This window comes from Lolium rigidum, chromosome 4 (genome assembly GCF_022539505.1).
Source record: "Lolium rigidum isolate FL_2022 chromosome 4, APGP_CSIRO_Lrig_0.1, whole genome shotgun sequence".
Classification (NCBI taxonomy): domain Eukaryota; kingdom Viridiplantae; phylum Streptophyta; class Magnoliopsida; order Poales; family Poaceae; genus Lolium; species Lolium rigidum.
This window is the reverse complement of record NC_061511.1, coordinates 65673545-65817367: the sequence shown is the minus strand read 5'-3', so window position 1 is coordinate 65817367 and position 143823 is coordinate 65673545. Positions and strand designations below refer to the sequence as shown.

The 143823-nt window shown below is 46.2% G+C and overlaps 10 protein-coding genes, 2 long non-coding RNA genes and 1 pseudogene across 12 annotated transcripts; 4 read left to right on the top strand and 9 right to left on the bottom strand.

The window, feature by feature from the left end:
• Positions 1 to 25361: 25361 nt before the first annotated feature.
• Positions 25362 to 26387, bottom strand: LOC124706419 (BTB/POZ and MATH domain-containing protein 2-like). The gene has a single exon (XM_047238083.1). The coding sequence runs from the start codon at positions 26385 to 26387 to the stop codon at positions 25362 to 25364; it is 1026 nt and encodes a 341-aa protein (XP_047094039.1).
• Positions 26388 to 30616: 4229 nt separating this feature from the next.
• Positions 30617 to 31471, bottom strand: LOC124647188 (annotated as a pseudogene).
• An 8104-nt stretch (positions 31472 to 39575) lies between these two features.
• Positions 39576 to 40951, bottom strand: LOC124649019 (BTB/POZ and MATH domain-containing protein 1-like). Its single transcript, XM_047188699.1, has one exon. The coding sequence runs from the start codon at positions 40836 to 40838 to the stop codon at positions 39789 to 39791; it is 1050 nt and encodes a 349-aa protein (XP_047044655.1). The 5' UTR covers positions 40839 to 40951; the 3' UTR covers positions 39576 to 39788.
• A 2880-nt stretch (positions 40952 to 43831) lies between these two features.
• On the bottom strand, positions 43832 to 45055 carry LOC124705847 (pentatricopeptide repeat-containing protein At1g11900-like). Its single transcript, XM_047237541.1, has one exon. It carries the CDS (start codon positions 45053 to 45055, stop codon positions 43991 to 43993), a length of 1065 nt encoding a protein of 354 aa, XP_047093497.1. The 3' UTR covers positions 43832 to 43990.
• A 14941-nt stretch (positions 45056 to 59996) lies between these two features.
• LOC124646592 lies at positions 59997 to 61682 on the top strand. Its single transcript, XM_047186694.1, has 2 exons — positions 59997 to 61168; positions 61359 to 61682. The coding sequence occupies exon 1, from the start codon at positions 60007 to 60009 to the stop codon at positions 61159 to 61161; it is 1155 nt and encodes a 384-aa protein (XP_047042650.1). The 5' UTR covers positions 59997 to 60006; the 3' UTR covers positions 61162 to 61168; positions 61359 to 61682.
• Positions 61683 to 70444: 8762 nt separating this feature from the next.
• LOC124708799 lies at positions 70445 to 73862 on the bottom strand. The gene is made up of 3 exons (XR_007005328.1): positions 72585 to 73862; positions 71759 to 71824; positions 70445 to 70806 (listed from the first exon to the last, which is right to left on the bottom strand). It is a non-coding gene; the product is annotated as an uncharacterized LOC124708799 (long non-coding RNA).
• Positions 73863 to 76115: 2253 nt separating this feature from the next.
• On the bottom strand, positions 76116 to 79115 carry LOC124647187. The gene is made up of 6 exons (XM_047187160.1): positions 79112 to 79115; positions 78887 to 78939; positions 77381 to 77497; positions 76990 to 77048; positions 76308 to 76414; positions 76116 to 76211 (listed from the first exon to the last, which is right to left on the bottom strand). Exons 1-6 carry the CDS (start codon positions 79113 to 79115, stop codon positions 76156 to 76158), a joined length of 396 nt encoding a protein of 131 aa, XP_047043116.1. The 3' UTR covers positions 76116 to 76155.
• A 9997-nt stretch (positions 79116 to 89112) lies between these two features.
• On the top strand, positions 89113 to 90739 carry LOC124647186 (BTB/POZ and MATH domain-containing protein 1-like). Its single transcript, XM_047187158.1, has 2 exons — positions 89113 to 89127; positions 89644 to 90739. Exons 1-2 carry the CDS (start codon positions 89113 to 89115, stop codon positions 90529 to 90531), a joined length of 903 nt encoding a protein of 300 aa, XP_047043114.1. The 3' UTR covers positions 90532 to 90739.
• A 20195-nt stretch (positions 90740 to 110934) lies between these two features.
• LOC124705882 (BTB/POZ and MATH domain-containing protein 2-like) lies at positions 110935 to 111960 on the top strand. Its single transcript, XM_047237573.1, has one exon. The coding sequence runs from the start codon at positions 110935 to 110937 to the stop codon at positions 111958 to 111960; it is 1026 nt and encodes a 341-aa protein (XP_047093529.1).
• A 12367-nt stretch (positions 111961 to 124327) lies between these two features.
• LOC124708091 lies at positions 124328 to 126278 on the bottom strand. The gene is made up of 2 exons (XR_007005044.1): positions 125668 to 126278; positions 124328 to 124644 (listed from the first exon to the last, which is right to left on the bottom strand). It is a non-coding gene; the product is annotated as an uncharacterized LOC124708091 (long non-coding RNA).
• A 4079-nt stretch (positions 126279 to 130357) lies between these two features.
• LOC124706512 lies at positions 130358 to 131152 on the bottom strand. The gene has a single exon (XM_047238179.1). The coding sequence runs from the start codon at positions 131055 to 131057 to the stop codon at positions 130536 to 130538; it is 522 nt and encodes a 173-aa protein (XP_047094135.1). The 5' UTR covers positions 131058 to 131152; the 3' UTR covers positions 130358 to 130535.
• A 2916-nt stretch (positions 131153 to 134068) lies between these two features.
• LOC124706225 (BTB/POZ and MATH domain-containing protein 2-like) lies at positions 134069 to 135106 on the top strand. Its single transcript, XM_047237873.1, has one exon. The coding sequence runs from the start codon at positions 134069 to 134071 to the stop codon at positions 135104 to 135106; it is 1038 nt and encodes a 345-aa protein (XP_047093829.1).
• A 3567-nt stretch (positions 135107 to 138673) lies between these two features.
• On the bottom strand, positions 138674 to 140237 carry LOC124647185 (putative F-box protein At1g53360). The gene is made up of 2 exons (XM_047187157.1): positions 140082 to 140237; positions 138674 to 140000 (listed from the first exon to the last, which is right to left on the bottom strand). Exons 1-2 carry the CDS (start codon positions 140235 to 140237, stop codon positions 138855 to 138857), a joined length of 1302 nt encoding a protein of 433 aa, XP_047043113.1. The 3' UTR covers positions 138674 to 138854.
• Between the last annotated feature and the right edge of the window lie 3586 nt (positions 140238 to 143823).

Sequence of the window (143823 nt, the reverse complement as noted above, 5' to 3'; positions counted from 1 at the left end):
GGCGAATCTTGCTACCTAGGTGGTGTGCTTGTCGAGGAGATCGACGGAGCGACGAAATTCGCAGGCGTGCAGGTCGCACGAGGCCAAGCTACCAATCGATTCGTTGCAACGGCGCGCTAAAACGGCGGCTGGAGGCAGCTAGCAGGTGCGTGTGGCTCTGCGCATGGACGAGCTAGCACATGCGCGTGCCTGCGCGCGTATGAGCTGCTTATTAGCATATGCTTATGTGATTTGCTGATTGCGGGTGGGCACGGGCCAGCTGCTTGTGCTTGACCGCTTATGCCTGTACTAGTTGCTGATGATTTGCTACTTCGGCAGCGGCCGCGCGGGAGATCTAGGCAGCGGGACAGATAGTTCTCGTGAAGAAGATATGACTACTTTTCGAATATTCTGTTTTTCAATTTTAGTTTACATGTCTGTTCTGCGCCAGGCGTTTTGCGACCCGTGAACTCACGTTTTTCAGTTTGCACTTTTACGGGTTCTGCTAGAGATGCTCTTAGATCAATGTCCTACCGGGTCAAAGTTAGTAGAAATCTGATGGATCCTTTTCTACTGGAGAGAGGCCTCCTAACAGGGGATCCTTTGTCACCCTATCTATTAATCTTGTGTGAGGAAGGGCTCACGGCTCTTCTATACCATGCTGAAGAGGATCAAACTATGTAAGAATGCTCCTAATATAAATCATCTTTTTTTTTCGCGGATGATTTCCTTATTGTCATATGTCATGGGAGGAAATGTGGAAAATGCAGCAAAGTTACAGCATGTGTTGGCTGTGTATGAGGCAGCTTCTGGACAAATGATCAATAAAGATAAATCCTCCGCAATGTTTAGTAAAGGCACATTTATTAGGGTGAAGAAGGCCGTGTGAAGGAGGCCGTGATTGGTGTGCTGGCATCCCGCATGAATCAAAAAATGAGAGATACCTAGGACTCCCTATTCATTTGGGGGAGTCAAAAAGTAAAGAGTTTGAGTACCTAAAAGAAAGAATATGGCAGTGCATCCAGTGGAAGGAAAATTTACTACCGAAGGCTGGGAAGGATTTTTTTTTTGAAACGGGGCAAAAGATTTGCCTTTCATTGATATAAGAGAAAAGAGTTGGCCCGTTTATGAGGGAAACTGGCCGAAAAACCGTATAACACAACACCACACGCCAACCCCGAGGCTGCGCTCCACACGGGTCGACGACTACCTAGGTCGACACCACACCTCAACGCAACAGGCGGAGGCGAAAGACCGGAGCCACCGCTCCAAACTACCACGCTGGCCCCAAGGCCACGCTCCGCCTGGGCGAAGACGAACTCGCCTCTGCCAAAACCACCAAAACACTCCATAGGTCCCTCTGACCGGTGGTCATCCAAAGCGAGGCCTCAAGAGGCAAAGCGACACAAAAGGGCCACCCACGCCCGATCCCGCAAGGGATCTAGGGTTTCCCCGGACAACCCGGGCGAAGGAGCAAAAACGCACCGTTGCGGCGATGACTTCAAGAAGGATGCGGCGCCCACGGGCGTCACCGTCGTCGGTCCTGGCCAGCCGCTAGGACAAGGCTTTCGCCTAGCGATGAGTCTAAGTCCTCACGCCCGCCCAACAAGGACCGGCACAACCACCACGCCTCTCCCCCTCCATGCTCCCGACGATCATCAAGCGTCCCTCCCGCCGCCACGCCTAGGCTCCCCGTCGCCGCGACAAAAGCCGCCGCCCGGATCATCACCGCTGCCTGCGAGATAGTTGCCGAAAGCAACCAGAGCGAACCCGGGCAGCCATAAAGGCTGGGAAGGATATCGTGATGAAGGTTGTTGCGCAAGCTATACCCACATATGCAATGTCATGTTTTGACTTACGGTTTTGCTATGTCTCAGTCAATTGAGATTTTTTTAAGTCTAAGTCACTTATAAAAATATGCCTTGAGTTGCACTTTTTTGTTAAAAAAGTGCAATTGCACTTTTCTGACAGAAATGTGCAACTGAACCGAGTTGCACTTTTCTTTAAACTGTAGTTGCACTTTTCTGAGTTGACTGAGACTTAAGAAAATCTCAGTCAACTGAGACGTAGGCACACCCTTTGACTTAACCAAGTCTCTTTGCGAGGATATAAGTGCGGTGATATGTCGGTACCGAAAAGAGTAAGAGCCACTGGATTGGGGTGAAAAAATGACGCGGTCGAAAGAAAATGGTGGCTTTGGTTTTCGCGATCTCCACGTTTTCAATATGGGAATGTTGGCAAGACAGCTGGAGGTTGCTGCAGAACCCAGCCTCACTATGTTGTACGGTCCTTAAAGCACTATATTTTCCTGATGCCTCCATACTTGAGGCGAAGCCGAAACAAGGGATGTTGTATATGTGGAAGAGTATATTACGAGGACTGAATTTGTTGAAAGAAGGTATTGTTTGGAGAGTGGGATCAGGTAAGGAGATTGATGTGTGGCAAGACCCATGGATCCCAAGACGTTCTAATCGTCGAGTTCAGATGCCGAATGAAATGGATGACACCTACTAGTGTTTGATCTAATCGATCAGTCCACCGGGCAGTGGGATGGAGAAGTTCCGCGGGCTATTTTTATTCAGGAAGATGTTGATGATATCATGCAGATCCCGGTGCGAGAGGGAATGAAGGATACGGTTGCCTGGCATTTTGACAAGAAGGGGGTCTTCTCAGTAAAATCAGCATACATGCTAGGTATTGACCTACATGATCATCAATGAGCAAGAGGTACAAGCTCATCGACATTCCCATCACATGTGCCGCCGTTGTGGGCTAAAATATGGAATTTGAAACTCCTAGCAAAGGTTCGAATTTTCATGGAGGCTATCACATAACAGTGTGCCACTTCGGATGAATATAAAAGGAAAGAAGATTGAATTTCATACACAATGTCCAATGCGTTACCTTGTTGACGAAGAAGGTGGGCAATTGTTTTTGAAATGCAAAAAAGGTGAAGCAAGTTTGGCGCCAGTACCTCCTCGAAGACGTGCACATTACTTTGGCTGAAGCACCAAACCCGATGGTCATGCTTGATACCATTTGCATATTTCCAAAAGAGGAACGTGATCGTGTGTTGATTCTGCTTTGGGATTGGTGGACTACTCGTAATAAGCTCAATGCTGGTGAGATGGAGAGGCCACCAGAGGTTGTGTGTGGAATAATTAACCGGCACCTTGTCGATTTTACAAAAAAAAAAAAAAAAAAAAAAAAACACTATGGAAAATATAATTTCAGAAGGAAATGCTCAGTACTGTGCCTCATCCATCAACGACAGTCTAGACAAAACCACCGAGCGAGTTATCGTTTGTTAAAAGTTCATGATCTGGACCAGGGAGCTTTGTGATCCGGTCAGATTCAAATACTCAAAGATTTCTTGTTCTCTGTGGAGAAACGAAGTCCCAACATACTGAAGCAAAAATACATATCAAAACAGATGAAACAATGTTTCCTCCTGTTGACAAGTCAGAGTAGCACAAGAATATGATGGATTCCTAACAAGGGTTGGTCGTTCCGTCAGCTCATCCTTGGCCGGCAAGAAGAAGAAAAAACAGCGGTGACACAACATCTAGGTAGACGTCGCACGCCAACTATTCGACGCGAACATGTTGGTGCCTCTGGCAGGATGTTAGCCTGCTGGGCGGGTGGTACGTCAACTCCCGTCTGCGGGTGCCACTGGTGTCGCACGAGGGACAAGAACGACACGGCGTGATCCGGTGTCGCCTCTTCATCTTGCCGCTAGATCTGCACGATGATCCATCCTTCGATCCGAACTCGTATAATTGGATCACCTTCAGGAGAGTTCCACCCGCGCGGGTTACCTCGGCGACGTTGGCTATTTCAACCGGGAGCTCGGCATCGGCCTCGGCCACGACGACGAGGATGAAGATGACGACATCGACGATGAGGTGGGTCATGAGGACGCCATGTTTACCAATGGCGGTGTCGGCGGACCTGAGCAAGGAAGAGGCTCTCAAGCTGGCCGCTGGAATGGCCTTGTCATCCACTGCGGCAGTCCGCGCTAGCGCAGGGAAGGCCGGTGATGCGGCCAATAACTCCTATGCGCGCAGCGGATCCATCTCCGCCCGCACCAGCAGCTGCGCCACCACCACCTCCTTCGGCTCTGCCCGCACCAACACCGTCAGCGCCACACTAGCCCTGGCCGTCAGCGCCTAAGATCTTCGTCACGCTGGCTGCAGCTGTCCTCCTAGCTCGCCTGCGGGTACAGATGCTGCCACCCCCTCATCTACCGGATTGTGACTGTCGGACCGGCCCCGGGCGCGCTTTCTCGAGATCTCCTCATTGATGTCGCCGACGATGTCCATCACCCACGGACGCAGCTCTGAATCGGCGCCGGACGTTGCTGTGTTGTTCTTGCCACGGGGGCGCAGGGGCATGATGTTTCGCAGCCGCTTGTGCATGGCGAGGAGGTTGCTCACCAGCTGCATCGATCAGCTGCGCCACGGACGCCTTGACGTGGCGCAGCAGGCGGCCGTTCGTCCCGCGGAAGCCCACCGTGCAGGTGTCCTGGTTGCCCGGCCAGTGCGGCGCTGAGCCAGGCGTGCAGGGTCGTCCCTGGCGCGCGCGCCTTTGCGGACGCCACCGGATGCCGTGCCGTGCTCTCTCCCCCTCCAGCTCCGTGCGTCGACGGGCGCGGCCATGGCGTCCCGAGCTCGTCGACGGAGTACCCTAGCAGCTCGATGCAGTCGTGCACAGCCATCTCCTCGCGCTCGTGGTTGGAGAGCGACGCCAGGCGTGCGACGGACCCCACGGCCTCGCTGAGCGTGACGCGAAGCGTGGCGCAGAGAATGGACACCGGGCCGCTGCCGGCCCTGCTGCGCGCCGTATCGAGGCCCTCACACAGCAGAGATGGGCGCCCGCGGCGGCGACGCGCAGTGCTTGGCATGGTCGCGTACTTCGCGTGCACCATCGCCGTGGGTGCGGTGTTATTCGCGCGGGAGAAGTGGGTGTGAGAGCACCGTGCAGCGGCGCGCGGAGCGACTTCGCGTGCGTTCCAAGCTTCCCTTCCCTGTGACGCGGTGCTCGTGCGGCGGCACTAAGAGAGCAGGAGCCACCCCGCCACGGTGTACGGCGGCGGCAGATGGCTCGACGTCGTGCTGGGCAAGCTCTAGAGGCGGCGGTGCATGGCTTTCCTTGACGTGTATGTTAGCAATAAGCCACGCCCGTGCGGTGAGTGTCGACAACCAACGTGTTCGTGCGCGTCTTGGTTGTACGTAGCCGTGGCGGGTGTGCCCAGTATGTGTGTGCGTGTATTCTGGTTCGGGTCAGATGCTGGTATGTGGCCGCGTCGGAGTCGTTAGCGAGAGTAGCGGGGAGCAGCTGAATCTGTTGGAGCTGAACGCGTTGTGCGCGTGGTGGCGAGCCGTGCGCGTGGCCTGGCGAACAGATCATGCAGCGCGTCGTGGACGCGTGGTAGGAGTGGAGCGTGGCGTTCGTGTGTGGGTACTCCATGTATAAAGCCCCCGTTGTACTGCTTGGTAGAGAGCCAGCTGAAACACAAGAAAAAGATTAGGCATCTGTGCGCCGTGGCTGTACGTGCGGCCGGAAACTTGAGCTGTCTCCCGTATACTTCCATCTGTGCGAGAGAGGGCCGCAGCGTTGGTCGCCAACAGGCTGGTTCTTGTGTCGCCGAGGCCAGCCCCAACAGTGTTGATCCATTTTGCGTTGGAGGCTCGGGGCCAGACAATTTGGGACGCGCGATATGGAAATGTTTCGCTAGGCCCCCGTCTCGCTCCGCTCTAACCACTAGCCCATCCTCTCTCCCTCCTCCTCCCTCGCCGCGGCTGCCGTGCTTGGCCGCCGAGGAAGGTAGGGCGATTTCGCTGGTGAAATTATAAGCCTTTACCCTTTGACCCATTTAATATTTTAGAATTTGATTAAATCTCGAAGCCCACTTATATGACAATCCACTGAGTTTAGCTCATGTTGGTGGAAGCTAACAAGTGAGAAAGAGGTGCATGTGTAATGTTTAGTTCCACATGAAAAGTTAAAAGGAAATTAGTTGCTCCATCACTTGGTAAGAGAGTGACAAGAGAAGTGGTACGCGCACTCATTCCCCTCCTCCGCCGTCGATCGCTTGTCTCGTCGTCTACTCCATCCCACCCACCAACGAGCATCGATAAATGAGAGAGCATGACTTCAGAACCAATCGCTTTTGTGATCATGTACAGTAGAGGGAAAATTAAAGAACTCCACGCAGCTATTCACGATCTTAATCACGAGTCATCTTCCATCCAAGTCGGGAGGTTCTGCGTACCACTGCCTTCGTCATCGTCTATTTTGACTTGTCTTCACCAACGTTGTTGTCAAGAACATTACTGCTGCATCAACGACTACTTCGTTTTCAAAAATTGGTACGTGCGACATGGTCTGGTCCTCATTTTAGTCATGGATATTGTACTGTGTGCACTATTGTTGACCATATTGATCAGTGCATCTAGTATGAGTTTCAGCTGATAGTAGTTATTATTTTCATGTTTAATATTCTAGAATTAATCATGACAATACTCCCTAATTATCCAACATTTGCTCCTCCAAAAGCGGAGAGCTCATGCATCTGGGGTGGTGGCTCGTGAGGCGAGGGCGGCATCGATCCGATGGTAGGAGGCTTTCGCTAGTGTTGGCAGGCTTCTTCCCTCACTTGCATCGATCCGATGGTAGGACTTCTTCCCGTGTCTTCTTTTGGCGGCTTCATCCTTCACTTGTGTCGTGATGGGTGGTCAATGCTGCAGACGGCGATGTTTGTGGGTAGCTTGTGTGAAGAGTTGGCCAAGTTTGATGTTTTACTCCTTGGCATCACGTCTTGTGTGTTAATGCTAGCTCTAGGGTGAGCTGCTTTGCCCTCTGATGGTACAACGCCTTTCGACCTAGAGCGAGAAGGCATGGGCCTTTTTCGGAGAATGAGGCGGAGGACACGGCAACGACGACTAGCTAGTCGGGAACTGACAAGTACATGGTCTTTCTCCGGTGGTGCGCCTACTTTCATGACTTCTCTTCTCCAAGGTCCTAATCGCGCAGATGGATGAAGGCTTTGTTCCCAAGTGGTGTTTTTTACTATACTTTCTTATTTTGTGTTCATTGCGTGTAAGCTTGAACTTTCAACATCTAAATCCTTATGTTCAAAGTGGAACCGCGATGTGATTGAAACTGAGACGTCTTATCTAAACTCGAAATGTTGGATTGAACACATGAAAAGAAAAAAAATGAAGTTGTTGGGGCCCACACATGGGTTACCTGGCAAATTTGTGAATCCGTCGACGCGTGACGGCCCTATCGCGGGTGGGTTCCGCTGATATAATCTATCATGTGGCATACAATTTTCTTTTCCTTTTTCCAAATCATTTGAAAAAGTACAAGGTAAGGTTTAGACTGTCACAACTATGCTTTCTACTCGGTGGGTAAAAAAGGTACTCCCTCCGTTCCAAATAAGATTTATATTTTATTAAAAATAAGCTAAATAAATTTTGATTAAACTTTTAGAAAAATCTAGGTAGTATTGTAATATTTTTTTTGAGAAACACAGTACAAACGCAGACGCTCACATACACGCGCATACACTCACCCCTATGAACGCACACACGCACACCCTACCCCTATGAGCACCTTCGGAAGACTGAGCCGGCGGATTGGATCTTGAAATTGACGAAGTCACCACAGGCGCCTCGCTGTCGACGGGAACGTCGCCTCCCACTGAATGAATATTCCGTCTTTATAAGACACACAGATGTCAAACCTGGGATTTGAACTCTGGTGGGCTGGGATACAACCATCCTCCTAACCACCCAACCTCAAGTTGGTTCTCGGTAGTATTGTAATATTATGTACATATCATATAAAAATACATTTCAAACGACATTGATTTTATATTATACATATTAATATTATATAAAAAAAACTAGTCAAACTTTACATATTATGACTTTTCAAAAATAAATTATTCGTACAAGCTGACAAAATTGAAAGAGGTGGGCCGGGTCAACTTTGCGCGGCCGCTGGTCGTTGGCTTGGCACGGTGGAATTGAGCAGCAAGTGGGTCGGCGCGCGGTCCGGACGTTGCTTCTACGGTGGTGCAGAATCCGATTCCGTCTCCGGCTTCGATTCAGACCCTGCTCCTGCCTATATAGCAGCACCTCTGCAATCGCTGGACGATCGCGTGCCGTGGTGATTAGCTCTCGATCGACCTTCGATCGCGTGCACGCACGAGCTCGGACGATCGAAGCGCGCGCGATGGCGGCGGCGGCGCCACGGAAGACGAAGGGATCATCGGCGGCGAGCGCCGGCGGCGCCAAGACGAAGAGGAGGAGGAAGACGAAGGTGCTCCCGCCGCTGCTGTCGCCGGGGACGGCCGTGGAGGTGCTCCGCAACGGGAAGTGGGTGGGCGGCGGCACGGTGACGATCCGGAACGACCGCACCTACATGGTCAGCCTCCCCGAAGGCATGACCGTGCTCATGACACGGGGGAGGGTCCGGCCCACCGCCGGATACGGCACGCTTTATTCGTAGGGATCGCCTCAAGGCACGGCGGCGACGCCGGAGCGGAGGACTGAAGGGTCTGCTCGTCGGCGACTGCGGGGTTTCTTGGCTTCCACGTCTGGCCCTTAGATTCTTTTCTTCCATTTACATAGATTCTTTTCTTCCATTTACAAGAATAGAGAAAGGAAGATCTGACAGGTAGTGTCTCGGAATCAAGGATTGTTTCAGGTTCCATCTCACTGTACTTGATCTGTTGTGTATTTGTACTCACGTAGTGTGATTATATTGAATATTACCTGATGCAGTTGTTAATATCTTATCTGAATGAAAATTTGAGCGAAATCAGTCAAATTCCCAGCCTTTCTGGCTGGACATAATCTTTGCGGCAACGACCATGATTTTGCGAGGTCTCAATTTACTGTTTGGTCAATGGTACATCAGGGAGAAAATTAAATCTATATTACCATCAATTATCACGAGACAAGTTGATGTGTGCACTTAGGTGAATAAATAAACCATACTTCAGACCAGAGTCAAATAAACTCATTCCGAAATCAGTAGCAAAATGAATCTTGATTGACCTAATACAGTGTAGCTTGGCAGCAAACAGAGTATTTCAGCACTAATTAGATCCAGGGCTTGATTCACTGTTTGGTCAGTGGTACACCATGGGGGAAAACTAAACCTATATTCCAAGTACAAGCATAAGTAAACCCAGTCTTCAGACGAGACGAAACAAACCCATTGAGAGATCAGTAGCAAATTGGGTCTTGATTGACCTAACAGAGTGTAGCTTGGCAGCAAGCAGGGTATTTCAGCATTAAGTAGTAAAATGAAACAGCAGCGAAGCAACTACTTGGTTCTCTTGCACGCCTTCCCTGGCCCTTCTTTGGCGGACCCTTCCCACGACGCTTGAGCATTTCAAGCTTGGTAAGACGCCTGCACAGTGCACAGAGAATGATGCGAGTTGTTAAGACAGATTTGCCACAACACAGTATTAAGAATCAAATCAACCTTCCTAGAAGAAAATCTTTTGTTTATGGCTGTTATGAATGATACACGGCAAGGAAAAAAAAACCAAGTGCGGTGATGAAAATGGTCAGAACACCCTATGGGCGAGCTGCTCTCCGATGAACTTCCTCCGCAGTACATCTGGGCATGGGCAGCCCGGCCCGGACGACCCGGCCCGAAAATCCCGGGCCGGCCCGAAAATCCCGGGCCGGGCCGGGTCGGGCTTGCACTTCGGGCCAGGCTCGGGCTTGTAGTTTTCGCAATTTATGCAAGATTCGGGCCGGGCTTCTCGGGCCGGGCCGGGCCGGGCTCGGGCTTAGCTTGTTACGTTCGGGCTTTTTCAGGCTTGGCCCGAAGCCCAGCCCGGCCTGAGTTTTGCCCAGGTGTACTCCGCAGCAGCTTCGTCGCCGCGCGCTTCCCCGAAGGGTTGACCGCGTGGCCGAACACCGCGGCGCGCGCCTCCGCAGCAGCTTCGTCGCCGCGCGCTTCCCCGAAGGGTTGACCGCGTGGCCGAACACCGCGGCGCGCGCCTCCGCTGCCCCCGCCGTCACCGCCGCCGTCAGTAGCTGCCGCAGCCCGCCCGCCGCCGCGCTCATCTCGCTCGCTCTTTCTCGGGAGCTCCTACTCCCCGCTCTATGCGGCCTCCATCAGGGGCGCCAACTCTGCTTCATGGGCCGCGTGGAATGCGGCCCAGTAACAGGTAGGTCTTTTCTTTCCTTTCTTCCGTTCATATTTAAAATAAATCTTGAAAATTCTCAAGTTTTTAATAAGTTCAAACTAGATAAAAATGTTCAGATTAAAAAATGTTGAAATTTGAATATTATTGAATTTCAAAATTGTTCAAATCTGAAAAATGTTCAAATCTGAAAAATCTGGAGCGTGACGACGGCGGTGGCTGGGGAAGTGGGGATAAGGAGAGGTCCCGAGTTCTCGTGGATGAGGTCTTCGATGGGGCGGTGGAGGAAGCAGCCGAGGAGTGGCGAGCAGGTGAAGGGGTGGCGGCGGCGGAAGAAGAGGAGGAAGGTGGCGTTGCGGACGGCGCAGAGGAAGTGCTTGCATGCGAGGGCGGCGCGGAGGAGGTCGGCCGGAGTGGGGAGGAGGAGGAAGACCTCCCGCAGGAGGTCGTCGCTGAGGTTGGCGACGGTGGCGGCGGCCGGAGCCATGTGGCGAAGTAAGGACGGGAAGATAGGAATGCGGCAATTTCGGCATGGACCCGGTTGATGAATGTCAGTCTTGCAATAGAACCCCTCAAGTTATATGGAGAGCCTTACTTGTGTAAAAAATCTGTAACAATTCAAGTGCACTAATAAATCAAATTAATACGAAGTCCATTGTTCCCATAATGCTACTCAAATGCTCATATAAAACAAAGAATAAGTAATTTGACCGATAGAGATTCATGATAAGATGAAAAAGGCTTGGGAATGAAGAATCGTAAATGCTTGTTTCAAAAATGAATCTCAAATGCTCATCACCGAGTATGAATTTACCAATTAGAAGAATAATGAAACTCCGACAACTCGTATTTCGTGACAGAGCGTAAACTTACCGAGAAAGAAGATTTGGCATCTCGAAGAGAAGTAAGCTTTACATCGGAAAAGGAGATTTTGCTCGTTAATCGCCTTTCTTTTAACACAATGGCAGATGACGCTCTTTGGATCGTTCAGGGTGGTGGTGGTTGGGGTTAGGAGAAATCCTTGCCGGCTCGTTCGGCTCCGATGCGGTGACGCCTGCGGGTGCCATCCTTCCTTCCTGAAGGGCATCGGGTGTACCTCCTTCACCACCCCCGCCGCGTACCGGGGGAAACCCTAGGACTTGTCCGGGCAGCAGCGGCGCCATCGTCGCTTTCCTTGTTGGAGGTGTTGCTTGGTATGGGGGCGATCCAGAGTGCGAGGAGCGTGGTGGGACATGTCCGGAGGGCGCAACGGTGGCGACTCGTCTTCGTTTTTCCGTCGAGCTGCCGATGACAGCATTTGTTTCTCTTTTCTTTCTTTTTGTGTCTTTTCTTTTGGGCTTGGTTGTGCTGCGGCCCCAGCGTGCTCGTTGTATCGTGTGGTTGCTATATTAATATAGCGGGGCGAAAGCCTAATTCGAGGAGGATGACGCTGCATTTTATTGATCAATAGAAGAAGATTGGTTCGGTTTGTGAGGGAAACCGAGCCTGAAAGCCGTACTACCCCTAGCAAAGATAAGACAATCACAACACGTGCCAAGGCACGGCAACACAACACAACACCTAGCAAGGTTAGGATAGCAGAGCACGGCTGAGTCCGGCTACACAACACACACCAACACTACAACAACAATAACCGACAGTAACATCTGACAGCAACAAGCACATCTTCAGAGATTTGGGAGTAAGTTGGTAAGCAGTAATGCCACATTTCAAATAATTTACTCGCCACACTAGCTAGGCTGATTGGAGGGTACACACACGAAATGCACATAACTTGTCTCTTTACAAAAATGAAAAATCCACATAAGATGCAGAGCGGACGCCAACGGAGCATGGCCTAGAATGTCGTTCTCGGTCAATTCAGCAATTCCATCCACTTTGCAACTTAACCCAGAGAAGCAGTTCTCTGTCAACAGCAGCTTAGGTGTTTGCTGAAATTTGTCAAAAAGGTTTGCCTGTGCGGAGCATCAACACGAAGATGTCCAGAGAACACGGCCGAACAATAACACGAGCTGGGTGCAGATAGCGTCTATACATATGCAGCAAGGAGAGTGAGCGACGTTTCACCAGCGGCTCCAACTCGCGGAAGGATTTGGTCCTTGGGATGGCTTACCCGGCGTGGTGCACACAAATCACAAGGGACTGATGTATGACTATCTATAAGCCCAAATCAATACATTTTCGAAATAAAACATGTTCATAATGTGGCCCATGATTACCCAAGAACATGCATAATTAAAAAAGTGGTATTTGTTTGGGGGCAGAGGGACAGAAGAGAAATAATACACATCGACAAGACTTTTGCTTCATTGTATGCAGGGGATCAAAGTACAACTATAAGAAAACACATAAATTGGCCATAAATGGCACCTGGTTTAGTACATAGCTAGGAAGCGAAACACCAAGAAGAAGATACAGAAAAGAGTGACTAGGCTTCTTCTTGTAGGAGGCATCGGACTAGAGGGGAGAACAGATGACCCTTGTGCCTGCAAGGTGGGTTCTGTAGGTAGCAGCCAGAACGGCGACCGCACTGGCATATTATAGCCATCGTGCCTGAAAGGCCGTTGCACTTCTTCCGTCCCTTTGTTCAGGTCGATGACATGCAGAAAACTCTCGGTGGTGGCCATGTGATTCAAAAAGTAAATGTGGTTGCCTCTCAGACCATGATCACCAGCCGAGCATGAGGCCCCAAAGCAAGATTTCCCAAGCATGTCCCCACCAAGAAGGAAGACTCTATCAGCACCAATCTCGTCCACCTCGCACCAATCTGGCTTTGAGAAATCCATCTTGTAGACCGCATGATTGGCTATCTTGTGCACATTGTCGCCATCGAAGAAGATGACGACGAGGAAGAGGTCACCGCAGGACTCGAGCAAGTACATTGAAGCCATGGGCGTGCTTAGCGGCAGGTCGACCATGTCAACCTCTATGGTGTCCAGTTTCAGTCCCTCCTTTCCATTAAACTCAATGACCCCCATCTCACGGGATGTTAACTCAAAGTAGATCTTGCCACCGACAGCTGCGATGCCGTGGCACTTGACTATGTTCCTCATACTCATCCGTGGAATCTTGCCTTTGACGTACATAGAGGGTTCATAGCGGTGACTTGGGGGAGCTCTTCTATATTATTAGAATGCTTAACATCTCTTGATCTTTATCAAAAATTTGGTTTTGGGAGACATAAAATTTTCTTTTTGGTACTTTGTGCCATCATAAAAAGTTTCGAGGGTTTGGTTTATTTGATTGGAACCTTGCTCTCTTGGGAGTTGGTTATCTCATTCCTTTGTGTTTAGGTTTAATTAGCTTCTTATAATGAGATAAGTCCTTGAAGTCAATCTTGTGTTGATTTGATTCTTTGATATAATTTGGACAACCATTGTCTCTTGGTTTATTTGGTGTTTTTGTCCAAATTGTATCTTCCTTTGGTTCTTGAAAGTATTGTGCATGCATATTTAATATATGTATATCTTATGGCATGTGTCACTTTCTTTGATCCAATATATAGGGTAAACTCCATCAAATCATAATTTGGCTAAGATGTGCATGAAATTCAATTTCATATCTATATGCACATAGAATTGTGGAGTTTGTCCTATATGTTGTAGTGTGTCTAACTACTTCGGACCCAATTAGTTTGGGGACCATTTTGTACTTACCTTTGTGTTAGGTATAATGGATATGCATTGAATGCTTGTCTCACTCTTGGAAAGAAGTGGTGACTCAATGGTAACTTGAGGCAAGCTAGGACGGTCAACGAACACATATCTACTACATCCACACCAATGCTATCTTGGTAACAAGTATCTTCTCAAGTTCTCATGCATACTTTTCTTGTATCCAACCTTATGGTTGCATCTTGGCATGAATCTCTTGATTTGCAAATGTTGTGCTTCTTGCAAAAGTCTTAATGAAACCTCTTTATTGTGAATGTGAGTAATTTGATATAAGTGCATTTGTTGGGAAGTATTTTAAATCATGCTCATGATTCATCCATCCCAACTATGCCTATCTAGCAATTTTGTTGCATATCAATTCCTCAAGGCTCTCACATGTGCAATATATATGAAAGTGCAAATTTAGTTACTTCTTTTGGTATCCCCGTTTGTGATACTTGTTGCCTTTCTCAAATGCATCCCAACTATCTTCTATCCCTTGTTGATATTTGTGATGTATTTTAGTTGTTTGTGGTTGAAGTTCATGAATGTACAATAAGATAAAATTGAGCCTTTGGCCATGCTTTTAAGCAAAAATTCTTATTGGTATATTGCATGACTTCGTCTTGGATATCATACTATTTTTCTTGCGTATCTATTTTATGTGTGCATGTTTCTTTGTGGATAAATATCTTTGTGATATTGCCCACTTAGAGAAACTTATACACATAAGAGATGATACATCTCCTTTTGATATCTTATTTATTTATTGCGTGTTGATTGGTCATGCTAAGCAATATAATTCATTGAAGACTATGATGATGCTTTTTGCTCATCCTTGTAATAGTCTTATAATATGCTTTATCATGTCTTTCACATATCCTCTTGGTTGAGCCTTTTTATTATGGTGCCTCTTACTTGTTGCTCAACTATTTGTTTGTTGCAAGTGTTTAGCTTACTTTTCTATCTATGATCTATTACAAATGTTTGTGTTTTAAATGAGGGAGTGAGGATTCCATGTTATGCATATTGTATTCAAATGCAACATTTTATTTTATGCATGTACCTTGGGGAGCTTCCTCATTTGATTTAGAACACTATCTTGTGGTGATTATTAGAGTTTGATTCACTTAGTATCTTTTGTTTTTGAATGGTATTATGGGAGTGATGATTCCATGTTTGTGCACTTTATACTCCAATGCAAATTGTCTAGTTTTGTGCACAAACCTTGGGGAGCTTCCTCATATTATTTAGAGCAATCTTCTTGATCTTATCATAATATCTATCTTTCTTTTGGTATCTTCCTTGTGGTTCATTTGGTTGCTTGCTTTATTTGTTGAAGCTTCTTGACTTTGTTATCTTTTTTGCAATCTTTGATCCTATGTATAGTGTGATTCCTTCCGAATATTCGTCATTGGATATGTGCATTTGATTCCACTCAAATTATGAGAAATGCACACACTATGGAGGAACTCTCACTATATTGGCCTTCTAAATTTTTCACCCATTTCGGCAATTGGTGCCAATGGGGGAGAAGTTTGGAGGGTTTAAGGGAATTTGGTTATGTCTTTGCTTTGTGCTTAAGCATGTGCCTTTATTGCATTGCATCTTGTTGCTTTGCATAGTTGAATATTTAGAGTAAACTCCACTAGGCTTTGAATGCCAATATATGCAATGAAAGTCAAGATCATTCACACATGCATATATTATGGGGGAGTTTGCTCTATATATTCAACTTATTTGTTACTTAAATTCCTTATATAAACCCTCTCAAAGAGATTGTCATCAATTACCAAAATGGGGGAGATTGAAAGTGCATGGAGCCCCCATGTGTGGTTTTGGTAACTAATGACAATCCCTATGGACTAATGTTTGCATTGAGTTATATTTGTAGGAGTTGTCCATAGGCAATTCTTGAACCATTTGTTGGCTTCAAGGTTGCAATAAGAAGAAATTGATGAAGGATATCAAGTGTCAAGTATGTCTTGAAGATGAAGATGAAGTGAGCCATCAAGTTATTCAAGACATCAATATGATGAAGAATGAAGAATGAAGTGCAAGTTCAAGATGAGCCAACTCGAAGAGTTCATAAGCTTGAAGCTTGCCATGGAGAAATGAAGTGCAAGTTCAAGATGAGCCATCTCGAAGAGGTCCTTTGCTTGAGTCTTGCCATCCATATGGTGATCATGGATATGTGAAGATGCGCCGAAGAAGAAGCTCTCCCATGGTGGATTATGGGGGAGCAATCCACAAGACTTCATCAAGCAAGCACAAGCAAGAAAGGCGTTCCATCTTGTTGAGGTCAAGATCGTTGTCATCGAGCTCAAGTGGAATGCGCAAGTATAAGGTTTGCTCTTGATAGGGTTTCTTTCTCACCGGTCTCATAGTGTAGTTGGAGACCGGTTTATAGTTTAGTTGTCGTACTATGAAGAGGACTCTCGAGTGAGTAACTCGATCGTATCGTTCGGAGAGAGCTCAAACCTTTGCATCCTTGCATCATCTTTCTTGGTTGTTATTTGGACCTTATCCATGTGATGTTTTAGAGCTTGTGCTTATTCTCATGACAAGTTCTAGTTCATCGAAAACGGATTTCGCATAGATCACTTGTTGCGTTTTCGAGTTTGATTTATCATCTTTCTTGGTTGTTATTTGGATCTTATCCATGTGATGATTTAGAGCTTGTGCTTATTCTCATGACAAGCTCTAGTTCATCAAGAATGGTTTTTGCACGGGCAACTTGTTGCATTTTCGAGATTGGAGGTTTTACCGGTATGTCTTTTTTAGATAGGTCAAACCTTTCATCATTTGTTTCTGTCCTCCCTTGTTGGACTATGATGGTTTCCTGCATGATCTTGTAGAGCTTGTTCCTACTTCAAAACAAGCCCAAGATCATCAAAATCGGAGTCCGGATGCTAAAGTTATGCCCGTTTTAGTTTTGGTGTTTCTGCAGTTTGCCAGGCCGGATTTTCCGGGCCGGATTTTCCGGGCCGGATATTTCGGAAATATCCGGCCCCCTCGAAATCGGCTAAGGACCTGAAGAATTGCTGCTCAGTATAGGGGCCGGACATTTTCCCGGATTGTCCCGGTTTTGTCCCAGGGCCGGATTATCCGGGCCGGACATTTCGGAAATATCCGGCCCCTCGAAAAATGGCTAAGGACCTGAAGAAAAGCAAGTCTGATGTGAGGCCGAACTTTTGGCCGGATTTTGACCAGGTTTTGTCCCTGAGGCCGGATTATCCGGGGGGGGGGGGGGCGGATTATCCGGCCCTTACTTAGGCCGGATTATCCGGCCCTGGTTTTGCCCAACGGCTCGATTTTCTTGGGGGGTATAAATACCCCCCTTCTTCCTCCTTGGGCTGTAGCTTCTCTTACTCTCTCTCTCCTCCATTGTTGAACTAGAGAAGCTTGCACTATCTCTCAATCCCTCCATGATTCTTGCCCCAATTTGAGGGAAAAGAGAGAGGAGATCTAGATCTACATTTCTACCAATCAAATCCATCTCTTTGTGAGTGGAACTCTCTAGATCTTGATCTTGGTGTTCTTTGTGAATTCCTTTGTTCTTCCTCTCTTATTCCCCCAATAGCTTTTGTAGCTTTGTTGGAATTTGAGAGAGAAGGACTTGAGCATCTTTGTGGTGTTCTTGCCATTGCATTTGGTGCATCGGTTTGAGTTCTCCACGGTGATTCGTGGTGGTGAAAGCAAGAAGGTTGTTACTCTTGGGTTCTTGGAACCCTAGACGGATTCTACGCCTTTGTGGCGATTTGTTGGGAGCCTCCAATTAAGTTGTGGATGTGTGCCCCAATCTTTGTGTAAGGCCCGGTTTCCGCCTCGAAGGAAATCCCTTAGTGGAACCGTGACCTAGGCCTTTGTGGCGAGGGTCACCGGAGATTTAGGTGAGGCGCCTTCGTGGCGTTCGGTGTGTGGTGTGAGTACCGCATCTTGGGGTGAGGCATTTGTGGCGTTGGTGTGCATCGAGCAACCACACCTCAAGGTGAGCCTCTTGTGGCGTTCGGGAGCACTAAGCAACCGCACCTCTCCACCGGAGATTAGCACTCGCAAGAGTGTGAACTCCGGGATAAATCATTGTCTCCCGCGTGCCTCGGTTATCTCTATACCCGAGTTCTTTACTTATGCACTTTACCTTGTGATAGCCATCGTGCTTGAAGTTATATATATCTTGCTATCACATAGGTGAACCATTCCTTAGAATAAGTTGTTGGTGCACATAGGTGAACAATAGTATATAGGCTTTGGGCTTGACAAAGTAAACGCTAGTTTTATTCCGCATTTGTTAAGCCCATCTCGTAAAAGTTTTAAATCACCTATTCACCCCCCCCCTCTAGGCGACATCCGTGTCCTTTCACACGTGCATGAGGGGGTTCAGCACCACGACCAGATCTGCCACCTCCGCGTCCTCCACCTCTACCAAAGTTCACTCCCCGACCATGCCAAGTGTCCCATTCTGCTTTAAGAAACTCTCCCCATTTCAGATTGGCTTCATCATGTTCCCCAGACCCACACTCAAGATGAGAGTGTCCAAAATAGCCACAAGCACCACATAACTTTGGTATCTTTTCATACTGCAGATGATAGATCTCTCTCTCCCCACCTCTGACAATTGAGACGAAGCGGGCTAGGATATTTCTGACACCCAATTTTCCACGTATTCGAACAAAGTTACCCATCCCCATAACATCAGTCTCGATTTTGGTGATTTATCCAACCTTCTTTGTGAGATTTTTGATCAGAGCCTCATTCCGATACCCTATAGGAAGCTTATGAATCTGCACCCAAGTTTCAAAGTGATTTAGATCAATGAGATCTGGTGACATCTGCCCATCATATTCTTCAACACAAACCGCGTTTTGCAGGAACAGCCACGGCCCTCCCTCTTTGATTTTGATCCAATCACCCAGACAGAAGCATTGGACAGTAAAGAGATTGCCCTCAAGATGATTGAAATCAATATTTTGTGCATGACCCCAAGCGTTTCTCATATGTTGCTCGAACGTATTAGGGCTAAACAGATTTGAAGTATTACCGTAACAAGGGCTAGCCACTTTATCCCTTGCTTGGGAGCTGTCTCCTCATCTTCGAAGATTAAATCATCGAATTCATCCTCCTCGATCCCCAGACGCTGCATCAAGTCACCAATCTTCTCCTCCTTCTTGCTTCCCGATCCACTCGCATTATTTGTTGAGTTTGCAGGGCTCGCCATGACCTCGACCCTAACAGAGCCGAGCCGAAAGAGGGAACCCCCACGAAGAACCAAACCTTCCGAGACCGATCCGCCGAAGAGAAAAGCCTTGCCGATGATCTAGGATCCTTCTCCTCCGGGCGCAGCCGGTGGCGAAGTCTGGGAACCCTAATCGCCCTGGGAGTCGCCTCTCAGGACGTTAGGTCGAAACGTTTTTCCCCAGAGACCTACGACTGCTAAGTTACTCGATGCAGGCAATTGAAATCGAGCAATGCTACACCTACGGAATTTATTTACAGGACAGGTTTACGGACGTGACATGGTTCATCACAATTGGAGAGCCCGCAGTAGTTGTTCCGCTTTTTTCGCATCCAGTTTCACCGGTGATAGCCACATCAGCCCGTAAGTTAGTCCGTAGCATTCTGTCCGTAAGTTTAGCATTTCCGATTGAAACCGGCATTGATTTTTTTTTTTTTGAACGGGAAGGGGCACGAAGGCCCCAGAAGCTCCATTAATCAACGGGTAATATTACAAAGAGGACCATGGCAAGCATGGAAAAGAGAAAATGGTCCTCAACTTTTGCAAGAAAGACCTTAGCTAGGAAATTGAAAACACAATCCAGTCCTTCTTCTCCGCCTCCGTCTTGTCTGGATCTCAGCCCACGGCCACCGTCGACGACACCGGGGACTACGCCACTTGGGTCGCCGTCAGCGTGGGACGCCATGGTGAGATCGAAGATCCTCCACTTTGGCACGTAGGCCTGGAGGAAGTAGATCCTCGGAGCCGTTGCTCTCAAGGTGCGGAGCGGCCCCCTTGGCCAAGGATAGCGGCGACGCACGTTGTCGTCGCTTGGAAGCTTCCGCTTGGCGAGCTTCGACACTTCCCGCTGCCGCCGAGCTCCAAGACTCCAGACAATCCCACTGCTCATTCTCTCCTCGCCACCACGGCAGGCCAGAGAAGGAGGAGCAGAGGAACGAGGAGGAAGAGACCCAGCACAGCCAAAAGCCTTACCGATGGAGTTGCTTAAGACAAACACTGCCGTCACCACCGACTCCAACCACAGGAGCACCTCGGCAAGCAGGGTCACAAGCAGCCGCCAGATCTGGCTTCGTAGATCCGGCGGACTCCTCCAGATGAGCAGCAGACAGCTGCTCCACCACCTTCCTTTCCCGGCGTCGCAGACACCCATCCTCTTCCTCTCCTCGCCGTCATGGCCGGCCAGAAGAAGAGGACAAGAGCTGCGAGAACGAGCGAGGAGGAAGCAAGCGTCCTTATTCCAGGAGGTATTGTCCGTCGGCGTCGTCTCCAGCTCCGACCAGAGGAGCTCAAGAAGAAAGCCGACGAAACCTAGGCCCCAGATCTGGCCGCAAAGATCTGGAAGGCTACCCCAAACTACGGGCAAGCAGCCCAAAAACCTAAGCCTAACTACTCCGGCGACCAACCCTGTCCATCTCCGGCCGGCTAGCCCGGCGAAGCGGACGCGGGAGGGCCCCGGTCCCTGGTTTGGCGAGCTCAACTACTGTAGCTTATCGAGAGGGAGGGAGGGGGAGAAAGAGTCTATAACCGGCATTGATTTAAGCGATACATTATTGTTTGAGGTGAGACGAAAGGCCTATCCTCCTCCTATGGTTTGGCCGACCTCCTAGCTCTCACTCTCACTCTCGGTCGATGGGGAGGCGGTGGAGGCGGTGTGTGTGAGGGGGCTCCAGGCAGCCGGGGAGGTGTGCGCGGGAGGTAGTCATATTCTATCTTGGGATACCCAGGTTCGAACATGGCAGCACAGGGGAGGACCACGCTGAGGCTGCAGTGCGCCGTGACTTCATCTGGGTAAGGAGTTATGTAACACGAATAGTCAATGGATTTGAATCCCCCCATTTTCCCCTTTCTCTATCAGCAATTTTTTCTAGGTAACCGGCCTTATGTGCTGGTGCTGAACAACAGATCTGACAGGCATGTTCTATTTGTTCCCTTCCTATGGTCTGATCTTCAGGTCAGAGCTTAAGTCTCCGATCTGATTACAAAAGTGTCAATGATGTCCATGTATTTTTTTTTACATATATATACAAACTAACAGGGGCAGAAGTGCACAACTATTTAAATGATACTCCGTGTTTGATATAATTTTAAGCATAATCATCCGCAATGAATCTAGCAAGGCAAGGCTAACTCTGGGGGAGGCCTGATTTGTCCGGAGGTCACTAAACCTTGCGTCGATAGAGAAGCCTGCTGGATTCGTGGCCTCTTTTCGATAGTGGGCAAGCGCAAAGGAGGACTTTCCCTTACAAGGAAGCATCCGCAACTGCAGCTTTCCAACACAAGAGAACACGAACCTGCCTCGCTGGTCATGGCTGCTTACCTTTCTTTATTTTTGTGCATGGTTTATTTCTGCTAGCAAATTGTGAAAGTTTGTCTTTTTCAGGAATACACCAGGTGATACCATCAAGCTATTGTGGAGCTGATTTGATTATGTTGCCTTCTCATCTATCATAAGGCCAACTATAAGAATGTCCCAACCTTTCAGTTTAAAGAATGTTCCAAGGAATGCAGAGTACTGATTCTTATTCCTACTATGCAGATAGTTTTTTTGCTTTATGTATTGTTTGTTTGAGAAGTTGCTTGGATAATTCTATGATATCCTTTTATGGCTACTGTCAATGATCCGACTATCCTATAAGCTTACTGTGCTCGTGGCATATCTATCATGATCGATGAATGATTGTCTTCTCCGGTGAAAAACTGTACCAAAGGTAAGAGGCTTCCAACATATTTTAGGACAGTCCCAGGTACCCTCTTGAATCGATCTTTTCTCAAGGTTGTATGTGTTGTTATAAATGCAGCCCTTTTTTACCCTCGCCCCCTAACTCAATATGGAAATGCCTGTGTGAATGGTACTTGTGCAGAATGTTGCTTATCCCTTGCATTTTGTAACTGTTAGTACATTGAATTCTTACATCGAGGTGCTTGTTCTCATGCATGTGAGCTATTGAATTATGACTTCAGTTGAGATATTGGGTGAATGCTGGTTCTGGAACAGTTATTTTGTGTTCACTCCAAAAGGTTATTTTCAACTGCTTCTGTTATGTTCATATTAGTCAAAATTTATGATGTGTTCTGTTTGCTTATATTGTATTTAGTTCCAGGAGCTAAGAGTGTTGTTTTCCTTGTATCATTGGCACTGTTTATGATTGCCATCTCCAGAATGAACCCCTATGCCTTTATCAGCAACCAGTACTTGGGTACTGGAAGGTTTATCAGAAGCCCACTTGTTACTTGTGTGTTTTATTGAAGACATTTGTTAGACATATAGTTATTACTTAGACATGAAAATGCTAACTGTCAATTCACTCTATGCAGATAATTCCTTTCATTTGAAAGCACAATGTTCTCCATCTGAACAACCCTAGAGCTAGGCTTGGCAAATAATTGTCTGCCCTATATACCTAGAAGTTGTGTTGCCGGTTTAATTATTCTTCACTGAAATTTACATGCCAAATCAAATAGTTCAGCAGGTGAGGACACTATTCTACTTATGTGCTTTAGCACATGAAGCAACTATCCAAACCCCATCCACTGTTTTTTGCTCAGTTTGCCAAATGTAACTTAGAATATGCTTATTCTTTTAGCTGGCCTAATTCCAATTGGATGAAGATAACAAAAATTTAGTGGTTGTATCTTTCTAGCTCTGGTGTAATACTCCTTGTGTGCATATGAAATACTTCCTCCATCCCATGATATAATATGTTATTGCAACCAATATAGGAGTAATATTAGTATCTTATATTATGGAAAAAGTTTTGAGTGATCACCATGACACCTACACAGCCACATTTTTTCGAGTTTTTTTACTTTTTGCATTTCTGAAGCTATATAAAGTATGGATTAAACTTTGCAGGGTACCAAAATATTACAACTAGAAAGTGGGAATAATAGTTTGGAATTTGCTGTGCATATTTTTTTAAGTTAAGGCACCAAGTGAATTCCTAGGTAGCTCTGTATTTAGTTCATGTATAAAGTGAAAGGCTAAAGCTCTTGTTACTTATTGAGAAGTGGGATATATTGAGAATAAGAGGCTTGTGATTTTATTTTTAGCACTTCCATCCAACGATCAATTGAGTCTTCGCTGTGTATATAATTTGATTTGAAAGGAGAACTCTTAGTTTAGCATTTCAGTCTTTTTTGGTAAACACACCCTCTACCTTACATAGTAATGTCCAGATCTTGCTGCTAACTCAAGATAGGTTCTTTAATGAAGTTAAATTATTTTCATCTTGGTATCCTGTCTTGGGTGACAATTGTTCCCGTGTTATTTTCTATCTCTAGATGTTTCTTTTCTTGACATCATAATCTTGCATTGATTATTTTTTCTAGAAAATGTGTGCTCTTGAAGAAAGGGAAGTCCCTTCACTATGGACCGATTTGTCCGCTCTAGGCTTGATCAAATACTGCTTGCTAACACTTGTTTTCTTGCTACTATCTAATAAACAATCATAATGTCAGTATATTATTTGGTACCCTTATATTTGCGAAAATTTCTATCATTTATTCAAAACGGACGGGTGCGGCAACGCGCGCCATTATGGTCTAGTGTTAAGGTACAACCAACGCAGAAACACTTTATGTTTGCAATCTGTGTTACAATCTGTGTGGTGCTGTCTAGAACTGTTGGTCCATGCAAAATCGTAGAACGATAATCTATCTATACATTGGTAATATTGGTTTCATACTCCTGAGAGCACCTGAGTCATCTTAAAGCCCCAATTGAAATCTCTCCTGAATATCTACAGTGCTGATTCAGTAATTATAGGACGTCCATCTCTTTTGTGCCCGGCTACAAGTTTATAGTGAAGTTCATAACATCATAGACCAACACTGAAACCATTTCAACCAGCTAGATACTTCAATTCTCTTGATACCTAGTAGCCACTCGCCACCAGTTCTATTAGATATGTGGTCAACATCACAGTTGTTTTCTTGAAATATTTATCACCTATATATGTGGTAAACATCACAGTTTTCAATCCAGAAATAAATATGAAAGGATCAAGGTTCTCTATGATCATACTGTTGCATTCCCTGTTGTATGGATCATATTGTTGCATTCCCTGTTGTATGCGGTTGATTGACCATTGCTTTCAGATGCTGAAGCCGAGAGCTAATAAAAGTTATACTCCTCAAAATGGAGTAGGTAAGACATGCAAAGATAATGGAGCATGTCTCTATGTAATTTTGCAAGTTTGCAAGAGAAGCTTAGTTACTTCTTGAAATGCTGACACCTCAAAATACTGACACCTCAAAATCAGAACAAAATGAATGGTGATATATGGCTGGCACTATGGGGGCCTGTTGAAGAGCCATCCAGATGTTGAATCACTCCAGGTGGTCAAAGACCATTGAAGCATCACATTGATGGAAGGCTCATTCTCTAATTTCAGAAGGCACATTTGATGGTGGTCAAAGACATGTACAATTCACCTTTCTTGTGTGGCAAATATACCAGCATGTATTGTGATGGAAATGGCTATCTGGATTGCAGGTATTTTCTCACCGAGGCAAAGGAGGGCGAAGTCTCAGACCACGTCACAGAGGGATGCGGAAGGGGTATCACGGACGGGACAGTGGTGAGTGCGTCTGACGGAGGTGGAGCAGCGGCGAAGATGCTGTCGAGAAAGAGGAGGCCGAAGCTCGACGACCGACGACGGCCGTGCTCGATAGTGGAGGTGCCGTCAGGGCCGAGCTCGATGAGGTCGCCCACGAGGCCGGCCTGGGCAGGGGAAGGGGAAGCGGCCGACCGACGGCACTCCTCCGCGGGAGCCTCCCAACTGTGAGCGGATCCGCGCCGCGCGGACTCCGTCTCGCCGGGAGCTGTCGGTAGTAGCGCGCGGTCGCCCGACACGAGGAAGAAGATGCCCCTTTGGTTTGGACCGATTTTTAAATGAATTTAAACTGTTGAGGGGGTTATTGTAAAATTAACTTAGAACACGGACACACCCATTAATTCGGGCTGGAGGGAGTATTGCTTCTTCAGAAGTCGCTATTGATATGGCCATACCAATACTTTTCAATAATGTTAGAATGGGTAATAACTAACTATATTAAGAAATTAAAAAAAAAACACGCCAGGAAAATTAAACAGCAAATAGATTGTTTAGTGAGAAGTTCGGAACATATTTTTAGAATACAAGCAAAGCTAGGATAGTTTAAAAAATGAGATGAGTCATCATCACATACAAGAGACGGCAAGATGGATGTCCATCAAATGCAGAGATAATTAGAAAAAGGATACCCTTCTCCAAAAGATCACTAGAAACTAATAACCGAGAAGTCAATAATTTCAAGCTAACTACGGATGAGCATACTAAATTATGCGGGGCTTTTTTGCCCTCTCGAAGACATCTATTACGGCAGAAGGACATGATCTTTTGAGGCGAGCATACCCTTGGCTTGCCATGACATCATCCATTCTTTCTGGAGAAGTGATAAACTCAAGGCAAGCATCTTTGAGTTCGTTGCAGTGATGCTGGTCAGCTAGAGCTAATATACCAGTGACGTTCTCAACGTCAAGTCCTTTGCAAAGAATGCTCTCACAAATCAACTTCATCCTTTCCATCGCATATCTATCTGCAGCCACGAGCAAGTGCTTAACCATTTCTTTACCCTCGTCGGCATCTAGGTTTTCCACGGGAGGCAATGAATCTGTGTAGACGAAGTGCAGCAGTGCCTTGAAAACAGTAGGTTGCATATCTTCAACGATTATGTTCAGCCTTGTCCTGTCGCTCATAGGCCCAAAGAGCTCCGCTTTGAAGACCGGTGATCTCGCTGAAACCACAATCTTATGCGCAGGGAAAGCCTCGCCGTTAACCTCGAAGACGACATCTGCTTCCTCCCCTTTATCTAGGAGCTCTCTGAAATACTCTGCCAAGTCTGAGGGGGGAACCGGGATGCCGATGGTGGTCGCAGTGGGCGTCACCTCGGGTTCTTTGAAAACTGTGATTTCGCACTCAATCACGAGGTTGTCGCCCCGCAGGTACGCTGATGGTTGTAAGAACTCACCAACACACGCAAGGCTGAAGCACCTCCTTTTCTTGGAGAGAACCACTGACGGTGGCAGTTTGTTGGCCTGGTCGAGCAACCTGACCTCGACCGACGCACTCCCCTCAACCAACTCATTCACAAGGCCAACATAAACGGAAGCGTAACCTCCATTCCTCCGCACAATCCCGTCGGGGAAGTAGCAGATGCACCAGAGGTAGCCGCCGACGTCGAAGGAAGCGGACTTCAGGAACTTGCCGACGCCAAGGCCCCTGTGAAGGCTGTAGCCGGTGATCGTGAAGGTGTGCGTGCCCCGCACAGCACATGGGGAGCAGATCGATGCCGTCCTCATCGATCGTGTGTTCTCTATCGCATCAACGCCGAAACTTTGGGTTGCAAGCTCTGGTTACAAGCCGAAGCGCCCCTTCGCGTGTACAAATACAGGGTCTGAGGTAGCAGCTCTAACATAAATCGGAAGAGGACTCGTACATATACAGGACACTGCAACGCTTGCCTAATTAGCGAGTACGTACCAGAATCCAAACTGTCTCGTGTAAATTACCGAGCGATGTACCGTGCACGTAATACACACCTAACACATGGAAACTAATTAAACCTTTCCTCGAAATAGGCTTTCGTCTCGCTATATTAATATAGCAACCACATGATACATGTGCTGGGGCATAAGCACAATTAAACTCAAAAGAAAACATAAAAGAAAGAAAAGAGAAAGAAAGCCATAGAGGCCAGATCGACGAAAACGAAAGTGTCTCACACCAGCTGTGCCCTCCGGAGAATTCCACCACGCGCCTAGCATTCTGAAGCGTTGCGTACCAAGCAACACCTTCAAGAAGGAATGCGACGATGACGACGCTGCTGCCCGGACTGGTCCTAGGGTTTTCCCCGGTACGCGCAGGGGTAGGGGAGGAGAGCTTCACCCAACGCCCTAGGGGTGGCGCCCGCAAGCGTCACCGCGTCGGTGTCAGCCAACTGACAGGGATTTCTCCCGACCCTCATCACCCCGCCCCGAGCGCTCCATCCTGCTCCACCAGCCTCACCACCCACCAGCGTGCACCACCACGGCTTAAGAGACACCAACGTCATCTCCCCGCAGCCAGCAAACCGAAGCCAGCAAAACGAGAAGGGAACACGAAAATGAGGGGCTGCGAGGGAGAGGACACACGGGAGGGAACTGCCTCCACCGCCAATGGCGGTACCCGTCCGGACATGCCGACAAGGGGCAAACCAGGCCCTCCTGGCCCTACCGAGCATAGACCCACCTGGTCCATGCTCGTGAAACCCCCCATCGGGTGCTGCAGGACGCGCGCCCTTACCCCAGCTGCCGCCGCTCCGGCCACCTACCCCACCCGCCAGAAGCAGCCTGGAAGCGCCAGGCCAGCCCGTTGAAACCCAGATGGGTCCCAAAGGGCCCGGATCTGGGCCGGGGGACCGCCACCGCCCACCACGCCGCCCCGCCGCCAACTGGCAATGGCAACGCTAGCTCGCCGCCCAGCGCCGCGCCGCCCGAGGACCTGCGCCGCCGCTGCAGCCAGCCACGCCCGAGGAGCACCACCGCCAGGAGGAGAGGACCCCGTGCCCCCTCTCCCAACGCCCGGGGAAGAGCCGCTCCGCTGCTGCCGTCACCGAGTGGGCTTTGCCTGGCGGCCTGCGGCGGCGGCGGCTGGGGAAGGACGGGGCCAAGGTGGTTCGGGGGATTAGGGTTGGGCGCCCTCCCGTCGCCCGCGGGGAGCGATGCGGAGGGCCGAAGCGTTATCGGCCTATACCACTAATTAAACCTTTTTACATCTTAATAATTTCTGTTCACAATTAATAGTCCTAGTTAATATCAAGACTCGTGGCATTAGTTTCGTGCACTCATCCAGTCGTGCTCATGAAGGTGCTCATTGAGATTGGTTGTCCTTACGTGTGATTATAGGAGTAAGTGTATATTCGATTGTTCGTATCTATAAGAGCATCTCCACCGGCGGCTTCGATAGCGGCTCCGATAGTATTTTTGGGGGCCGGCATCGAAAATGGACTCGCACCGGCGCGCCTCAAAAAGCATCAGTGCTTTTTCGAACCCAATAGAAGCGCTAGCAGCCCCATGTCGGCCCCTTCACGAAGGGCAAGAATCGGGCGTGCCGGCGCCTCTTGGCACGTCGGTTTTCGCGGGTGGGGCCGCCTCTACAGCGAGAGGTCGCGTTGGAAACGACGCGGGAAGGTTGGTCGTCGGTGTTAATGGTCTCCTGCATGGAAACCGAGACAACGACGAGGGTGGCAACTGGCCACGCGGCGTCCACCCGTCTACGCCGCTGTAAATGCGGGTAGTTGGCACCCCTATTTAGTACGTACGCTGTCCACCGCCGCGGCGCTATCCTCTCATCTCCACCACCGTAGCTGCGCTATCCTCTCTCATCTCCTCCACCACCGCCGCGCTATCCTCTCCTCTCCACCACAACAATGTCGCGGCGGCTCCATACGGCCTACTCCATGCTTGACCGCAACGGCCACACGCCGCCTGTGGCGCCTCAACCACCAGCACAGCCGCAGCCCGACACCGACATCGACTACAGCTCCGACGACTCTGTCGATCCATGGTTCGCAGAGTGGGACGAGACGTACATCGCAGACGCAGAAGCTAAGGTGGCGGAGGAGGCGGCGCAATGGGGCGAGCTGCGCAGGCCCCTGCTGACATGGAGCAGGCGGCGATCCTGGCGTCCTTGAACGCGCATTGCTTCCAGAGGCTGAAGGAGGAGCAGCGCAAGTTCATCAACAACGCGAACTTCGAGCACGCCGTCGAGATCTCGCGCCAGAAGACCATCCTTCCTCATATGCATGCAGGATAATAAAATGAGAAGATTACACCAATAAATCCGGCCACACGCAGAGCAGATTACTGTTATGTTTTTATTTCAATTAGTTTTTTCCAGTATAATGTATCTTGTTAAGATCTTTTTTTTATGCAAATTTTCAGACTGGCTCTCACCCACCTTTGCTCAGAAAAAAAATCACTAACAAAAGTAGAGGCCTCTAATCTCCAAAAGAATATTGGTCAATTTAATGGTTTCACTATCAATAACTTCGAGGGAGCGACTTATGGGAGAGAATAAAGTCACTGAGACAAGAGAAGCACCCTAAGAGAAACCAGGGAAAAGAAACTAAGACTGTGGAATAAATCTGTACATCTTGTACTGTTGGGGTCTTCCCTACAGTCTATCAAAAAATAAGCTTGGCCATCCAAAGTGATAAATATACAAGGTCCAAGTACTTGAAGTGCAGGAACTTTCTGGGCGCTATTGTCAGAAAAAAGATGCCTCCGGTATTTAATTATGTTCAACAGTACAAGTATTACATGGATATCTCTAGCACGTGATGATTTAAAGTTCTGAAGCACTGGTTAGCATATACTAAAACATAATAGACACAAGCTCGGTATGACAATAACAGACCATGTTGAACTGAATCCTGAAAATAAATAATAAGACATATTGTATGATTTGCACAGGATCCCCTAGAGAGATTTGTATTCAGGCCTCCTGGTGTATAAGAGTGGACAGTTTTTGGAGTATTGATGTATATCACCCATCTTGTCACCTGAAGGTAGTGGAGCTTCTGCACTAGGCAAACTACCTTGAAGCAGGTTGTTTCATTGCAATCACGAATTACCAATTGCTCCAGAGCAAGAAAAAGTAAACTGAAGCATAATTTGCTAACCCATTGTAGCTGAAGCAAATTGCAAGGAAATGGTTATGAAACAGCACTGTGAAAACTTGAAGCAGAATTAGTCACTCCATGGAATCTGAAGATAACCTATGTAATAACTAAGAAAAACTAATCCCTCAAACTCGTTCACGAGAAAATAGCAGTAAGTTTACCTTTGTGCTTGCTGATGAACCAACCATTGTAAGCAAATGAATGCTCTAAGGAGAAATTTAACTTGAGACCAGGCCAAAGAGTGAAAAAAAAATGACAAAATACCCCTTTCCATCAAAACCAGTATCAGGGTTGAGACTAACTAATCCATTGAAATGAGTATCAGCATCATGTTCTCTATGTGATGTTAGTTAGGCAGGCCAATTGCCCATTGTTTTAGAACATATGCACACGGGAGGAAATTTCATGGCAGCAAATACTTTCTTTAGAATGAATGCAGAACTGTAACATAGAAGTATGTGATATTGCACAAAATGTGGACAATATATTTTATATTGTAGAAGATACGGTGTGCTGAACAAAAACAGAGTATAACTGGCACAATGGAAACAACACAATTTAACACAAATTTTGTTGTTCAAGCTGTTAATATAATGTTCCCCACACAAAAAAAAAAGAAACATGCAGACATAATGTTGATATTTGCTTATTTGACAATTCACAATGAAAGCAGCCAGTCTAGCAACCTAGCACTATTCAATGATTTACTGGGACATTAGTCACTGCTTTCAGAAATTAAAAGAGCACATAAACGGAAAGTCTATAACAGTAAACAATTTTTTTAGTCAGAATTCAGAAGAATAAACCATTTTAGAGAATAGTAGCTACTAGCAAGCTAGCCCAGATTATATTCAGATGCGCCATTAGATACAGGACATAGTTAAGATGCTGCATCATCATCACATAGAGAGATCATCATTTGCAAGAGCCTGAGATTCTCAAACTAAAAGATCCCAAGAATTAATAACTGAATGATAAAACGAAGCTCATAATCTATATACAGCTAATAACCAAGGATGATGATACTAGATATTGCGGGACTTGGTTGCCCTCTCAAAGATATCTGCTATGACAGCAGGGCAAGATCTTTTGAGGCAAGCATAGCCTTCGCTTGCCACCACATCACCTGTTCTGTCCGGAGAAGCGATAAAGTCAAGGCAAGCATCTTTGAGGTGGCTGCACTGATGCTGGTCGGCTAGAGCTAGAGTAGTGGTGACATTCTGGACATTAAGAGTCCTGCAGTGCTCTCGCACAGCACCTTCATCCTTTCCATTGCGTACCTATCTGCAGCCACTAGCAAGTGCTTCACCATTTCCTCGGCATCGTCTCCAACGAGATGTTCCATGGATGGCAGCGAATCCGTGTAGATGAAGTGAAGCAGCACGCCGAAGACAGCGGGCTGCATATCCTCTATGGGTATGGTCTGTCTTGTCCTGTCGCCCAACGGGCCAAAGAGGTCGGCTTTGAAGACCCGCGACCGCATCGCGAGCATGAGCTTATGCGCGGGGAAAACCTCCCCCTGGACCTCGAAGGCGACATCTGATTCCTCCCTGGTCTCCAGCAGTTGCCCAAGATTATGTGAGAGGTCTGAGGGGGGCACTTGGATGTCGAATGTGGTCGCCATCGCTGCCAGCTCGGATTCTTTCATGACTGTGATGTCGCACTCGACCACGAGGCTCAGGGTTTACTGTAAAGTGAACCCAAATGCTTCAAAGTTTTCATTGCCTCCAAAAGAAGTGTGATATTGCACAAAATTCGTTGGTTTATATAAGATATGGTGTGCTGAACAAAAACAGAGTATAACTGGCACAATGGCAAAAACAAAATTTAATACAAATTTTGTTGCTCATCAAGCTGCTAATACACTGTTCCCCGACATAAAAATATACTTATATAAACCAACGAATTTATGTAAGAGACCAATTAATTCATATGAATTTAAAGTATCTAATCAAGATATTTTTTAAAGTTCTAAGTTTGATTTTACCTATGTGGCCATGTCTAACATAATAACCTTTAGGGACTGGAGGGAGTATTATCCAGATGTATCACTTCCCCTTCTTCTATGTACGTGTACGCAATATGAGCATGGACCTTTAAATTCGGTCCATACCCAGTTTGACAAGTACAGGTGGTAGAGACTAGGGTTCTACCGGGTCTAGGGCGGAGATTGTAAGGGTGGAAGTGAGGGCGGAGAGGTTGGAGAGCTCGGCGCCGGCGGCTGGGCGCCGTCGCGGAGGAAGGAGGCGGCGGCTAGGGTTGTTGCGGCGGGGGCACAGGGGTCTCCCGTCTCCCTTCAGGAGACGAGACAGTATTGATACCGAATATTGTCCGATTAATCTCGAAGGGATACAAGTGTTTATATAGGAGGACGGCCTCCTCTAAACCCTAATTTACTTGGGCTAAGCCCCTAATTTACTTGGGCTAAGCCCATAACTAGCCACTAGTGGGCTTCCTGCGTGTATAGGTCAAACCGACCATAACATCTCTCCCCGCCTTCTCAAACAGCTCGTCCTCGAGCTGAACTTCCGGAAACTGCCGGCGGAGATCTTCAAGCTTCTCCCAAGTCGCCTCGTCCTCCGGCAGGCCCGTCCAATGCACCAAGACGTGCCAAACACCACGGCGCTCGCTGGGCCTTCAACACGCGAGCCACACTCGCCGGGGCAGGCTCGAGACGCCCATCCGAAGTAGGTGGAAGAGCTGGTGGTGCGAGAGGAGGGTCGCCCCGGTAGGCCTTCGGGAGACCGACGTTGAAGACGTCGTGGAGGCGCGAGCCCGCGAGGCAACTCGAGGCGGTAGGCGAGCTTGCCGATGCGCTCCAAGCACACGGAAAGGACCGGGGTAACGAGGGCCCAACTTGCGCCGGGAGCGCGGGTCCAAGGACCGGGTCGTCCGGTGAAGAAGGCGGAGCCGGACCCGGTCGTCCACCGCAAACTCCGCCTCGCGATGATGAGCATCATAGTACTTCCTAGCCAGCTGCCGAGCCCGAAGAAGTCGGCCGGCGCGCCTCGGCCGCGTATCTCGTCGCGGGTACGCGGCGAGTTCATCCGCCGTGTCGGTACGGGCCGTGCCGGACGCATAGGGAAGCATCGCCGGTGGTGGCCTCCCGTAGACCACCTCAAAGGGAGTAGTGTGCAGCGCGGAGTGGTAGGACGTGTTGTAGCGGTACTCGGCCCACGCCGGCCGGTCCACCCAAGCTCGTGGACGATCCCCGGTGATGCGGCGCAGGTACATGGCGATGATCTTGTTGACGACCTCCGGCCGGCCGTCCGTCCGAGGATGAAACGCCGTGCTCATGCGGAGCTTCACGCCTGCCAACCCAAAGAGGTCCCTCCGGACGTGACCCGTGAACACGGGATCACGATCACTGACGATGGAGGACGGAAACCCATGGAGGCGAACGATGCCGTCGAAGAAGGCGCGTGCCACGGACGCCGCCGTATAGGGATGGCCGAGGGCGATGAAGTGCGCGTACTTGGAGAAACGGTCGACCACCGTGAGGATGACGGACTTGCCGCCAACCTTCGGCAGCCCCTCGATGAAGTCCATGGAGATGTCCGCCCACACCGGGACGGCACGTCCGGCGGTTGCGGTAAGCCCGCCGGACGGAGCGTTTCCGTCTTGTTCCGCCGGCATGTGACACACGCTCGCACCCGGTCTCGCACCGGGACGCCATCCCCCGGAATGTAAAAATCGGCGCGGAGACGGTGCGGGGTCTTCCGGACGCCCTCGTGACTCGCGGAATGCGCCAAGGACAAGGCCCGGTGGCGCAGGTCTCCATGATCCGGCACAAAGATGCGGCGCCCATGGAGGAGTAGTCCGTCGTCCGGGCGCCATGGCGCGGCCAGCTCGCCGTCGGCCGAGCGCCGGCGCAGCGCTGCTGCGCATCCGCGGCCTCGGTAGTAGCGCGGCGAACCTCGTCGATGAAGGCGAAAGATGGCCCGGAGTGGATGCGAAGGCCGCACCGACCGTGGGCGCATCCGCGGCGTCGTCGATGTCGCGGCGGGACGAGGCGTCGGCGACCGTGTTGAGGCGGCCGGGCGGTACTCGACGGTGAAGTCGAAGCCGAAGAGCTTGCTGATCCACCGATGCCGCGGCACCGTGGAGAGGCGCCGATCCGAGCAAGAACTTCAGGCCGTAGTGGTCCGTGCGCACACGGAATGTCCGGCCCCAAAGATACGCCCGCCGGTGGCGCACCGCTCGGACCAGCCCGATCAGCTCGCGCTCATATGCGGCGAGCTTGTGGTGGCGCGCGGCGAAAGGGCGGCCGAAGAAAGCGAGTGGCCCCTCGCCTTGGTGAAGGACGGCGCCGGAGCCGATGCCGGAGGCGTCGCGAGTCCACCACAAACGGCTCGTCGAAGTCCGGCATCCGAAGAACGGGGCCCGTCGTGAGTGCCCGCTGCAGGGCGGCGAAGGCCGTGGCCGCCTCCTCGTCCCGGGAGAAAGCGTCGCGGCGAAGCGGGCGCGTGAGAGGCGCGGCGATGAGGCCGAAGTCCTCGGATGTACCGCCGGTAGTATCCCGCGAGGCCCAAAAATCCGCGAAGAGCTCGCGGCGACTGGGGCGTCGGCCGGGCGGCGACGGCGGCGACCTTGTCCGCGTCCATCGCGACACCGTCGGCGGAGATGACGTGGCCCAAGTACGCGACGGAGGTCGTGCCAAACGAGCACTTCGAGCGCTTGAGATGAAGACGATGCGCTCGAAGCTCGTTGAAGATGATGGCCACGTGCTTGCAGGTGCTCCGCCCGGGATGCGCCGTAGATCAAAATATCATCAAAGAAAACAAGCACAAAGCGTCGTAAGTAGGGGCTGAGCACGTCGTTCATCGGGGCCCGGAAGGTCGCCGGCGCGTTGGAGAGGCCGAACGGCATCACCAAAAACTCGTAGTGGCCATGGTGAGTGCGGAACGCCGTCTTGGCGATGTCGTCCGGGTGCATGCGCACCGATGATAGCCCGAGCGCAAGTCGAGCTTGGTGAAGAAGCGCGCGCCATGCAGCTCGTCCGAGGAGCTCATCCACGACGGGGATGGGGAACTTGTCCTTGGACGTGACGATGTTGAGGGCGCGAAAGTCGATGCGAAGCGCCACGTACCGTCGGTCTTGCGCACAAGGAGCACGGGGGCGCGAACGGCGACGTCGAAATCCGGATGATGCCCTGTGCTAGCATGACCGCCACCCGGCGCTCGAGCTCGTCCTTCTGCAGCTGGGGGTACCGGTACGGCCGCACGGCGACGGGCGCCGTGTTCGGCAGCGGGTGTATGCGGTGGTCACGGGGCCGCGAGGGAGGGAGGCCCTGCGGCTCGTCGAAGAGGTCGCCGTGTCCGCTGCGGTAAGTCGGCCGGGAGCGGGTGCGCCTCGTCAAGCGCGGCGGCCATCGGGTGGAGCCGCGGGGATGCGCCGGTGCTGCCCAAGCCCGTCCGGTGAACACGGCGGCCGCCCTCGCGCCGGAAGATGAGGGACGAGCACGTCGAGGTCCCAAAGGATGGGGCCTAAGGTGCTCGGGAAATCGAGGCCGAGGATGAAGTCGTAGCAGCCCAAGTCGATGCCGACGCGAGTCGATGGAGAATGGCTCGTCGCCTACGAGCACGGGAACCTGTCGCGCCACGCCACGGCACGTAAGACGGTCCCCGTTGGCGACGGTGACGCCGTACTTCTCCGATCCCGCCGGCCGGAGAGCGAGGCGGCGCATGGCGGTGTTGGATAGGAAGTTGTGCGTCGAGCCCGTGTCCACCGGCCGCGGTGGAGACGCTCCCCATTGATCGTCACCGGGAGCAGCATCGTCTTTGCCGTCTTGATGCCCGCCATAGCATGAAGAGAGACGACGAAGGCGGACGCGTCGACCGGCGCGTAGGTCGTGACACCGGCCTCAGTGACGGTGGCGGCCGCGAGCTCGGCGGTAAGAGCCTCCACGTCGGCGTCGTCGACGGTCTCCGAGTAGAAGAGGCGGGCGCACGTGTGGCCCGACGCGTACTTCTCGTCGCGGTTGAAGCACGGCCCTTGGCGGCGCCGCTCGAGTTGCTCCGCGGCCGTCGGCCGCTTGAAGGGCGAGTCGGCGCGAGAGGGCCCGCGGGAGCGGCGGCCGGCGCGGGCGCGGCGGGGCGGTGGGCGTCGGGGCGGGTCGGAGCGCGGGACGAGCGCTGCCACGTTGCGCGTAGACCTGCTCGCATGGCGATGGCGCGCTGCTCGTAGGCCCGTGCGTAGTACATGGCCGTCCGCGAGTCCGCGAGCTCGCGCATCTCGACGTCGACGCGGATGTAGTCGGGGAGGCCGCCGACGAAGAGATCGGCGCGGCTGCCGCGCCGAGACGCCCGGGGCATGGCACGCGAGCGCCGACAACGGTCGGCGAAGTCCTCGGACCGTGGTGGTGAAGGCGAGGCGTCCCGGCTCGGCGAGGCGGCTTCCGCGTAGGGTCAGCCCAAACCGGCCGGAGGCACGGGTCGCGGAAGCGCTCCCGGGACGGCATCCCGCCCTCGTCCTGCTCGAGGGCGTAGTACCAAGTCCGCGCGGCGCCCGTAGGTGATAGGAGGCGATCCACGTGCGGTCGGCGGCCGAGCGTCCGCTGCCCCCGAAAGAACTGCTCACACCGGTTCGGCCGGTTCGGGGGATCGGTGGCGCCGTCGTAGGTGGCGAACTCCGGCTTGGTGAAGCGGGGCGGCTGGCGTGCCGCAGGCGGGACCTCGGGGGTGCCCTCCCGGCGGCCCGGGTTGAAGGACGTGCTCGCGGCGAAGGGGGCCGCAAACCCGCCGGTACCGCCAAAGGGGTGGGCGGGCTGCCGAACCGTCGTCCGCGCCGCGGTCCCGAGTGTAGACGGGCGACGCGTCGATCCATGTGGGAATTGGCGAAGGCGATGGCGGCCACCACGCGGGGCGACCGTTGTTGGCGGCGGAGGCGGGCGGTGGGGGCGGCGCGAACGGCGGCCGGTGGGGGCGGCGGCGGAACGGCGGCCGGTGGGGGCGGCGGCGGAACGGCGGCCGGCGGGGGCGGCGGGTGCCGGCCGGCCTTGATCTCCGCGAGCTCGAAACGGATGGCGCGGAGACCGCCGGCGAGGTCCGCCAAAGTAGCGGGCAGGAGGTCGAGGCCCGTGGGGGCGGCGGCGGCCTCGGTCTCCGTTGGAGGCGGCGGCGGCTCCACTGCGGTGCGTGGGCGCCGGTCATGGCGGCGGCGGTGGCGGTGGTGGTGTTGGTGGCGGCGGCGGACGTGGCGGCGATGGGGTCGACGGGGGGCTGTTGGAGCCCATGAGACCTAGGCAATCCGATACCAAAGTGGTAGAGACTAGGGTTCTACCGGGTCTAGGGCGGAGATTGTAAGGGTGGAAGTGAGGGCGGAGAGGTTGGAGCAGCTCGGCGCCGGCGGGCCGGGCGCCGTCGCGGAGGAAGGAGGCGGCGGCTAGGGTTGTTGCGGCGGGGGCACGAGGGTCTCCCGTCTCCCTTCGAGGAGACGAGACGAGTATTGATGCCGAATATTGTCCGATTAATCTCGAAGGGATACAAGTGTTTATATAGGAGGACGGCCTCCTCTAAACCCTAATTTACTTGGGCTAAGCCCCTAATTTACTTGGGCTAAGCCCATAACTAGCCACTAGTGGGCTTCCTGCGTGTATAGGTCAAACCGACCATAACAACAGGCCAACCTAAGCTGGTAGCCTTCAAGTGGTGATCTAGCATTCATGGTTACAAATCCGCAACATACGATCAATTAAAGCAGGTCTAAAAAAAACTTAAATTTCGGGTGATCAACATGTGAAACTGTTAATGACCAACTACTAGTTCATCAACTGGTTATTGAGTGTTTAATTGGCAGTTGGTTAAAAAGGTTCAGGGTTTACTGTACAGTGAATCCAAATGCTTCAAAGTTTTCATTGCCTCCAAAAGAACTATCTGATATTACACAAAATATGGACACGATATTTATACTGTAGAAGATATGGTGTGCTAAACAAAAATAGAGTATAACTGGCACAATGGCAACAACAAAATATAACACAAATTTTGTTGCTCATCAAGCTGCTAATACAATGTTCCTCGACATAAAAAAAAAAGAAAACCCTGCTAACATAATGTTTATATTTGCTTATTTGACAATTCACAATGAAAGTAGCCAGCCTAGCAACCTAGCACTATTCAATGATTTACTGGGACATTAGTCACTGCTTTGAGAAATTAAAAGAGGACACAAACGGAAAGTCTATAACAGTTAACAAACATTTTAGTGAGAAGAATAAACCGTTTTAGAGAATAGTAGCAAGCTAGCCCAGATTTTATTCATATATAAGATGCACCATTAGATTGGTAATTGAGCGTGTGGTAGTGTTAATGAGAAACTACTAGTTCATCCATTGGTAATTGAGCATGTAACTGCACAGTTGGTTCAAAAAAAGGCTCAGGCTGAAAACCCCTTTCCATCAAAACCAGTATCAGGGTTGAGACTAACTAATCCATTGAAATGAGTATCAGCATCATGTTCTCTATGTGATGTTAGTTAGGCAGGCCAAGTGCCCATTGTTTTAGAACATATGCACACGGGAGGAAATTTCAGGGCAGCAAATACTTTCTGTAGAATGAATGCAGAACTGTATACATAAACATAGGAGTATTGTTTATGGGCATGGTTAAGAAGTATAAATATCTTTTTTTGTGGATTTTCATAACTTTCCCCTGCCTCAACATTTTACCGTTTCGCCGGACTAAGACCACGTCCCACATGTAGGATGATTAATGGATGTTCAGAAAAGCAAAGTGTTTATGTACCATAGATGCTTCTATTCCTTGTTAAATATTTGAGGCTAAAGTTTAAAAACAAGGAAGGATGTGCATTACTCCATTAAAAGAATCAGAATATAAATAACACTAGTACCTTGGAACTCAGAAGATATCTATTGGAGGTCTCCATATAGAAGCATGAAAACATACTCATATAAACTAATGAATTTATGTAAGAGACCAATTAATTCATATGAATTTAATATATCTAATCAGGATATTTTTAAAGATATTGGTAGTTGAAGTTCTAAGTTTGACTTTACATATGTCTAAGGCAGTAGCCTTTAGGGACGGGAGGGAGTATGATCCAGATGTGTCACTTTCCCTTACTGTGCAAGTAATATGAGCATGAATGAAAAAGCTGGTCCATACACAGTTTGACAAGTACAGGAAACCTAAGCTAGTAGCCTTCAAGTGGTGATCTAAACTTCATGGTTACATATCCGCAACATTCGATCAATTAAAACAGGCCTAAGAAATCTTAATTTAGCTTGATCAGGATGTGAATTTAATGTTAATGACCAACTACTAGTTCATAAATTGGTAATTGAGTAGTATTAAATTGCACAGTAGGTTAAAAAAAAGTCCCATGGTTTATTGTAAAGTGAACACAAATGCTTCATAGTTTGCATTGCCTCCAAAAGAAGTATGTGATATTGCACAAAATGTGGACAACATATTTCATACTGTAGAAGATATGGTGTGCTGAACAAAAACAGAGTATAACTGCAGACATAATGTTGATATTTTCTTATTTGACAATTCACAATGAAAGCAGCCAGTCTAGCAACCTAGCACAGGATTTACTGGGACATTAGTCACTGCTTTGAGAAATTAAAAGAGCGCATAAACGGGAAGTCTATAACAGTAAACAAACTTTTTAGTCAGAACTCAGAAGAACAAACCATTTTAGAGAATAGTAGCAAGCTAGCCCAGATTTTATTCAGATGCGGCATTAGATACAGGACATAGTTAAGATGCCGCATCATCATCACATAGAGAGATCATCATTTGCAAGAGCCTGAGATCATCATTTGCAAGATCATCTTTTTAGTCAGAAGAACAAACCATTTTAGAGAATAGTAGCAAGCTAGCCCAGATTTTATTCAGATGCGGCATTAGATAAAATACATAGTTAAGATGTTGCATCATCATCACATAGAGAGATCATCATTTGCAAGAGCCTGAGATTCTCAAATGACAAGATCACAAGAATTAATAACTGAATGATAAAACAAATTTCATGATCTATATACAGCTAATAATAACCAAGGATGAGGATACTAGATTTTGCGGGACTTGGTTGCCCTCTCGAAGATATCTGCTACGACAGCAGGGCAAGATCTTTTGAGGCAAGCATAGCCTTCGCTTGCCACCACAGCATCCGTTCTGTCCGGAGAAGCGATAAAGTCAAGGCAAGCATCTTTGAGGCGGCTGCACTGGTGCTGGTCGGCTAGAGCTAGAGTAGTGGTGACATTGCGGACACTAAGAGTCCTGCAAAGGATGCTCTCGCACAGCACCTTCATCCTTTCCATGGCGTACCTGTCCGCAGCCACTAGCAGGTGCTTCACCATTTCCTCAGCATCGTCTCCAAAAAGATGCTCCATGGATGGAAGCGAATCCGTGTAGATGAAGTGGAGCAACGCGCCGAAGACAGCGGGCTGCATATCCTCTACGGGTATGGTCTTCCTTGTCCTGTCGCCCATCGGGCCGAAGAGGTCGGCTTTGAAGACCCGCGACCGCATCGCGAGCACGAGCTTGTGCGCGGGGAACACCTCCCCCCGGACCTCGAAGGTGACGTCTGTTTCCTCCCCCGTCTCCAGCAGTTCTTTGAGGTTGTCCGACAAGTCCGAGGGGGGCACTTTGATGTCGAAGGTAGTCGCGATCAGCGCCAGCTCTGGTTCTTTGATGACTGTGATGTCGCACTCGACCACGAGGCTGTCGTCGCCGTGCAGGTAGGGCAATGGCTGCAGGAAGTCCTCGCTCATGTAGGTGGGCGGGTTGGAGCGGAACAGCAGGGGCTTGTACCGGGCGAGCACGACGGAGGGCGGCAGCTTGCCGGCCTGGTCGAGCAGCCTGACCTCGAAGGTGGCCCTGGCCTGGGCGAAGGCGGTGACGAGCTCGAGGGAGACGGAGGCGTAGTCCCCGTTCTTCATCTCCATCTCGGCGTCGGGGTAGTACTCGATGCGCCAGAGGTAGCCGCCGACGTCGAAGGCGGCGGAGCGCACGTACCTGCCGGCGCCGAGGCCCCTGTGGAGGCTGTAGCCGGCGATCTTGAAGGTGTGCGTGCCCCGGACCGTGCGCGGGCTGCACATCGACGCCGTCGCCTTCATTCTGGGCCTCTAGGGCTCCGGCGGATGGGGAGGTACTCCGGTCAAATTGGAGCTCGCGCGGAGAAATTGGGTTTTCGAATGGAGAAAAGTGACCTCAAGCCATCAGGTTGGGCTAGAGGAGACGCCGGCGCGGCGGCGCGGCGGCGCTGCTAGGGCGGGGGAAGTGGAGATGTGGGGCGGCGGCGAGAGTGGGGAACGGAGCTAGGTCAAGCGTCTCGATTTGGGGAGTACAGTGGTTACTGTTGGAGCGGAGCACGGCCAAATTTCAAAAGTTTCCACGAGAGCTGATGAAAGTCTTCAAATTTTGCCACGGTTTTGTATCTTTGACAGAAGAGATTTCGTTCCATCAGATGGGGCATCTAAAACGCACGGTCATCCAAATAGGGAACCTTTTTGTCCTATTTCATCAGTTTAGGTGTAAGAACATAGGAGTACACAAGCCGGCATCCAGCTGACTGTTTGGTCGCACATTGCATCCAAGGTGGTCACCTATTTTAGTAGCGTGGTTTAGATATTTTTTTGGTAATCTCGAGTGGCCCGTTCTTGGCGAGTCGGAGAAGTGAGTCGTGCCGTCATGTGCAGATGTGCTTGAAGGTGGCGGGCGCGTACACGCATGACGGCACGGAAGATCTTTTGAGGCATCAGGATGGTCATGAACGACCCAGAGCTCACTGCCGAAGCACCATCGGCTCCCGTCATGGCAATTTGCGCAACCGCGTTCCGGTTGTCATCAAGAGGGCCTGCTGCTTGACCAAGGTCGTGAGGGCATCTGTGCTGGCCTTGAACTGCAGGGTTTGTAGATGCTCCACCTTCCTCCTTCGTGCATCGGGGCGGCTTCGAGCCTTCGCATCATCGCGGCCTTCCTCTGGTCCGCTTGCTTTTTTACTCTCGTTTGCCCTCCGCTCTCTCGTCGGCTTGACCTTCAGCTTCTTGGTCGTCGTTGTGGCGGCATGAGGCGCTGCGACACCTACTGGAGGGGCCTCGACGGCGGGAGGTGCTTCAGCCGCGGTGATGGATGTGGTGGGTCATGTGTCTGTCATCTCGCCCTAGGTCTCTCGGAGTTGAGTGGGGTGGGTGGATTGGATTTGGGAGGCCAACTGGCACGTTAGGGGAGGACAAAGGAGGACACACGCAGTGTTCGCGCTTTGTCCACGGTCATGCAAAGCAGTCCCATATTTGAAGGACAAAGGAGGATGTGCACGCGAACATCGCAACGGAGAAAAAATGATTTGAGCTTCCACGTTGGGCCACGATTTTATCTGCCACGACCCATTTAGACACGCGCAGATGAAATGCATCCCCTTGTTAAAAATGGCCTTACTGGTGATGAAATGCCGTTAGAAATCCCCTTGTTAGAGAATTTTCCTAACTGATGATGAAATGCCGTATTTAAGGGAACAAAATGAGTTACCGGGTTGAGCTTGAGACATATATTATCACATACAATTCCTATCGATACTGGAGTGACCACGCGAAATCATCATATACATCTCGTTGTCAAATAGAATAACTCCCACTAAAAAATAGATTCTTCTTGTAGCTAGACACACGTGACGTCAAATCTGAAGTTTGCTAATGGTAGACCCCTTCCTAACTAACCTTATTCTGAAGTACTAGTCAAACAAAAATCAACACGACTAACTTAACTTTAGGACTATTTGATTCTAGATACAGAACTTATAGGAGTTTTATTTATGAGCTATACCATTTCTAGGGTTTTTTACCACACTGCGGTTCTCAAATTCGCTAAACTATTATTTTCAAAGCTAGACCAGTATCATTTACTATGTATGAAGTTGCAATTGATAACCTACCAGGCTAGATGTTCAAGGATCAATGATTTCAACTAAGAAGTTTGAATATGCCTCTATTTTTTTAATCTTTTTAGTTGGTTTTATGGAAGTGAAGAAGCAACGGCTCACTAAAACCCTAAGCCCTAAGTCTATCATCTGCCCATGTGTTCTGTTATTGATGGTTGTAATTTGTGTGATATATATGAGGAGTAATTGTCTTGCCCTGACATATATTCTGGTTTGGGATTATTCTCGAGTCCAGTTGAAAGCAATGCTTGAGGACAATAATCTCAGACTTGAGATGCAGGTTTTTGCTGGGCCGGAGGTTCAGTGGGACAAAGACATGCCCCACACAAATTGCAGGGGTTAGTGGTCAATGTTGGTCCTATATCTCTGCACACAAGCACTGATTATTTGATACAGATTGCTGATTGGGGCATCTGTTGCACATACTTAAATTCTTCAGAAGTACTAGTCGCTAAGAGAGTATGGATACACCAAGACACATCAGCACCGGCATCCCAACAGTGTCAAGATGATCAAATAGCCAAGGAAATTTGGATACAGTCAACTTAAATAAGTACAATTTTCATTCTTCTGTAAGAGAAGATGGTAATCTGGTTACTGTTATACCTAGTGATTACAAAAAAAGTCTACAGAAGACCAGATCCCAAGTTTCCACTATTCTTCTGGGGATTGAAGATGAATGAAAAATGCCAAAATTCTACACCCAGATGTTCAGAGCAAAACAACACTCCTTTTAATAAACGGCCATGATCCACATGATGATCCAGCAGTGTATCACATATTTCTCAACCGGGAATCATCAGTGGCTACTGACCTGGGCTTGTGCATCTTTTCAAACACACTTCAGCAACGGCCTGCAGTTATGACATTTACCACTGTGATCATTGTTGTGGCTTCACAACCATCATGCTGTTGTAATTAATATGAGCCTTGCGGTTCTCTGTTTCTTCTTGGCTACATACTGTGAAGATGTCAACCAACACTACCAGCGTCCCTGGTAAACTGTGTACCAGCACTTGGTGCATGTGAAGGAGTCATGGAGTCCTGGAAGATTTACCAGTGGCTGCTGAATTGGGTTCCTTCATCTCTTGGAACACACATCAGCAATGGAGTTAAGATATTTCATTCATAGCACTGTGATCATTGTTGTGCCTTTGCAACCATAACGCTACTGCAATCTGAGCTTTGTAGTTCTGTGTTTCTTTCCTGTGATGCATCTTCTGAAGACGCTAACCGGTAATCCAATATCCATTGGGAGTATGGAAGTATGTACCAGCACCTGGCACATGTATAGGAATCATACAAGCCTGGTAGAGGTAACTCATCTGCTTCTTACCTGCCTTTTTTCCCCTTGAACTTCTTCTTGAAATCTTGAGGGCCTAACAGATTGGAAGCAGTTGAATCCATCTCATCAGAGAGCTTTTGTGCAAGTTCAAACCGTCCAGCTTTTTTCAGGTCACTGATGAGTGCACGGTAGACATAAACCGAAGGCCGGTGTGACTTCTTCATCTGCTCAAAAGCTTCGAGGGCATCGGTAACACGGCCCGCCCGGCCGAAACCATCAATGAGCGCGCTATATGTTCTCAAATCCGGATCGATGCCCCTCCCAACCATCTCCGTTGCAAAGCTTTTGCACAGATCGATTCTTCCAAGACTGCGCAGGCAGTTTATGACCGTATTATATGTCACGATGTCAGGAGAGATGCCGAGCTCCTCCATCAGCTTCACCTCCCGGAGCATTGGGTCAATCTGGCCAGCTTTCCCGAGCATGTCCAAAATGGTGTTGAACGTGACGACATCCAAATACTCCTTATCTTTCTTCAGCTCCTCGAATATGGTCAAGCCTTTATCGATGTGTCCGTATCTGCCCACGGCGAAAACAATCCGATTCACCACCGTGGGATCCCTACCCTGCGTGATCTCCAATACCTCTCTCACAAACCTGAGCATCGGTTCAGGGTCATCTAAGTCCCCAATGGCCCTGGCGACATGCATGTAAGAGGTCAAGTCGGGGGCGGCTTTGGAGAGCAGAAGGTATCTGAATACCTTGGCGAAGAGCGCGAAGTCCTCTGCCTCGCACGCTCGCTTCAGCAGCAGATTGTAGGCGGCCAAGCCCAAACGGGTCTGCTCGTCGTGCAGACGCCGGAGAATCCCGGTCAGCTCTGCCGGATCCGCTCGGGACAGCGTGGAGCCCCAGTCGCGATCGAGGGGCTCCGACTCGCACCCCTGATCAGCTGCTGGACCCTCTGCAGGCGGCGAACCCGCCGCGAGATGGGAGGAGGATACCGCGGGTGTCGTGGACGCCGTCGTTGCGGCTCGACCGAGAGGTGGTTGCCGGAGTGCGAGGGCGGCTAGGCGGGAAGGAACGGCGGTGAGGCGGCGGATTAGGGGGAGCATGGGGGCGGCGGGAGAAGGTGACGCCGGCGAGTTAGGGCGGAGAGGAGACGAGCTACGGAGACAACCATGGGCCTGCGGGGAAGTGCTTGGGAAGCTCGGTACCGGAAAGCGGAAACACGAAATGGCCCAACATCGTCTACCATTTCGTGAGGCCCGGGCACGCGCTATAGACCTTTTCTTTTTTATGCTCTAGAACTAGCAAATAGCAAGTGAGCAAAGCAATCACGACATCAACAACTAACCTGTGTTTGGATGGTTAGGAGGACCGTGACACCTCCAGCCCACTATAGTTTAAACTTTAGATTTAATACTTTGGTGTCTCATTAAGGATAGAATATTTTTCAGTGAGAGACGACGTTCTCGTCGGAAATGAGATGGCTGTGATGACTTCGTCAATCTTAAGACCCGTTGGATAAAGTTTCTTGGACACAATCTCTCGGAGGTGCTCATACGGGTAGGGTGTAAGTGTGTGCGTTTATAGGGGTGAGTGTATGTGCGTATATGTGAGCGTCTATGTCTATACCGTGTTTCGCAAAAAAAAGCAATCACGACATCACACCTCTTTACACTTTTCTGCCCCATAAATTAAATGTAATTTCCTATAAGAAGAATCAATTACATGCAATTGTATAAATAATAGTTATATTTACATCGAACAAGAGTATCATTGCATTTACATGTTAAATATGCAATTGCAAGCAACAACAAAAATGTGAAAGTGCAATTGCATGAAACCAACCGATTCTTCTCATCTTTTTCATAAAACTTCAATTGCACGGAAGATTTTATACTTCTTTTCTTTTGTAATGACTTAAATTTATTCTGGATCAAAGTTTTGGGTTCCCAAGTCACGGTATCAGGCCAACAAGGCCTTCTCATCTTTGTCATGAAGTAAATTTGTTATATTTTTTTAGTTGGTAAAATTGATATAGCCATGTACATTTAAAATTCATCTCCAATTCTCTTTGCATTATTTTAAAACTTAATCCTTCACTCGGTTTCTTGATATACGATTTATGAAATCAGCTGAATTGATCATTTCAATTAAATATTATTTATTTTAGTTTAATCATTAAAAGTTGCGCAATATTTATTTAGCAATCATGAAATCAGGACAGTAAAAAATTGAAAGTGAATCTATTATACAAACTTTATCATGTACCCACATAGAATGAAAAATAAAGAAAATATACACTCAAAACTCTTTTACTAGAAATAACATGTTTAGCACGGACATGCGCACACAAAATTGTTTCAATCTTTATAATTTTGGATGTAAATGGGTTGCAGACATATGGCATATACAATTTCTGAAATCTCAAGGCTCATCTACAGTGGCGACTTTGTGAACTAAGTTTTGTCCCATATTACTAGCTGAGAGGTAGCTTGTGTGATATATATATATATATTTTTTTGCGGGGGCAAATAGATTATATTAATTAAATATAGGTATCATTACAATCCCTTAGGAGGGCATCCAGAATGCAATCTGGCCCAGACCCAAACCATACATACGTACGGTCATTCATTCTACCATACTTAGCTAACTCATGACTAGCAAAATTCTAGGTACGTGGAATTTTGGAGATTCCAACAATCTGCTCCGAGTTCAGTAGTAATTTTGCTTCAGAAGTGAGGTTACCTAACTCAGATAAATCTCTCTCTTTGCTTCTTATCATCCGGAGTATCTCATCACTGTCCGTTTCAATTAGGATTGGTTTTTGACACCACTCACTAGCCAGAGAAACGCCCTCCACCAATGCTCGTAGTTCGGCCTCCAATGCCGAACAACATCGTACCAGCACTCTACAGGATGATAGAATTATTGAGCCATCATGCCTTCTCAGAATGATTCCAACACTTGTCGTTCCATCCTGCAATATAAACGACCCGTCCATGTTCAGTTTAACCATTTCCTCAGGTGGCCGCGTCCACGGACTAGTACTGGCAGGCGGGTTGCTCCCTGTTTCCCTTTCAGAATATCCTCTATTGGCAGCTTCAGGCCTTGTTTACTCCTGGGGTATTTTCATCCCCTAGGGGTTAGGGGATGGGAGGGGATTTGGTGAAAACTCCCCTTTCACCCAATCCCCAGATTTCCCCACATTTCCCCACATTTCCTCACACCCTTCCCCACAGCCTCTAGTTACTTTATTTTGGGGATGAGAGGGGATATTAGAGGTATGAGATGGGATAACTAAAAACGCAATCTTTGCACCACACAACATGATAATGGACAACCACTAAATTAAAAACTCATTTTTTGTCTGAACTGGAGCCGATGGTTAACAGTTAGCTGACCGATCATTTTCAGAACATTGGCTTCGAAGGAAAAAAAAATCGACAGCATGCATTCGTGCATGCTGCACAAGCCACAAGCCAGCAACCACAACCCTTTGCCTAAAAAAAGGCACCAAACAACATCTCATACTATAGAAAAAAGAATGCACCATCTGCTCAGTACCAAAAACGACAATAATCAGTCATACCACATACTTCTAAATTTGACGGCTCCAGCAACACTCAGTTATACATATTATGGTAAATGACTGCAAGAAGTAATATCCAAGATAGTGAATTTTCGATAAATGCTAACTGAAGATACATGACAACACATGACTATAGAATCTTGTGCGCCATTGTTGTTGAAATGCGCCGACACCATCTTTCAAGAATAATAGCTCCTGCGGTTTCAGAAAACTAGATAAATGCTAACTGAAGATACATGACAACACAGGACTACAGAATCTTGCGCGCCATTGTTGTTGAAATGTGCCAACACCATCTTTCAAGAATAATAGCTCCTGCTGTTTCAGAAAACTAGATATAAGCAGGAGTTCTCACAACTTCCCAAGATGGAGGTGGTTGATCCAATCCAACAATAGACCAAGGGGCAGGTATCTACCAAAAAAAGAAGAAGCTACTTAATCAACATGGCATACAAGTATATTTCCTATCTGACTAGGACACATAAGCTAGTACCCTGTGCACCCTGTGCACACACGCATCAACCGGAACATGTAGAGGCTAATACTGTGAAAATCCATACATTACACAAACTAATCAAATTGATAATTTCTGGTCCTCCCGAAACTACAATGTCAACATTAAACCAAACTATTACTGTCAGCAACTACACCATGCTTAAATTTAGCTTAGCAACTACACCATGCTTTTCCTAATAGCCAACAGAACATCATCCGGTGGTTGCACAGATAAGTAAAAGTAGTAGAAGCTATACAAGCAGCTCCTACGCCTATATTATTATCATTCAACAAGCAAGAGTGAAAAGAATCTGCCAAGTGTAAAGATACTTTGTTTCCTGAATACAAAAACGTTTGCAAATTATCTCAACACAAGCATAGGTTTAAGCTCTGCTGGTTCGTAAAATATAAAACTCTGAAATCGTCTACAGATAGTAATTCTAGAAGCGATGTGCTTTGTACCTGATGTGTTCAACAAATAGGAAAATTTACTAACATCGCATCTTGAATTCTTTAATGAAGAAAAAGCACTACGTCTCACCATCAAATTAGAAAGATTTCATCACGAGATGTGTCCTTGGCACCAAAGGAAATTTGACAAGAAAAAGCACTACGTCTCAACATCAAATCAGAAAAAGCACTACGTAGATGCTACAGACTAGCACAAATCAGAAGAGCACGGGCGCGGCACCGGCCGCCCTCGCGCCGCGCGCGTCGTCCACGCATCAAATCCGGAAAAGCACTACTCGTAGATGCTACAGACTAGCACAAATCAGAAGAACATGGGCGCGGCACCGGTCGCTGTTGCTCCCTTCCCTCGCGTCGCGCGCGTCATCCACGCAACCTCCGACCGGAAGCTCCGTCGCGGACGGCAGCGACCCCAAGAAACCCTAGCTAGGGAGGAGGGGAAAAGGGGAGGAGGCGCGAGGACTCACCGGGGACCAGTCGCCGGAGGAGGATCTCGTCGGCGCCGTCTTGATTTGCCCGCCGCCGTCTCCTTTCCCCGCCGTCGTCGGCTCTGTCGCCGCCGTCGCCCGTCGCCCGTCGCGTCTCTCTTCCCTTTTCCACGAACAGAAACACGGGGGTAGCCTCGTGTGTGAGGATACGCGAGGATGACGCTTACCGGATCGGGAAGTTCTGGGATGGGCCGGTAAATTACTAAAAATACATGAGAAGTAAACGGGCCGCTCGGGAACTTTCGGGATTTACTCGTGGGCCGGTAATTTCCCCTCCCAGACCCAAAAAAAACCTGAGAAGTAAACAAGGCCTCATGGAATTGGCTAGGGAAGACATATAGCTACACAGAAATCTTCCAGATCCTTCAATCGCTGGCATCGGTTTGTTGTGTGTAATTTCATTTCGCACAAACCAGATTCTCCAAATAGTCATCAGAGTTCTATCAAGCACCTCCTTCGACAATGGCAACAACAGCTCCTCCAGCCAACACTCCCGGGGACCCTGGAGCTGCTTACTGTCAGGTATAGACCACACCTCCTGCATGGACTGCCAAAAAGCCACTGCATGAGTGCGTCGGAACAACATGTGAGATATATTGTGAGCTCTTCGAATCTCGCTAAGTGAGTGACAAGAGAAGGAGTTCACACGCACTCCTCCTACTCCACTGCCTGCATCGACATGCATGTGCATCGCGTTAGTGGAGTTCAAAACTAGTTTCATACCTAGTTTCCACCTTCCATAGTCTTCCTCCTCCATGTGTCGGTTCAATTGGTCAGACACTTACACGTTCCAAGCTATATGGAGGGGAGAGAGAACGTATCGGTACGCCTGACCACTTCATATCTCTCTCTCTCTCTCTCGTTGTGAGTTCTTTTTACTGCACTGCCCTCTTGTCTTCCCATCCTGTTGGCTACATACACAGTCATCCGGGTGAGCAGGCCTTCGAAGCCACCCGCTAAGATCCTGCAGTTGGACATGGGTGATAAGTTTGTTGTAGAGCGTCTCGGTGCGACTGCTCTCCTTTGTTTTTCTGCTTCCTTGTTGGCTTACATGTGAGCCTTTTTCATAACTTTTTTGAACTTAGAGCACACATTCATCATATACTAAACATATATTTGTCATCCAAAATATGGTCCAAAATATTCTATTGCATTCTATCTCATCATATCACATATTCACATTGCGTTCTAAGTCTGTCCAAGTCCATAAAACATAGATGCATCAAGATAAAAATACAAGTTCCAAAGTTTAAGGAGAGTGATGAGCTGTTCGGGGCGACCAGAGTTTCAGGACAGGTAGATTTCCAGACAATGCTACAATTCCATGGCAGCCAAACATCATATCACTGAAATTACCAAATGAATTCCGCGATTCCGGGTTAAATTCTTGGGTACTACCTCCATACTGATTCACGTGGGTATTATGTATTTCAAAAAACTTTAACAATAAATTTAGTCAATAAAATATAAGATATATACCATAAAATTATGTATTGAATTTGTATTCAAAAGAAGTTTCCGATATACTTACCTATATAAAAGTTGATCAGATTCACGCTCCCTACTTACTTCCGGTACTGTTCATGAGCTATTTTCTCCTTCACAGCTCCAATCAGCACCCCACACGTCTTCAAGATGAACTGGTTAATTTTCGTCAATCTTTTTTTTTTACCGACGAAGTAACCGGCAAAGTAACCGGCTACCGGTTGCAAGCCTCGTGCGATCAAAAGCGGTGTGCAGATCAATTTCCACTTTCCACGTGCCCCTCTCTCCCACGTCTGAGTGCTTAGGAACACCACGTATACAGTTTCTGGTCTTTTTCTCTCCCAATGGACAAATCCAAAACCACGCCCCTCTCCAGCGATGAAGCAGACGACGGTCTAGGCGGCGACGTGCGTGCTGGTGACGGCGACCGTGGGGCGGAGCAAGAGCGGGCAGGGGACGACCACCTCAGGGGCGTGCGGCCACACGCGTGCCGGCGGCGACCGCGTGGCGGGGCAGGCGTGGGCTGGCGGCGGCGACCGCGTGGCGGGGCAGGCGCGTGCCAGCGACGGCGCCCTTAGGGCAGAGCAGGCGCGGGCCTAGGACGGCGACCTTGGGCGGAGTACTCGAGGGCCGGCGGCGGCCACGTCGGGGCGGAGCAGTCAGGGGCCGGCAGCAGCCATGTCGGGGCGGAACAGGCAGGGGCCGGCGGCGGAGGAAAACGGCCGTGGCCGGTTCAAGAAGAAGAAAACAGGTTAAAGCTCTCTCTCTCACACACACACATGTCGAATGGAAGCAGAAAATTCTTGTGCGTATGGTACTACTGCCCTTCACATGTTTGTTGTTGTGTTTCTTAGACTTGAAACGATTTTTCTAGGGTCCTCTGCTGATATCTCCTCTATGTTACAAATATCGTTGCCTTTCATTCCTCCATAGAATCTTTTGGCAGCAAGTACAGACCAAGGCTTGCAATTCTGTGTTAGGTTCTGAGTTATGTGGTTTCTATATGGTAAATTTATTGTTGGGACACTTCCTGTCAATACAAGTGTTAGTTGATTAGGTGGTACAAGTGTTGGTTGGTTAGGCTTGTGCATTCTTTCTTCTGTTTGCACATACTGATGGTATGACAGTAAACATAATAACTGGGATTATCATATCTCAGCAGTGTACCATACCTTATAAATGTTAATGCAAAGCATACCATGAGCTAACCCTTCCTTTCTGTTGGACTACGTTTATAACATGAATTTAGAGGTTTAGCGGGGGTGATGCTGGTCTTGAGGATTTAAATGATATGGTGATTTTTTCCTCTTGATGTAGGCCTGAACTTCCCAGAGTGAGGTAATTAATTGAGGTGAGCAGAAATTCCCTACTTTTTGTTATCATTTTTCCAGTTCATTTTTTGCTGAAAATAATCACTAGATAGTGCTATTTGGACTGAACTTAATTTATGTATCATCTTATGACAAGCATCATCTTCGCAACCCTTTGAAGATAGAAAAGAGTAGGGCATGAAAAACTAATACATCAACTAAAAAGCCCAAAAAATATTGCTTGCAAGGCTGTAAGAAACCGAGCATATCAGCATTGCTACCAGATTCGACTCATTTGCTGAAATATATTCTGATGCAGCTTATATTTTGGCAGAGGGCGCCATACTGTGTCCTACAAATAAATTGCTGACTCTATCAACGAGGATGTTTTCTCTAGGGTGCCTGGGGAGGAGATAGTGTTCGAGAGCTGTGATACTATTTCTAAAACTCTAGACCATGCGGCTGATGTAGACCTGCTGCATCCTCCCGGATTTCTGCGTAAGGTCGACCCTCCAAGCTTTCCGCAGCATAGGATTTCGTTGAATGTAGGGGCTCCAATAATGCTACTAGGAAATATCAACCAGGCCATTGGACTCTGTAATAGTACCCGTTTAATGGTCACACGGCTTGGTGAATGGGTTCTGGAAGCCAAGACTAACGGGGACCAACATTGTTGAGCGCGTGTGCATACCAAGAATTGTTTTGCACGCGCCAGCCACCAAACGGCCTTTCACATTGCAGCGCCACCAGTATCCAGATAGGCTATGCTATGCCTATCAACAAGAGCCAAGGTCAGACACTTAAGAAGGCCGGGTCTACTTGCCAAAGCCGGTGTTCTCGCATTGTCAGTTCTATGTTGTGATATCAAGGGTAACATCAAGGGAAGGGCTCAAAATACCAGCGCTCAATGAATCTGGTACTTTTTTAGAGAGTAAAACAACGACAAAACCAAAAGCAATTCCCAGGAGTCTTAGTGCAGAATTATAGTTCACGGCTTTTGCCAATTTTGTACCAAGTTCTGCTGTAAACTTAAAAACTATACTCTCAGCCAGTTCAGGTTTAACGCTATTGTTACATGATACGACGGTACGTTATATTCCTTTTACATGCACTACTATACCAGATAATCCACACTTTTGGTTCAGCAGGTGCGGCAACATCTCTTTTTTTTTTTTTTGAACAAGTATACTGTTATCGTGGAGAAGGCACAGTATCTTCATGGAATAACAAAAAGGTATCGATATGACAGTGCACCTACTGTATCTACTACATTTTGAAGTACAACCTGTTAATTCATATATTTCGCCAGCTTTACTTGACAATGATGTTATCCAAAGGTACTCTACGGCAGTGGTTCTGCATCCCAAATCCTAACGCTTCGTTTGGATGTTTGCATTGGGAGGTTTGGCATTGTATTGAGTTGAATGTCCAATACACAAGATATTGATATTGAGACCGAATGCCAATATTTTTGTTTGGATGTGTAGATATTGAGAATCTAGACATGATATTGAAGTTGAATACCAAATGTTGTTTGGATGGTCAAAGTGAGGTATTGCACTTGTACTAGACTTTGATCATTATACTATTTATTACAAACACAATTTTACAACTCATTATACATAGCAGTTCCACAAACAACAACATACACACTCTGCGAGCATTTTGACAAGTTCATTTTACAAAACAAATTCATATCACTCTCGCAAGCAACATCACACCCACATCCAAAGTATATTCATATCAATTTTAGATCAGGTTACAGGTGTCGGAGAGGATACGTGATTCGACTAGGATTACTCATATCCTGTATTACAAGGTTTCAGTCAACAAACTTGCAGCCCTATCTGTGACATGGATAGATCGGGCCATCGGGGTGTAGGTTGCGGTCGTCTTCTTCAACTCGCCCGCGTGTGCTGCACACAGGGGAGAGGGGAGGAGGCCGCCCGCCCGAGCTATGGGAAGAGTGAGGGGTGGCGGGCTACGGAAACGCACCTGTGCGGGCCGCCGGAGCTCGGGTGGAGGAGCACCCGATGCCGGAGGTCGGTGGAGTGGTCCTGTAGGTGTAGACATAGGTGTAGACAGAGGACAACGATGAGAGGGTGGAGCTGGAGGAGAGGGAAAGTCGAGGGGGGGGGGGGGGAAGCGCGGTGAGGCAGGAATACGGCGTGCTCTTGCCGGAGGAGGAGGGCGGGATGGGCGGCAGTGGTACCCGTGCCGCCGGCGACGATCCTTAGCTCAGGCGCGAGTCAACTCCTGTCGAGCGGGGTTGGGGACTAGATGAAGGACTGACGTCTGACGGGTGACGGGGGGAGATGAGAGGAGCGAATGCCTAGCAATGTTTAGGTCCTGGCCTCTGTATTCGGGAGTGGGCTCCGTAGGCCAACTCTGGGAACCTCAATATTCAGCCCGAATGCATCACATGAATACCTAGGCCATCCAAACACTGTGATTTCGGGATATTCGGGCCTGCGGGATGCCAATGTCTAATGCCAAGCGTGAAAGCAAACATCCAAACGAACCGTTAGTATTTAGCAGACTTGGGACATGTTCGTGAATTTATTAAGTCAAAATATACATGTTCGTATATGAGTTCATCTGCTGAATGACTATGCATTCTTGGTTTATATTGAGCAGAATTATCCTTTCATGTTGCGGTACAAGATATTATTTATTTCAATGGTAGCATATCCAATGGCCGTCAGTTGTTTGTGTGGTCATGACAAAGACACAGCTTGAACTAACTGCTTTACCCTGCAACTTAAATTCAGCTCCACTGATTGGATACATACTGGGTCACTCTGGATCAATGAAATCGCACGAGCTAATTGCAGATTACAGCAAGTAGGACCTTGGCGAAGTTATCACATCTGTGCTCCAGATCAAGATGTTGCCATTGCGACTGACGGACTTGACCATTCTATAGTACCTACAACCTCTATGTTGTATATCAGTGTAGTATTTTATTTTTGTTAGAGACCCTTTCTATGAACTATATTGTAAGCTGCTACATTATGTTGAATTGTAGTATGCCCGTTCTGAAGAAACAGTCTCTGTTTTGTTAATTTTGCTCTTATCTAATTGGCTATTTCCGGTCCACTCTGTGGTCCACTCTGTTCTATTGCGAATCTATTAAAATTTCTGTCTTTTAGTTCATTCCCTCATCTTGATGCAATAAAGATTGGATCGAAGATTAGATCACTAATAGTACTAATTATAAAGCCTGATGGCATTTAAGTTATCAAAATTGTTATACTGCATTAGACGAATCTTGGAACAAGGTTATTTGCCATCTGCCTTTATTCTACAAATTTGTATGCATTAGTTCTATTAATTTTTACCATGCCAATGCTTCCATACCAAAAAGATAACACCACGGGCGCGGCGGCACGCCGCGCCAATGCTTCCTAGTACTCCGTATTAGTTAATGCAAAACCCCAAGCACAAGCAAAGCTGTAATTAAACTTGAACGGTTATTATACTGCACGATTGTGAAGCCGAAACTACCGCAGCCGGAGTGGGGAAGGAAAATATCCGGGAGTGTCTAACCATCACCTAGATGAAAATGCAATTCACTTCAAGTCAGATTTCTCTCAGTAGTACTCATTCATCCGTTCGGCCACATCGGCCTCATTCCCTTCGGCATGAATCATTTGCCAAAAAATCAGTCCGGTTTTTCCTGGCTTTTTTTGCATCAGCCCCTTATTTATACATGAGCCTTTTTTTGAACTGGGCTCTGGTGCATAAAAACTAGACAAAAAATGTGGACCCACAGGAAACAGTGATCTGGGTCAGGACCTTGTACATTAAACAGAAAACTGGGCCTTCTATTTCCGTTGGCCTGTTCTACCAGGTGCATCCTGTCTCCAGCAAACGACGGGCACCACACAGGAAATCAGAAAAAAGAGGAGGGAACAAAAGAGATCCGGCAAGAAACAAGACCGATCCACATCCAAGATGGACGGGAATGAGAACTACGGCTCAATGGAGTGTGCAGATGAATCTAGGCAACCCTCTGTACATCATACACTCTCAGGACATGTACTTCACTTCTCCACCTCACCCCTACTGCTTCCCGGATCCTCTTTTCTCTCGTTTTCTAGGTCAAGCTTGTACATCTCCCCCAAAATTATGTTGGATCTGCAAAGTAAACGCTTGATGTTATTAGGAAGTAGTGAAAACCACCAAAACCTACTGTGTACGGCAACATCACTACACTAAGCATGTTTAGTCTTAGATGTACGTCCAGTATTTTACAAAGTATTCAAAAAAGGCTATGTCACCTGTCACCAGGAAGCTATGAGCTAAAACTACGCAAGATGATATTACGTCACCAGCCTTACTATGCCGCTGCCACCGATCGGTTTTTGTGACTCTTTCTAGCTACTGCAGTCATTAAACTAGGCACTGGAAACTCGAATTTAGCTACGGCAGTCATGCTAAAACCTGAAACTGAAAACTAATTTTCCAGTTTGCATGTGTCAAGTAAAGTAATAGCCTCACACTATTTATGGCTCAGCATAGACTTTTTAAAGACCATCTACTTTTGTCAGGTTACAACTGCAGAGCAAGACTCCCCTTGAGTGCAGTCTAAAACTGAAGCTCTCAAGTGTACTCCTCTCTCTTGCCGAGACTTACAAACCAAACTTGACGTTAACTGAACCCCTCTCTCTAATTTTTTAAATGAACATGAAACTGCACTGAATCAAGACAAGAAAACACACAAATTGCTTAAGTATATTTTCTTAGTTCAGAGGTATCATATGTGTACTAACTAGTAGTTAGAACAGTTTCTTCTTTCTACTTGTTTACATGATCAGCAGGAAATTCTTTAAGAAATACCACAAGTGAGGCCAGTTAATCAGTCAAAATTAACAACTGAAGAATCAAGAAATGAGTGACGGAGAATAAGAGACGGAGGTAAAAACTGAGATAAATTGGGGAAATGAAGAAAAAAACAAAACTGAAGAATCAAGAAATGAGTGAGGGAGAATGAGAGACGGAGGTAAAAACTGAGATTTAACTCAAGACAGAGACACTGATGAAACCAGACTTACGAAAACTTAAGAAATAGTGAACAAACTGAAGACTTAAGAAGGAATGACTGAAAATTAAGCAAACTGAAGTAACAGGGTTACAGTCTGAGAACTGAAAAATGAGGGTAACTGAGACACACTGAGAGCTCAAGTAGAGACACTGATGAAATCTGAGACAGAGATAAACTGAAGAAAAGACCGAGCGTCGCGGAATGCAATATGTCTAAGACTGAGCTAAATAATTTAAGACTGATCTAAAAAATGATAGCAAATGAAGAAATACAGAGCTAGAAATAAGCCTCGACGCTCGGTCATGCTAAAACCTGAAACCTGAAACTGAAACTGAAACTGAACTACTTAAGTAATTTGTTAACTTGATTTCATCAGTGTCTCGACGCTCTCGAATTTAGCTACGGCAGTCATGCTAAAACCTGAAACTGAAAACTAATTTTCCAGTTTGCATGTGTCAAGTAAAGTAATAGCCTCACACTATTTATGGCTCAGCATAGACTTTTTAAAGACCATCTACTTTTGTCAGGTTACAACTGCAGAGCAAGACTCCCCTTGAGTGCAGTCTAAAACTGAAGCTCTCAAGTGTACTCCTCTCTCTTGTCGAGACTTACAAACCAAACTTGATGTTAACTGAACCCCTCTCTCTAATTTTTTAAATGAACATGAAACTGCACTGAATCAAGACAAGAAAACACACAAATTGCTTAAGTATATTTTCTTAGTTCAGAGGTATCATATGTGTACTAACTAGTAGTTAGAACAGTTTCTTCTTTCTACTTGTTTACATGATCAGCAGGAAATTCTTTAAGAAATACCACAAGTGAGGCCAGTTAATCAGTCAAAATTAACAACTGAAGGATCAAGAAATGAGTGACAGAGAATAATTTAAGACTGATCTAAAAAATGATAGCAAATGAAGAAATACAGAGCTAGAAATAATTAATAAAAATGAGCAAAACTGAGAGAATGAAAGATGGAAAATGAGAGAGGAAAATAAGGGACATTGAAAATGAATGACAGAATGAGAGACAACTCATAAAATGGTGAAACCTCCTCCTTTACCCGGCTTGGAACCGGCTAGCCAACTTATAATTTTGTTTGGCGTAGGCGGAGTTACCCCACCAAATCCAGCGAAAAAAGGAAAATGCAAAAAAAAAAGCAATGAAAACAACAAAAAGGTGCAAATGCAAGAAACATATGGATCCCAGATAAAAAAGCGAGAAAATATTAGTGAAATAAAAGGAAATGAAACTCCAGTGTTTCGCTTAAAACGAACACTCTTTTCGTCACAAGTAATGTCCAAGCATGCACAAAAAGCTATTACTAGAATTTAAATCTCATGCTATTGTTCGTTAGTGCCTCTACAGTACAAACAAACGTAACTTCTTTGCCGTAGCTTTTAGTCGAAAATAAAGTGCATGTTGCTATTCACTAACCACTTGACCATCCGCGACTGCCTTGCTGTTCACCAACCGCTTGACCATCCACGGCTGCCTGCTTTCGACACCTCCGATACACTCAGGGATGAAGCTGGTGAACAAAATCATCCTAGACAAAAGCAAACAACACAAAAACCTATTTTATTCATATCAAAGAGAAAGAATGACTAACTAAAATCAGACCAAAATGGAGAGAACACAAAAACAATGTAGTACATTACAGTATTGTACATCAGCAGTGGCACTTCACAAATCAAGACCACAAAAAAAGACGCCTATCAAGGCCTAACAGCATCACCAAAACATGATACTGAAACTACATTACACAGTGGATGAATTAACCAAAAAAGCTATACACCACAGACCCTATGCACTGAAGCTTAACAATCAGTGCTCGACAATGCAGCAGGGTCGGCTGTTCAGAACAAAAGAACAAGATAATTAAATTCAGAATATTTTTAAGTTTTCAGTGGCAGCAATTTCATACCATCTGCAGCTTGCAAAATTCGACATCCAATTCAGAACTTTACTCATATCATGAACGATGAAACAAATAGTAATCAAGATGAAATGTTACTATTATAACCTAATCCTGCAGTATCATACCCTGCAATCAATTGAACTACATATGAGCAGACTGTCTAGATTAGACAGGGTGCCTACTGAAATTAACCAAAAACTAGGTAAACAAATCAGTTCGACAAAAAGCAGAGTAGGGTTGTTCAGAACAAAGAACACTATAATACAGTTCAGAATATATTTTAAGTATTTTAAGTTGTCAGTAACTGCATTTTTAGAAGCTCAGGCTGTTGTGGTAATGATACTAGAAACTAGACAAAAATCTAGAACAAATGAACTAAATGGCGCTCAGGCCGTAAACACCTAAACATAGGGATCGATCACCATAAACACCTAAATGAACTGCATCAAACATAGCACCACAGATCTACGCATGGACGAGAGTTGCAGGGGTGTAGATGAACTCAAAACAAAATCAGGAGAGCAACAAATTGAGAGAAGCATACCAATCTCGCCGGCAACGCATCCTCCTCGAAACAGTGGCAACTCGCTAGAAGCTTCGCCATGGACGACGGGAGCTCCTCTGCCTTCGCGCAAGCCCATAGTTCGACTCGAACAACTCCGGCCTCCTGCTCCGCGGCGAAAACTCCAGCCACCGCCCCGCCGTGGAAGGAAGCCTCGCCTCCCCGCAGCAACGCCGCCCCGCTGCCCTGCCACGCCCGAGTGACTTCGGCCTCGCCGTGGAAGGAAACAGAGCCGCACCGCAGCCCCACCTCCCCGCAGCGCCGCCGCCCCGAGTGACCTCGACCTCGCTGTGGAAGAAAAGCCCCGCCGCCTCCGCCGCCCCGCGACCTTGGCCTCTCCCCTCTCCCAGTGAGAGAAAACGAAGGAAAAGAAAATGAGGAAAGTGAGATGCCTCAGGATAAAAGGGCACGGACGCTGAAATTCAAAAACCCAAAAAAACCCGCTAGAAAACCGAACCAGCTAAAAAAATCGGAATGAACCAGACACGTGGAGTACAAATGATCAGACGCGGGACACAATCCAGAAAAGAGAAACGTGCGCCAAGATTGGTGAAAAGAAACGAAATGAACGGACAAGGATCTGACTTAGACCGAATTGTGTTTTCATCTAGCTGAAAATTAGGAGCGGTGAAATATCCCTTTCCACTTTCCCCTTGCCCGTCCAAGTGCCCCAGTCCGTGTTGCGCCACATGGCTCCGCCCGCCGCCACCGTCGCCGTCCTCGGCGACGACCTCCTGCGGGAGGTCTTCATCCTCCTCCCCAACCCCACCGACCTCCTCCGCGCCGCGCTCGCCTGCAAGCCCTTCCTCCGCGCCGCCCGCAGCGCCGCCTTCCTCCGCCGCTTCCGCCGCCGCCACCCCTCCACCTGCCCGCTCCTCCTCGGCTGCCTCCTCCACGGCCCCACCGACCGCCGCCGCGCCACCGCTCCCCGCCTGCTCCCGGCCTACCCCGACGCCGCCACGCGCCGCGTCATCGACGGCGCCGACTTCGCCTTCTCCTTCCTCCCCCGCCGCGGCTGGCCCCAAGCCGCCGGCAGCCCGTGGCAGCTCCTCGACTGCCGCAACGGCCGCGCCCTCCTGCTCAGCCGGGCTTCCAAGGCACTCGCCGTCGCCGATCCGTTGACCCGGCGCTGGGTCCCGCTCCCCGCGATCCGCGGCCTAGGGTACGCCCTCGTCGCCGACGACGGCGACTCGTCGCTGTTCAAGGCGGTCTGCATTTCCCGACGCGTCGGGGCTCCAGGGCTGCGCGCCTTCCTCCTCTCCTCCGCCGACCTCCGCTGGGTCCAAGTCGCCGTCGCTGGCCTCGACGTGCAGCCCGATCTCGCCGGCTCCCGGGCGATGCAAGCCAACGGGTCGCTCTACTGGAAGCTAGTGGGCGGGGAGCGCGTGGTGGCGCTCAACACGGACACCATGGAGTTCGCCGTGCTGGAGCTCCCGCCTTTCTTGAAGGAGATCAGTTTCGACGTCATTGAGAAGGGGGAGGACGGCGCAGCTGGGCTCTACCTGCTCACCATGCGCGGATTCTGCATTGAGGTTTGGGTCGGTGCGAAGGATGGCGCCGACGGCGGGCTGACCTGGACGCTGGTGGAGAAGTCTGTCATGTTCCACAGGGCCATGGCCGAGATGCTTGGTTCCGAATTCTTTTACCAGAACAGGCTGGATGTCATCGGGGTGGTTGCCGGTGTTGTGTTCTTGCGCAATGGCGAATGCCTCTTCTCCATTGATCTCGAGACCATGAAGATGACCAGGGTGTCTCCCAAGGAGAATTGCCCATCCCATCTCATATATCCTTGCACGATAGCGTGGCCGCCTTCTTTCCTGAACCCTACTGAACAAGGTGCTTGATTAGATGGTAAGCTGTCTGTTACTATATGCTAAATAAATGCCCCCCTGCAAATTTCATCAACATGTCCTTACAGAAACCCTTTGCTTTTACATAGAGAAAAATAACCTCATGCTTGTTTTCTACCCCAAAACTTTCTTATTATTCTCTTCTTTGGTAAATTCTTCTGATACCACTGAATACTCTGAATTTGCTGCAGGGATGTGATGATACATTTCAGCTTAAGATGATAAGGTTGTGTGGCAGATGTGAGAGTTTATGAGGAAGACATTTAATCCATATGAATTTTGAGGGATGATTGCTGCGCACCTGCTCTAGTTGTGGTTAACTATTTGGGCCTCGTATCATGTAATTACTTATGTTTGTAGTCTTAGTTGGTGTTATGTACTGTTTAATTATGTTTATGGCCAGTCTTTTACCTGAGATTATAATCTGAGGGATATGGTATTTAGCATGCTTTTGCGCACTCTATGCAGGAGCTTCATGTTGCTTATATCATTATATGGTGTCAATTTCTATGTCAGTTCAGCCCTGCCCTGGCTCCTCACTTTTGGTGCTTATCTTACCGTTGCCGTGATGCATTTTTTGTTTGGGGTTTGGAGTGTGGCTCTGCTGATACTGATGCATGAATGCTGCATATTCTTACTTTGCTTCCAAAAACATGCACAATGAAGAAACTGAAACTGGAGAACTTTGCCTGTTGTTACTAGTGCTGTTATTAAGGCAAAGTTTGATGATTTTTGTATCAGCTGGTATTAGTGCTTTATTTACTTTTAAATTTGCACAGGAGTAATTTTGAAACGTGTCATGATGACTGAAGAACTCAGTTAATATGAGTTGAAGGTTTTGTAGGCAAAGATGCACTAAGAGACAGGTTATCATTGTGTTTCTATCATGTTCGCATAACTACAGTCAGAACTGGGGTTTGAAGTGTAGTTCTTCTGGTACAGCTGCATGCAAGTGTTACTGTGCGTTCAAATTCCAAAGTCACGCGCATGGAAGAAACTAAAGATGAAGAACTAACTTGGCCTACGCCAGTGAGTGCTGATAATATCGCCAAAGTCTGATCATTTGGTCTATCAATTGGTGGCAGTTGCTTTTTATCCATTGTCTTGCGATTTTTTCAGAGGCTCCCTGGATGGAGATAGTAGAATTAGGTTCTGGGGTTGTTTCTTCAGTTTCTACGGGTTGGAGCCTTGGAGGTTCTGCACCTTATGGGCATTTTGTGTGTGCACCTTTCAATCAGCCTAGCCAGTGTTATGTTCTGTCAAATTATGTCTATGCCCAGTCTGTTACTGGAGATTATAACTTGGGGCATTTGGTATTTAGCATGCTTCTGCGAATGGTATGCAGGAGAGTTTCATGTTGATCTGTATATCGTGTCAATTTCTATGTCGGTTGATCTGTCTCCTTACTTTTGGTTTTGGTACTTATATTACCGTTGCCGTGATACAGTGTTGGTGTTTGGACTGTGGCTCAGCTGATACTGATCCATGAATGCTGGATATTCTTAGTACTTTGCTTCTGGAAACATGCACACTGAAGAACTTGGCCTAATGTCATTAAGTGCTGTTATTATGGCGAAGTTCAATAATTGTATAATCAGTTGTTCTTAGTGCCTTTTTTCTCATCTCTTGACTGGAGAAATTTTGAGGTGCCTCAGGTTCTGGGTCTGTTTAAAAATGCACTGTGATATCTAAGAGATAGGTAATCCTTGTATTTCTAATGTGTTGGCATAATTACAGTTGCGATTGGAGTTTCAAGTGTGGTTCCTCTTATACAATTGCATCTAAGTCTTAGTGCGTGTCCAGATTCCCAAGTCATGCTTGCACAGGGATGAATCTGAACATGAAGAACTATCTTGGCCTATGCACAGGGATGAACTGCCTTGGTTGGTGTTAGTTCTTCCTTTTTATCCCTTCTCTTAGGAAATTTGGGGGCATGCCTTGTGGGCTGCCTCCGTAAATCGGAACCCAGAAACCAAATCACGCCACTTAAACTCTGATTAATCGAACGGAACCGAAGCATTCATCCATCCAGCACGCTATCAGTAGGAGCTTGAGGAAGCCGCCGGCTGGCGTGGAGTCCAGTTCATTACCCCTGAATCCTACTCCTACCTTTGTTTCCATCTTCTCGTTGCAGAGCAGCAGTCCGATTCCGGAACGGTAAGGATTGTAATCTCCGACTCGAGTTGGCTATCGCAGTCCTGAAGCCTATATAAGGCGAGCTGGGCACGCACTGCATCAAGCACAAGTCATCTCAACAAGGGAAGAACAATACGACTAGACACAATCGCTGCTGCGTGATCGGGAACAAGCTTCAGAAAATATCATCTCCTACTTGTGGATCGACCATAGAGGCGACGATGGAGTCCGTGCAGCAACCAGGCGCGTTGCTGTTGCCGGTGCTTGTGAACGATCTCGGAACCCAGACCGATGATGAACCGCTGACGCAATACAGCATCTCCAGCAAAGCTCTGAGCCCGGTAGCCTTCGATGAGCTGCGACGCTACCGCTGCTTCGTGACCCCACAGAGCTGGGTGCTCGCTCTCGACCCAGCCTCCTGCCAGACGTTCCTATGGCGGCCTCAGGACGGCGAGAGGATCCAGCTGCCACCCAAGGAGCAGGGGTTCCCGGAAAGCTGCAAGTGCTTGCTCTCCGACATGCCAGGTGCCGCTTCAGGCTCTTCTGTTGTGGTCTTTGATCTCGATGACAATGAGATGTGGGTATGCAAGATTGGGGCAACCAACTGGGACAGCCACCGCTATGAACCCAGCATGTTCGTCAAAGGCAGGATTCCCCAGCTGACCAACATAGCCATGGGCCACGGCATTGCAGCTGTCGGTGGCAGGATTTACTTTGAACTAACATCATCTGAGTTGGGGGTCATTGAGTTTAAGGATGGAAAAGAGGGACTGAAACTTGACACCATAAAGGTTGACATGGTCGATCTGCCGCTAAGCATCCGGATGGCTTCAATGTACTTGGTTGAGTCTAGAGGTGAGCTCTTCCTCGTCGTCATCTTCTTTGATGGCGAAAATGTGCACAAGATGGCCAATCACGTGGTCTACAAGATGGATTTCTCAGAGCCAAAATGGTGCGAGGTGGACGAGATTGGTGCCGACAGGGTCTTCCTTCTTGGTGGGGATAGTCTTGGGATCTCTTGTTTTGGGGCCTCGTGCTCGGCTAGTGATCATGGTCTGAGAGGCAACTGCATATACTTTTTGAATCACGTGCCCACCACCACCAAGAGTTTTCTCCATGTCATCGACCTCAAGACATGGACGGAAGAAGCGCGACGGCCTTTTATTACGCACGATGGCTATCATAAGATGCCAGTGCGGTCGCCGTTCTGGCTACTACCTACAGAATCAACCTTGCAGGCACAAGGGTCATGAACAATGGTTGCTATGATTGTGTCAAAGGTTGGTAATAGTTTATCAGTTGATATTAGCGCCATTTCCATCTAAATAAATTTTGAGATTCACCACGGATGGAAACTGCAGCCTCAGGCCTTGTTTACTTGTCTGGTATATTTGGGGTTGGGAGGGAAATATACCGGCCCACGACTAAATCCCGAAAATTCCCGAACGGGCCGTTTACTTCTCTGGTTTATTTCGGAAATTTCCCGGCCCATCCCAAATGTTCCCGGCCCGGTACGCTGCACCCTCCGGTTTTCTCACACACGAGGGCCACCTCGTGTTTTCTGTCGTGAAAAGAGCAGACAGATGGAAGCGATGCGGCGGCGGCGACATGAGGCGGAGAAAGGAGACGGCGGCGGGGAAATAATGCTGATATCGGAACATCGCCGACGAGATCTTCCTCCGGCGACTGGTCCCCGGTGAGCTCGGGACCGGAGCCACCTCGTAGCAGCACCGTGGAGTAGGCGAGGAGTCCAGTCGCGGCGGCCGGCTCCCTGGACAGGCTGCCGGTAGCAGAGGCGCTGGAGCTCGCTGGTAGGAGCGAGTCAGGGGCGGTTGCGCAGCCTTGTATCGACAGAGGATGGAGCGCGAGCTCCTCAAGCAGCTGCTCATTGCTGCTATTATACGACTGACGTTGACAGATTTGATGCATATTAGGATCAGTACATCGCGTGAGATTCAGCTGCAGATGAGATTGTGTGCCTTTGTTTCCTGTACTGAGTTGTGCACTCAATACAAGTTATCTGTAGATTCAGTACATCTAGCGTACACTGTTGTACAAGCAGTATATGATAGTAGTACTTGGGAGTACTTGATTGTAGACAAATCCTCCAATGAAAGAATGTACACACACATATGCTCGATTATTTTTCTTCAGGTCGGGAACTGCATGGTACTTTCTGATGTTGTCATCGAGCTAGCATGATTATGTTATCTGTGAAAGCAGCTTGTAGATATTGTCACTTTATTAAAAATTGTGCATTGTCACGTTGTGGGATATAAAGTATCTTCTTTTATTTCCTAAGCTCAATTCTCTCGTATCCCCTCTCATCCCCAAATTCAAAGTAACTAGAAGGGGTTATGATGGAGTTGGGAAATAAGGTGAAATGTGGGTGAATGTGGGGATTGGGTGAAATGAGGGGTTTCACCAATTCCCTTACCATCCCCAAACTCCTAGGGTGTGGAAATACCCTAGAAGTAAACAAGGCCTCAGGTTTTGGGGCTTTTTCTTCAGTTTATCTGGGTGAAAAGGTTTTGAAGGGAAATAAACTCCAATTTTACAGAGACAGGGTATCCTTGTCTTTCAGTAATGTTGTATATGAACTTGAAGACGGTGACAACAGTAACATGTCTGAAAGTCTGATGTTCATATGTACCCACCCATTCTAGAAATCTGGTTGTGTGCCTATGAATCGACTGGGCTGGCATCAGGACTCAACTACTGCATTATCTGACTCAACAGATGAGCCATGTTTGCAATTATGCGTATATTTTAAATTATGAATCCACCCAATGCAACCATCTCTGTATTAGCTGTACTCAACACTCACCCTCATGAAGGCTCGAAGTTTTGGCTGGCACCGTGTCTTACAGCACACGGCCTTTATTAATTCTGGTTCAGGATTAAAAGACTAGAGTACTTTGATTTTCAATATGAATGCAGCAACAAATAACTGCAACTGAAACAAGCCCAAGAAAAACCTCCATGGAAAACAAATATACGGAGTACATAGCAGTGCAAACACCTAGACTAGGAGTTGAGGCAGAGATCACATACCTACTCATACATAATTTTAACTTGTCTACCCAAAACCCAATTAAGCTGACATACAAAGCCATCAAACGGCTTTACATTCAAAGATCACGCTTGGTACCTTGCAAACAATGTGGGAAAATGTTAGGATATGTCTCTGTTTCTGTTTCTAGCAAAATGGAAATTGCACAGCCTGGAAGACATCGATTTGGGGGACGCGACTGGAGATGCTCTTACATATTTGAGCCTCGTATGACGCAGTTGTTCAGTCTTCAGTTCTTAGTTGTTGTTATGCTCAGCCAATCTGAAAGACCAGAAAGACAAGTGATATGAACTGGTTTTGTATCCGCCCACTTTCCTTTGTTATCTTCAACTCTTTCTTGGGTGAAATCTTCTGATATGCTGAACACCCTGACTTTGCTGCAGAATGGTGACGCCACACTTCAGTTCATGATGATAGATTTTGTGACAGAGGTAGCGGGAAAGAAGAAATTCAATTGTCCATATGAATTCCTGGAGGATGATCGGAGCGCAACTAGTCCAGCTGTGCTTACATGTTTGAGCCTCGTATGACGAAGTTGAGTCTTCAGTTCTTAGTTGGTGTTATGCTTCAGTTCACTTCAAGTTTGGGAGCTCTGTAGCAAGTGAGGTGCTGAGTAGTAACTATCTAAACTACCAGAAGCTAAAGCTGAACAAATACTATAATACACAAACACTAGTTCATCAAGGGATTAGTTTTCTTGATTATTTAATAGATGCTCTGATTTGGTGTTTGTAATCCATTTCCTTCAATCGCACACAACCAAAAGGCCTGGCGGGTTCCTAGTACTACTACCATGCCATGATCGATCAAACCATCTCAAGAAGAAAAAGGCATCTTCATCGATCCTAGTTTACAAGGATTGATCCAGCTGAGAAAATAAATCCGTCCATGGAGAAACATGCACAAAAAAAAATCTCTGGATTGAAGAACTAACCTGTTGATATCAATCCAACTGACGATGGACTTGCCGGATTGCTGCAGTCGATCGACAGAAAGACGAAAACAAGAGAGCGCAGGGCACTCATCCAGCCTGATCCAAAACAACAGAAAAGACGAATTAGATCCAACCAACAAGACAGGCCACAAGTCATGTTGAACTGGAGGAACATCTTTACTGACCAGACTCGCGCCGCTTGCCGGATTACAGCAGTTGATCGATAGAAAGACGAAAACAAGAGAGCGTGGAGCACTCATCCAGCCTGATCCACTACAATAGAAAAAACGAATCGGATCCAACATACCACAAATCACGTTGAACCGGAGGAACACCTTTCCTGGCCAGAGTCGCGCAGCTTGCCGGAGCGCCTCTCCGAGCAAGAGTCTAAGTCTAAGTCATAGTCACACGCGTAATCCGCACGCGGTATCTGAAGATGTACTTCTACTTATAAGAGATAGACTTGTGGGAAGAGAGAGGGAGCGGGCTGTGAATATTGAGGGAAGCGCATGGATTGCTGGCGTGGACCGTCAACCAAAACAACTCCACCCGTACTGAATGGTGATTGTTGCTTACTGGAACCCGATGGGTCATCCTCATCCTAATAATTCCACTCATTTCGGATTGTCCTTCCTCATAATAACTACTCCTGACTGCATGCGTGTGTTTTGCCATCCCCCGGGTTGCCCTTCCTCATAATAACTACTCCTGACTGCATGCGTGTGTTTTGCCATCCCTCCTAATAACTACTCCTGACTGCATGTGTGTTTTTCGGGTTACCCTTCCTGTTAATAACTATTCCTGATTTTCTGGGATACAAGTCTAGCTTTTATCTACTGATGGTGCGGCCAGATTTGTTTCCTAATGTGTTTTTGATTCGTTTTCTTCAGCGATGAGACGAGTTTTCTTACAAGGAAAATTAATTTGCCATCGGCTTAACACAACAGATAGTCAGTCTGGAGTATTTTTATTTTCATAAGGTAGAGAGAGAATGGTTTGCTTGTTAACGGTTATCGAACGTGTGTTCATGTACAGAGTTAGTGCTCCTAGTGGTACAGTTAACGTTAGCTAGGACCTAGACTTCAGGCTATTTTTGTGTGAGTTAGTTCAGCTGTTGTACTCTGTATATAAGTATACTGCTCGATGAATGAATACAGTCAGTGTTGCACATCTCCTTTCATTCGTACTCGCTCAGGCTCTGACATTAACCAGCATGAGACATACTTTTCATCGGATCGAATTTATACTCGATAGCTATCAACAAAAAATACAAATCGAGTTTACACACCGCTGTAGGCAGCACAGTCGTCTCCTACCTATAAACCTGGGATGCTCGTAGGGCCTTTATCAATAAATTTAGCTGCACACGAGCCAAGCAGTGCATCAGAAAACCTACACATCTGGATCTATATTGAGTCTCAAAATTCAGGGCAAAACGTAGTAGCCATATATATATATGCTTCTTGATACACAGGAAATAGCAACAACATAATAATTCATAATTCAGATCACTTTCCAATCTAGTAGGGGCCAAGCGCACCAACTTAACCTGGACAAAGTTTCAGTCTAGCCAAAACTAAACCATGCATATACTACTTGTTACTACAGAGTTGGACCATCTGATCAGGAACACAACACAGTATTTCATCGACAAGCCAGCGCAAACTCCACCCACGACAGCTATAAGCTCATGTACAGTACAGCCGCACATAACACTCAGGATGTAGATGGACACGGATTTCCGCGGACTCTCCTCGTCCGTGTCCGTCAAAATTGCTAAACGTCGTCGCGGACGAGCCGTGTTTTTCAGACGGACTCACGGAAAACTTCCACGGAGCCTGCCAGGCCCGTACCTCCTGCAAGAAAAAAAAAGATCGAAAGGAAACAACACCAGTCCTTCTTCTCCGTCTCCCTCGATAGGGCATGCCGGCACGCCGCCACAGCTGAGCCGGCGCCCCGCTCCTCGCCGCCAGCCTGCGCCCGGCTCCTCGCCGCTCTCCACCCCCTCGTCCCACTTCCTCCCCGTCCTCCACCCCTCGTCCCACGTCCCGCCGGCCGGTTCCCCGCTTGTCGCCGCCATGCCCCTTTAACCTGTGCGACCATGGCGGAGCTAAAGCGGTGTCGGAGAGCCGCGACCTGACCCGCATCGAGCGCATCGGCGGGCACTCCCACATCCGGGGGCTGGGGCTGGACGCCTTCCTGCAGGCCCGTGACGCCTCGGAGGGGATGGTCGGGCAGCTGCCGGCGCGCCGCGCCGCCGGGCTCATCCTCCAGCTCATCCGCCAGGGGAAGATCGCCGGCCGCGCCGCGCTCCTCCCCGGTCAGCCCGGTACCGGCAAGACCGTCCTGGCCATGGGCATCGCCAAGTCGCTCGACGCCGAGACGCCCTTCGCGTCCCTCGCCGCCTCCGAGCTCTTCTCGCTCGACCTCTCCAAGACCGAGGTGCTCACGCAGGCCTTCCGCCGCGCCATCGGCGTCCGCATCAAGGAGGAGGTGGAGATCATCGAGGGCGAGGTCGTCGAGATCTCCATCGACGCCCGTCGCCGCCGGCGGCTCGGGCGCGCCTTTGGGGGCTGCTCCGGCCGGGAAGACTGGAAGGCTCGCCCTCAAGACCGTGAGGCCTAGCTGTCCGTGTTTGACCGGCGGCCGTCCGCGGAAAGCAGGAGTGTTTATACGGACACACGCGAAAGCTAAATTTGTTTATGCGGCTGATGAAAAACATGTGACGGACATCACGGACTTGTCCGTCTACATCCTGACATAACACTTAAAAATAAAACTCGCTAATACACCAGCACTGGTTTCTTACCATTGAAAACAAGCCTCGCTTGAAAACAAGAGAAAACTGTATATATGCAAGTGCAAACAAGCATCTTCTGCACCGACCAGACGTGAAGTCCTTCCTTCGAGGTTAGCAGGTTTCCATAAGCGCCATCTGGTACCACCAGCCTTGCTATTTGTTTTATGCCCTCCTGTGTGTGCACACCATGTTAGCAGTTTAGCTACACCATTTGCGACTTGCGAGTGCTCAGAAGCCAAGACAGGTATCTAGAGGTTGTTCATTACCTCCTTGATGATGGGGTTGATCTAGCGGACCCCCAAGACACCTCCTTGCTCGCGTCTCAGGGTCCCGTACCACCACACAGGGTATTGTGCTGCGGGTTGGTGATCTTCACTAGCCTCAATGCCCTCACTGTCCACTGCCTTCTTCCATCAGTCTGGCAGCTCCTTCCAGAAACAGAGACAAGGGGGGCCAAGGGGTACTTAGCCACCCCCATTATTGGGATTTAGTGAACAAAATTAGTGGCTAGAGCTCTAGTTTCTTTCTAATTAGTCAAATCTGCCACCACTAAGGTGAGAAGCTGCCTCTGACCGTGGATCCTTCAAGAATTCCTTGAGGTCCTTGATGGAACATCTCATTGGATATACTTCAGCTAAACATCAAATGCCAGAATCATCGCTCATAACCTTCAGCTCCTAAAGAATCACATGACACCTGAAAACATCACAGGGCATATCATTATTCAAAGCAAGAAATAGATTCAAAATTATGTACCAAATATAGATGCATCCCACTCATAATCACGCAGAAATGCAGAAATATATGCCATGCCCATTAAATAAGATAGCATTCAGTGCATGGATGACAATAACAAAAGCAAAAGGTGAAACTGCCACCCTTGTCAAACAGCTTGGCCAAAGTTCACTGACACGTGTAGCTGAAGTAAAATGAAGGAAATCAACATATAATTCTAGATCTAGGATCCCAATTTATATCTAGATCATGCCACTCAGAACATGGAACCAAATCTGGAGTTGGTCACAAGGAAACAAACATCACACAGGAAGATGGAAAACCAGTGTCGGTGCATGGTCTAGCTGTGTAGATCGCACATGCCACAGCAACCCATGACTCCAATTCGTACTATAAAGGTACTGAGAACCTAAATTTGGCAAATGACAACATAAAGTTTATCACCATTACATGGTAGCGTATCCTATGCATCTGAGTGAGTTGTGTAACCGTGTTGTGTGGTCGCCGCTGGTGCCTGCCATTCTGCGTTGTCTCACCGAAACCTGATCTGATCTGTTCCATGACTTCTATCTATCAAGTGAGAATAATTGTAAGGGGGTTTATTACTTAAAAGTTACATGGACTTAGGTGTCCAGGCGGGCATGTACACACAAATAATAATGGTTAGCATGCTGCCATGCGATTTGGATCAGATGGTCAAGAACAGGTGGAAACAGAGTTACACAACTCCATTGGATGCATAGGATATGTTTCCCCATTACATGTATAATCTATAAAAAATAAAATCCGTCCAACTCTCCAGTAAGCTTCTGCTGTAGAAGATAACACTCACCTAGTCCTAGTCGACATGTCAAATGCACAGATTTTAAGCACATCCACAATCATATAACTTGTCATGACAGATCAACCTCACCTCCTCAATATCCTTCACATTGAATCCTGGCAGCAACATCTGATGCATAACACAATCACACACACCCTACAAACAAAGTCAAATCAGCACACAACAAGAGCATGAAGCCTAGTTTTTATTTTCGGAATGCAATGAACCCAAGTTCCCAACATGAACACGACATCAATATGTAACAGATGATTTGGGTGATACATAAATGGCATTGACTAACCAGAATTAGAGTACAACTTAATGCCTCCACGGGGAAAAGATCCTAAGGCTTGCCAAGTTCTATTGTTCTTTACCATAGTAGAAACTTTGCATCTCATTGCAGAAAGTCTTTGGAACTAATAGTGCCAAATTCGATATGGCTTGTTTACCCCAGAAAATCAAACTACCTGAGTACTACCTTATCAAAATTATGCATGTAACTCTCAAACATATGGATGTATCTGCTAAAATAAACTGAATAGAACATAAAACATAAGTAGAGAGTAAAACCGACAAGGTAATTCCTTGCTCAATTCTCATGCATAACCTACCAAAACTTAGTGCAAATATATGCATGACCAAGATACCATGTTACCAATCTCAAATATGTGGGTGATATGCAACGCAAGTGATGGGGCAGAGCAAGGAGTGGATAGACTACAACATCACGAGACTAGCATTATTAATTCCAGCAAGTTAGGTATGCATTGTTAGAGACAATCCAGTTCCACCACCCAACAAAACACACAGAAAACATGCATATTTGATTAACACTCAACACCGATAAATACCAGGAGACCAAATGAGCATAACTACGACCAAAATAGCACAAGTCTTGCGGGAACAGACCCGGTACCTTGGCAAGTGTTCTCATAAACTCATTGTAGCACTTGAGCGCCCATAACGCCTGACTCACACTGCTTCTCAAGGTTGCTGTCAACAACCTCCAGCCTCGAACCAGCGGTGCTGCTCCTTTCGCCTAGCTCCAGCAAGTGCATGGCCTCAACGAGGCACAAGGGGCTGCAGCCAGCAAAACACATGCGCCGCCGGAGCCGAAACAACCAGGTCATGCCGAATCCGGCAGCCATGGTTCCCTCATGGCCACCTCCACTTCTCCCATGCTACCCGGAAAAGGATGGATGAAGGAACTAAACAACCAAACCTGGAATCTATAAACGTGCATCATAGTAACAGTAACACAAGTAACCAGTTTCCAAAATACAAAGCCAATTAGCAATGATTGGCTATCTAAATCTGGCAGAATCATGTAGAGAAAAACTTATTCAACCAATTTATCTTGCTTAGAATTTAGAATAACCAAGCTGCTAACTAGCAGCATTAGCAACAGTAGGATGATCTGGACAATATATGCAAATACATCGCAGCAGTAACCCAAAAGGAGAATATATATGTTCTAGAGTTGATGCACAAACAACTCAATAGTATTAGTTTTCTTTCGGAAATGAACCAAAGAGGTCACTACTTCTGAATGCTTCATTTGAAATATTCAAACATGCTCTGATCTTTCAGCATATAATGTTATAAGTATTATTAAGAATTCAAACAGAAAGTAACCACTTGCCATGAACAAACTAAGAATAAACATAAGCGACAAACCTGGTTATTATCAATCGTATTTAACTAAAATTGAATACTAATGAATTTAAGCATCAGATTGCCAGAATATAGACACATGTCTGTAGAGTGAAATAAGAAGCATTTCTCATATAAAGAATATGTACTCTGCGTGAGCTCTCGCACAGTGAATTGAGTTATGTGCATACTAGTGATGCTTTGATAACAAGCACGTGTTGTCTGGGTTGGCATAGTCCAAACAAGACCAGTTGGACTGAGCTTTCTACCTAAGATCCTCGACACTCTAGCTGGTAGGCCCAATCAGCTTGCTGAAAAAATATAGTAATACATGCAGCTGATATCTCCTCCACATGGTTTACTTTCCCTAAGCATCAGCGAAAGCACAAATGCAATGGTTGCTTCCTTCCTTCGATATGAGAGGCTAACCCCCAATGCACACCACAATACCAATGCAGCTAAAGCATAACAGAGCATAACACATGCTATACAAATCAAAACAACGGGCAGTTGATGACACGGAACAGAACAAAGCATCACTCCACGCATAATCTGAACTTACCCTCAGTTGCGACGATCGAGCAGCTGCTCCAATCAACAAAGCAACCAGGCGGAAGCGGCAACCTGGTTCATTCCGGCCCTTTCACTGACCTAGCCATAGCAGTCAGACCAATGTCATGAGAACCGGACAAACAACAGCCGCCTTCCATGGCCACCACACTGTGTCGTGTTGGAGCCAAGCGACGCTCAAAGATAACATCACATGCCTTTTTCCACCAGACTGTCAGCTTCTTGAGGACCTTCAGAGAACATCTCTTTGAAGACACTCCAGTTGGACATGAAAATGCCAGGATCATGACTCAACCTTCAGCAGGAACGAGATTCACATGGCACCTGAAAACAACATATGCCATCATCCATTTATTCCAAGCAAGAAATACATTGAAATTTCTATACCAGATTTCACATTGTTTGTCTAGAAAGACTACTGACAAATGAAATATGTTTAGAACAAACAATCAAGACAGTGACAAATAACTCAACATAAGGTTGCATGCATGCATGCATATAAAATCTATTTAGACTGCAACATTTCCCTTGAAAAAATTATGAAGGTCTGAAGCTAAATTACTGTGTTTATTCCTAGCTAAAATTAAAGCAGCATATGCATTTTCCTAATTAAAAATCTGCAGACTAACAACACTAATCATAATTCTGTAACACAATATCATCAGAGCTCATAGGTATTGTCAACTCTGCTAAAACATGACCCATTGACTTGATCTCATACAAACATAGGCGGATAAGATAATGTCGTCAACTTACAAAACCAATGATTCATATACATTAACACATGCATACCTGAGAAAAATATACTCCCTTCGATCCATAATAAGCGTCGTGGTTTTAGTTAAAATTAAACAAAAAATGAACTAAAACCACCACACTTATTTGGACCACAGGGAGTAATAAAAGCCACTATGTATGAGAAAAAAATATAGATGTCAAATTGCATTGCTACATAATTGAGATGGTAGATATAGAGTAATTTGAAACTAGAGCAAAGTAGTAAGCAAATGATTAGATCAAATTGCATTTGTACACGTCCCTTGTGATGTTGTTGGTGAGAACTCCAAGCACTTTGGTGAACTTAAACCATGAAGAACTTAAATGCAAGTTTATTATTCGATCTAAATATCAAGTGTCAATCGATGTATGTTGGCTAGATAATTTTCTAAGCAATGATACAAATGAAGTAGATGTTATCGATCCCTTAATTTGCCTAGCAATCTGCAACCAAAAAAGAGAACTGCAAGGAAAGCGCGTAATCTCTAATTTATTAGGAAAAGGATAATAAAGACAAGGAGATAAACTGGAACGCAGAAATGGGGATCCACCAAACCTAGAGAAAATCACAAAAGCGAAAAACCCCGAAGAACACAACATAGCTTACAAAATATAAGACTAGTATTATTTTCATGAGCAGAAATGAAGCATTGCCACGAAACATGTCAAGGAATGCCAGAATATGGACACAGTTTTACACTTGACTGTAGAGTGAAACAAGAAGCATTTCTCAAATAAAAAAATGAGTACCCTGTGTGAGCTCTCAGGCTACAAATTGACTTGTGTGCTTACGGCTGATGCTTTGATAACGAACATGTTTTGTCTGGGCTGGCACAGTACAAACAGGGCAAAACACTCTAGAATGCTGAAAAATATAGTAATACAGGAAGCTCACATCACCTCCACATGGTTTACTTTCCCTAAGCATCAGCAAAAGCAACCAGCTAACGGTTGTTTCCTTTCTTTGATAAGAGGGCCTAACCCACATGCACACAGAACTAGTGCAGCCGAAAGAGAACATAGCACAATATGTGCTATACAAATCAAAGTGACAGGAAGTAGGTGATACAGAAAAGCAAAACATTAATCCTTGTGTAATCTGAACATACCCTCGGCTGCGAAGATCGAGCAGCTGCTCCAATCAATTAAGCGAACAGCCAAGCCGGTGACCTGATTCGTCCCGTCCGTTCTCCTGACTTGACCTTGGTGGTCGGACCCGTGGCATGAGCACCAGACTAACAGCGGTTGGCATAGATGTCCACCGCATTGTGTCATGTTGGAGCCAAGCGGCGTTCAAGATAGCATTTTTCTACAAATAGGCAGAAAGATTTGTTGCTATTATCAACCACACGAGCTACAAATCTGAAGCCAAATTGGCATGTGCACTGTTATGAAAGAAAAATAGACAACTCATGCATATAGATTAGAAGTGGCAAAGTCCTCTTACTCTAAATTCCTCCCGCAGCTGCAATGGGCTGCTACTCCAATCAAATCCCTACTGGGCGGAGCAGTAGTAGACTCAATGTTGCACCATTTTGAACGCCTGAAGCAGCAGCATCACTCCGATGTCAAAAGTCTCGATCCAAAACAATGGAGCAAACATTGTAAAGTACCAGGCTGTTGGTGGGGTGATGTTTACCTGGGTTTTGACGCCGAAGAGTAGGACGGTGGCACCCTAAATCTCCCTCTCCCCACAGGCGAACTAGCTCGTGCACTACAAAAATTGGCATGAAATATTTTGATTTTCTGGACAATTCGACAGAGATTTTGTCACAACAGATATAATTGATAATACAATTTCATAAAGCACAGCACCCTTGACATATAAATATAAAACCCATCTTCCCAAAACTCATATGCAGGTTCAACCAAATACGAATGCAAGCCAAGAATGCTAGTTACAAAACCTGGGGTAAAGGAGATAAGTCCTGATTCTGGATTCTACAACAATCAGGTTACTGAATATTACAAGAATTTATTCAGCCAGTCAAATAGGCCGCGTCTAGCAGCAGAGCGGCCGGACAGCCACTGTACTGTAACAAACAAAAAGGGGGACTCTACTGGATCTAATGGTATATAGCTTAATATACACACACACAAAAATTAATACAAGGGGCAGTTGTGCATGCACCGCTGATGGGGTTGACTTGGACAGTCTCAAAGGAATGGGTGAGGCTTTTAGACCTTGCGAATTAACAAGTGCACAAGTAGCTACTGCTTAGGTAAATGCAACAGCTGCCAGAGAGTATGCCTAGGTTGATAGCTTAGCTACCAGCCCCAGAACCTCAATTTATACAAGTTTTGCTCATGCGATTAAGTACCTGCAAAAACAGTGCTTCCTTGCCGCAACTTCCTTCGGTCCACATACATGCTCCAGGCCCTGTAGCAATTTCCAAGTCAGCCAACAATTTGGGAACAGAAATTCATCTTTTCGATATGCATCAACACAGACATCAATTCAGCAGCAAAAGAGTTCATCTTAGGCAAAACATCATCAAAATATGATCCACTCGAAAATTGTTTGACAACAATACATGTAGATAACACCATACACATACACAGTAATGAAAAGCTTTTGCAATTACAAACATGATGGGATTACAAATTGAGTATATAATCACACAAATAATCAAGGGAAATGAAGACCACCAAGAATACAATCATGGCTTCATACATACTAATCATGGTCATTTGTACAGGAAGATTGATTACCAGGATGACGACATATAGGGTTACATTGATGTGCTTGTTGCAGTACTCGATGAACGGGGATGGGATCTTAAAGTTGGTCCTACCACTACAACCACTCAATGCCCCGGACAACAACCTCTAACAAAATCAGAATCAAAATTAAGAAGGTAGCAAACATAGAACATAAAAGGCATAAATATGATATACACACAGAAGAGAGATGAACATGCACATTTTAAGTAGGAAGATGCATATAAGCTAGATGGCCACAGAATCAGAATGTCAAAAACAAGACTTGTGCAGCCTATATGCATGCACATTAGGCAGTAGAGTCATATTTAAAAAAAAAAGCAACGAAATGGTGAAAACAACACCCACACCATGCCAAGAGCTACGAATAAAACCAAACTAGCGATTTCAATATCTGGTTATACTTCAATGATTTACAAGGTGAAACTAAATCACTTGAACATACACTACTTAGTAGTTGCATCACAACATCCAGTCTAAATAAACAACCAAGTAACTCAATTAATCACAAGTTAATCAATATAAACTACTCTTCATCCGAGGAAATGAAGGCAAGAACAAAGCGTACCTGATATTGACCAAAATTAAATCAAAAAGTGTTCTAGTACTAGAAAGAGCAAACAAAGCAGAAATGGTTTATCATATTTGAAACCCATCTATTGTTTCACAGTTGATGGAAAAAATCAAGATTATATCATAATTTGCCTTGTTATTCTAATTTCATAAGCCATCTAGGAAAAATATTTTGATAATCTCAAGTTTCCTTGGTTAAGAATTTCAGCAAGTTGCAAAACAGAACTCCACTTTGATATCTCCAAAGGGAAATGAAGAAATAGACTATCATGTGTTCCACAAGTCAGCATACAAAGTAAAAGCTGTGTAGAAGATGACAAAGACCATGAACGGCCACCAGAACATGGACATTACCTCAGAAAAAAATGAAATGACAGCAAGAATTCAACATTTGGTTTCAAAAACCAATCGAAGGAACTTGTTAAACATAACAGTGCACATTTAAAAACATAGTCATATCGATGCTCCTACTACGGAAATTGCAGAGTCAAGTTTTTTAACATGACAGCTACTAGGCAAAAAAAAAAAAGCACAAGTTAAAAATACATTGCTGCCTACATATTAACACATCAATCAGACACTCAGTTTGAACAAATATTGATGCAAAATATATGTTTCTCTGATGATGAAATGGATTCTCTGGGTATCAAAATATATGTTCCTCTGATGATAAAATCTGCAACTTCAAGCTATATTGCAAGATGTATGCATCAACAGCTACAAGGATTATATTGCAGCATAACTATTTATCAGAAGCTATAAACCACATAAATCATTAACTCCCCTAATCCATGTAGCAATGACATAACCAAGAATCATCAACGTAATCCACTTAATCAAAGACATGAATTGAGCATCACCAGAGTACTCTCCTAATCTGCTCGAGCACAAGTAGGAGCATAAGCAAGCTGAGCTCAGCGCTACAGTTTCAGCTGCTGCCTTGCCGTACACATCCCCAGGGTGCTGGTTCTTTGTACCTGACGAAAAGAGCAATCAAGCACACCTAAAAACACTGTAGAGAATAGCACGTCTCTGAACAAAAAAAAAGACTAAATGCCTAACTGCATTGAGATAACCTAGCAGTATTTTCGTGCAACAGGCAACAATAATACGCAATTCATTGATAATATTCATTGGGAGCCTTTCTACCCATTTCTGTAACACAAATCTATAACATAAGAAATTGTATATTTTTATGGATCTAGGAATTGATAAACAAAATAAGCGCGTAACATCCAAAGTTGTAACAGCATAGTGGAAAGAGGTACTGCTTCAACACAATATGTACTATGGTTCTTTTAGATTTGTTTGCCCTTCAAATAATTTTGATTCCCAGAATATTCTGAAGGGATATACGGAAGATAGTCAATTTAAATAAATCTCACAGGAAAATAAATAATTGGAGAGGGAAAAGAAAATGAAAATAGAAGGAATAGATTGCATGCTGGGGAAAAGGAGAGAAGAAAGCACATGACCCTGGAAATCATCTTCATTGCATCATCTTTCTGGGTATAGTTTCTCTTGCTACAAAAAGGCCATACCAATATAAAAAAAAGAAACATTTTTTTAACACTCATTAGCTCGAGACGAGTCATGAATCGTGACAAAATCTACATGTAACAATCCCCCAAATTGTTTTCCAAAAGCTGGAACCAACAGTTGAAGAATAATACAAAGAGAAATACAGGACCTTGTTACTGTGTTGAGTGTTGATCAATGAAATGTGCAATTGAATCACAGCGGCTGCTACCCAATTCCTATGAAACATATTTATCCGTCATGAATCATTATTACAGCACGTATGAGTGCTGTAGAACAACAACTGAAATTCGTTTCGTTGTTTTTCTGGTGATCCTTTTAGTCATCATGTATGGGTCGATTGTATCATGGCCTATCCGGTCAATATAAACTAGTGTAAAATTTTCGCCACCATTCCGAGCAACGTCTTGAGCATTTCAAAGATGGGAGTCGCATAGGAGAAGGAGGGACCTACCTAAGTCGTGGATATACAGCGAGCAGCCTTGCGGAGCTCGTCGTCGTGTGCCTGGCGGCTCCCCTTCCGCAACTTGGCGCCGACGAGGTAGATGCTGACCCAGGGGAAGCGCGAGGGCCGCAGAACCGCCGCCGCCCTCGCCTTCGTCCCCAGCTCGGACTCGCGGGAGAAGTCTGCTGACGGAGGACACGCTCGCCGTATCCAGGGGCCCTTCCTCCGTTGGGAGAAGATCCACGGTCGCCGAGGAAGAGGGGGCGCGCGGCCTCGCCGGCCCACCTTGGAGTCGCGAGGGCCGCGGAGAAAGCTGCGCGCTTGGACGCATTAGTACTTTGGCGTCCGGCTCCGGACCTCGGCGGCGGTGAGGCGAAGCTCTGCGGGCAGGGGAGAGAGGTCGACGGCGACCGGCGGCGGGGAGAGGAACTCTTGGGGTTGGGTGAGGCGTAGGGATAGGGAGTGAAGTGGGGGCGTCGTCTCGGGGTTGAGTACTTAATAAATTGAGTCATTGCCCGCGACGGTTCCGATTGTATTTCTATTCATTCAATTCTCGTGCCATTTATGATACTAATGCCCATCTCATGAAATTTCGTTTACGCGGATCAACAAAGATTTCCCTGCTTTTTTAGAGGAATTTCCCCTGCTTTAGTCTGCACAAAATCTTGGCTTGCAAATGTTGGTAGTCACCGTTATAGGCCAAAATAAAACTAGCGTCAAGATCATGTAGGCACTGCCAAGAAGAGACGTCCCACAACATCGTCAAAGTTGGTGTTTGGTGTACCCGCTCTTTTCCTCGTATACTTTGCTCATGAAATCGCCGCAGGACCTAAGACCGATGATGACAACTATCAACCTAGTATGTACCGCGGTATGATAGAAGGAGGCGGAATGGTCGGGCACCCATATGTATGGACTACTCGGCAATAATCAAACTACGGTTCATGCCCGGTCTAGTAGAGGAAAGCATCTTTGTTTTACAGTCATCACTTACATGGACTGCATCCTCCAACTCATGCCCAACATCGAAACCATACAACATACCGACTTTGATCTTTATTTGTATTAATATAGGTCAAAGGAACATGATCAAATAAAAAAGGAAAAAGCTGGCAATCCTCCGGAGGATCTCACGCACCGCATCCTCCGCCTCCAACGAACGCCACGCGTCCCGATGGGCCCACGAACCACCGACGCTGCGACGCCTTCTTCACCACTCGTTTATCTTTTCCGTCCGGTACATCTAGTCTCCTCCATTTTCCCCAAATTCACCCGCACCCATCCATGGAGATTGGAGAGGACGAAGTGAGATGGAGCTCGCCCAGCGCCACCGACGGTTCTCTATGCTGCAACGCCGCCGCCGTAGTTTCCCACACCACCGCACCACCCTCGCCCAAGACCTCCTTTCCCTGCCCCCTTTTTCTACCCAACGTCTCGCTGCTGCCGGTGTGACAGCGCCGCTACTAAGGCATGGCAGCAGTGACGTCAGGGGCACGGAAGCTATCAGTCGTCCGCCACCGCTCGCCATCGTCGACTGCTGCTCCAAGCCGTCCCTCCACCCTGCTGCCAACTCAGTTCACATCTGCTGCCATGGGCCGCCGGCGCTGCTACGAACGGCCGCCGCCGGGCTGCTGCAAGTCATCCACCACCGGCGCTGCTACATATGGCCACCGGCGCTGCTACAAACCGCCGTCAGCGCTGCTACATACGGGACGCCGGGCTGCTGCAAGCCAAACCAGCTGACGCTAGTACATACGGCCGCCGGCGGTGCTACAAACCGCCGTCGGCTCTGCTACATACGGGACGCCGGGCTGCTGCAAGCCATCCACCACCGGCGGTGCTACAGACTGTCGCCGGCGCTGCTACATACCTCCTCCGCCGCTGCTACACACGGCTGCCGGTCGTCGCGCAAGCCATGCACACCGTCGCTGCTACGAAAGGCCTCCGCCGCTGCTGATATGAACGGCCTTGGCTCTGCTACGAAGGCCACCGGTGATGCTACAATCTGTCGCCGGCGCCGCTGAACTTTCGGGAACCGCCGCCAGCGCTGCTTCAAGTCGCCGCCGTCGTCGCTACAGGTTGGTTGCGTGCTGCAGCAAGCATCGCCGCCATTGATGCAAGGGGACAAGTATTGCGAGCTTCGCCTCCCTCAGTGGAGGTCGCGGCTGACGGCGGAGCTCCGCCGGTCGCTGAGCTGGGTGGTTAATGTGCAGAGCCGTGTACTTATTTTCCCTTCTGAATTGCCCATGTGAAGCGAAGTTGAGGTTGGGGAGAGAGACGAGGTCGGGGAAAGAGCGCACAGAAATATCTGACGCTGACGGTTGTTAGTGAACTGTTGATGAGATCGCACGGCTATGGACCCGGGGGATCGGGGATTTGATCCCCCGGGGGACGCTCAGCGTGCCCCAATAAAAAAAGAGCCCTAGTTCCCCCGATAATTAGGTCGGTGGCCCCAATGTGCAAGTTTTGGTCTATAAGTCATGTTTGTGAAGTAAAAAAGCATTCAAACATGTGTATTACTCCACACTCTATAAGTGGCGAAGGGTTTTCGACCATTCCTCGCACAATTTCATGCAAAACCCTAAATCTTTGGACAATAAGTAAAGAACCTTCGTATAGGATTTTCCTTGTCTGTGAAAGTGCCATTCAAAAATGTGTATTGGCTTCTCCACTTTACACCACACTTTATACTATTATTATTTTAAACCCAATGCAAGTGTGAATGTTTTTGGAGCCTTCCTCGCGTAGTTTCATGCAAAACCCGAATTTGTGGGACCGATGTCGTGTACCTCATAGCGGTCATTCGAACGAGGTTACCCCATGAAATTTAATCTTTTTTTTGTATTTGTATTACTATAAATCAAAGGAACATGCTCAGCCCAAAAAGATCCCAAGTTCTCCCAAGAGCTGGTTCGGTGGCCCCGATGTGTGAGTTTCGCACTATGAGTGCAAAACCTTACTCCGAGATAGTCCTATTTGTGAATAAAGTGCCATTTCACAAATGGGTATTGAGTTATGACTTTACACCACACTTTTAAAACAATATTGAAAAACCCATGCAAGTGGGAAACGGTTTCCGACCCTTCCTCGCACGGTTTCATGCATAATCGAAATATGTGGGCTCGATGTGCTTAGAAATCCCATGTGAGATTTTTTTTGTATTAATATATGTCATGGGAACATGGCCAACCAAGAAATATCCCAAATTCTCACAAAAGTTAGTGCCTCGACGGAATCCAACCTCACACCTAGGCTATTCATCTGGGATCCGATTGCCACTACTAGAAAAAGGCTTATAGACGCACTTGTTACCGCCGGCGGGAAGGATTTGTGGTCGCCAGGGGTAACTTATCGCCGGCGGGCTTGTTTCTGGTCGCCGGGGATAGGGGCCTTACCGCCGGCGAGTTGGTACTCAAAACGTCGGGGATAAGCGCCCGAATGAGCACCCGGATGAGCCTCCCTTTACAGCCGGCGGTTTGGGCCCGAAACCGCCGGGGGTAAGCTTACTATCGCCGGCGAATACAAATACGCTTCCAGTCTAATTCGCCAGGGGTATTTACCCCACACTCCACGTCTCCACCCCACGAGGCCTGGACCCAGCCACCTACTACAAGACAAGGCCCCAGCCACGCCCCTTCTTCCCCTTCCTCAGGATAGAACAGCGGAGAGAACCACGCCCCTCATCTCTTTCCCCCTCTCTCTCTGTGTGTCCTACCGACGGTGACCACCATCTGCCTGCAGGTCCCGTCGCCAGTCGCCCTCCCATGCTCCCCCTTTTCAAGGCGCCGCCTCGGTCCCTCCCTATAGCTCTTCCCCATCCTCCACGTTGTGGTCTTCCTCGCCGCGCCCCTCCGTCGACGGCACGCTGGAGCTGCTGCAGCCCCATCCGCCTCCTCTTCAGCGTCGGCAAGTGCACCATCAACTCCGCCCCCTACGGCCCGCTCTGGCGCGCGCTGTGCCGCAACATCGTGTTCGAGATCGTGTCCCCGCCGCGGGTCAAGGGCTTCTCATGGATCCAGGAGTGGGCCATGGGCGCGCACCTCCGCCGCCTCCGCGTCGAGCACGCCTCTACGGGCGCCATCCAAGTCATGGCCAACTGCCGCCTCACCATCCGCGCCAAGATCCCCGACGACCTCATCGTGGAGATCGAGGAGGTGCTCAAGGAGGGCGTTCGGACAGTGACGAGACACGATGGCTTTTTCTTTTTTCTTTTAGGGTGTTTGTGTAAAATTCCTGATCTGTGCCCTGCACGTGGTGGCCTGCCCTAGTCAGGGAGGACCAACATACCTTTTTTTTTGTTTTCTTGCGAGACATACCCCCGGCGGTTCTGTTAAAATGCCAGCGATAGGATGGCTTACCCCCGGCGGATTGGGAACGGCCGGCGGTATTATATTACCACCGGCATGGTAGTCGACGGTGTTTGCCAATCCGCCGGCGGTAGCAAATTCGGTGCGCCGACGGTAAGCCAATCTGTAGTAGTGGGCTCTCGTCACAGATTTCAGATATGCACCCACGATGGATCATAGCTCATGCCGCAATCGCTGCACCCCCATTTCATCAAACTAAGACCCCACAACTCTAACCGTCACACGAACATAACGGTCTCGACGCCGTGATCCCATTTAGGCAATCAAATAATTGATTCATTAACCACAACACCACTTATCTACATCTATCAAAGCTTGATTGGAAAATCATAGCTTAAGTATATCGTGCTCGGTAGGAAAAAGTATAATTGTCTAGATACATGTCTAGATCCGCAGTTCGGCCATTATCTATGTCAGCTAGACATAATGGCGCGGTCGATCATCTCGATCCCTTGCATATTTCGATGTATTATTTGGAGAATTATGACGAGGTCCCGGATGCGGGCATATATGGTAGACCCTACAAGGGAAAGAAAAGGAAAGGGTAATATTTGGCACTCCCTTTATCCACAAAAGGATGTCTCAACGTTATCAAAATATGCATGCATCTAGACATGTTTTAGTTTGTAGATATATGCAAATTTATACAAAGTTAAGGCACTCTTTTGTGAACAAAGGAAGTACATGACTTTGTTTTGCGGGACATATACTAGTCTACCTATATCCATAAAATCATGTCACTAGTTTATTTAAATTTAGATGTATTTAGTGTATAGATACATTCAAATTTTAAAAAATGTCCGATGTTATTTTATGAAGGGAGGGAGTACATGATTTTGCTTTTGCCGGATGATTATATTGAATGGGGAGACACGATATAGCTAAAGCAAATCAAACCAAGTGAAATCCAACTTATGTACATTTGCATGTGTTTTTTGGCGCTCGTTTTATTGAGAATCCAGTACATATAAATGGACATGCTTTTGTACCAAATTAACATATAAATCGAGTACGTGAACCAAAATTAATGCATGCAATCGATCCAGATTAATATTTCCCGCGCTGTATTTTGCCAAACGATTTTGGAATTTGGCCCAGCGGGACGAGACGAAACTTTGAGCCCAACAAAAACTTCACAAGTCTTTGGTTTTAATTTAGGCGAAATCTGAGACGAAATCCCACCTCCATATTTCCCCTTTCCGCCTCCGTTGCCGGCACCGCAGATCCCGCCCGACTCCGGCGAGTCTCTGCCCCGCCGACCACCGCCCCGGCATACGATCCTCCTACTCTCTCTACTCTACGGCATGGCTCCACCAAATCGGAGCCCCCGCCACAAACCCTAGCCCAGGTTCTCGGCTGTCAAGCTTCGATCTTGCCGTCCATGGCGGCGGCGCGAGACAGCGGGTGGTGGTGCCACGGCGCGGTGAATGGATTTACCACGCGGAGCAGATGCGGCCGGCTACCAAGCCTCGGCCCTCGCAGACGCCGGCGTCCTCGACCGTCGTCAAGCACCCCTGCAGCGGCCTAGCTGCAGGACCACCCAAGGTTGCTGCTTGTCTTCGTATTACTAGTTCATTCACTTGCATATCTAGCATATCTAGCATGCTTTTGCCAGCCACCAGAAAATTATACTGACATTTTTGTTGTATCTTTGCAGGTGCTGCATCAGCTCAGGAAGTGGACGAGATTATTGTTCTTTGCTTGGGGCAAAATTTTCATTTTTAGGTCTTATTCTGTTCAGAGCTCGTGTCAGTCTTTTTTTTGCATAGCACGGAAGGGGTTGAAGCTTTGGTTTGCACTGCATGGTGATGTACTAATGCAGTAATGCATGTCGTTTCATTCATCTATCTTGTAGAAATACTAGTACAACAGCTTGTTGGTGTACTACAATGAAGTACTCGTAGTATCCAAATCAGCAGTTTACATGTTTTTTTCTGAAAATCAATGCTTCTGAAAATTAATACTGAAGGGTGTCAACGTATATTCAGTCAAAGCAAGGAATCAGATCTGTGATCATTCTTTTAATACTGCCATCTGGTTTATAAAGGAGAGGGAGTCGCTATGGTATGTTAATGATGGAATATTTTGTGTTAGGCAATAGCTGCACCTAATTAGTTGTTAACTAAAATGAAGTGCTTCCTGGCCCGATTGCTTAGTCTATTATAGCTTAATAAAAATGAAATGTATTTTCCAGTCAGATTGATCATAGTATGCTGATGTTCAACAATACTCCAGATTACGCATATTTGACACTGCTTTTATATCTTGAATTTGGCATTGTGCCATTTTTGATTATCTCGGTGCTGTTGTGATTTATGTTGCTGCCGCTGTGCCTGATATTTTACCTACAGGGAGCATCAAGCTCAGGTTTCTAGTCCATGCTGCCGTCTGGACCAAGGAGAGGGCATCTTATGGAGCGTGGAACGGCTGGAGATGGGCTATAGTAGCAGCCCCGCTGGCCCAAGGCAGTGAAGGCGGTATTGTTTTGGTTTTTCCAAGCATGATTCTTGTTCTTCTTCTGATGTTTTATGTTTAGATACATGAATTATTTGGATGTTACTGTGTATCTTGGTTCCTGCTCCATTGTTATAGCATCTAGCATGAAATTGTGTATTTCCAAGATTTTTCGTTTATCCCACTTTCTAGTTAATGCTATAGTAATATAGCTGCTAATAATTTTGTTGGGAGCACCTAAGTGTAGCTTTTAAATCACCTGCGTCGAATGGTACTGTACTCTATTTTGTGGGTTGTGTTTAGTGGCTTTAAGAGAGTAATTAGATCTTATCCATACGGTTCTTTTGTCATGTGACTCCCAGTAGATGCACTTTTTTTTTACTTTTCAGCCACTTAGGCATACTGTTGTTTGTAATAAAAATGATATCAATCAGGTTTTGCATCTGAATTTGAACCAAACTTACCCCTCATGTTCTCATTGTATAGTACTTGGTTGCTGCATTTCATTACAAGTTATATGGCTGACCTGTAGTTGATTGTGAATTTGTCTTGCAGAAGACCTGAGGCTGTAGTTGAGAAGATAACCAAGCTAAAGTAGCAGATGATTAACTGCGCATCTACTTCTTTCCTGTATCTCAAGGTAATGACCAAATGCACTCGTCGTATGGTGAATAGCCGAGCTCTATAATATTTTGTCTTAGCGGAATTACTCCAGATTCTGTGCCTTGATTACATGCTAATCCGATTTGTATTGGTTGTTTGCGGGTGCTTGCAAAGCCATAGCTCGCTTGTTGCCTGGTATTTATGCAATGCAAATCAGTTAGAGCATGGATATCGTAGTTCTCTGCAGTCAATTTGGTTCTTGACTTTGCTTAGATAACATAGATTTGATCTGGCATTTTTTAGTTGATCTAACATGCAATCGGCACCAGTTAGGCTTATTAGGACAGCTTCTGGTTTTTTTTTGGCGCCAGATTTGTGATCGTTCTTTTAATACTGCCATCTGGTTTACATAAGGAGAGGAAGTTGCTATGGTATGTTATTGATGGAATAATTCGTGGGGAGGCAATAGCTGCACCTAATTAGTTGTTAACTAAAATGAAGTGTTTAGATTGATCCTGGCATGCTGATGTAAAACAGCACTCCAGATTACACATATTTTGCACTGCTTTTATATCTTGAATTCGGCATGGTGCCATTGGATTATTTTGTTGCTGTTGTGATTTATGTTGCTGCCGCTGAACCTGATATTTGACCTGCAGGGAGCATCAAGCTCGGGTTCCGAGTCCATGCTTGCCATCTGGACCAAAGAGAGGGCATCTTGCAGAGCGTGGAACGGCTGGAGATGGGCTATAGTAGCGTAGCCCCTCTGGTCTAAAAGGCAGGGAAGGTGGTCTTGTTTTGTTTTTTACATACATGGATAGTTTGGATGTAGCTGTGTACCTTGGTTCCTGCTCCATTCTTATAGCATCTAGTATGAAATCATGTATTTGCAGGAGCTTTGGTTTATCCCATTTTCTAGTTAATGCTAATTATGTTATTGGGAGCACCCATTTGTAGCTTTTTAAAGCGCCTGCGTTGAATGGTACTGTTGCTCTTTTGTAGGTTATGTTTAGTGGCTTTTAGAGAGTAATTGGATTTTATCCATACTGATCTTTTGCCATGTGACTCCCCGTAGATGCAAGTTTTTTAGTTTTCGGCCACTTCTTAGACATACTGTTGTTTTTTGCAATTAAAATGATATCAATCAGGCTGTGCGTCTAAATTTGAACCAAACTTACCCAGCTCATATTGTCATAGTATAGTACTTGGTTGCTGCATTTCATGACGAGTTATATGCCTGACCCGGAGTTGATTCTGAATTTGTCCTGCAGGAGAAGTGTGAGGCTGTAGTTTAGAAGAACACCAAGCTGATTTGTATGATTGTTTCTTGGAAAGTGGGAGGTGGTTAGTTTGGTCTCTAGAGCTGACCATCATGTTTTGTTTTCCTAGTCTGTATATATCAGGTCTAGAACTTGGCATGATCTTTTGTTCTTGTGCAAGGAGGTTCTTGTGCAAGGAGAAGAAATGAGGAGGACATCCAGGGTAGTAGGTGCAGCATACATATTTCTTGGCCATGGGGAAACAATTTATATGGAGCATCAGTTTATATTTTTCAAGCGTGTTACGAAACCGAGCGAGAAATCTGTATGTAAAAGCGTCCGAGCTTCAATTCGATTGCGGAGTGATCAACCGATTAGTATGAGTTTTGGATGCATGTTGATTTGTTTTGGGAGGCGAAGCACTTGAATTTGGGACCCATCTTGGAAAGTGATACTATTAGAGTCTTTTCGGGAAAATCATCCATGGGTGGAAACAGGGTACTAGTTAATAGTCTTTTCGGAGCGATCTGCGTTTGCGAGCGTCCCATCATTGCTGGATTTTGGGACGATTGGGTCGTCCCAAGAAAGCAAGTGCATGACGAATGAACGCTTCAACTTGATGATGCGAAATTAACATCAAATGTATGGTGATCACGCGATGAAGGGTTGGTCGCTTCGGTTCGTGAGCTCGCTCGCTTTGCTGGAATTCAAGTTGCGGCCTTTTAATTAATGTTGCCTCGTTCGCTTCGTGTGCAGGTTTACTTATTAATGGTGCACGCTCGCAAAGTCCTCTGGTGCGCTAATTTAAGTTGACTCGTTTTTTTTTTTCCTTCAAACAAACAAAACTTACTCCAGTCGCCTCGTTGCAGACTGGGATTTCCGCGACGCTCAAGACGTGACCCCTCACGAAGCTAATTTCGTGTTTCCTTCCGAGCTTTCCCCGCAGGCCCCGTACCTCGTCGCCCTCTACCCCTCCCCACCCAATTCGCCGCCGGCCCAACCTGATGGCTCGAGGTCACTTTTCCCCACCCAATTTCTCCGCGCGACGCCTCCGTCTCCCTCGACCTCCTCACCGCCCACGCCCAGGCCAGGGCCACCTTCCAGGTCAGGCTGCTCCACCAGGCCGGCAAGCTGCCGCCCTCCGTCGTGCTCGCCCGGTACAAGCCCCTGCTCTTCCGCTCCAACCCGCCCACATACATGAGCGAGGACTTCCTGCAGCCATTGCCCTACCTGCACGCTGACGACAGCCTCGTGGTCGAGTGCGACATCACTGTCATCAAAGAACCCGAGCTGGCCCTGATTCCCACCACCTTCGACATCAAAGTGCCTCCCTCCGACCTCTCACATAACCTCAGACAACTCCTGGACACCGGGGACGAATCCGACGTCGCCTTCGAGGTCCGAGGGGAGGTGTTCCCCGCGCACAAGCTCGTGCTCGCGATGCGGTCGCGGGTCTTCAAAGCCGACCTCTTCGGCCCGATGGGCGACAGGGCAAGGAAGACCATACCCATAGAGGATATGCAGCCCGCTGTCTTCGGCGCGCTGCTCCACTTCATCTACACGGATTCGCTTCCATCCATGGACCATCTCGTTGGAGATGATGCTGAGGAAATGGTGAAGCACCTGCTCGTGGATGCGGATAGGTACGCCATGGAAAGGATGAAGGTGCTGTGCGAGAGCATCCTTTGCAGGACTCTTAATGTTCGGAATGTCACCACTACTCTAGCTCTAGCCGACCAGCACCAGTGCTGCCGCCTCAAAGATGCTTGCCTTGACTTTATCGCTTCTCCGGACAGAACGGATGATGTGGTGGCAAGCGAAGGCTATGCTTGCCTCAAAAGATCTTGCCCTGCTGTCATAGCAGATATCTTCGAGAGGGCAACCAAGTCTCGCAAAATCTAGTATCTTCATCCTTGGTTATTAGCTGTATATAGATTATGAAAATTTGTTTTATCATTCAGCTAATTCTAGTGATCTTGTCATTTGAGAATCTCAGGCTCTTGCAAATGATGATCTCTCTATGTGATGATGATGCGGCATCTTAACTATGTCCTGTATCTAATGCCGCATCTGAATAAAATCTGGGCTAGCTTGCTACTATTCTCTAAAATGGTTTTTTTCTTCTGACTAAAAAGGTTGTTTACTGTTATAACTTTTCCATTTATGCGCTCTTTTAATTTCTCAAAGCAGACTAATTACCCAGTAATTCATTGGATACTGCTAGGTTGCTACGGTGGCTACTTTCAATATGAATAATCAAATATCAACATTATATCTGCAGTTTTTTTTTGGCGGGGAACATTTAGGTTTAATATGAAGCATTTAGGTTCACTTTGCAGTAAACCCTGAGCCTTTTTTTGAACCAACTGTGCAGTTACATGCTCAATTACCAATGGATGAACTAGTAGTTGCTCATTAACACTACCACACGCTCAATTACCAATATAACGGTGCATCTTATATATGTATAAAATCTGGGCTAGCTTGCTACTATTCTCTAAAACGGCTTATTCTTCTGACTAAAAAGTTTGTTTACTGTTATAGACTTTCCGTTTGTGTGCTCTTTTAATTTCTCAAAGCAGTGACTAATATCCCAGTAAATCATTGAGTAGTGCTAGTTTGCTAGAGTGGCTGCTTTCATTGTGAATTGTCAAATAAGCAAATATCAACATTATGTCTGCATTTTTTTTGTGTGTGGGGAACATTATATTAACAGCTTGAGCAACAAAATTTGTGTTAAATTTTGTTTTTGCCATTGTGCCAGTTATACTCTGTTTTTGTTCAGCACACCATATCTTCTACAGTATAAAATATATTGTCCACATTTTGTGCAATATCACATACTTCTTTTGGAGGCAATGCAAACTTTGAAGCATTTGTGTTCACTTTACAGTAAACCCTGAGATTTGTTTTAACCTACTGTGCAATTTAATACTCAATTGCCAATTTATGAACTAGTGGTCATCAACATTAAATTCACATCCTGATCAAGCTAAATTAAAATTTCTTAGGCCTGTTTTAATTGATCGAATGTTGCGGATATGTAACCATGAAGTTTAGATCACCACTTGAAGGCTACTAGCTTAGGTTTCCTGTACTTGTCAAACTGTGTATGGACCAGCTTTTTCATTCATGCTCATATTACTTACACAGGGAAAGTGACACATCTGGATCATACTCCCTCCCGTCCCTAAAGGCTATTGCCTTAGACATATGTAAAGTCAAACTTAGAACTTCAACTGCCAATATCTTTAAAAATATCCTGATTAGATACTTTAAATTCATATGAATTAATTGGTCTCTTACATAAATTCATTGGTTTATATGAGTATGTTTTCATGCTTCTATATGGAGACCTCCAATAGATATCTTCTGAGTTCAAAAGTACTAGGAATAGAAGCATCTATGGTACATAAACACTTCGCTTTTCTGAACATCCATTAATCATCCTACATGTGGGACGTGGTATTAGTCCGGCGGAACGGTAAAATGTTGATGCAGGGAAAAGTTTTGAAATTCCACTAAAAAGCTATTTATACTTTTTAACCATGCCCATAAACAATACTCCTATGTTTATGTATACAGTTCTGCATTCATTCTAAAGAAAGTATTTGCTGCTGTGAAATTTCCTCCCATGTGCATATGTTCTAAACCAATGGGGAATTGGCCTGCCTAACTAACATCACATAGAGAACATGATGCTGATACTCATTTCGATGGATTAGTTAGTCTCAACCCTGATACTGGTTTCGATGGAAAGGGGTATTTTGTCATTTTCTTTTCATTTCACTCTTTGGCCTGGTCTCAAGTTAGATTTCTCCTTAGAGCATCCATTTGCTTACAATGGTTGGTTCATCAGAAATCACAAAGGTAAACTTACTGCTATTTTCTCGTGAACGAGTTCGAGGGATTAGTTTTTCTTAGTTATTACATAGGTTATCTTCAGATTCCATGGAGTGACTAATTCTGCTTCAAGTTTTCACAGTGCTGTTTCATAACCATTTCCTTACAATTTGCTTCAGCTACAATGGGTTAGCAAGTTATGCTTCAGTTTACTTTTTCTTGCTCTGGAGCAATTGGTAATTCGTGATTGCAATGAAACAACCTGCTTCAAGGTATTTTGCCTAGTGCAGAAGCTCCACTACCTTCAGGTGACAAGATGGGTGATATACATCAATACTCCAAAAACTGTCCACTCTTATACACCAGGAGGCCTGAATACAAATCTCTATAGGAACTCATGTGCAAATCATGCAATATGTCTTATTATTTATTTTCAGGATTCAGTTCAACATGGTCTGTTATTCTCATACCGAGCTTGCGTCTATTATGTTTTAGTATATGCTAACCAGTGCTTCAGAACTTCAAATCATCACGTGCTAGAGATATCCATGTAATACTTGTACTGTTGAACATGATTAAATACCGGAGGCATCCGTTTAAAAAAATAAAATACCGGAGGCATCTTTTTTCTTGCAATGGCGCCCAGAAAGTTCCTGCACTTCAAGTACTTGGACCTTGGATATTTATCACTTTGGATGGTGTGGTGACCCGGCATACCACTGCATGGTGTAGTATGCAAGTCTGATATAACACCAATGAAACACAGTTCCACTAGTATTATATCGCTCAGAGTGGTACAACAGAAACATATGCGGGTCCAAGGCATGTCCATAGAATTACAACATCGACTCTGTTACATAAGATCCACACAGCCTCATACTTTACAATGAGGTAAAACTGCAAATAAACTCCAGAAGAACGACTCGTAGTCTAAACCTAACACGAACTCTATTTGTAGAGTATTTCACTAACTACGAGAGGCTAAGAATAGACTCTAGCTAAATAGGAGCTAGGTTTAGGAAGCTAGTTCCCTTCTATGGCTAAACTAAGTTTTCTCCTTGTTGGATGTGGTATCCGACTCCTCCGACGGGGTTCTCGTCTCGTGAAGTAGTTGTTGACTCCTCGATCTTCAAGTTGTACCGTAGATCCTCCTTCGTGGCCTCCATATCTAAGCAGGGGATTTAAGAGTGGGATGAGTACGAGCGTACTCAACAAGTTCATTATAGGAAAGAGGTGTTTAATGCACTAGCTACGGCATTAGACCGGAAAGTCTAATACCAATGCAGGTTTTCATAATCATTTCTTCAAGAGGTTGCTTTTATTCGGAAGAGCTATGTCCGTCGGCCTTCACCGGTTTACTAGAACTTCATGGAGCTCCTTTCCGGCCGCGTTCGCAGTTCCATATCCCGGAACAGGGAGTGACAGGTCACGGTTCTTTACACTCTGCAGAGGTGTGTTGCTTTACCCATAAGAGATCTTAACCTTGGTGCCAACCAAGCCTGCAGGCTTGTCCACACTTCCTATGGTGTGAGGCCCGGTATAAGGTCTAGCCAATCATGTTCCTCCGCTACCTCGAACACCCACCCTTTGTTGCATGCCCCGACCCTGGGTCCTCGTCGGTCCCATTACTCCCACTCACGGGTGGACCCCGACCACGACGACAGTTTGGGATCGAACCAAACTCCTTCGCCGGTAGCTGCAACCCATCATAGACCGCAATACCGTGGGGACTTAAGGCCTCCCCGACCAACCGCTTGCACTTCGAGCGACAAGTGTCTACGGACTATGCCGTGGGGACTTAAGGCTTCCCCAGCCAACCGCTTGCCCTGACAGATACAAGTGTCTACGGTAAAGCGCATCCGTTGATGAACGAGAGGTGGAAACACTTTTGACTACTCCGTCCCACTCCGGATCTTATGGTTAACACGGGTATTACGGCACAAGAATCACTGGCGACATTTGTTGTTTAATCCTAGATGGATATAAACCCGTGCAATGGAACCTCCACCATATCAACACAATCCATGGTTCCATTGCCCACCACATAGTCATATTCATAGTTATGAAAATAGTGGTTTTGATTTTTATGCAATAGTGATAACCATAATACTTTGCAAGTAATTTGATAGAAATACTCAAATGGCATGAGCAAGTGATGAACTTGCCTTTCTTGACTGCAAGATTATGCGGACAAGGTCTTCGATACGCAATAACTCCAAATTCTGAAATAGCATCATCGTCCGTAAGGACGATGTTTAAAAGATTGCCAAGGATGCAATAATGCATAAGTATGAGATGCAATCGCTCTAAGCGTGACCTAACCCCGATGATTTAGGATTAGTTAGTTGAAGTGATTTTCTTAGGGTATGTTGCACTTTTAGAGTGATTCACAAACAAGGTTCTTATTCAGGGGTTATGTTGTTTTAGAATCATAAGCGGGTGGTAAAATGCATAGTAATAATCATACACATCCAGGAATAGTAGTTGTATAATAAGTAAAGAGCAGTTGTCAATTTTTAAGTCTATTATTGCATGGGTGATGATTACTTATTATATATTTCAAAAGAATAACTTTTGAAGAACATGTTCTTAAATAAAGAACAAGTATGATAATTAGATTGGTGGGGTTCTATGGTTGACTATGATTTCATCTAGTTTCTGGAGTAAGTATTAGATGGATCACAACCTAGTTGGATTTATCAACATCAAGGGCTTGCAGGGTTGAGATGAGCCTAGGTATCCTAAGCAATTCATTATACATGGTTGTTGTCAAGGTTAGTTTAGCTTGCTAGTGATAGCTGGCTAGGGTTTATAGGTCCTTATAAGCAGGGTTGGTGATGATTCTCGGTTTACTTCAAAAGAATAACTTTTGAAGAACATACTTCTTAAATAATAAGAAGTATAGCAATTAGGTTGAGATTGTTTAGGTTTGCTATTTAATTCCCTAAGTAAAGGATGGTTGGTTCTTAGATGGAATGGTTCCTAAGCATTTCACACTAGTAGGGTTTAGTGGAATGTGGTTGGTTAATGCAAGATAATAAGCATGGTTGCTATTTGGGTTCATCACAATGGTGTGATGCTAGGCATGGATAATTAAGGATGAGGGTTTTGGTAATGGAAGCTAGGGTTTAGATTTGGTTGATCCTACTTGATCAACTAGGTTGAGTAGGTATGCATACATTACATTATTGATAATAGGACTCCTAGATTTTATGTGAACATAGCAAGTATTAATTTGCTAATTATGGTTCTATGAATTCAAAAGGATAATATCACGATCATATCTCCTAACCTAGGGTTTAGGTTAGAAACAAATTAGGGTTCATATGAATCAATGGAGCTAGAGTTCCTAATGGTGTTAGGGTTTTAGGGTTTCACAAGCAATGATAATGTTATATTACCATTCAATAAGAAATTAGGGTTTGCTATTTACCATATAGTTCTAAGATTAATAACTTCATTTTTAAAGTTGAAGTTATTAATAACTTTGAAATAAAATTAATACTGAATTTGGCATTTTATTATCTTTAAACCATTAATAATTAGGGTAATTATTAATTAGGGTTTAAATTCTAATATTAAGGATTAAATAAGTTATAAATAAAGAAAATTAGTGTTAAGGTTTTCTTTACTTATCTTACTGGTTTTTATTTATTTTAGATAGTTTTCCTAATTATTGAAGTTTAATTGAATTTAGAATTAATATAAAAGGCTTGAATAACAAGGATTAAATAACTAAATTTTTATTAAAAATAAAAATTTCATTTTATATTTTTATTGGATAGAGTTTTCTTTTCTAAGAATTTTAATATCTCATTTATATTTTTCTGACTTAAATTGGAATTTCTAAATTTATTTGAAGTTTCAGATATTTTCTGTAAATGAAATAAACTAAAACACTAGTCACACCCGTGTCCGTGCTACTCACGGACACGGACGAGTGGGCCGGTGACCGGGTCACTCGCCACGCGTGATTGACTCGGTCAAAATTGCCAACGTGGCAATGGGCATGGTGGCCGGCGGTCTGTGGCGGTGGTCGTCGGCGTTAGGCTACTCCCGCGGGCGCGTGCGTGTGCTCATTCGAACGAGGACGACGAGATGAACCTAATGGTGGTGGCGCCGCCTTCAAATGGTCGCCGGAACTTGGCCGGCGGCGGGGCCGAGCGGCAGAGCTCACGGGTCTACGGCGCTAGACATGCTACGAGATGTAATCGAGCGAGCTATGCATGCTGCGAGATTCAGGGGCTCACCAGGAGCACGTAGAGCTTGATGGCGACGTCAATGGTGGTCGGTATCGCCGGAATTCATGGCGACGGCCGCCAGGGAGTTGAGCTTGGTGACGGTGCTATGGGCTGCTCCGGCTCAATTCCTTCTGCGACGAGGAACAAGTCGAGGATGGCGATGCTGATGGTGATTACGGCTTGGTCTGGGGAGGTTCCTACCGGCGGCGAGGAGGATGGCCGGGCGGACTAGGGTTTGCTTAATTGGGGCAAATGAGGAAGAAAACGAGCCTGGGGTTCGCCGTGGGGTATTTATAGGGTTCCAGAGGCGAGCCTCGTCACAGAGTGGAGCAAGGAGAAGCTGCCAGCGAGAGGGGGAAGATCATCACGGCGTCGTGCTGCTCTCCAGCTCACGGAGAGGATGAGGACGAGCTCCTCGTGTTGATATTTCACGAAGGGGTATTGGGCTGCTAGGTGGGTCGGTTCCGGGCTGCTTGCTGGGCTTCCTTGTCGGGCTGGTGCGACAGGTAAGGTCCGGGTAGGCCTTCTTCCCTTATTTCTTTTATTCATTTTCTGTTTTATTCTTTAATTTGAATTCGGTTTTAATTCAAATTTTTAATTGCAAGTTTCTTACTTTGTTATTTCCATTAAGTTGTATAGCAGTGATTGTTAAACCATTCTTTCCTTTTGGAACAAGTATTTATATTTGAATTATATTACATACTTGTGTTTTATTCAAAATGGCAATTAAGCATGAATTTTTATCCTCATTTCATTTTTATGTGAATACTTAATTATGAAAGTTTTGTAGGTTTTATTATTACCATATTGCATAGGTGGTACTGGATTAGATTTAATAACACCTTTTGAATGGCTTGGAGTAGACATTCCTCTCATCATGGTTGGGTCTGGGTGATAATGATAAGTGGTTGATCACCACCTATGGTTTTAATTATAGAGTTTGGCACTAGATTATCCTTAAGTTCCATATTTAAGCATAAGCTTTAACTAGTGAACAACTCTAGGATTCTCATCATATTCACCTAATGGCAATTGGTTTGGATCTCAATTATGGCCTGGTTTTATATTATGATCACCATAGTGATACATAAACTAGGGTTGACATATTATTCTAGGTTGTAGGTATGAGATGATACCATATTGTATTGGCTAGGTTTACTCTCCCCAATGCAGGGTAAAAATGGTTACATTGCTTAATATTTCATGTGCTCCTTTAGTTACTAAGGATCTGAGAATTGGTTTTATCTTCTACCAATGGATTTATATTATATTCTTAATCTATTGTTAAAGTAGCTATATTTCTTTTTATAGTTAACTTTGGTTATAATGATGAATGGTTTCTCACCCTATATATTATAGGCTTTAACTCTAAGCTTTACTTATGAGCTTATATCTTCTACTTCAAGTTCTTAGGGTTTATGATTATTTCACAATTTGTAATGATCAAAGGTTTAGCTTCCTATGGTATTACTAGAAATATTTAGATATGTTTGTACCAATTACCCCTCTCATTCTACAAGGACTTAGATTATAATCTAGGGTTCTACTCTAGGAATGATGATGTGATTATCTAAATATGTGGTCTTCCTAAGAATTCTACCTTGTTATCTTCTGTAGCTTGTTCTTCAGTAATTCTGATAAACCCGCATCTTGTGGCATGCCTCCACCTCCTAGCTGCTTCATCTTGATCCTAACTATTTTATGGGGTGTCTCAATGTGTTGGTTTTCTTGCATCATGGTGCAAGATGATGGAATGAATGGAGTGTGAGACTCCCTTTTATAGGCTTGAGCATGCTCTAGTAACATGACACATGGGTGGATGACTCTTGCTTTAATTTGATGAGTAAGGTGCTTGGTTGTCATGCTCTCATCCATAGCAATCCTTTAAGCATGAGGTGGCATTGCTTAGGATGCAAGCTATGTAGATATTTTCATCCTATGTGGTATGGGTATTATCCTCTCTTGTGATTTGTTTTTGGAGAGCCAAGTGGCTTTTGTTACTAATTGTCTTATGAATGATCTTATGCTTATGGTTGAGTCACTATATCATATGTGATTGTATTTATATTATAAGTGGGATCAAAATGTCAAGAATAAGAATTATACCCCAATTTTGAATGATGATGTTTAATTTCACCAAGGCATGATCATATGAGTTTCAAAGTACTCATAGTTTATTTTATTCAAATAGTTTGAACTATAATTCGTAATGGAAATGAATTTAGTTTTGTGATATTCCACATATTTAAATAGTTATGCTTAAAATAAGAATGTGGGGCTTTTATGCACTTAGGTCCTTGTGTTTTACCATATTTGGTAATTAGTTTTAAAGTGAATTCTATTATACCCCAAGGTAGTTGCTTAACTTTTAAGTGTTAATAATTTAGAGTTTGCTTCTTATCTCTTTGTTGGTTATATACCTCTCCCATCTCTAGGGTTTAATGATAAGCCTTTGTTGGGGTTAAGTTCAAGAGTTTAATTCTGGAAATACCATGAGGTTCATGGTAGGAATATTTATTTGTTAAAGACATGGAAAAGATAAGTGAAGAATGGTTTCTCCATTTATGGTTACTTGATTTCCAATTGAATAGATGTTCTTATGTTATGGCAAGGAATACCATGTTATGGTCTTTTATGAGATCAAGCAATTGATCATTGAGTAAAGTGTTGTTGTGTTAATTTGAGTTCCATTTGATCTAACCCCTTAGATCAAATCATCTTTTCCCAAAACAAGGTTTTAGTAAAGTCACATTGAGGTTTATAGCGCTTGACTTGATGAGCTACTTCAATTCCACCAAGGTCAAGTGAAACTTCAGTTACTGTGACTGTTTTACTTTAAAGCGCGAAAATTCCCCCATTTTCTATGCATGAATGCAATGCACACATCTGTTTCCTCTATTTTTGTAACCCCATTACCTGGGATATTACAGTCTCTACCCCTTAAACTAAACTTCGTCCTCGAAGTTTGAACTCTCACGTTTCGAAGTGTGGATCTGACTTGTGCAGACTACAACTTTTCTCGAACTCCGTATTGATCTTATTGGATATAATTGAATATATCCCTTGTCCAGATTCTTCCTGGAATCCATTACTGTTTGACATCGAACAACTATTACTTCCTTTACTTTCATGATCTCCTCCAATATTATAAGCTTGTTTCCTTTCTCATTGATTATTCAATGATTGGGACTTCTTCTTGTCCTATTAGTCTTAATTGAGGACTGATTGGAAAACATTCTCCTATTTGATAAAATAGGTCTTTGTTTTCCCTAACTACCAAAATTGCGGTAATGGTGCTTAATAAGGTACTAACCATGGAAATGGTTGTGATGGTTTATTTTCCTAAGAATGGATTAGACTCATTTAGTCCATCCAATCATGGTTTATAGTTGATACCTATAACTATTTTTGGTTTATTTAGGTTCCATGAAAGGAATCATTCCATTAGTCTTAGCTTTTGGTATGGTCAAATCTCTTCGGTCTTTGACCTCCTTGAGCTATATTTGGTCTACGATATTTCCTTCGTCCTACTTCTTTATCTTGGACTTAATTGAGCTTAAGTACTTCGAGTAGATATTACTCACTTGATCAAGTTATAATCCACTTCTTACGTCCTCGAGGTATGAACCTCGGCTTCTGGTCTGACCTCCTTCTGAAGGTATTGTTCAACAATCTTATGAAAATAAGATCGAACTTCCTCTCTGTTCAGACCTTCTGCTTCTATCTAGCTTAAAGTATTGAGTCATTGTACATCCAACTCAATCTTTACTCTACCCCTTAGAGTTTACTTATGTTCTTCGACTCCTTTTCTTCCAACTATTGAGTTTATGATTTAGAATATTAGTCTGGTCTAGCTTATGGGTTGTACTCTTCTAAGGTCTTACGAATAATATCAGTGGTGTATCCACTCAATTGTGAACCTCCAATGTGAATTCTTCGACTAAATGTTTATAGGTCATTGTTATTTGGCTAATAAGGTTTTATTTGTTCACAAACTTTTGTTACAAATAATTAAATCATGGACTATTTGTATTACCAACTGATACCAACTGTGGTTATTATACCAACTGTGGCTAGTTGATATGAAAAAAAAATGGATTCTATGATAGGTTCTGATCAACTGGACGAGACACCTTCTACTTTATCTCGCAGTATTGATCCTATACCATTTGTGGTCTTCTGATACCAACTATGGTCTTAGTATGTCTGCTATGATTTCATATATCACCTTCCTTCGTTCAGGGTTTATTTTGCAAGAAAACCACTAGCTGACACTATGATTATAGTATCCTAAGTGATTTCCCATGCATTCCCTCTTCTATGTTGACTATGGATCTGCTTGAGCTTCACCATAATCATTATATTTCATACCTTCATGCTTCTTATGTACTGAAGTACTCCTCGGTTGAGGTAAGCATGAGTTTCGGATGGTACTTCCTTCAGAGTATTGTGGTTACTTCCCACAACTTTATTTCTCTTTTTTTTTTCTGATCAACCTTCATCTTGTCTTCAGAATCTTCAGAATTCGTCACTTCCTCACACGAATACCATTACCCTCTATATCTATAGCATCAAGTAAGAACTTGATATTGCAACATGCATTTGCATACCAAAGTCAAACTTCATGTATGGATCTAGTCAAACAATGAAATTCCAATAAAATCCAAGAAGATTCAGCTTTGTGCATATAATACACACCATCATAAGCCTGAATATAATAGTTGAGGAAGACATCTCTAAACATCAGGCTGAGATGTGTAGTATATAACACCACATAATATAGGTTTATATCGTGATACTTAGCACGAATATATGGAATTCTACTATTTGTCTCAACCTTTACCTTAATTGCACATTTGCAATGAGATAAACTTGAAACAAAGTGGTCTAGGATAGTTGTGATTAACCTAATTTTCTTTGGAAATACTACTTAACCTTCATTTTATTAAGGACTATCTCACATGAGATGTCTAGGTTCTAGCATTGCTATTCTAAACACATAACTATGGAAATATAGCTCATATACTTCCATATGTTCTTACCATATAGCTAGGGTTACGATGTACTAGACACAGTTCCCATGGTTTTGGAATATAAATCTTGCACTATTTGTTTAGCACTTGACTTCTTATTGTTCTCCTCTTAAATGTTTATGATGTTCTATTCCATCACATAATGAATCTCAAGTGAATCATATATGAGTAACAACTCTACCATGTAAGTAGACATATATTATTCCTATCACTCTTCCTTACCTCCCATGATTGACTTATCATGGTCTATAATACTCATATCACTTGTTTTTTATCACTTACAATCAATTGTTTCCCAAGTTTAGACAATTTTACTTACTCATTATTTATCTGGGCCTACATCTTCTATTAGGATATCTTAATTATCTTCATCACTTGATACTACTCCTATTACAGGTCTGAATAATTCTTACTTAACCATAACTTGTGTTGGTACACATCTTCCAATAGGATATCTTCCTTATGGTTGTATCCTCTCTTTGGACTACCATGTATTGTATACCAACTGGGGTCTACTCATTTATTGTTTAAGAACTTCATGGTGTACTACATGTTTGGGACTAGCTAACTAACTTTACTTAGGAAAGACAGGTAGGAAATGTTGACTCAAGTGTGTCAGGATTATTCTCAAGTGAATATCCATCTCAAGTCATAAGAAGTATTTTGTTCACCTAAGATAACTTCCTATAGACACTACCAATCCTATAGGTCTCCTTTAAAGGGTTTTAATCCTAAGGTCAAAGCATTTGCTCGATACCAATCTGTGGTGACCCGACATACCACCTGCATGGTGTAGTATGCAAGTCCGATATAACACCAATGAAACACGGTTCCACTAGTATTATATCGCTCGAGTGGTACAACAGAAACATATGCGGGTCCAAGGCATGTCCATAGAATTACAACATCGACTCGTTACATAAGATCCACACAGCCTCATACTTTACAATGAGGTAAACCGCAAATAAACTCCGGAAGAACGACTCGTAGTCTAAACCTAACACGAACTCTATTTGTAGAGTATTTCACTAACTACAGAGGCTAAGAATAGACTCTAGCTAAATAGGAGCTAGGTTTAGGAAGCTAGTTCCCTTCTATGGCTAAACTAAGTTTTCTCCTTGTTGGATGTGGTATCTGACTCTCTCTGACAGGGTTCTGTCTCGTGAAGTAGTTGTTGACTCCTCGATCTTCAAGTTGTACTCGTAGATCCTCCTTCGTGGCCTCCATATCTAAGCGGGGATTTAAGAGTGGGATGAGTACGAGCGTACTCAACAAGTTCATTATAGGAAAGAGGTGTTTAATGCACTAGCTACGAGCATTAGACCGTAAAGTCTAATACCAATGCAGGTTTTCATAATCATTTCTTCAAGAGGTTGCTTTTATTCGGAAGAGCTATGTCCGTCGGCCTTCACCGGTTTACTAGAACTTCATGGAGCTCCTTTCCGGCAGCGTTCGCGAGTTCCATATCCCGGAACGAGGAGTGACGAGTCACGGTTCTTTACACTCTGCAGAGGTGTGTTGCTTTACCCATAAGAGATCTTAACCTTGGTGCCAACCAAGCTGCGAGCTTGTCCACACTTCCTATGGTGTGAGGCCCGGTATAAGGTCTAGCCAATCATGTTCCTCCGCTACCTCGAACACCCACCCTTTGTTGCATGCCCCGACCCCGGGTCCTCGTCGGTCCCATTACTCCCACTCACGGGTGGACCCCGACCACGACGACGGTTTGGGATCGAACCAAACTCCTTCGCCGGTAGCCGCAACCCATCATAGACCGCAATACCGTGGGGACTTAAGGCCTCCCCAGCCAACCGCTTGCACTTCGAGCGACAAGTGTCTACGGACTATGCCGTGGGGACTTAAGGCTTCCCCGACCAACCGCTTGCCCCGCAAGATACAAGTGTCTACGGTAAAGCGCATCCGTTGATGAACGAGAGGTGGAAACACTTTTGACTACTCCGTCCCACTCCGGATCTTATGGTTAACACGGGTATTACGGCACAAGAATCACTGGCGACATTTGTTGTTTAATCCTAGATGGATATAAACCCGTGCAATGGAACCTCCACCATATCAACACAATCCATGGTTCCATTGCCCACCACATAGTCATATTCATAGTTATGAAAATAGTGGTTTTGATTTTTATGCAATAGTGATAACCATAATACTTTGCAAGTAATTTGATAGAAATACTCAAATGGCATGAGCAAGTGATGAACTTGCCTTTCTTGACCGCAAGATTATGCGGACAAGGTCTTCGATACGCAATAACTCCAAATTCTGAAATAGCATCATCGTCCGGTAAGGACGATGTTTAAAAGATTGCCAAGGATGCAATAATGCATAAGTATGAGATGCAATCGCTCTAAGCGTGACCTAACCCCGATGATTTAGGATTAGTTAGTTGAAGTGATTTTCTTAGGGTATGTTGCACTTTTAGAGTGATTCACAAACAAGGTTCTTATTCAGGGTTATGTTGTTTTAGAATCATAAGCAGGTGGTAAAATGCATAGTAATAATCATACACATCCAGGAATAGTAGTTGTATAATAAGTAAAGAGCAGTTGTCAATTTTTAAGTCTATTATTGCATGGGTGATGATTACTTATTATATATTTCAAAAGAATAACTTTTGAAGAACATGTTCTTAAATAAAGAACAAGTATGATAATTAGATTGGTGGGGTTCTATGGTTGACTATGATTTCATCTAGTTTCGGAGTAAGTATTAGATGGATCACAACCTAGTTGGATTTATCAACATCAAGGGCTTGCGGTGGTTGAGATGAGCCTAGGTATCCTAAGCAATTCATTATACATGGTTGTTGTCAAGGTTAGTTTAGCTTGCTAGTGATAGCTGGCTAGGGTTTATAGGTCCTTATAAGCGGGGTTGGTGATGATTCTCGGTTTACTTCAAAAGAATAACTTTTGAAGAACATACTTCTTAAATAATAAGAAGTATAGCAATTAGGTTGAGATTGTTTAGGTTTGCTATTTAATTCCCTAAGTAAAGGATGGTTGGTTCTTAGATGGAATGGTTCCTAAGCATTTCACACTAGTAGGGTTTAGTGGAATGTGGTTGGTTAATGCAAGATAATAAGCATGGTTGCTATTTGGGTTCATCACAATGGTGTGATGCTAGGCATGGATAATTAAGGATGAGGGTTTTGGTAATGGAAGCTAGGGTTTAGATTTGGTTGATCCTACTTGATCAACTAGGTTGAGTAGGTATGCATACATTACATTATTGATAATAGGACTCCTAGATTTTATGTGAACATAGCAAGTATTAATTTGCTAATTATGGTTCTATGAATTCAAAAGGATAATATCACGATCATATCTCCTAACCTAGGGTTTAGGTTAGAAACAAATTAGGGTTCATATGAATCAATGGAGCTAGAGTTCCTAATGGTGTTAGGGTTTTAGGGTTTCACAAGCAATGATAATGTTATATTACCATTCAATAAGAAATTAGGGTTTGCTATTTACCATATAGTTCTAAGATTAATAACTTCATTTTTAAAGTTGAAGTTATTAATAACTTTGAAATAAAATTAATACTGAATTTGGCATTTTATTATCTTTAAACCATTAATAATTAGGGTAATTATTAATTAGGGTTTAAATTCTAATATTAAGGATTAAATAAGTTATAAATAAAGAAAATTAGTGTTAAGGTTTTCTTTACTTATCTTACTGGTTTTTATTTATTTTAGATAGTTTTCCTAATTATTGAAGTTTAATTGAATTTAGAATTAATATAAAAGGCTTGAATAACAAGGATTAAATAACTAAATTTTTATTAAAAATAAAAATTTCATTTTATATTTTTATTGGATAGAGTTTTCTTTTCTAAGAATTTTAATATCTCATTTATATTTTTCCGACTTAAATTGGAATTTCTAAATTTATTTGAAGTTTCGGATATTTTCACGTAAATGAAATAAACTAAAACACTAGTCACACCCGTGTCCGTGCTACTCACGGACACGGACAGTGTGGGCCGGTGACCGGGTCACCTGCCACGCGTGATTGACTCAGTCAAAATTGCCAACGTGGCAATGGGCATGGTGGCCGGCGGTCTGTGGCGGTGGTCGTCGGCGTTAGGCTACTCCCGCGGGCGCGTGCGTGTGCTCATTCGAACGAGGACGACGAGATGAACCTAATGGTGGTGGCGCCGCCTTCAAATGGTCGCCGGAACTTGGCCGGCGGCGGGGCCGAGCGGCGAGCTCACGGGTCTACGGCGCTAGACATGCTACGAGATGTAATCGAGCGAGCTATGCATCGCTGCGAGATTCGGGGGCTCACCAGGAGCACGTAGAGCTTGATGGCGACGTCAATGGTGGCTCGGTATCGCCGGAATTCATGGCGACGGCCGCCAGGGAGTTGAGCTTGGTGACGGTGCTATGGGCTGCTCCAGCTCAATTCCTTCTGCAGCAGGAACAAGTCGAGGATGGCGATGCTGATGGTGATTACGGCTTGGTCTGGGGAGGTTCCTACCGGCGGCGAGGAGGATGGCCGGGCGGACTAGGGTTTGCTTAATTGGGGCAAATGAGGAAGAAAACGAGCCTGGGGTTCGCCGTGGGGTATTTATAGGGTTCCGCAGGCGAGCCTCGTCACGACAGTGGAGCAAGGAGAAGGCTGCCGGCGAGAGGGGAAGATCATCACGGCGTCGTGTCGCTCTCCAGCTCACGAGAGGATGAGGACGAGCTCCTCGTGTTGATATTTCACGAAGGGGTATTGGGCTGCTAGGTGGGTCGGTTCCGGGCTGCTGCTGGGCTTCCTTGTCGGGTCGGTGCGACGGTAAGGTCCGGTAGGCCTTCTTCCCTTATTTCTTTTATTCATTTTCTGTTTTATTCTTTAATTTGAATTCTGGTTTTAATTCAAATTTTTAATTGCAAGTTTCTTACTTTGTTATTTCCATTAAGTTGTATAGCAAATGATTGTTAAACCATTCTTTCCTTTTGGAACAAGTATTTATATTTGAATTATATTACATACTTGTGTTTTATTCAAAATGGCAATTAAGCATGAATTTTTATCCTCATTTCATTTTTATGTGAATACTTAATTATGAAAGTTTTGTAGGTTTTATTATTACCATATTGCATAGGTGGTACTTGGATTAGATTTAATAACACCTTTTGAATGGCTTGGAGTAGACATTCCTCTCATCATGGTTGGGTCCGGGTGATAATGATAAGTGGTTGATCACCACCTATGGTTTTAATTATAGAGTTTGGCACTAGATTATCCTTAAGTTCCATATTTAAGCATAAGCTTTAACTAGTGAACAACTCTAGGATTCTCATCATATTCACCTAATGGCAATTGGTTTGGATCTCAATTATGGCTCTGGTTTTATATTATGATCACCATAGTGATACATAAACTAGGGTTGACATATTATTCTAGGTTGTAGGTATGAGATGATACCATATTGTATTGGCTAGGTTTACTCTCCCCAATGCAGGGTAAAAATGGTTACATTGCTTAATATTTCATGTGCTCCTTTAGTTACTAAGGATCCGAGAATTGGTTTTATCTTCTACCAATGGATTTATATTATATTCTTAATCTATTGTTAAAGTAGCTATATTTCTTTTTATAGTTAACTTTGGTTATAATGATGAATGGTTTCTCACCCTATATATTATAGGCTTTAACTCTAAGCTTTACTTATGAGCTTATATCTTCTACTTCAAGTTCTTAGGGTTTATGATTATTTCACAATTTGTAATGATCAAAGGTTTAGCTTCCTATGGTATTACTAGAAATATTTAGATATGTTTGTACCAATTACCCCTCTCATTCTACAAGGACTTAGATTATAATCTAGGGTTCTACTCTAGGAATGATGATGTGATTATCTAAATATGTGGTCTTCCTAAGAATTCTACCTTGTTATCTTCTGTAGCTTGTTCTTCAGAATTCTGATAAACCCGCATCTTGTGGCATGCCTCCACCTCCTAGCTGCTTCATCTTGATCCTAACTATTTTATGGGGTGTCTCAATGTGTTGGTTTTCTTGCATCATGGTGCAAGATGATGGAATGAATGGAGTGTGAGACTCCCTTTTATAGGCTTGAGCATGCTCTAGTAACATGACACATGGGTGGATGACTCTTGCTTTAATTTGATGAGTAAGGTGCTTGGTTGTCATGCTCTCATCCATAGCAATCCTTTAAGCATGAGGTGGCATTGCTTAGGATGCAAGCTATGTAGATATTTTCATCCTATGTGGTATGGGTATTATCCTCTCTTGTGATTTGTTTTTGGAGAGCCAAGTGGCTTTTGTTACTAATTGTCTTATGAATGATCTTATGCTTATGGTTGAGTCACTATATCATATGTGATTGTATTTATATTATAAGTGGGATCAAAATGTCAAGAATAAGAATTATACCCCAATTTTGAATGATGATGTTTAATTTCACCAAGGCATGATCATATGAGTTTCAAAGTACTCATAGTTTATTTTATTCAAATAGTTTGAACTATAATTCGTAATGGAAATGAATTTAGTTTTGTGATATTCCACATATTTAAATAGTTATGCTTAAAATAAGAATGTGGGGCTTTTATGCACTTAGGTCCTTGTGTTTTACCATATTTGGTAATTAGTTTTAAAGTGAATTCTATTATACCCCAAGGTAGTTGCTTAACTTTTAAGTGTTAATAATTTAGAGTTTGCTTCTTATCTCTTTGTTGGTTATATACCTCTCCCATCTCTAGGGTTTAATGATAAGCCTTTGTTGGGGTTAAGTTCAAGAGTTTAATTCTGAAATACCATGAGGTTCATGGTAGGAATATTTATTTGTTAAAGACATGGAAAAGATAAGTGAAGAATGGTTTCTCCATTTATGGTTACTTGATTTCCAATTGAATAGATGTTCTTATGTTATGGCAAGGAATACCATGTTATGGTCTTTTATGAGATCAAGCAATTGATCATTGAGTAAAGTGTTGTTGTGTTAATTTGAGTTCCATTTGATCTAACCCCTTAGATCAAATCATCTTTTCCCAAAACAAGGTTTTAGTAAAGTCACATTGAGGTTTATAGCGCTTGACTTGATGAGCTACTTCAATTCCACCAAGGTCAAGTGAAACTTCGATTCTATCGTGACTGTTTTACTTTAAAGCGCGAAAATTCCCCAGATTTTCTATGCATGAATGCAATGCACACATCTGTTTCCTCTATTTTTGTAACCCCATTACCTGGGATATTACAGATGGCCAAGCTTATTTTTTGATAGACTGTAGGGAAGACCCCAACAGTACAAGATAGATTTATCCCACAGCATGGGCTCCTTTGATTTAAAAGATAGGAAAAATATAGAAATAGGAAGGTATAGGACTGGAACGGTCTACTTGAATCTTTAGGAAGATGAATGGCTCCTTTGTTGAATCCTATAGGAAGATGAATGGCTCCTTTGTTGAATCCTATAGGAAGATGAATGGCTCCTTTGATTCAAAGGATTTGCATAGAAATTGTGTAGGATTTGGTTCTTATGGAAAAATTTTCTATACATGTTGTTTGATTCATAGGAACATGTTCTATAGGAAAATTTTCTATAGAAATCTTGTAGCTTAATTCCTATAGGAAAAAAACATTAGCTCATATCTCATGAAAAAATTCTTTTGTTACCATTAAACACATTTCATCTTCCTATAAGATTCAAGTAGACATGTCATTTTAATCCTATACATTTTCTATTACTATGTTTTTGCTAAATTAAAGTAGCCCGAAGTGTGCTTACTTGTAGCAAAGGAATTTTTTCATGAGATATAAGGTATGAGTTAATGCTTTTTTTCTATAGGAATTTTCCTATAGTATATTTTCCTATGAATCAAACAACATGTATACGGAATTTTCTTATAGGAATCAAATTCTACACAATTCCTATGTAAATCCTTTGGATTCAAAGGAGCCCTAGTTTCTTTTCTCTGGTTTCTCCTAGGGTGCTTCTCTTGTCTCAGTGACTTTATTCTGTCCTATAAGTCGCTCCCTCAAAGTTATCGATAGTGAAACCATTAAAGAGACCAATAATCTTTTGGAGATTAGAGGCCTCTACTTTGTTAGTGATTTTTTCCTGAGCAATGGTGGGGGAGAGCCAGTCTGAAAATTTGCATTTAAAAAAGAGAGATCTTCACAAGATACAGTATACTGGAAAAAACTAACTGAAATAAAAACACAACAGTAATCTGCTCGCGTGTGGCATGATTTATTGGTGTAATCTTCTCCTATTATTATCGTGCATGCATATTAGGAAAGATGGTCTTCTGGTGCGAGATCTCAACGGGGTGCTCAAAGTTCGCGTTATTGATGAACTCGCGCTGCTCCTACTTCAGCCTCTAGACGTCAGGATCGCCGTCTGCTCCGGGTCAGCGGGGGCCTGCGGCAGCTCGCCCCACTACGCCGCCGCCTCAGCTTCTGCGACGTACGCCTCGTCCCACTCCTCAAACCGTGGGTCGACAGAGTTGTCGGAGCTGTGGTCGATGTCGGCGTCGGGCTGCGGCTGTGGTGTTGGAGAGGAGAGGATAGCGCGGCGGAGGTGGTGGAGATGAGAGAGGATAGCGCGGCGGAGGTGGTGGAGATGAGAGGATAGCGCCGCGGCGGTGATGGCGTACGTACTAAGTAGAGGTGCTAACTACCCACATTTACGACGGCGTAGGCGTGAGAGGGAGGCAGGTGGACTTCGCGTGGCCAGTCTCCGCCCTCGTTGCCGCATCGATTTCCGCGCAGGAGACCATTAACGCCGACGACCAACCTTCTCGCATCGTTTCCAACGTGAACCGTCGCGTCCTCTCGCTGCCGAGGCGGCCCCACCCGCGAAAATCGACGTGCCAAGAGGCGTCGGCGCAATCAGTTTGCCCCTTCGCAAAGGGGCCGACACGGGGTTGCTGGTATTGAGCTCGAAAAAGCTGATGCATCGCTCGGTAATTTACACGAGACAGTTTGGATTCTGGTACGTACTCGCTAATTAGGCAAGCGTTGCGTGCTAGCTAGTCATTTAGCTAGGTTACCGTGTTCTGTATATGTAAGAGTCCTATTCCGATTTATGTTAGAGAGCTGAGCTGTACCTCAGACCCTGTATATATACACGCGAAGGGGCGCTTCGGCTTGTAAGCAGAGCTTGCAACCCAAAGTTTCGGCGTTGATGCGATTGATTACACACGATCGATGAGGACGGCATCGATCTGCTCCCCATGCGCTGTGCGGGGCACGCACACCTTCACGATCACCGGCTACAGCCTTCACAGGGGCCTTGGCGTCGGCAAGTTCATGAAGTCCGCCTCCTTCGACGTCGGCGGCTACCTCTGGTGCATCTGCTACTTCCCCGACGGGATGGTGCGGACGAATGGAGGTTACGCTTCCGTTTACGTTGGCCTTGCGAACGAGTTGGTTGAGGGGAGTGCGTCGGTCGAGGTCAGGTTGCTCGACCAGGCCAACAAACTGCCACCGTCAGTGGTTCTCTCCAAGAAAAGGAGGTGCTTCAGCCTTGCGTGTGTTGGCCAGTTCTTACAACCATCGGCGTACCTGCGGGACGACAACCTCGTGATCGAGTGCGAAATCACAGTTTTCAAAGAACCCGAGGTGACGCCCACTGCGACTACCATCGACATCCCGGTGCCCCCCTCAGACTTGGCAGAGTATTTCAGAGAGCTCCTACATAAAGGGGAGGAAGCAGATGTCGTCTTCGAGGTTAACGGCGAGGCTTTCCCTGCGCATAAGATTGTGGTTTCAGCGAGATCGCCGGTCTTCAAAGCGGAGCTCTTTGGGCCGATGAGCGACAGGACAAGGCGGAACATAATCGTTGAAGATATGCAGCCTGCTGTTTTCAAGGCGCTGCTGCACTTCGTCTACACGGATTCGTTGCCTCCCGTGGAAAACCTAGATGCCGACGAGGGTAAAGAAATGGTTAGGCACTTGCTCGTGGCTGCAGATAGATATGCGATGGAAAGGATGAAGTTGATTTGTGAGAGCATCCTTTGCAAAGGTCTTGACGTTGAGAACGTCACTGGTACATTAGCTCTAGCTGACCAGCACCACTGCAGCCAACTCAAAGATGCTTGCCTTGAGTTTATCACTTCTCCGGAAAGAATGGATGATATCATGGCAAGCCAAGGGTATGCTCGCCTCAAAAGATCCTGTCCTGCTGCCGTAATAGATGTCTTCGAGAGGGCCAAAAAGTCCCGTATAATTTAGTATGCTCATCCGTAGTTGGCTTGAAATTATTGGCTTCTCGGTTATTTGTTTCCAGTGATCTTTTGGAAGAGGGTAGGCTTCTAATTATCTCTGCATTTGATGGACACCTATATGGCCATATTGCGTCTCTTGTATGTGAGGACGACTCATCTCATTTATGAAACTATTCCTAGCTTTGCTTGTATTCTAAAATATGTTCCGAACTTCTCGCTAAACAATTTATTTTCTGTTTAAGTTTCCTGGCATGTTTTTTTTTTAATTTCTTAATATAGTTAGTTATTATCCATTCTAACATTATTGAAATTTAAAGTATTGGTATGGCCATATCAATAGCGACTTCTGATGAAAAGTTAGCTTTTTTAAGATCTGAAGAAACATTAGCTAATAGCAAAATTATGTGGACGCGTCTAGCGAGCGTGCATGTGCCCAGTAGTCGTTCCTGGCACACCGCCTATTTAGGAAAGTTTCTGTCGCTCCCATAGAAAAGGAAAGAAAATATTTCCTATCTCGATCGATGCCCAACCTGCACGACTTTCCCATCCCGAATCACCTCCCGCACCACATTTTCCGCTCCGGCCAGGATCACCGCCCCCATTGCCCATTGGCCATGCGCGCCGCCCGGCCAACCATGCTCGCCGCCCGCCTTCCATCTAGACGAGCGCCCCCGCCGTCGGCCTCCCATCTAGAGTCCAGACGAGCGCCGCCATCGCCGGCCTCCCCTCTAGACGCGCGCTCCCGCCGCCTGCCTCCCATCTAGAGTCTAAACGAGCGCCGCCATCGCCGGCCTCCCCTCTAGACGCGCGCTCCCGCCGCCGGCTTCCCTCCAACGAGCGCAGGCCATAGTCCAGGTTCCCCATCTCCCACCGCGCGACCTCCATGTCTGGATCCCCGCTGCCGGCCTCCTCCCGCCCGCCGCGCCAGTGTCCGAACCATGCAGCTCGCGTAACACTGGCGGCCATGCCGCTCCTCTCGGCCCAACTCCCGCTCCAGCATATGGACTCTGTTCCTTAGCGACCTCCCGCTCCCGGCCTCGGCGCGCCCCTCTTCCCGGCCTCGAGATCGGGTTGGAACTTGGAACCCACGGCAGCTGGAATTAGCAACGGAAGCAGCGTTGACTGGATGAAATCGGGAGGGGTGCGTGTGAGGAAGAATATGAAGGAGAGAGAGGGGTAGACATTGAGTGGTGGGATGAAATTGGGAGTAGTATTTTGTTGCTATAATCATATAATAGTTGCTAAAAATGTTGGCTTTTTTGTCTAGTCATAGTTTGTTGCCTAAAAATCACATATATGTGCTAATTCGTCGCATATAATTACATAATAGTTGCTACAAATGCTAATTTGTTGCCTAAAATTATATAATATTTGTTGGCTAAAAATTTACCCTAGGTCTGATTTTTCCTAGGTGCTGTTTAGTTACCAAAACTCGAAGTTGTGTGTCGACGCTATAAAACTGCCTAAGGATGTCGTGAAGTGGGCGTCGTCATCTACATCGACGACGGTCGATGTTTCACCACATGTCTAGAGCGGCCCTTGGGAAAGTTTGGAGAGGCACTCGAGAACTCAAGCACACGAAAGTTGCGCCATTGGGCATGAAAGTTGCATTGTCGACACCAAATTTGCTCTGTTTGGCACCAAAATTACGCTTTCGACCACCGAAATTGTGTTGTGGGCACCAAGTTGCCATGCCGTGAGGAAAAAAAATTAAGAAGCAACTTAGGTGAGCTACTAAGCAATTTTGGTATGCGACAAAAAAAGATTTAAAACAATGGTAGACAACTTCACAACAACAATTGACATCTTTACAACAACTAAATGCAACTTCGCATGTTCACAAATAATGATAGATAACTTTACAACAATAGTGCCGTGCAACTATACAAAAAACAATACACAACTTAGAAAACAACCACAAAAGCAACAAACAAGTTCACGATGATAGTAAGAAACTTTAGTGCATTTTTAGGTACCTTCACTGCAGTGGTAGGCAACTTGACAAATAAAAGGGCAGGCACCTTCGGTGCACCAAAGTAGTGTCGTCGGATATCAAAGTTGCCAGTTGGGCATTGTCAACACTAGAGTTGCACACTAAGGCACCAAAGTTACTCCGTCGGACACCAAGAACGATCCACAAGTACCAAAGTTGCTCTGTCCGGCAGCAAAGTTGCTCCGCCAGGTTCAGAAATTGTTCTGCTAGGCAGCAAAGTTGCTCTGTCCGGCATCAAAGTTGCCTCGTCGAGTTCCGAAATTGCTCTGCTGGGCAGCAAAGTTGTTTCGTCGGGTTGCAAAGTTGCTCCATCGACTTCCGAAGTTGCTCTGCTGGGCAGCAAAGTTGCCCTGTCGGATTCCAAAGTTGCTTCGTCGGGTTCCGAAGTTGCTCTGCTGGGCAGCAAAGTTGCTCCGTCGGGTTCCAAAGTTGCTTCGTCGGGTTCCGAAATTGCTTTGCATTGTCATGCGGTAGAATTGCGCCGTCAGGCACCAAAATTGTCCCACCAACACACAAAAATTGCTTTGTAGGACACCAACGAATTGTTGTAAGGCACCAAAGTTGCTCCGTCGGACACCAAAACGGTGCTGCAGGCACCAAATTGCTCTTACTAGTACCAAAATTGCTTGTTGGGTAAGAAAGAGACGGGAGAAAAACAAGGACAGGGGAAATGAGAAAAAAATTGTTGAGCCGTGCCCATGATCAGTCGGCTACAAAGTTGTGTACTAAAAGTGTACCATCAGGCACCACAGTTGCTCTGTTGTCCATTAGTGTTGCTCTGTTAACACCAAAATCGCTTTCGCATGCACCAAAGTTTCTCTATCGTGCATTAGTGTTGCTCTGTTAACACCAAAATTGCTTTCTCATGCACCAAAAGTTGCTATGATGTGCATCAAAATTGCTCTATAGGGTAGCAAAGTTGCATCTTCAGGCACCAAAATTATGTCGTTGGACATCAAATTTACATGTTGGGCATTGTTACACATTAGAATTACGCCTTCGTAAACCAAAAGTCAGACAAAAAAATTTGCTCTAACAGACAATAATGTTGCGTCGCCGAGCAAAAAAGTTGTGTCGTTAGGCTCCGAAGTTGCTCTGTCCAATACCAAAATTACACCATCAACCGCTCTGATGTGCACGACGTACCCTGATCGGCGATGTCCTGGCGGAGCGCGTCGGTGCGGATGTGCGCGAGGAGGGCGCAGGACGCGGCGGTCCAGACAGGCACCCACGGCGCGCCGGTAGCGGCGGCCACCTCGGCTGCCATCCGCACGAACGCGTCCCCGACGACACAGCTCACCCTGGCGTCGCCAGCGGAGGCTTGCGCCGCCTTGCGCCGCCATGAAGAGCTCCATCCGTCGAGGCGAGGGCAGCATTGGCATCTGCCCCGACGGAGCTGGCAGCCCGTCCGCGACCTCCACGAAGCGCAGGTTGCCCAGGAGCGCGTCGGATTCCGGAGCTGCGCGACGGAGTCGGCGGTGGTGACGAACGAGATGGCCGTCCCGTCCGGCGCCGCGGCGGCGAGGGCGTGCACGAAGGAGAGCATCACGGCGGCGTGGGAGCTGAAAGGGAAGGCCACAACGGCGATGTGCGGCGGCGGCGCCATCGTCGGTACGTGCTCTGTTTTCGTGGAGCAGCTCGATGGGTTTTGCTTCTGTGTCATGTTTGTCGTGAGCGATGGGGATTTTGTTTCAGGACGCGTCTAGGGGAGAACGATCGTGTGGCCAGGACAGCGCCCGCTCGGCGCGTCCGGCTGGCACGCACCCGCCGGTGAGATTTCAGGAAATTATGTTAGCAAATTACGGAGCAGCATAACTAGTGTGGTATTTTGAGGTTACCATTGTTCCAACTATATTCTGAAGTAGACTAGCACATCATCACACCTTATAAAGTATAGAGCTCTTGTTCATTCTTTGTTACACGATGGTTTATTATTGGAGGCAGAAGCATTTGGAATCACCGTAGGGAAAGCTGATAAAACATTAGCTTAACTTGAAACTTCACATGCTAAGCTCAAATGAGTATTGAATTCCCACAATTGACCAAAGGATGCTGGTATTTGTAACCATGAATGCCACTGATCACTTGAAGGTTACTTGCTCGTGGGTAACATGTAGAACTGCACATGCATTAGGTCTTTTTGGTCATGGTCAGTCATGTACTTTACAGAATTACATTAGAATGTTTTTCTAAGAGTCTTATAGTAGAATGTGACAGTTCGATGCTAACTTGCTTCGGAGTCAATGTCAGTGCCTCTAATTTTATAAGAGCTCTTGGTTTATGTATACTATAGGAGGTGATTTGCCAATTCTACGCCACGGCTGTTTTCCTTGAGGATGAAGGAGGCTTCCGCTCCTTGAAGTGGATGACAAGGGAACATGTGATGGAGGCAACGTGGGAGGAGTTTGCTAGATGCATTGGTTATGAGCTCCCCGGCGATGACTCAAATACCTTCCGGATTCATCTCCAAGCCAAGCCAATGGCCAAGGAGAAAATGGCCGATCTCTACATTCGAGGGAGGATGTTGTGTGGAAGCACCAAAGGCCACCTTCCCGTCTACGACATCATGAATCGCATATACCGCAACACCATCAACCCCAAGCACACCAACCATGATGAAGTGCATGGGTTCCTTGTGAACCTTCTTGTGCGCACTCATGAGATGAGGGGCCGCGGCAAGCAACTGGACGTCATGGACTACATTTGGCATGAGATGCGTGATTGTGCATTTCTTCGCAAGCTTCCTCAATATGCGCCCTACATCATGAGGCTCATTTGTCTCGAGTGGGAGCGAGCGGGCCGTGGAGATCTTCTTGAGCAATGCCGGCCCAACATCACTATCCATAAGGAGCAGAGTCCTCTTGTCAAGAATCATGACCTTCCACGGTACGGCAAGGGGGCTCCCAAGGACAAGGACGAAGAAGACGATAGTGATGACTCCGACTACGTGCCCAACTCCGTCAAGACCAAGGGCCTCTTCGCCAAGCTCACCGCTCGCCTCAAGAAGTCTTTTTGCTTCAAGAGGGACCTTGAAGATCGGATGTATCAAGCTCACCATGACAACAAGAAGATCCGCCAACGCCAAAAGGCGATGATGAGGCATATGCAGCTTCCTGTCTCCGAGGGCTCCGAGGACAACATCACTCCTCCCGGTGAGTGGAAGTCCAAGCTTACTTGGTCGAGTTCCGAGGACTCCATCCCCGAGCACATTGTTCGTCCCTCTCCACCACCTCATGGCAAGGGTCTTGCTCAAGATGAAGACGACGATGATGAAGACGAAGATGAAGAGGAGGAAGATGTTGAGGACGAGGGCGATGAGGAGGAAGATGACGACGACGAGGATGATGATGACGAGTGATCCCCTTGGGGCGTTAGTATGCTCCTTCTCCCTTTTTGGTGTCTCGATGCCAAAGGGGGAGAAGTTGATCTATTAGGACGGGAATTTGCATGGGGATGCCAAGGGCTTGGTGCTTCTTTTTGGTTCTTTCGGCCTTGGCATCAAAATCTTCCCCTAGTTATTTGGAACTTTATTCGTATGTGTGCTTGCTACTCTATTTGTGGATCTCCCGATCCCCCGGTTTGTATTAAGACTTAATCGTTCGTAGCCTAATGGTCTTCACTATTTATCCCTTGTTTGGCTACATCAATCTTATGGAGGCACTTATTATGAGTTTGGGTTTTCTCAAGGTAAAGGTATGAAAAGTTTCACCCAAACTCTCCTATATGCTCTTATAGTTGCCTCCATAGTGTGCTTGTGCTATATGATCTTGTCATATGTTCTTCTTAGCACTTGTGCTTGGTTTGTAGAATCTAGGGGGAGTTTCTCTCTAGGATGTGTGCATTTGTATACCAATGCATATTCTAGATATGCACACATCTAGGGGGAGCTTCGTCTACTCTTGCAAACCAAATACCTTATCATAATATCTTATGCTATATTGCAAATTCTTGTGTTGTCATCAAACACCAAAAAGGGGGAGATTGAAAGAGCAAGATCTATATCCCGTGTTTTGTGTGTTTGTTGACAACACTTGAATGATTCTAACCGTGCACAAAGATTGTCGTTGATGGATTTGTAGGTGTACGGTGCCCTCGCTGAACACACTATGATCGGAAGACTGAAGCGTAGATCTTAGGTTTTCTGGTTTTGTGTGTGTGTAGTGAGGTAACATGGTAGGAGAGGAAAAGAGGAAAAACAGTTTTAGCCATAGCGGTACTACCGGTACCAGGAGCGGTAGTACCGCTACCCCTACTGGTACCGCTCTGAGGATTGCACACGACATTGTCTCACAGTACAAGTGGCGGTACCATGAGCGGTAGTACCGCTTGTTAACGGTAGTTCTTCCTTTTTATCCCTTCTCTTAGGAAATTTGGGGGCATGCCGTGGGCTGCCTGCCTAAACCGGAACCCAGAAACCAAATCACGCCACTTAAGCTGACGCTACGCGTCGGTGGGCTGATGGGCAGCCCAAAAATCGGTTGCTCTCCGCGCCGTACGATCGTGATCCGACGTCCGAAATCTACCGCGGTGCGAGATTTGCATTTTGCCCCCTGTTTTTCTGAAACTTAACCCGCGGTCCTATTCTTCTCCCAGTTAAAGTGAAAGGTATATCACTTTGGACCCTACCTTCACTATATTTACAACACAAATGCCACCCGAGAACAGATCCAAGTTATACTAAGTATTACAACAAAATCTCTCACATCGCTTACAAAAAATATGTACTATTACAACAAAAAAATTACAAAAAGATATAAACAAAATAGTATTATAAAAAATGGTTAAACAACAATTGTTTTGCTATAGGTTGGTTTACAAAAAAAATTGACAACAATTACAATAAAAAATCAAAAGCTATAACAACAAAAAACATGTGTCCGTGGCTGTGAAAATTTGATTGAAAATAACATATTTTATATATATCAAATTACAACAAAAATCACCAGCTATTTTTACCAAAAATTATTAGCGATTACAACAAAATAATTTATAGCAAACGTCTAGGTAAACATTACAACATCTCTGACATGCTTTCTCTATAACTTTTATACGCATTTCTTACAAAACTAACGAACATATACAACATCTCTACGAAAAAAGTGTCCATGACTAAAACAATTACACCAAAAATCACAAATAATTACAACAAAAAAGTCATCCGTTTACAACGTATCAAGAAACACACATTTTCGTAACATATCACTTAGAAAAATCTTACAAATTATGTCGTGTGAGTTTACAACAAATTTTTTATCTAATTGTTACAAATCTGGAAACAACACTGTACATTTCTTAAAAAAAAAAAGCAACACTCCAGTTTGGGCCGAAAAACTAGGTCCATATAAGGCCGCGCGGGAGCGAGCGGGACGACGGATCGCTGGCGAGCGATTGGTCGCCGGATCGGAAGCGTTTTCCCTGATTAATCCAACGGAACCGAAGCATTCATCCATCCAGCACGCTATCAGTAGGAGCATGAGGAAGCCGCCGGCTGGCGTGGAGTCCATCAGGCCGAACGCGGCAGAGGAACAAAAGGTACGAATTCCTGTCGGATACCAGTTCATTACCCCCGAATCCAACTTCTTCTTTCTTTACATACTACTACTACTCCTACCTTTGTTTCCATCTTCTCGTTGCAGAGCAGCAGTCCGATTCCGGAACGAAAAGGGTTGTAATCTCCGACTCGAGCTGGCTATCGGCTATCGCAGTCCTGAAGCCTATATAAGACGAGCTGGGCACGCACTGCATCAAGCACAAGTCATCTCAACCAGGGAAGAACAATACGACTAGACACAAACGCTGCTGCGTGATCGGGAACAAGCTTCAGAAAATATCATCTCCTACTTGTGGATCGACGATGGAGTCTGTGCAGCAACCAGGCGCGTCGCCGTTGCCGGTGCTTGTGCAGGATCTCGGAACCCAGACCGATGATGAACCGCTGACGCAATACAGCATCTCCAGCAAAGCTCTGAGCCCGGTAGCCTTCGACGAGCTGCGACGCTACCGCTGCTTCGTGACCCCACAGGGCTGGGTGCTCGCTCTCGACCCAGCCTCCTGCCAGACGTTCCTATGGCGGCCCGAGGATGGCGAGAGGATCCAGCTGCCACCCAAGGAGCAGGGGTTCCCGGAAAGCTGCAAGTGCTTGCTCTCCGACATGCCAGGTGCAGCTTCAGGCTGTTCTGTTGTGGTCTTTGATCTCGACGACAATGAGATGTGGGTGTGCAAGATTGGGGCAACCAACTGGGACAGCCACCGCTATGAACCAAGCATGTTCGTCAAAGGCAGGATTCCCCAGCTGACCAACATAGCCATGGGCCACGGCATTGCAGCTGTCGGTGGCAGGATTTACTTTGAACTAACATCATCTGAGTTGGGGGTCATTGAGTTTAAGGATGGAAAAGAGGGACTGAAACTTGACACCATAAAGGTTGACATGGTCGATCTGCCACTAAGCATCCGGATGGCTTCAATGTACTTGGTTGAGTCCAGTGGTGAGCTCTTCCTCGTCGTCATCTTCTTTGATGGCGAAAATGTGCACAAGATGGCTAATCACGCGGTCTACAAGATGGATTTCTCAGAGCCAAAATGGTGCGAGGTGGACAAGATTGGTGCCGACAGGGTCTTCCTTCTCGGTGGGGATAGTCTTGGGATCTCTTGTTTTGGGGCCTCGTGCTCGGCTGGTGATCATGGTCTGAGAGGCAACTGCATATACTTTTTGAATCACGTGCCCACCACCACCAAGAGTTTTCTCCATGTCATTGACCTCAAGACATGGACGGAAGAAGCGCGACGGCCTTTTATTACGCACGATGGCTATCATAAGATGCCAGTGCGGTCGCCGTTCTGGCTACTACCTACAGAATCAACCTTGCAGGCACAAGGGTCATCTATTCTCCCCTCTAGTCCGATGCCTCCTACAACAAGAAGCCTAGTCACTCTTTTCCGCATCTTCTTCTTTGTGTTTCTTTTCCTAGCTATGTACTAAACCAGGTGCCATTTATGGCCAATTTATGTGTTTTCTTATGTACTTTGATCCCCTGCATACAATGAAGTAAACGTCTTGTCGATCTCTTCTGTCGTTCTGCCCCCAAACAAATACCACTTTTTTATGCATGTTCTTGGGTAATCATGGGCCACGTTATGAACATGTTTTATTTCGAAAATGTATAGATTTGGGCTTATAGATAGTCATACATCAGTCAGTTGTGACTTGTGTGCACCACGCCGGGTAAGCCATCCCGAGGACCAAATCCTTCCGCGAGTTGGAGCTGCCGGTGAAACGGCGCTCGCTCTCCTTGTACTACCTGCATATATATATATATATATATATATATATATATATATATATATATATATATATATATATATATATATATAGGACGTGGTTTTGGTACGTAACCTTACCCCAGCGCATGCTATCATCACCGTCCATGTGCTTTGAGATTAGTACTTCTTTTATACTATTAGTTCCTAGTGTGACTCATACAAATAGAGTGAAAAGGGACTTTCTCTCTCATTGTTCCTGACACGTGTACCTTTGTTGTGCAGGGTTTTTTAAATAGTTTCTGTTTTGGTGTAAGTTGTCACACGAGCGGCCATATTGATTTCAAATTCAACCTATTTCTAAACTCCTGTGCACAGGTTCGGCCACGGACCCACGGTCTTGCAGAGTATTCAAACCAAACGTGACAGGGCAACAGCGTCAGACATTTGGGCACTAGCAGGCCTACCTCACTAGTCGGTTTCCCGTTGCGGCGGATTTTCGTTCAAATTGGACTGGCTTCTCGGTTGTACAGGTACGACCTCGTCATGAACCTGATGGATTACCATGAACACTTCGCGCCTGCAGGAAGCACGACGGCGCGTGAGGTCTGGCCGTCTGGGGCGCACCTGCTTTTGGCCTGGAATTAGTCTCATGCTTGGTGTGTTTTGCTGCTGCCGCTGATTGCTAGCTACCTCCGCGTGCGTGCGTGTGTTTGTCTTCTGATTGCTAGCTCTGTGTGAGTACTTAGCTGCTGGTGAAATCGCTGCTAATTTGCTAGCACGTACAGGATTGTTATCTGTTGTTTTGATGCTCTGCTTTAGAATTAGAGAGATTCATTACATGGTGTGCTTAGTGAATTAATTACCTATGAGCTTATATTTCATTATTCATTGTCGTAGGTAGTTCTGGTAGTTTCTTATTAGAATTTTTATCATGTATTGAAATTAACGATGGGATTTGGTTAAATTCTATGTATTGAAGCACCCTTGTAAAGATACATCCCGTACCCAGTTAAAATTGTTAAGTACCTAAAATAAGGCTTAAAAAATAATATAATGTAAGTATGAGCATGACAGATGACTACAAGTGATCCTATATGCCAACCAAATTATTCAGCACTACAGTTTTAATTTTCAAGCACCTTTGTAGAGATATATTTGGCACCCTTGTTAAATTATTAATTCGCTAAAAATAGCTATAAAGAATAATCGGAAATCAGCATGTTGGGAGACTATGGGTCATCTTACAGGTGAAGCAAATTTATTCAGCACTACAATTCAATTTTTGAAGCACCTTTGTAAAGATTCATCCGGCACCCAGTTAAAATTGTTAAGTACTTAAAAATAATCTAACACGGGTATGAGCATGACAGATGACTACAAGTGATCATATAGGCCAAGCAAATTATTCGGCACCACAGTTTCAATTTTCAAGCACCTTTGTAGATATATATTTGGCACCCGTGTTAAATTATCAATTGGCTAAAAACAGCCGTCACGAATAATCGGAACATGACTATGGGTATGATAGATGACTACCATTGATCTAATAGGTGAAGAAAGATCGATACGTCTCATGTCCCTTGTAAAGATACATCCGGTACCCAGTTAAAATTGTATCAAAAAGTAATCTCAATAGATTGATATGTCTCATGTCGCTAGTCATTTTATAGGTCAAGAAAAAAATATCCAGCACCACAACATAACTATTCAAGCACCCTCCTAATATTCATCCAGCACATGGTTGGAAATTTTAAGTACCTAACATTCGTCTAAAAAAACTAGGCTTGCATATCGATTGGTCCGATCTCGCTAGTCATTTTTATAGGCCGGAAAAAATTACTCCGCACCACACCTTAACTATTCAAGCACCCTCCAAAAAATTTACCCGGTACCTGATCACACATGGCAATGAAGAGAATCGGTAGCTAGACAATTTACAGTACCTTGAATCTAATTATGTAGTACTTCTATTAACATACATTCGATACCCATCGAAAAAGAGAAGTGGTGCCTAGATAATTTTCGGTACCATCAATCTAATTATCTCGCACCTCGAATAATATACAATCGGTACCCGATGATGAAGATAATCGGTACCTAGATAATTTACGGTACCTTGAATCTAACTATGTCGTACTTCTTATAAATACATTGGCACCTCGGTTAAATTTTCAAGTACCTCGAAATAGATTTAAAAAATCAAATTTGCGAATCGGGCACCGCAACTTAGTTTTTCAAGCACCCTCTTATAGATACATCTGGCGCCTCGGTTAAAATTGTCAAGTACCTAGAAAAAGAGAAAAAAGACCAAACATGCATATCGGCAATCTGATGTCGCAATTCATAGGTCTTGAAAAATTAGGGCACGACATGTCAACTTTTCAAGCACCATCTTATAAAAACATCTTGCACCTTTATAAGAACCTAGAAATATACTAAACAATTATACATGTAAATCGGCGGGCCGGCGTCTCAAGTCATAGGTCTAGCAAAAATAACGGCACCGTAACTGAACTTTTCAAGCACCCTCTTATAAGTACATATGGCACCTCGGTTAAATTTTCAAGTACCTCGAAATAGATTAAAAAATCTAACTTGCAAATCGGGACTTGCATAAATTTTGGCACCACATCTTGGTTTTTCAAGCACCCTCTTATAAATACATCTGGCACCTCCGTAAAAATTGTCAAGTACCTACGAGCACCTGCATCGATAGAGATTTACCGATCATCCATACTTAGAAATTTGTTGTTTGAGTTGGGCATATACAAGCAATATGTACTACTAGTCACGACTTGTTGCAATTGCAAAATCACACTTCCAAAAGTCTTTAAGGTCTCAAGCCGTATCTCTTCTGTGTTTTCGTATGGTCTGTGACTGACTAACTGGGTACCACAGGGAGGACGAGTATCTACCTCACATCTACAGGATCAAAACAAAGAGGACTCTGCACTAGTGTCATTCGATCTTCTCGTGAATTGAAATGAGCGCATGTTGGGCCACAAATTGCGAAGAAAAGAACGCAGCTTCAGGCAAACTGATTTCAAGCTTTCTTTTGATCTGTGATGCAAGTTTTAACTGAACCAAAGCAAATGAATAAGAAAAAGGAAGAACGAGCTTAGACAAACGCCTCTTCAGACTTCATTGAACCAATGTTTACAGCATCGCACCAAGCAAGTTCAGCAATAGATGGAAGAAGCGCTAACCACAATTTACAGTCACCTCGTCAAAAGCGGGTTGCGGCTGCTGCTACAGCGATAACCACAATAACTCTGAATTCTTAATATTGCTTAAACATTAGATCACAATGAAGCTATACTCTGGATTGTTAACCATTACATCGTAGCTAAATGTGAAGGAATGCAGCTCCTTAAGCTTCTTCCTTGGCCTAGCAACAGCATGAGCTTCTTCAGGGCATTGCTCCTCCTTGTAGATCTGCAATAGAAGAAACCAGAAAGAGCTTCTTCAGGACGTATGTTCAAAGTTCAAACATAAACAGATTCACAAGGTCAACAGTTGTGCAGGAAAGAAAGAGGCCAAAAAACTACAATAAAATGGAGTTTAATCTGTGATAAGTAGCTCATAGGTGCTGAGTAGTCTAATGGAGCTCAATGATTATATATAATAATCTAGGGATCCTATTTTACTCAGGTTATGACTACAAACCTTGAGCTGCTAAACATGAATAAACACACTCTTTCCAAGTTATCTGAATCTAGAGACCTAAACAAAAACCTGACTTTTTTCCTACAATTTCCCTATGGGACTAATTTGCTAGACCGATGCAAATCACTTGTGACACTGGTGCTATGCAAGCTTGATTCAGTTATGGTGCCGGTTCATTTTCTTGAATAGTTCATGTATACAAGTAAATGAAAAAACAATCCCCATGGGACTCATATTGACTTACAAGATGATGTACATATAGAAACTCCTTAATTAACATAGGGCATCTCCATCATATTTTTTAATTGATCATACATCGTTGTTGATCATCTACTCTAACTTCGAAAGACTAAAAGTGCTCTTAAGTTTCAGTTTGAAGACATGGTCCGTTTTAAGGCATGGTGTTGTTGTTTCTGAAATACTTCTCCCCAACTCCCAAAACTAATGAGACAAAAGATCCGTAGCTGATTAAAAACAGCATAATAACTATGAACAAGAATCCCTTCTAACTAGCATGCTGATTACACAACAATTCTTGGATTAGATGGATGCACCATGTGCCTGCAGACTTGGAAATTGCATAGCTCTGAACAGCTTCGCCATGAACATAAAATATTCAGAAAAAGTAAACCGGGGCCAGAAAATTGCAACTACAGATAGCACAAACTAACTGACTATCTGCACAAATGGGAGGACAAATTTCCATGGCTCTGCATGACAAAGAGGTCTTGCAAATCGGCCGGAGAAATGCAAAATCTTTACAAATCTGAAAGGGCAAAAACAACGACTTACACTTAGGTTCCTGCAGCACTTGAGAGAGATCAGCAAATCCCAGGCCATTCTCATCTACCACGGTGGAGAGAGACCAACATATCTGTCTGCCAACCACCACTTTTCCTGCGTTGAAGACGATGCTGCCCTGCAATTCTACTGTCTATCTAACAAATTGAAGACAGGCAGCAGTGCCATCCACAAGTAGCCTGCAAGAACCACAGAAGAATCTAGTGTCAAAATTGAAGCACACAGAAAAGACCTCCGGACGGAAGATGATATAATCCCCGGAGATCAAAATGGAGAGAATAGCATGAGAAAGTATTATCAGGAAAAAAAGAAGGTAAGGCCATCTTCGATCTAATTTCAATTCCCCAATAGCAAGCTGCTAGAGAAGGATGAACGGGGGGACCTCCTATCCCTGCCGGTCTGGCTACTGACGCCGACCAGGGCCTGCCGCTGACCCCCACCTCTCGCGCCACCAACAGCTGCTTTGGCGCGGATCCATCCCCTGTCGACGCAGGGACAGAGCGGCGGCCTCACGCCGGAGGGGAGGAGCAGGGGTGGAGGTGTTGTGCCCTCAGGTTGAAGTGGAGGACTTGCGCTCGATGCAGGGAACAGCGGGGCGCCGGCGGCCGGTGGAGGGCTCCTCCGGCAGGTCTTCGGGGATGGATGCGCGGGGTAGGAGGAGGGGCGGAGCGGCAGGCCGACACCGCAATAAGCGGGGCGCCGCCGGCCACCGGGATGGGCAGGTACCCGTGGCAGATCGTGGGATGGAGGAAGGGGGAGGGTGGAGGGCGTGGGATGCGGGGAGGAAAGAGCCACGGTGACTGGGGCGATATCTGCGCTTCCAAGAGAGAAAAGCCAAACCCAACGGCTCCACTTGGCGCAGACTGTTGCCGGACTGACAGAGTGACCGACCGGGTGTAGCATCGGGGCACTAAATTGAAAGATGCTCGTTTGGAAAAGTAATTGACTATTCTTAGCACGAATCTTGGCATAGAGGTGAACGGCAACGATAGCATGCACTGCAGTTTGGTTGCATACGAAAACTTTTGTCTGCATCCAGCCCATGTTATTGTTCGGCTGTGTTCCTCGTGTTGATGCTCCGCACAAGCAAACTTTTTTGACAAATTTCAGCAAACACCTAAGCTGCTGTTGAAAGAGAACTGCTCTCTTGGTTGAGTTGCATAGTGGATGGAATTGCTGAAGTTGACCGAGAACGACATTCTAGGCCATGCTTCGTTGACGTACGGTGGCATGATTGCAATCTGCTAACTGACCCAACACTCTGCATCTTATGTGGATTTTTTAAAAGAGACAACTTATGTGCATTTGGTGTGTACCCCTCTCAATCAGCCTAGCTAGTGTGGCGGGTTAATTATTTGAAATGTGCCATTACTGCTTACCAACTTATTCCCAAATCTCCGAAGATGTGCTTATTGCTGTCAGATGTTGTTGATGTCGGTTATTGTTGTTGTAGTGTTGGTGTGTGTTGTGTTGCCGCGCGTATTGCTACTGATGTCTTTACCTTGCTAGGTGTTGTCTTGTGTTGTGTTGCCGTGCCTTGGCGTGTGCTGTGATTGTCTTAGCTTTGCTGGGGTAGCACGGCTTTCAAGCTCTGTTTCCCTCATAAACCGAACCAATCTTTTTTCTATTGATCAATAAAATGCAGCGTCATCTACCATTGTGTTAAAGGAAATGTGGTTAACGAGCAAAATCTCCTTTTCCGGCGTAAGCCTTCGAGATGCCAAATCTTCTGATATAGAGATAATTTGATTTATACGATGTCCTCGAGCGAGCTCCGCTGGGCCGACGTCGCTGGCATCGCGCTCACACACCAGTCTGATCTCGCCGACTCCCGGCGATGCAAGCGAACCGATCGCTCAACACGGTGACCATGGAGTTCTCAAGGGCTGGGAGCGCATGGTGGAGCTCAACACGGTGACCATGGAGTTCTCAGTGTTGGAGCTCAAGCCTTTCACCCGGCAGTTCAGCTTCGACGTCATTGAGAAGGGAGAGAACGGCGCCGGTCGGCTCTACCTTCTCACCATGTGCGGCTCCTGCATCGAGGTTTGGGGTGGTTGGGAGGATGGCAGCAGCGGTCTGACATGGACCCTTGTGGAGAAGTCTGTGAGGTTCCAAAGGGCCATGGCGGCGATGATTGGTTCGGAGCATTTTTACCGGTGTGGGATGGATGTCATTGGGGTCGTTGCCGGCGTCCTCTTCTTGCACAATGGGGATCGACTACTCTCCATTGATCTGGAAACTATGAAGCTGTGGATGGTGTCGCATAAAGATAAATGCCCGTTGGCGCTGATTTTCCCTTACACGATTGCGTGGCCGCCTTGGTTCTTGAACCCTAGTGGAGAAAGTGCATGATAATTAAGATGGTAACCCATGATGTTTTATACTGTAAAACTTTCTTCTTTTGCTTCTGGGGTGAAATCTTCTGATAATATGCTCAACACCCTGAATTTGCTGCAGAATTGTGAGGCTACACTTCAGTTTATGATGATGAGATTTTGTGACAGGAGGTAACGGAAAAGAAGAAATTTGATTGTCCATATGAATTCCTGGAGGATGATCGGAGCGCAACTAGTCCAGCTGTGCTTACATGTTTGAGCCTCGTATGACACAGTTGTTCAGTCTTCAGTTCTTAGTTGTTGTTATGCTCAGCCAATCTGAAAGACCAGAAAGACAAGTGATATGAACTGGTCTTGTATCCACCCACTTCCCTTTGTTATCTTCTACTCTTTCTCGATGTGTATGCTCACTCTGTTATGCAACTGCATACTCTAGTAAATGTAGCATTTAGCACGCTTTCCTGATTTCTTTACCCCCGATCATCTATGTCTTCGCATTAGTTACTTAACCTACAGTTGGTGTGATACAGTTCTGGTTGGCATGAACAATGGGTGCTATGATTGTGTCAAAGGTTGGTAATAGTTTATCAGTTGATATTAGTGCCATTTTTATCTAACTATCTAAAGAAATTTTGAGGTTCACCACGGATGGAAATTGCAGCCTCAGGTTTTGGGGCTTTTTCTTCAGTTTATCTGGGTGAAAGGTTTTGAAGGGAAATAAACTCCGATTTTACAGAGACAGGGTATCCTTGTCTTTCAGTCATATTGTATATGGACTTGAAGAGGCCGACAACAGTAAGATGTCTGAAAGTCTGATGTTCATATGTACCCACCTATTCTAGTGTTAATAAATCTTGTTGTACAAAAACCCGGCTTCAAAGTTTTGTAGAATCCTCCGTCCGTGCGGTGCGGCGCTCGGTAATGAAGCTGCACATCTAATGGCAAAGGAAGGCTGCGACAATAAATTATGTAGGGTGTGGTTTGATGTAGCACCTGTGTGTGTCGAGAACCAGATTGTAATGGATTCTCTCACAAATTAATATATTCATAGCGTTTGATCTCAAAAAAAAAAAAATCTGGTTGTCTGCCCACGAATGGACTGGGCTGGCATTCTGCATTATCTGGCTCAACAGATAAACTATGTTTGCAATTCTGCGTATTTTTTTAAATTATGAATCCACCCAATGCAACCATATCTGCATTAGTTGTACTCAACACTTACCCTCATGACGAGGCCCCGAAGGCTTGAAGTTTTGACTGGCACCATGGCACACAGCACATGTCATCCATTATTTCCAGTTAAGGATTAGAAGACTAGAGTACTTTGATCTCCAATCTGAATGCAGCAACAAATAATAGCAACTGAAACAAGCCCAAGAACGACCTCCACGGGAAAGAAGCATACATTGTAGTGCAAACACCTAGACTAGGAGTTGAGGAAGATCACATACCTACTCATGCAGAATTTTACTTGTCTACCCAAAACCCAAGTAAGCAGACATACAAAGCCATCAAACAGCTTCACATTGACAGACCGCGCTTGGTACCCTGTAAACAATGTCGTACTGAACTACACCAACGAAAATGATAGGCCATGTCTCTGTTTCTGTTTCTAGCAAAATGGAAATTGCACAGCATGTTAGACATTTATTTCAATGTGAATGCAGCAACGAACAACGGCCACTGAAACAAGCTGAAGATTGAAGAACAATCCCCAAACGAAAATGTACAGTACAGTTCACAAATCCCAGAGTATAAGATAAACAAGAACATATTCATGAAGACCTTGGTACGCCCGAAACGAAGTCACTCATGAAAAGTCTCTCCCGTCTGTGGAAAGGTCTAAGCAATTCCTGTGCAGCTACTTGAAGCTCATCCATAATTCCAAAACAATTCCCACTGATGCCTTGGGCAAAGTTGCAAAGTTGCAAGTATACATTCCAGTGCAAAGTTGCAACTGGAACAAGCCCAAGAACAACCTCCATGGAAAACAAGTATACATTCCAGTGCAAAGTTGCAAACACCTAGACTAGGAGTTGAAGAAGATCACATACCTACTCATGCAGAATTTTACTTGTCTACACAAAACCCAAGTAAGCAGACCCCAGACATACGAAGCCATTAACAACAAACGGCTTCCCACTCACAGACCGCGTTTGGCTCCCTGCAAACAATGTGGTACTGAGCTACACCAAAGAAAATGATAGGATATGTCTCTGTTCGGTTTCTAGCAAAATGGAAATTGCACAGCCTTGAAGACATTGATTTCAATGTGAATGTAGCAAGAAACAACTGGAACTGAAACAAACCGGAGAACAATCTCCAAACAACAATGTAGAGTACAGTTCAGAGTTCACAAAATGCAGAGTAGAAGATAAACAAGATCAGAGACCTGCACGAAGAAGAAAAAACTAGGAAATGGGTAACGCACTACACAACTAGAAGGACATCAACTCTGAAGATCATATATGAGCTATGCTGCGATTCCTGATGATAATATTTCCTCGTAAACTCAAAAAAAGATCACAATGATGATGGTGGTGGTGGTGTCGCTGTTGACAACTTCTTTGCCTCGTTGCCTTGCTGGTGACCTTTTCCAGCAACCTTATCATCCAAGACATCCTTCAGCCCTTCCTGATATGTCTCCACATAGTTCTTCACCGCACTCGTGTAGGTCGAGGCACGGGTCATGTATATGCGACGTAGCATGGGCTTCAGGGTCTCTGCCCCACCCCTCGCTGCCACCGCAAGATCCTCAAGCATGGTAGGCTCACTTGTAGTCTTCCCCTCTTTGGTGATGTTGGGGTTGGGTTCCTCTTTCTCCTTATTGTAATCATTTGGCCTGAGCTCAGGACCAATGTCCCTAACCCAGGAAGCCGCATAGAGCCTGGTTGCCTCCTTGAGGATGCACCATTTCTCATTCAGTGAGAGCTTAGGACGTCTCTTGGTGCCCGGAGGGTCTGGTAGAGAAGACGGGAACGCGATCTCTCTCAGATCATACCTCACGTAATCGTACAGCTTCCTGCAGACGCCTCTGAACTTCATCCTGACTGGTACTACGACAACCTCTTTGTGTGTTGTTTCGACAATGGATTAACCTGCGTCATGGTAAAAGTAAAGTCAGAAGTGACCTTCATATACTGCTTTCACAATTTTATTCCAAATTCCTAACACAAAGCGGGTTTAAAAAATGGAGGACGAATGTATGAATTGCGATCTTGGATTCAGAATGTACTTGTGGGCGTGATAAGTGTGGTAGCAAATCATTTTTAGAGATGAACAGGCAAGGAGAACAAACTGCAAATACTCGAACCACCCAGGGCGCATATGCTCATCTCAGAAGCATTTAAGCAAACACCTTGCCTGTAGAAGGAAACTAGGATGCTGCTGCAGCTCACGCGGCCTGTCACCTCTCTGTGGCTCGCCGTCGGACTTCAGCCGCTCCGGGAAATAGGGGCGGATACGTGGTATCGTAAGCAGGGGCGGCACGACAACCGGCGGCTGACTGCCCGAGTTCCGTGTCTTCGTTGGGATATTTTGTACAGCCCAGTTGACACCACGGGAGATGAGAAGTGTATCAAACTGATAGGGCGCGTTTGGTAGTCTGTGAGCCCCTGGCTCCGCACCGGCCCAGAAGAAATAGGGTGTTTGGTTGCCTGGAAGTCCCCTGCATTCTGGTCCAACCGGTTCTCAAATCCCCCATGGGATAGACCTAGAGGTACATCTGAATCGGTAGTTTCCAACGGACCTGTTCCATTATCGTGCGATTCTGCACGCCCTCGTGCAACGATTGCACGCGTGGAGAACCGCGGGAGACACCGTGTTGTCGTGGCCCTCGCTCCCCACTTCAAGTCACCGGTTGCCTCCTTCTCTCTCTCCATTCACTTCTCTCACTGACAGTCACTGCCCTGTCGCATCAACCGTCGCCCATGGCCTCCTCGCCTCCTCCGCCTCCTTCCGCTCTGGCGCCAATGGATCGTGCTGTCCGGCCGACGGTCACGCGGTCGAATGAGGCGCTCCTGCGCATCGTCCGAGTACGAGGCTGGCGGCCTCGATTCGGCGGCGCAGATCGATGCCGCACACGTACCCGTGCTGAATCGGTCGTCGCCGTTCGCGAGTACGAGGCTGGCCGGTGTCGCAACTCGCAGCCATCGCCGCTCTTCAAGCCGCCGTGATTCCACCGGCGGACCCCTCGATTCCGGTGGTTTTTGACCCCTGCCCCCTAGGGTTTTCGTCGGCGAGGGAGGCGGCAATGGCGACAGGTGCACCGGGCTCCAGTAGGAAGATGGAGCCCCCGCTGGGGTTCGCGTCGACCCCGATGCACCCGCCGATGCCATGGGTCATGCCGCGGCCGCCTACTCCGAATGGCGCGCCGCGCTTCGCGCCACCGCTGTTTAGCCGATCACGTGCTCGTCGGCAGCCGACAGCTCAATCAGCTCCTCGCTTCCCGACCGCGGCTACGATGATGTACCAGCCGACAGGTGCTCCTGCTCCGCCTTCACCTCCACCTGGATTTGGGGTGCGATGTCCTCAAGGACATGCCGGCGCTGGTGCGCGGCCTCCTCCTCAGTCGGGGCCGCTATCACACTGCCCCATCACCACCCCATCGTAAGCACTTCAATCCATCTCTTCCTGATAGATGATAATGTGGATGTGTTCGATGATATTGTAGCAGCTCCGACTGATGTGCATGTAGATAGTATTCATGTCAGTGTGCACTGCATGTGAAGTGATGTCATGGACATGACAATGCCAAGTCTATGATGGAGCTTGAGCTTGTGAATGCCAAACTCAAGCTCCATGTCAAGTCCATGCCATTGCTTGACATTGGCAATGCCAAACATGATGGACTTGACATTGGCAAGTTCATGGCATTGCTTGACATTGGCAATGCCAAACATGATGGACTTTAGATTGGCAAGTCCATGGCAGTGCTTCACATTGGCATGGACTTCATCCCTGTCTCTGGTGCTCACAATGCAAGTATAGCCAAGTCTTTGCATTCTTATTGCATCTGCAGAACTGGCCTTTCCTGGAAACTTTTTCGGACGGGCTTATACTGGACGCAAGGGACATTGTCGTGCGGGTGCAGCTTTGTGACCTCAATATAGGGTTCATTGAAGCCCACCGGCAGATCACCGCGCCAAGGCTTCACGTCGACCGTCCTGCAGACCTGGGGCATGTTGCCAAAGTGCGGGTGCCGGCGTTCTTCGTGTAGCTGGAGAGTCAGGACCTCATTGCCCTCGCCGTGCCGCCCTACTTGGAGTAGCACCTGATCAGCAAGTAAGCTGAAGAAGAATGGCCCGCCGGTGAAGGTGTGGTTGTACATGGGCGAGCGCTGCGTCGTCAAGGTGCAACTCCAGTGGAGGGCCGAGCGCGTCGACTTCATCAAGGAATGGAGTGAGTTCGCCCGCAGGCTTGCCCTCCGCGTCGACGACACAATCGTCTTCACCTCTATGGACGACCGCTTCAAGATCGACGTCTTCAGGAAGGAGACTTCATGCTCCAGCATCTTCAGCTGCAGGAGGTATCGCGAGCCCTTATGCTGATGCTCATCGTTAAGGTGCTGGTACTTGATCCCTGTCTGGTTATGCTGGCCTCTATAGGATGACGCTGCTTTTGTGCATATGTCTGCTAGAGATGCTCGTACATGATTTGGCTAATCTCGCCCCTTTTTTTGGCCAAACCCGCATAAAAATTGTTATTATACGGATTTGGCTCGTACAGGATGTCTGCTAGAGATGCTCTAATCATGCAAGTGTTTTTTTCGATAAAGGAGCAGCAGCCCCAGCCTCTGCATCAATTGATGCACACGACCTTTTATTAAACATATAAAGTATCAAGTATCAAGTGTTGAGGTATGCGTTTGTTTCCGACTGCAAGTTATCGCCGTGTGTTGGCTAGTTCGGCTAGTTTACCATGTCAAGTTCTGTACGAATCCTATTCCGAGTTGTGTTAGAGCTGCTGCTGCAGACGTGTATATATACACCTGAAGGGCTTCAGCTAGAAACCGAAAGTTGCAGCGCTTGATCGTGTGGGCGAAATAACACAGGATGATGAGGACGGCGTCGACGTGCTACCCAAGCGCTGTGCGGGGCACACACACGTTCAAGATCACCGGCTACAACCTTCACAGGAGCCTTGGCGCCGGCAAGGGCAAGCCCCTGCAGTCCGCCACCTTCGATGTCGGTGGCTACCTCTGGCGCATCAAGTACATCCCCGAGTGGATGTTTGAGGAGGAGGACAATACAGATCTTGCATTCATTTTGCTTCACCTTGTGACCGATGATGCCGAGGCGAGGGCGTTGGTGGAGTTCAGGTTGCTCGACCCGGCCAACAAGCTGCCACCGTCAGTAGTGCTCTCCAAGAAGAGGTTGTCTGTGTTCAAGCGTGGGCCTGCCCTGGGCACCTTGTTACAACCATCGACGTACCTGCGAGATGACAGCCTTGTGATTGAGTGCGACATCACAGTTCTGAAAGAATCCATGGTGACTGCGGCTACCTTCGACATCTCAGTGCCTCCCTCAGATTTGGCAGAGTATTTCAAAGAGTTGCTAGAGAAGGAGGAGGAAGCAGATGTCGTCTTCAAGGTTAAAGACGAGGTTTTCCCCGCGCATAAGATTGTCATTGCAGCAAGATCACCTGTCTTCAAAGCGGAGCTCTTTGGGCCGATGAGCGACATGACAAGGCGGAACATAACAGTTGAGGACATGCAGCCTGCTGTTTTCAAGGCGTTGCTGTATTTCATCTACACAGATTCGTTGCCTTCCATGGAAAACCTTGAGGGAGACGATGGTAAAGAAATGGTTAAGCACTTGCTCGTTGCTGCAGATAGGTATGCCATGGAAAGGATGAAGGTGATGTGTGAGAGCAACCTTTGCAAAAGTCTCGATGTTGAGAATGTCACCGGTGCATTAGCTCTAGCCGACCAGCATCACTGCAGCGAACTCAAAAATGCTTGCCTTGAATTTATCGCTTCTCCAGATAGAATGGATGACGTGATGGCAAGCCAAGGGTATGCTCGCCTCAAAAGATCTTGTCCTGCTGTGGTAATAGATGCCTTCGAGAGGGCAAAAAAGTCCCGCGGAATTTAGCATGCTCATCCTTTCTTAGCTTGAAGTTGGCCTCTCAGTTATTAGTTCTAGTGATCTTTTGGAGAAGGATGGGCTTCTTTTTTAATAAGATGAGACCCGTCTTGCTATGTCTAGTATGTTATGAGGACTCATATTATTTATGAAACATTACCAAACAGAAAAAATATGATAGAAAGTTATTGATCAGCATAATTAGTGCAGTATTTTGAGGTTACCATCGTTCCAACTATACTTTGAAGTAGATTAGCACATCGTATCGTATACAGCAAGCCTAATCCATAAGTTTAGTGTCTGACACTATCAGTTGTTCGTAGAAGCAGGTTAGTAAATTGACCAATTCGACGTGTGCCTCCAAAGTGTATGCACTTAATTTAATTTTCCTGGGCTGCTGGCCTTGCAATATTTAGGTTAATGATTAGGCTTGCTATTAATTACTCGTACCTACGAGACAAAAAGTTGAGTGAAACTCGATACAATGAACCAGTCTTTCTTGCTACATAGTTGTTTGGTTTAAATAATTAACTGGAGATGATTTTTCAGGAGATTTTACTGCGCATTTAAATTTGAATGAATCTAAAAACACGAGGTTAAAGATTGTGTTAGAACGGCAAGAGATCTTCTCGACAACCCGCTCCCCTCGGTCGCCTCCTCCAGGCGACAGGGGAGCCCAACCCCAGTCCGCCGCCGCCGCCTCCTAGTCCCCTGCCCGCTCCCTCGTCGCCTCCCGAGGCCGCCGGCGGCTAAGCCGTCCACCGCCGATGAAGGGGGCGGCGAGGAGCTATCCCTCTCGGGCTCTCGCACGGCCGTCCCGGAGGGAGGACGCCATGCCGGACCCCGGAGGTCGCCGCCGTCCTCCGCCCCTCCTGCGCCCTCGCCGTGGCGTCGCGCCTCGCGGCCCCCTGCTGCCTCCTGCAGCTCGCCGCCCGCCGACGCCCGGCCATGGCGCGGTTCAGGCTGGGGAGGGCCCGTTTGGGCTCGATCTGGGCCTGGAGGGCCGCGGCCTGTGCGCCGCTCCCCGGCCCTTCCGGTGTGTGTTCTGTCCTGTTGTCTTCTCCGGGCCTCCCACGGTTCTTCGTTGCCGCGTGTTCTGGTGGAGGCGTTCCTGCCCGCGTCGCCCTTGCCTCGGCGTGGTTCGTCGTCGTCCCTGCCGCGGCGCATCTCCGACCGCTCCTCGCGTCGGTGCCCCTGCGCGTTGGCCCTGCCGGCGGGTTTGCGGAACGGCTTCGACCTTCGCTGCTCTCCGTAGCTTGCCGTCCGTCCTGCTCCTCGCCCCGTCCGGCCATGGCGCGGCTTCTGTCTGGCTTGTGGTGGACGCGGTTGGCCTTGCGCGGCGCTGCTCGGCTTCCCTGTGGCTGCATTGTGCATCGCTGGCGCTAGCGCGCGCGCAGGCTCGTTGGGTGGTGACAAGCTTCATGCCCTGCTTTGGCTCGCGGCGGAGAGGATGCCAGACGAAAGTCTTGCACTGTGTCTGGTCAGTGCCGTTGGCAGCGGCGCCTTTTGGTGTCGTTGCCCTTCTTGTTGGCGTCATCGTGTGCGGAATCTCCGGCGCTGCGTGTGTCGTGTGGTCTCCGGGTGAAAACCCAAGCTCCTTTGGAGCGGGCGACGGCGGCAGCTATGCCGCTACCTTCTTGAAGGCGCCGCCTGTGGAGGCATCGACTTTGTGCCGTGTTAGGGTGTGTGTTAGTCTTGTTCCTCTTTTCAGGTTTTCGACTCGGTTTTCCTTATAAACTGGGTCGCGTTGTGCGGTTTTTGGGCCCGGTTTCCCTTATTAACTGAGCCAATCTCCTTCTATTAATATATCGAGCAGCTCACCTGCCGAATTCTCAAAAAAAAAGAAGAAGATTGTGTTAGAAACTTACAATTCAGTTATGTAGTCCAATGCACGCCAGAGCTACAGACAGTAACGGGACTACATATGCAGCCACCTAATCCAAAATGAGATATTTAACTTGTCGTGATGTCTATGCTAGGTAAGAAAAAAAGAAGATTCCCGAACTTATTGTCTTTCAAATATCAGGAACAAAAATGTATTAATGGACAGTTTAATAAAAAGAATTAAATAATTCACCAGGTTTATGTTCATGCATGAGTGAAGTAGCGAATAGAGAAGTAGTGTTGCATTACCCAGGTCTAAAGTAAAGACATATGTCATTGAGTGAATTATGATATTCTATACCCCTTTAAAAAAGTTGGTTTTGTCCTTAACAGAAAGAACTATGTTCTCTAGGTCTATTTAGCGGCATAATGTTTGACAGAAATCAGGTGTCTTTACCCTTTATGTATATGCAGAAATGTCAATGCACAATATCATATCATCGCGAAGACGAGTAACCACTTCAAATAAAATATAACAAACAAAACAAGAGAGTGATGCTTCCAAATGAAGAAGAAAAAGTGTGACATAACAAACATAAGAGTAATATTTACTTAATAGCAATGCATAACAAGTTGCATGCTAAAGATATTATTGCTTGAAATAACTTGAAACAAAATGAGTTCCAAATATAAAAAAAATATTTTCTCAAATTTGCCCCACAGCACGGAAAAGTGACAAAAGTAATCCCTTCGGCTAACTAAAACAGCACGCAACAGATAGGAAGACCAAACTAAAGTAGAGGAGGTAAGACATATCCAAGCCAATTTCAGAAAGCAAGACGATTTGGCCTATTCCCAACAACTGATTACGATGAACCGTGTTGATCAAATGCTTGACTGAAAATAAATTTGCAGGAGGCAGTTCTATCCTTTTAATTTTGAATGGCAACAAAAATCAGGTTACAGCTTATGTTAAAATTCTTCTAAAGTTTGCAATGCATGCCAGGGCTACAACATACAGGTAGCAACAATGCTACATACACACCATCTCTTTGTAGTACATAAAATAATAGAAATACTTAACTTGCTCTGAATTTATAGAATCAACATAAATTGATCAAATCATCAATTACTATAAATAAGAGAAAAGTCAGTATGGACACTTAGAATACTTGGTAATGGACGTGATTCTGAAGTTATAATATGGTCAGTCAGAATTCAAGAAGAAAAATACGTTCATGGACTGCTTAATCATAACAAACAATAACAGAAAGACCAACAGGGGTGCATGAGAGGTAATAGCGAATTGTGAAGTTGTGTGATTCCCCAGTATCAACTTAGGAAATATCATGGAGTGAATTATGCAGTTTTCCACCCCTAACAAAATTGTCTTCTCTAACACATTTCAGCTAAATACGGATTCAGTGAAAACCAAGCTGATATGTTTACCCTCGCTGTACATGCAGCAATATATAATGGTCAATCCACAATATTACTTCCATCACGGCCAGAGTAGTCATTCAAATAAGAAAAGAGAGTAGTCCTTCCAAATACAGAAAAAATAGAGTAAGGTAACTATTTAACATGAATGGATCACAAGTTGCATACTAAATTCACTTGCTTGAAAATTGAAATAAGTGGAAATATAAATAGTTCCAAATACTGATAGCATATTATCTCAAATTTACCCCACCTGAAGAGCTTCAAAGTGACCTTACAAGATCTCTATGGCTAACCAGCATTGTTCAAAGCCACAAAACAGCACAAATCCAAACACAAAAAGGTAGGAAGACCAAACTGAAGTAAACATAATAGAGCTAGGAGCATAGGACATTTCCAAGCCAGTTCCACAGATCAGGAAGATCAGCCACATGCCCAACAACTGATTTTGATCAAGTACTGCTGCGCCCAGTCCAAGAAGCTGCAGTGGCTGTTAGTGACCCTCGGCCAACCATTCTGCAAAACAGGGAACATAGAGTGCACCATCCACGAATTCAGTTCTAGATGTGCTTATAGCACTGACTTTCTGATTATCCATATCGTATGACAGTGTCATGTTCTCGCTGTCGGTGATGAAAACCATATTGCAATCTGGGTGAATCGCAAATAGCGTATAGGAGTGATCATCTTCATCAAGCTGCCTCCCGAATATTTCTGAAACGTTAGCAGTGTGCTTTAGGGTCCACTTCCCGGTAGCATAGTCCTGAAGAACCCATACACAGAGTTTGCAATCATTATCATTATCTATCTGCCACGCATACAAGCACCCCTGAGACTGCCCAATCGAAGTATAGTTATGCTTATCTGGCGTGTCGTCCGGCATATCAAATTCCCTCCAAACCTTTCCCTCCATGTCCACTGTGACTATTGTACCATAATGGGTACCAAAATGCATAGTGCCATTCAGTAAAGCACACTCTGGTTTACCAATGAGAACATTTTTGTAACCCCACTCATTCTCCACGGAAGTCCATCGCCGAGTGTCAGAGGAGAAGATGGCCACTTGTGCAAACTCGCCGAAAGAATTGCTCAGAGGGGCAAACACCACAAAACGGGACGGATTGGCCGCATCAAAAGCCAAGAAGAAGTCATCTATATCGTCGTAAATCACAGGAACACCATCCACTGGGTCCGGTAACACAATGAGAGTTAGCACCTTCCACTGCCCAGTCGCAGGATTGCACACAGCATAACCGTATTTCTTCTTGTTTCGCCCTTTGTAGGATTCCCAGTACTTGCAGAGGAGAAGGCCCCCGCAGCTTTGTTCGACCTCGACGCGTTCGTACTTCCCGCCCAGGAAAGGGAGAGAAGGGTCAACCATTGGTGCGCCTTTCCCGGACAGATTGCGGAAGCTGAGGCCGCATTTGCTCTTGTTGAAGAAGAACCCGGATAGGGTCTGCGGGCACCTCTTGCGGAGTTTGGGGTCGGAGCAGAGGGCAAGCCACGGCTTTGACACGCACTTGAAGCGGCAGAGGGACTTGTAGGGCACCCGAGACAGGATGTCGACGAGCGGCCCCTCGGGAAGACTCCCCAATGGCTGCTGCTCCTGCTCGTCCTCCTGCTTCTGCTTCTTCTTCATCTGCAAACGGAAGAGACGGCTCGTTTCGGTTCCCGTTTGTTGGATTCCAGATCGGAGGAAGGAAGACGAGGGGGAACAAACCTCGAGCGAAACGTCGGTGGCGGGGAACGGCGGCGGCGGCGGCGGCGGCGGATGGGGCGGAGCGTCCTCGGCGCGGCCAAGGCGGCCTGTCGCCGGCGGATGGCCCGGCACCGTGCAGCCATGCTCGCCTCCTCCTGCTCCTCCTCCTGGCGGCATCGCTTCGACGCTTCCTCGGGTCGGGCTCCCGGATCAGTGCGTCCTGGCCCTTGGTTCGACCTTCGCCGCCGCTGCTGCCCCCGGAAGTCTAGGGTTTTTTACTTGGGACTAGGAGAATGGAGCGGCGGCTTTAGCTCATTAGCTGTCTAGATTCCCGATGGAAGTGGAATGGACGCCTCCTCGAATTGCTGTAGAAGATAAGGAAAATAAGCGCAATTCCGTCAATTACTTCCGTAGAAACAAATGTTTTCCTCCACAAACAAAGGGAGTAAGTATTTTTAGATTTTATTATCCTTAGTCAATATTTTATTAAAAGATAGAAAAAATATAACAATACTTATATTTATAACATCAAATCTAAATCACTATATCCATCTTGGAGTAGCATGTAAGTAGGATGCTGATTAGTGGGCACCCGTTGGACCAGTAGGTTTCGACACAATATTGCGCCGCAAGAATGGCCATGCCGGAATGGCTGCGAGCCAGAGTGCAAGGACAACGATACGCCTTTGCCCCGACGATATCTTGTGGCGACATAGGGATGACAACCGATGAAGAGAAAAAAGAAGCAACTACAAAGCTTTCATATATTTAAAGGTGTGTGGTGCTAAAAGACTTTGTCCATTTTTCAATTTTATTAGCACCCTTAGAGAATTAAGAGATATTGACATGCATGTTAGGACATTTAGGGTGTGTTTGGTAGCCCGGGTCAACAAAGAATCCCTCTCTCCCCTCATACATGCTTAGCTTAGCTATGATGAGCTGAGATTGTGGCGTGTGTTTGGCAGCTCGTCTGTCCTCATACCAGCTGAGTAGAGATATTGTTTGGCTGGTTTGTATGTGTTGAGATATTCTTTGGTCCAGATTTTACACAAAGGTCCTCGCAAAAAAAAGAAAAAGCAATCGGGTCCCTGCATCCATTCTTACCCAAGTCTGCATCCATGGAGCCGTGGCTGGCGGCCGAGGCGGGCGGCAGTTGGCGGCCGAGGCTGGAGGCGGTTGGTCGCCGTGGCTGGAGGTGGCTTGCCGCCGAGGTTGGAGGTGGCTTGCCGCCGAGGCTGGAGGCGGCTGTCGGCCGTGGCTGGAGGCAGCGGACCACAGATGAAGACAGGAGCTTGGGCGGCGCTTTTTGGAGGCGGCGGCGTGCTGCAGAGGAGATGGAATCGAACGGCGACCAACCGCCTCCACGGGAGGAGGAGGAGGATCGGAGGAGGGCCGGGAGGGGCGACATGGGAGCATCTCACGGGAGGAGGAGGAGGGTCAGAGGAGGGCCGGGAGAGGAGACGCAGAGAGAGAAGATGACATGAGAGGAGGAGGACGGGGAAATGAGGCGCCGGGTGGGGGTCTGGGGGTCTCGCGGGACCAGCCGAAGTGCCGAACAATGTTTTGCGGGATGTGCTCGTCCCGGATGAGTAGTGATACGTCTCCAACGTACCTATAATTTCTGATGTTCCATGCTTGTTTTATGACAATACTTACATGTTTTGCTTGCACTTTATAATGTTTTTATGCATTTTCCGGAACTAACCTGTTAACAAGATGCCACAGTGCCAGTTGCTGTTTTCTATTGTTTTTGGTTCCAGAAAGGCTGTTCGGGCAATATTCTCGGAATTCGACGAAACGAAGACCCAACATCTTATTTTTCCCGGAACCTTCCAGAAAGTCAAAGGGGGACCAGAGGGGTGCCCTGGGGGCCCCACACGTGGTGGCGACGCGACCCAAGGGGGGGCGCGCCCCCTAGTGTGAGGAGGCCCCGTGGCCCCTCCGACTCCGACTCTTCGCCTATTTAAGCCCTGGTGACCTAAAACATCGATACCAATTTACGAAACTCTAGAAAGACTCCAGGGGCGCCGCCACCATCGCGAAACTCCGTTTCGGGGGACAGAAGTCTCTGTTCCGGCACCCTGCCGGGACGGGGAAGTGCCCCCGGAAGCCATCTCCATCAACGCCACTGACTCCATCATGCTCCGTGAGTAGTTCCCCCATGGACTACGGGTTCTAGCTGTAGCTAGTTGGTACTCTCTCCCCCATGTACTTCAATACAATGATTTCATGAGATGCCTTACATGATTGAGATTCATCTGATGTAATCGGTGTTGTGTTTGTTGGGATCCGATGGATTGTTACATTATGATTAGTCTATCTATAAAGTTTGTGAAGTTATTGTTGCTGCAATCTTGTTGTGTTTAATGCTTGTCACTAGGGCCCGAGTGGCATGATCTTAGATTTAAGCTCTATACTTATTGCTTAGATTGTATCTATGATGACCCACAAGTATAGGGGATCGCAACAGTCTTCGAGGGAGTAAAACCCAATTTATTGATTCGACACAAGGGGAGACAAAGAATACTTGAAAGCCTTAACAGCGGAGTTGTCAATTCAGCTGCACACTGGAAACGAGACTTGCTCGCAAGAGTTTATCGATAGTAACAGTTTTATAGCGAGTAGCAGTAGTGAAATAACAACGGCGGAAGTAACAAAGACAGCAGTAGTGATTATAGTAAACGAGCAGGATTAAAATACGTAGGCACGGGGATGGATGAACGGGCGTTGCATGGTTGAGAGAAACTCATGTAACAATCAAAGCGGGGCATTTGCGGATAATAATAAAACGGTATCCAAGTACTAATCAATCAATAGGCATGTGTTCCATATATAGTCGTACGTGCTCGCAATGAGAAACTTGCACAACATCTTTTGTCCTACCAGTCGGTGGAAGCCGGGCCTCTAGGGAATCTACTGGAAATTAAGGCACTCCTTTTAATAGAGCACCGGAGCAAAGCATTAACACTCCGTGAACACATGTGATCCTCATATCACCGCCATCCCCTTCGGTTGTCCCAATTTCTGTCACTTTGGGGCCTCGGGTTCCGGACAACAATACGTGTATGCAACTTGCAGGTAAGATCATAAAGCAATGAATATCATCATGAATCGATAACATGTTCAGATCTGAAATCATGGCACTCGGGCCCTAGTGACAAGCATTAAGCATAACAAGTTGCAACAATATCATAAAAGTACCAATTACGGACACTAGGCACTATGCCCTAACAATCTTATGCTATTACATGACCAATCTCATCCAATCCCTACCATCCCCTTCGGCCTACAGCGGGGGAATTACTCACACATGGATGGAGGAAACATAGCTGGTCGATGGAGAGGCGTCGGTGGTGATGATGGAGATGATCTCCTCCAATTCCCCGTCCCGGCGGAGTGCCAGAACGGAGTTTCTGGTCCCGAGACGGAGTTTCGCGACGGTGGCGGCGTACTGGATGGTTTTTGCGATTTCGACTTCTCCCCGTGCGTTTTTAGGTCGAAGGCAATAAGTAGTCCGAAGGAGGGCGTCGGGGGCCAGCCGAGGCCGCCACACACTAGGGCCGCGCGCCCCCTCCCGGGCCGCGCCGGCCTGGCGTGTGGGGCCCTCGGGCCCCCACCGGCTTGCCCTTCCGGCTCCGTCGATATTCTGGGAAAATAGGACCTTTCGCATAAATTCCGAGGATTTTCCTGAAAGTTGGATTTCTGCACAAAAACGAGACATCAGAGCAATTCTGCTGAAAACAGCGTTAGTCCGTGTTAGTTG

Bases quoted from the DNA above. Each gene is read 5' to 3' on its own strand.
- LOC124649019 (XM_047188699.1), bottom strand. From the start codon at position 40,838: ATGAAGGCGACGGCGTCGATGTGCAGCCCGCGCACGGTCCGGGGCACG.
- LOC124706225 (XM_047237873.1), top strand. From the start codon at position 134,069: ATGAGGACGGCGTCGACGTGCTACCCAAGCGCTGTGCGGGGCACACAC.
- LOC124705847 (XM_047237541.1), bottom strand. From the start codon at position 45,055: ATGCTCCCCCTAATCCGCCGCCTCACCGCCGTTCCTTCCCGCCTAGCC.
- LOC124705882 (XM_047237573.1), top strand. From the start codon at position 110,935: ATGAGGACGGCATCGATCTGCTCCCCATGCGCTGTGCGGGGCACGCAC.
- LOC124706419 (XM_047238083.1), bottom strand. From the start codon at position 26,387: ATGAGGACGGCATCGATCTGCTCCCCATGTGCTGTGCGGGGCACGCAC.
- LOC124647185 (XM_047187157.1), bottom strand. From the start codon at position 140,237: ATGCCGCCAGGAGGAGGAGCAGGAGGAGGCGAGCATGGCTGCACGGTG. The intron at 140,001-140,081 runs GTTTGTTCCCCC...TTCCGTTTGCAG, and splicing joins CCACCGACGTTTCGCTCGAG to ATGAAGAAGAAGCAGAAGCA.
- LOC124647187 (XM_047187160.1), bottom strand. The intron at 77,049-77,380 runs GTAATCAATCTT...AAATTGCTACAG, and splicing joins CCCTATATGTCGTCATCCTG to GGCCTGGAGCATGTATGTGG. The intron at 76,415-76,989 runs GTACTTAATCGC...CGAATTGTCCAG, and splicing joins AGGAAGCACTGTTTTTGCAG to AAAATCAAAATATTTCATGC.
- LOC124706512 (XM_047238179.1), bottom strand. From the start codon at position 131,057: ATGAAGTTCAGAGGCGTCTGCAGGAAGCTGTACGATTACGTGAGGTAT.
- LOC124646592 (XM_047186694.1), top strand. From the start codon at position 60,007: ATGGCTCCGCCCGCCGCCACCGTCGCCGTCCTCGGCGACGACCTCCTG.